At 40.5% G+C, this 144,179-nt stretch overlaps 3 protein-coding genes across 3 annotated transcripts; 1 reads left to right on the top strand and 2 right to left on the bottom strand.

Annotated features, from left to right (window-relative positions):
• Positions 1-12,597: 12,597 nt before the first annotated feature.
• On the top strand, positions 12,598-41,335 carry LOC142103640 (solute carrier family 22 member 20-like). The gene is made up of 8 exons (XM_075187747.1): positions 12,598-12,963; positions 36,085-36,188; positions 36,654-36,808; positions 38,069-38,237; positions 38,389-38,512; positions 39,240-39,355; positions 39,747-39,961; positions 41,223-41,335. Exons 1-8 carry the CDS (start codon positions 12,598-12,600, stop codon positions 41,333-41,335), a joined length of 1,362 nt encoding a protein of 453 aa, XP_075043848.1.
• An 11,261-nt stretch (positions 41,336-52,596) lies between these two features.
• LOC142103641 (solute carrier family 22 member 20-like) lies at positions 52,597-87,861 on the bottom strand. Its single transcript, XM_075187748.1, has 10 exons — positions 87,295-87,861; positions 84,074-84,177; positions 82,809-82,963; positions 82,246-82,414; positions 81,990-82,113; positions 81,559-81,674; positions 77,955-78,169; positions 75,595-75,703; positions 73,857-74,060; positions 52,597-53,284 (listed from the first exon to the last, which is right to left on the bottom strand). The coding sequence occupies exons 1-10, from the start codon at positions 87,661-87,663 to the stop codon at positions 53,200-53,202; spliced, it is 1,650 nt and encodes a 549-aa protein (XP_075043849.1). The 5' UTR covers positions 87,664-87,861; the 3' UTR covers positions 52,597-53,199.
• Positions 87,862-101,382: 13,521 nt separating this feature from the next.
• Positions 101,383-141,042, bottom strand: CAPN1 (calpain 1). Its single transcript, XM_075187749.1, has 22 exons — positions 140,912-141,042; positions 138,985-139,281; positions 129,086-129,155; positions 124,955-125,073; positions 119,840-119,973; positions 119,486-119,654; positions 118,230-118,313; positions 117,183-117,268; positions 117,006-117,077; positions 114,468-114,628; positions 113,295-113,467; positions 112,496-112,507; positions 111,016-111,227; positions 110,341-110,380; positions 108,036-108,101; positions 107,645-107,702; positions 104,828-104,892; positions 104,363-104,431; positions 104,113-104,191; positions 103,899-104,015; positions 103,196-103,254; positions 101,383-101,929 (listed from the first exon to the last, which is right to left on the bottom strand). Exons 2-22 carry the CDS (start codon positions 139,249-139,251, stop codon positions 101,903-101,905), a joined length of 2,139 nt encoding a protein of 712 aa, XP_075043850.1. The 5' UTR covers positions 139,252-139,281; positions 140,912-141,042; the 3' UTR covers positions 101,383-101,902.
• Positions 141,043-144,179: the final 3,137 nt, after the last annotated feature.

Consider the following 144,179-nt stretch of genomic DNA (forward strand, 5'->3'; position numbering starts at 1 on the left):
ATAGACTCCTGTATACTGAACAGTGGTGACACAAGTTAATTGTATATATCCCAAATGCAGCTCTTCTAAAACTTCACGTTTCTTAGGTTAATATTTGCAGCATAACAAGAATGTATGAATTTGATCATTATTAGCTCTGTAGAAACATCTTTTGTTTAGACAGTAACGGCAGGTTAGGAAGTTACAGAGCATTAAACACAATACATAATCTGTGCTGAATTAAAGGAGAACTTTGTTCCAGAACGCTTAAACCTAAAAAAAATAAAATAAACTACAATAAATACAGAATTTAACAGAAATAGAATGTAAATTAATTTTAAGATTCCATCCAAAGACCATCCAAGAAATTCTATATGTTGTCAGCCAGGCATTTCTTAATTAAATTATTGTACATTCTGCCACAAATGTTACAACCTTTTTTTATTGTACATGTTCATTAATTATACATATATCACGTGGAGTAAGAATATATATATATATATATATATATATATATATATATATATATAATAAGTTTACTTAAATTTCTAAACATGTATACAGGCATACTATGCTCCTGGTAACTGACAGGTTAAATATAACACAATGTTTAATGGTTGAAATATTAAAGATCGGGCTAGAAGGTACTGAGAAATACTGGAAAAGACAAGGCTCCTGTTAGGTGAATTCAAAAAAGGGGTAGAACTGCACTATCCATTCCACTAAAAAAATTAAAATGCCATATTAATTTTTCTTAGGTGTTGAAAACACATGAGAGAGTGGCCTGACACACCTCTCTCGCTCCAACACAAATCCTCCTCTGGCCACACTCTCGGTGAACAGCTGAGCAAAGCAGTTTATATGGGGAGGGGGGGGGGGGTGTAATGCTCCACTCGTTCCTTCATATTTGCCTTAGTTTATAGACCCCATAAGATTTTAACTATCCTTACACCATGTCTGTTCTGACCAGTACTCAAGCTCTCCAATACCTCCATCTCTTTTTCTATTCTCCAAGGATATTGTAAGAATTTTGTTCTTCAATGGTAAATCCATATTCTATTAGTATATATTTTTAGATCTAAAATAACCCTTATCTGTTGTTTTTTAGATAGCAAACAGTGCAGTATTGTTTATTGCAAATCAAAACATTTGCACTACATTTATTGTAGATCTTGCATGTGGACATGTGGATCCTGGACCTCACTGAGTCCTAAACAACAGCCTCATCTTCAGGCTGGTCTTAAGCTGGGTACACACCTATACAATCTTGCTAGAGATTTAATTTCTGTAACAATTTCACCAATGATTGAAAGTCTCAATGAGCATGCCCATTCATGCGTTCACACCTACACAATTTACCTTCATATCTGTGCTCTTCATCTCTCATAACCATCTGCTGAAAAGATTGTGACTCTGTACACACTCTACAGATATCTGCCTACACTGCTGGTCGTCAGTGCGTACACAGTTCCACATTTGCCTGGTCCATCACTTATCATGATTTTTAAGAGGTTTAGAAAACCAAATCAACAGATACGATGTGTTTAGTATGATAAAACATGATTATGGGAGTGTATACACTCTTGCAATATCTGAACAAACTGTTGTGAATCGTGTGTTCTGCACGATAATTGCGTAGATATGTACCCAGCTTTAGACAAGATTATACCCACTGAAGAGACCAATGTTGAATGCCCCTACTCTTAGAGCTGGGTCACAGTAAGAATAATAATACTACTATGAAATGTATGATAACTAATGCTAGGAATATTAACAACAAAATAGGTGAAATAAAATTATGTTGGCAGATAATTATGATATGGCTGGTACAACTGAGATTTGAGTCATGACTAGGCAATGAATTCAGAATCCTATGTGGGAATTACTATTAAAAATATAAAAACAAATTATTTAAATATGCGCAACAATAACTTTACATCTTCAAGATCTAGGGTATGTGAGCAAAGAAAACACAATTATATAGACAAATATATTATATTATGCAAATATTCAAACTGTTCAATCAACACATACCAATATATAGTAACATAGTTGATGAGGTTGAAAAAAGACACCAGTCCATCAAGTTCAACCTATTTTGGATCTCCTGCGATCCTGCACTTATATTTGAAATTAATCCAGAGTAGGCAACCGCCAATCTGTTTCAATTTTGAAAATCCCCCCAGACTCAATATTGCAATCCAATTTTTACCCTATATCCACTACTATCCTTTATTTTAAATTAACGGTCGTATCCCTGGATACACCTTTCCGCTAAAAATTTGTCTAACCCTTTCTTAAACATATCTATTGAATCTGCCATCACAACCTTCCCTGGCAATGAATTGCATATCTTGACTGCCCTTACTGTAAAGAACCCCTTCCTTTGCTGGTTGTGAAATTTCCTCTCCTCTAACCTTAGGGGATGACCACGTGTCCTGTGTATGGTCCTTGGGGTAAAAAGTTCCCATGAAAGCTCTCTGTATTGACCCCTAATGTATTTGTACATAGTAATCATATCTCCCCTTAGACGCCTCTTTTCTAAAGTAAACATGTCTAAACTGGCTAACCTTTCCTCATAACTTAATGACTCCATACCCTTTATCAGTTTTGTCGCCCTTCTCTGAACCCTTTCTAGTTCCAAATTATCTTTTTTATAGAGTGGTGCCCAGAACTGTACTGCATATTCAAGATGAGGTCTTACCAATGATTTATACAGTGGCAAAATTACACTGTCTTCCCTTGCATCTATGCCCCTTTTTATGCATGCCAATACTTTGTTTGCCCTTGCAGCTGCTGCTTGACATTGAGCACTATTGCTAAGTCTACTGTCTACGAGCACTCCCAAATCCTTTTCCATTAAAGATTCTCCCAAATTAATTCCATTTAATTTATAGATTGCGTTCTTGTTTTTGATCCCTGAATGCATAACCTTACATTTATCTGTGTTAAACCTCATATTCCATTTAGCCGCCCAATCCTCCAGTTTATTTAAGTCCCTCTGTAGAGAAGCTACATCTTGCTCTGATTTTATTACCTTACAGAGTTTAGTGTCATCTGCAAAAATAGAAACTTTACTCTCTAAACCATCACCAAGGTCATTAATAAATATATTAAAAAGGAGTGGTCCCAGCACGGAACCTTGAGGAACTCCACTTAAGACCTTTGACCAATTAGAAAATGTTCCATTTATCACAACTCTCTGTTCCCTATTCTCTAACCAGTTTTTGATCCAAGTACAAATTTTGATTTCTAGACCCAGTTCCCTTATTTTGTAAACCAACCTCTTGTGTGGCACTGTATCAAAGGCCTTTGCAAAATCTAAGTAGACCACATCTACTGTCCTGCCCTGGTCTATAGTAACATAAGAAGGCAATTACAACATTATCTACAAAGAAATTATGCATACATAGGAAATAACAGCAAAACAGAAAGACTTCCTATTATAATAATAGTTTTAAATGTAATATTAAAAAAACATAGACTTGCCACACAAGATCCATCAACCCTAACAACAATAATGTACAGAAATGCTACTAATAAAAAAAAGGTAAATAAAATACATGTTACAATATCTGATCTGATTTAAACAATACCATAGAATTATGAAATCAGTCAATAATAAGGAACCCCCAATATATTTTCCAACCCTTGGATAGAGTCTTGCAAAATCTGGTCTCCATCTGATTCTGGGAAGTAAGAGTCTCCCAGACTACCTTGCCAAATTTCATTTAGATTATTATAGTAATTTCCAGGAGTGATTCTCTTTCAGGATATCTGATATTTGCTGAGCCATTCCTTTGGAGTCCTTTCTTGCATTATGTAATATAATAATGATAACAGAGGAATATAACAAGGACAATGAGTAGAATCATATATAATTATAATAAATTAAGTTGGAAGCAAAATATATAAGTAGGGCCAATGAATAAATTAATAAGAGCTAATATACACCAATAACAAATACAACGCCACGTCTTTATGTATCCCGTTAGCTTTTGCTGTCTCTACCTTCCCTCACCCTCTAATCTGTAGGTTCTCACGAGCAGGGCCCTCTCTATCCTATGTCTCATATCTGCATCTCTGTTGTCTACCTCAAATATACTTTTTATGTTTAACTTGTTTTTGTGTGATTTTTATGTTTAATCTGCATTTATGAAATTTTTACAGGTATACTTGAAACTTATAAACTTACTTGTATGAGTTATACTTCAAATTTATATTTGTTTGATTAGTTATTATGTTTAATTTGTCTTTGTGTTATTCGTATGCGGACTGTCCAGCTCTGCAAAATTTGTGATGCCTTATAAATAAACGACAATGGTAGTGCTGTTCCCATGTACCTTAATCTTATCACCCCTCCCTACTGGTGTAGAAAGTCTATGCAAAGCAAACCCTCCAACTTTATCCAATAAAATTTGGATTACCATCTGCTGAAATCACAGGTGGATGGAACCACTTGGCTGTGGCTAGAGTGCCAGGAGCTGCCTGTTGGTCATTAATGACAGTTTCCTGCACCTTTTCATTTTCCTACTACCCCCAGCCCAAGATGAATGGGATTTGGTAGTAAAATAAAATGGCAAAAGGAGTTGTCATTAACTACTGACCTTGAAAAGAGCAATTAACCCAATGAGGAAAGGACATGAATTGGTAGATTCAGAATGGTCAGGGCTTTAGGCAATTACTCTGTTTGCCCTCCCCAAACTCACAATCATCTTTCTCTATTATTATTATCAGTTATTGTACATGTGACGAGACTGTGCACCACAGTGGGAATATCTAGCCAACCAATTCTATCAGTCAGTGGGCCAATTGGGCTACATCGTCCCACCCAGTTTATTAAATGCCGCCCTGTGACTAGATCCAGCATTGTTTTGTGACCAAAGAGAGAAGGGGAGGCTGCCCACAGAAAGTATGTAACAGCTGGCGACCCTGGCATGTCACAAAGTAGTGGAAGGGGTTAAGAACAGGAGGGTCTGGACTCTATCTAAGATCAGAAGGTGGGATTTGATTATTGACTTACCATTGTCCCAGTACGTTCCAAAACCACACTTGATAGCAGGGAAACAGCTACTGTTGAGGTCATATTCTACCTCAACCACTGTTACCACCACCAACAAAAAGATCATGGTTCGAGGAGTTGGAAAAAGGAGTGACAAAGACCAAGGGAATTAAAAGGGAAACCTGCAGGGACATTGTTGTTGTAGGATTTCCTTGAAGAAGTACTTGGACTGATGTTGAGTACTCATATTTTATTAATGCCACAGGAGATCGTTTGAACCAGGAACCTGCTCAGTAAGATCGGGTGCTATATTTTTGGGACTGATTTGTCATCACTCCATTGGGAGATTCATGTAGATTCTGGGGAATTGGTGAGCCTACATATGTAGGGAGACTGATACCCAGAGTCCCATCTCACTGGTGAAGTGATGGCCAAGCGGTCGAGATCAGCAAGTACACAGACCCACCGACCAGATCGGAACCCCTAACCCACCTTGGTTGTTCAACTGGGACTTTGTTGCCAGGCGTTTGTGACTGTTGGGACTCTGAGCTTTGAGGTAACCTGCTTGAGACTTTGTTAGGGTTTTTGCCGACACTGGTGAAGGTACTGAAACTTTGTTATATTTGGTGTGGGAATACTTTTCTTGTTGGGGAGCACTGTTCCATTCACTTTGTGTGTACACATTTGATAAATAAAAAGGTTATTACATCTTTCTTGCCTCCTTACCTGTGTGATCTGTGAGCCAGGTACCTAGAGAACTATGGCTAAAACCCTGGTGTCCTCACAATGCATAGCACAAGTCATAATCACTGAGTACATTTTTTTACACTTCTCTATACAATACCATCATATTCAGCATTGTCGTACAGCATAATGATAGGAACAATTATAACTATATAAAGGATATATGATAAATACAAACAAGGTGCAAGTTTATGTAATTGGTATTATCTGAATACTGCTAAGGAGGTACTTGGTGGTTTTTTTTGCCTGTAACTGTTAGCAGTCGCGGCGGCCGCGGGCACCGCCGCGACTCTCACTTCCTGTCTGCAGGCGTCCCGGCCGTTGCTATGACGACCGGGACGTCACTTCCGGGATTTACCCGACCGTTGCCTAGGCAATGGCCGGACGCTAACTACAGCAGCGCCGCGTCCCGGCGGCAGGGGACAGCCGGGCGCAGGCGCAGGAATAGGTAAGCCTGTGGGCTAATTAAGTAACTAATTTGTATCAGGACCTCTGTCCATGTGATCCCACTGCCAGGCTCTGATTGGCTGGTACTGATATTTAAGGCAATGAGGTCCACTACCTCATTGCCGGTTATAGCTTCTGCACTCCAGTCTGCTGACCTGCTTGTTCCCGTTCCTGTCTTCTGAACCTCTACTGATTTCCTGTGTATGACCCTTGGCTCTGAATTGGACTTCGCTTGTGTATCCTGTGACCCTGATCTCTGGCCTGTTTACCGTTTCTGCTATCAGCTTGTGACCCCTGACCTCGGCTTGTTTACTGGTACTGTTGTCTGCTGCCGGCCCTTGACCTCTGCGTGGACCTCACTCCGCTTGCCTGGGTTCAGCCCAACAGGTACACACTTCACGACCCTCTGTCAGTCTGCGGCCCAGTCTGTCCCCACCATCAGGGGCTCCAGTGAACACCTGATTGGCAGAGTAGATTCCGGGTTGTGTTGTGCCGGCTGGAGGGGTTCCTAACAGTAACAATCATCTTGTACTGTTCTTTAAGGATTCCAAGTACTCATTGGCCATGGTGAGATAGCTGCTAGGGGGTTATAAGGAAAGGGACTGGAACGGTCAATGGCAGCAAGCCATTATTCTGTGCAATGGTTAGGAAGGTCGGAAAGATTCAGTAGTCAGAACAAGCTGAGCCAGAATAATAAGTCACATTATTGATTCCTTTTTATGGCATACAAATAAACAAGTACAGAACATCACATTCAAGAACACTATGTTGTAGCGTAAATGAAATACAATACACAATGAAACATAAGTTAGTTGCACTTTATAGCAAATTGCAATGCATGTGGTATAAGAGTTGACATCTTACACTATATATAATTTAATGTAGTATTCATTCGTCACATAAACAAGACAACATTTACAAGAAAGGTTAAGCTGGGGGATGTTACACTCAGGATATACTCAGTCTAGATTTGGCAAACCTAGCAAGGCGTGGAGTCTAACAGCCCCCTGGTTTTCACCAAGAACCACCGCAAGATGGGATGGACTTAGCTGCGAGGGAACTGCAGGTCACGGCCCTTGGTTTGGCCCCTAGACATGAGTGCATAGGTGAATCTGACAATACAAAGGAGTGGAAGTAGATACATTGATGGTGCTGTGGTTTTCACTGGAGGATAGCTGAGAACAAGCTGGACTGAGTAGGAGGAGAGCTGGATGCGTCCCGATAAGGTGCACAGGATAGATGACAGCGGCTCTCTGGAGTGAACGGTGAGTAGTCTGGTATACAAGCTAGTTCGATACACAGGTCAGATGACAGCGGTACTCGGGAGTTGGAAGAAGCGTGGTCTGGTATCCAAGTCGAGTAGGTACACGGGATTAAGCAGAAGAGTGGCCTGGTATACAAGCTGGTTCGGTACACAGTTCAGATGGCCGTGGTCCACGGGATTTAGCAGGAGAGTGATCTAGTATACAAGCCGGATCGGTACACAGTTCTGGTGGCCGTGGTACACGGGATTTAGCAGGAAAGTGGTCTGGTATACAAGCCGGTTCGGTACACAGTTCAAATGGCCGTGGTACACGGAATTTAGCAGGAGAGTGGTCTGGTATACAAGCCGATTTGATACACAGTTCAGATAGCCGTGGTACTAGGGATTTAGCAGGAGCGTGGTCTGGAATACAAGCCAGTTCGGTACACAGGTCAGCTGGTGAAGATACTTCGGATAGACAGCAGACACCACACAGGTGTAGTAATTCAGGAAGCCTAAGCAGAGACGCCAGAACAGATTGTCACAGAGGACGCCAGGAACACAAGGACCTAGGAGGATTAACCTGTTGATCTGACAGAAATATGATGTCAGATCCTCCCTTTATTTTGGAATCCCTCCTACAAGATCACATGATGTTTTCCAACAGGGAGTCACATGAGCTCCTGTCCGCAAACCCGGAATAGCGGTTGACTGGCGCTGGAATGGAGACAGGTGAGTGCTCTTACAGTGGAGGGGGAATCACAGGCCTGAAGCTCTATTGAAATACAGAAACATACGTCGGGGAAGGAGATGTGGTTTAGTCCTCTTCTTCCTCTGGACTATCTATGATGGAATAGTCTCTAAGAAGGCTGAGGATCAGTCTGCAACAGTCTTGGACCAACATCTCCCATTTAATTAAGAGGTAATTACTGACAGGACACAAAATGGCCTCCTGGATGGCCCCATAGTTATGTGTGCCAGGAAATAGTCAAAAAAGTACAGAGTGGTAAGAAAGGCTGTTCCTGGGCAAATCTGAGAGTAAATGTATTAATGTGCGATTCTAGGGCATTGAAGGGGACTTTATATAGAAGATCCCTTTCTAATATCTATAACTTTGACTATGGAATGATGTTGGTGCCACACAGGGTTGTTTGAGTACCTCAGAAACTGCTTGTCCTCTGGCATTTTCACACACAAGAGTCTCTAGAGTTTACGGAGAAAGGTGCACAAAACCAAAAACATCCAGTTCTGTGGATGAAAATGCCTTGTTAGTGAGAGGCATGTGAGGTGAATGGCCAGACTGATTCAAGCTGACAGGAACGTGACAGGAACTCAAATAGCCATGCGTTACAACTATGGTATGCAGAAGAGCATGTCTATCCTTGAAGTGGTTGGGGTACAGCAGCTGAAGACCACACAGAGTTCCATGCCTGTCAGCTTAGTACAGGAAACTGAGGCTACAGTGCACACAGGCTCACCAAACCTGGACATTTGAAGCCTGGAAAACATTGGCTAATCTGACAAATGTTGATTTTTACTGCATCATGCAGATGGTAGGGTAAGAATTTGACGTAAAACAAGATCAATCCATGGATCCATTCTGTCAACGGTGCAGGCTGCTAATACCAATTGAGCATTGTTTAAATACCACAGCCTATTTGAGTTTTGTTCCTGACCATGTGCATCCCTTTATAGCCATCTTCTAATAGCTACTTTAAGCAACATAACGAACCATGTCACAAAGCACATATCATCTAAAACTGGTTCCATGAACATGACAATGAGTTTAGTGCACTCCAATAACCGTCACAATCACCAGATCAAATAGAGCACCTTTGGGATGTTGCGGAACGGGACATTCGCAGCATAAATGTGCAGCAGACAAATCTGCAGCAGCTGTGTGATGCTATCATGTCAACATGGACCAGAATCTCGTAAGTAACGTTTCCAGCACCTTGTTGAATCCATGCTGCAAATAATTCAGGCTGTTCTTGGGGCAAAGGGGGATCTTACTCAGAACGAGAAAGGTGTACCTAATAAAGTGGTCACTGAGGGCCTGATTCATTAAGGCATGCAAATTGAATGTATTGTGCTTTTTTTAAAAAAACAAAATACACGTAATTCGGGTACATGCACATCCGTAGTCAACTAGAAGCAGCTCTGAAGAAACGTCTCTATTTGAATACAAGTGTAGGTACGCACTGCATATACAGCATTTGCTGTATCAAGACAGACACAACACACTGCAGGATATATACCGGCGGTTCCCAAACTGTGTCAGAGGTGCCGCGGGCCAGCCATAAAAAAATCAAACAGAAACACCAATCAGCGCGGCGCCGGGACCCAGTATCCTCCTCTCTCACGCAGCTGTCATATCAGTGACAGCTGCTGCATGAGAGAGGAGGATGCTGGGTCCTGGCGCCGCGCAGATTGGTAAGTGTTTCTGTTTGATTTTTTTATGGCTGGCGCACGGCAGAGGGGGCATAGTGAGAGAGGGCAGAGGAGAGGGACAGAGGAGAGTGACAGCGTGACAGGAGAGGGACAGAGGAGAGTGACAGCTTGACAGGAGAGGGACAGAGGAGAGTGACAGCGTGACAGGAGGGGGGCAGAGGAGAGGGACAGCGTGACAGGAGAGGGACAGAGGAGAGTGATAGCGTGAAAGGAGGGGGACAGAGGAGAGGGACAGCGTGACAGGAGGGGGGCAGAGGAGAGTGACAGGAGAGGGACAGAGGAGAGGGACAGCGTGACAGGCGGGGGACAGAGGAGAGGGACAGCGTGACAGGAGGGGGGCAGAGGAGAGTGACAGGAGAGGGACAGAGTAGAGGGACAGCGTGACAGGAGGGGGACAGAGGAGAGGGACAGCGTGACAGGAGGGGGGCAGAGGAGAGTGACAGGGGGACAGAGGAGAGGGACAGCGTGAGAGGAGAGGGACAGCGTGACAGGAGGGGGCAGAGGAGAGGGACAGCGTGACAGGAGGGGGGCAGAGGAGCGTGACAGGAGAGTGACAGCATGACAGGATGGGGGCAGAGGAGAGGGACAGAGGATAGGGACAGCGTGACAGGAGAGGGACAGAGGAGAGGGACAGCGTGACAGGAGGGGGGCAGAGGAGAGGGACAGCGTGACAGGAGAGGGACAGAGGAGCGTGACAGGAGGGGGACAGAGGAGAGGGACAGCGTGACAGGAGGGGGGCAGAGGAGAGGGACAGCGTGACAGGCGGGGGACAGAGGAGAGGGACAGCGTGACAGGAGGGGGGCAGAGGAGAGTGACAGTAGAGGGACAGCGTGACAGGAGGGGGACAGATGAGAGGGACAGCGTGACAGGAGGGGGGCAGAGGAGAGGGACAGTGTGACAGGAGGGGGGCAGAGGAGAGTGACAGGGAGACAGAGGAGAGGGACAGCGTGACAGGAGGGGGGCAGAGGAGAGTGACAGCGTGACAGGAGAGGGACAGAGGAGAGTGACAGCATGACAGGATGGGGCAGAGGAGAGGGACAGAGGAGAGAGACAGCATGACAGGAGGGGGGCAGAGGAGAGGGACAGCGTGACAGGAGAGGGACAGAGGAGAGTGACAGGAGGGGGACAGAGGAGAGGAACAGTGTGACAGGAGGAGGGCAGAGGAGAGTGACAGGGGGACAGAGGAGAGGGACAGCGTGACAGGAGAGGGACAGTGTGACATGAGGGGGACAGAGGAGAGTGACAGGAGGGGGCAGAGGAGAGGGACAGCGTGACAGGAGGGGGACAGAGGAGAGTGACAGCGTGACAGAAGGGGGACAGAGGAGATGGACAGCGTGAAAGGAGGGGGACAGCGTGAGAGAGGGCAGAGGAGGGGGGCAGAGGAAACGGGACAGCGTGACAGAGGGCAGAGGAGGGGGACAGCGTGAGAGGGCAGAGGAAAGGGACAGAGGGCAGAAGAGCTGGGACAGCGTGACAGAAGGCAGAGGAGGGGGGACAACATGAGAGAGGGCAGAGGGGGCAGCGTGAGAGAGGGCTGAGTGTCTGGATGCAGTGGGGGCAGAGTGTCTGGATGCAGAGGGGGCATTTTTGCATACAACTAAATAAGCATTTCTGTCCTGACCTAAATACTTATTACAATTACATTGACCCAACTACTTCTAAAACAGGACTGCTCGGTAATTATTTTGGAGGGGTGCCTTAAAAAAATTATGGAGACTCTAAGGGTGCCGCGAACTGCAAAAGTTTGGGAACCACTGATATATACAATAGATATGTGCAATATAATTTTTGTTATGAAATACATTTATTAGGGTGTTATTAATGTCTGCTGTTCATAAACTGCATTTTTACAGTTGCTCTTGATTTCAAACACATGTTCTAGCATACATACACAACCGTCATCACAATCTCTCATCACTTACACACTTTGTAGCTAGTGCAAGTGATACGACTGAAAAACACATATCTTAGAGATGTCCAAAGCTAGAATCCGATGCTGCTGCGTGTGTTCATCCTTGGCACCCACTTACTGTACATTAACTACATGCATTTGCCCCCTCCCCCATTCCTTAATGAAATCGTAGGCTGTCAGAAGTGTCTTTTGCATTCGAAGATGAATGGATGTATATGTGTCACTGACGCTTAATCCTTGTCTAGGCATGCACAGTGCAATTTAACGAAAAAATACAGCACATATCGGCATATATATACACATACATATATAGTGATGCAGCTCATCAGAACACTCTGCAAATGCTCGACTGCCAGTGAAAGCCAAAATTAATACCACAAAAGCATGACAGGACATTTCTGTAGAAATCATTTGTCCTTTTCTCTATATTTGCAATGAACCTGCAAGGTGACAAACAGTGATGTATTAACCAACTTAAAATGTAAGTTTAGATACGGTGATGAAATAGACTCAATATGTGTGGGTGGGGTCTACTTGACTCTTATACACAGTAGCATCTATCCTCTCAGCTCACTTATTATCTGGTCCTTTAGACAAAGAGCAGCAATTATTCCATAGCTTTATCATACACTGTCAAAACAAACGAATACACAACAGTTACAGTGTAGACAGAGACCTGGATAACTAATATACATTTCCACTATTCATACAAATCAAAGTGGAGCTCAGGTAGAGCATAAAGGGATCATTCAGTCTCCAAATTCCCAACTTAATTTTTTCTTGACTGCTGTAAAGACATTATTCATTGGGTGACTAATAATGGGCTTTAATGATCTTCTACAAACTGTTGGGGGATTGGGATGCTTTCAGGTGCTGAACACTGCTATGCTCTTGATCCCTATGTTTTTCATGGCCAGCCATAACTTTCTTCAAAATTTTACTGCTGCAATACCAACCCACCGCTGTCGGCTGCCAGCATTGGACAACAGTACAAGTATTGATAACCAAAGTATCTTGGCCGCTTTCATACCATTTGATGGAAATCAGAACAGCAAAAGTTGCCTGCAGTACAAGAATTCTGAGCTTGCTATCTGGACTAATGGCACTTTCAAAAACAACACTGAACCTTGTAAAGATGGCTGGGTCTATGACAAGAGTGTCTTCTCTTCCACCATCGTCACTGAGGTAATGTGCAGAATACATACAGTAGTTTTAAGGTTTTGTTTTCTTCAATAGAATTCATTATCACAAATTAATAAGTAAAAAGTAACTATAAAATCTAACAAATTATTTATATGATGTGCTCCTCATACATAGAATTTGCATTCTCTTTTTGTGTAATGTATTCCTTTGTGGACCACTTTTAAAATGAGTTTGTATGTATGTATATATTGTAAAGAAACAAGCACAACAGAGTCTCAATATTACTTTATTAATAGATGATGGCAAGAAATAGATGTATATTTTCCAACACATGGGATAAGCCAAACAAAGCATAAAATAAAATTCTTGCCTATCCGGCAAGAAACCCTTCTGCAACTAACAGTGAATGGGCTTTGTACCAAGCTCACAAAATAAACGTCTTTGCAAACATATGTACTTTTTACTCAGGACTGTTTTGTGTGTGCCGAAGACTGTCTCGCCGAGTCACCAATCACCAACCCGCTAAGGCTATTTTTCTTAAGATATTACAAGTCTAATGTAACAGCCAGGGCCATCTAGAACATGTATTTCCATAAAAGTACCTAATCCCCCCAAAATACACCAAGGGACTGATTCATTAAGGAAAGTAAAGCAAAAAAAGGAGTAACGTTGCACCTTGGTAAAACCATGTTGCATTGGAGGGGGAGGTAAATTTAACATGTGGGGACAGATTTATAGTTGGATAGGGCATGTCCTAGATCAACTTTACATTTCAGTGTAAAAATAAAGCTATTAAGTATTTGTGTGCCACTTTTTAAGTTATGTGCAAAATAATAGACAAATTTGCACCCCTTACATTGAAACATGGTTTGACCAGGAGAAAATGTACTTCTTTTTTGCCTTACTTTACTTAATGAACCAAATGTTTTAGTATTTTAATTAAAATAAATACTCTCAAAATTCCTGCATTAACTTTTTTCTAAGTCTCATAAATCCATGGGGAACATTCTTTCTTCTTTACTGAAGTAGTCAAATTGGAATAAAAATAAAAAACTCCAAAAGAACAGCAAGGGCTTTAGTTACTTTTAGATTACTATGTGGATACCAGGGCACACTATCGCTTGTATCCCCCTAATGGGCAGGCTGGAGCTGGTTCTCACTATTATAAGGGGACCCCAATCTGAAGGTGTACCTGTTATAGCGGGACCAGCTCAGCTTAGCAAAATCTGGTGTTAGTTGCGTCTTTTGCTGGGGGACCTCACAATGTTTGACCTCCCTCATTAGCTGTAATGGTATAGTAGTGGCATATGGAGAGGTCTGATGGCATGTTGGGATATTTTTGAAGTACATGCGGGAACTGAGGGAATGTGGGGAGCATTTTATGGCACATGGTCTGAGTTCTTGTCAGGTATTTTGTATCAAGTAGGGGGTCTGAGTGGTGAGTGGTAGAATTTGGAGCAAGTGAGGGCGATTTGGGATTATAGTTTTTTGCATTTAGACTTAATGCCAATTCTTCTAACATTGTACAGGAGTCTATTGGACCTGGTTATCTCTATTTATGCTATGCTAAGTTATTTGTATGTCATTTGTGGTTCAGCATAAGGGTGTTTTTATAGCCAAATTCCTATGATTAATATGATTTTATATGTTTAGCTTTTTTTTAAATGTGCTCACCTACACTATAACAGCTTCCACTCTTCTTGGAAGGCTTTTTGTACTCATTCATTCTGTAGATCATTTATGAGGTCAGGCACTGATGTTGGACGAGAAAGCCTGGCTCGCAATCTCCATTCCAGTTCATCCCAAAGGTGTTTGATGTGGTTGAGGTCAGGGCTCTGTGCGGGCTAGTCAAGTTCTTCCACACCGAACTCCTCAAACCATGTCTTTGTAGTCCTTGGTTTGTGCACTGGGGCAGTCATGTTGGAATAGAAAAGGGACTACCCCAAACTGTTGCCACAAAGTTGGAAGCATAGCTTTGTCCAAAATGACTTGGATGCTGATGCATTAACATTGTCCTTCGCTGGAGATAAGGGATCTAGTCCAAACCCTGAAAAACAGCCCCATACCATTATCCCTCCTCCACTAAAATTCACAGTTGGCATTATGTAGTCAGGCAGGTAACGATCTCCCGGCATCCGCCAAACCCAGACTCGCCCATCTGACTGCCAAACAGAGAAGCGTGATTCGTCATTCCACAGAACACGTTTCCACTACTCCACAGTCCAGTGACGGTGTGATTTACACCACTCTATCTGATGCTTGGCATTGGTCATGGTGGTGTGAAGCTTGCATGCAACTGCTCGGCCATGGAAACCCATTCCATTAAGCTCCTACCGCACAATTTTTGTGCTTACATTAATGCCAGTAGAAGTTCGGAACTCTTCAGCTATGGAATCAGCAGAGCTTTGGAGACTTTTTACGCACCATGTGCCTTAACAGTTGTTAACCCCGCTCTGTAAATTTATGAGGTCTTCCACTTTGTGGCTGAGTTGCTGTTTGTCACGGGCACTAGGAGTTCTGCCCAGGATTCACCAGTTGACTATGCTTACCAGAGGGGCGGAGTTTGCATAGCGGTCCTCTGGCAGCTGGGTGAATAGTGGAACGTATAAAACAGCAGATGGAGAGAGGATGCCAATGGAATTGATGATAGTCAGTGACTTGCAGCTATACTGGTAGATGAGTCAGCGACTTGCAGCTATAGTGGAAGGCAGGTTTCAACCACAGAGAGCAGGGTGGACGTGAGCAGGTGAAGGAAGGTAATGGGAGAGTCAGTGGTCTGCGGATAGCAAGTTGTACCACTGCTGTGATGGGAAGACTTGTCCAAGTGCAGGTAGGTAGTGGGGAAGTCAGTGGTCTGCGTTCAGCAAGTTGTACCACCGCTGTGTAGGGAAGACTTGTCCAAGTGCAGGTAGGTAGCGGGAAGTCAGTGGTCTGCGTATAGCAAGTTGTACCACTGCTGTGATGAGAAGGCTTGTCCAGGTGCAGGTAGATAGAGGAGGCGTCAGTGGTCTGCGGATAGCAAGTTGTACCACTGCGAGTATGTGAGGACTTGTCCAGGTGCGGATAAGTGGAGGAATGAAAAGAGTCAATAACTGTATGAAGACAATGAAAGCACAGAGGAACTGTTCCAAACAGATTTGCAGCATTAGAGCTAATAGTCTATGGTGGTATGTATACCGCTGCTGAGTAGAGAGGCTTGTACAAAGCGGATATGCAGCGTATCAGCTAATAGTCTCTAGCGGGTATGGATACCGCTTCTGAGTAGAGAAGCTTGTCCTAAGCGGATATGCAAGGTAACAGTTGATAGTCAATAACAAGTAAGCATACCGCTGATAAGTAGAGAAGTTTGTCCACGAGGATATGCAGGCACAGCAGGAGCGCTGAACGGCTGAAGCGGGTATGGGAACCGTAGGTGAGCAGAGCAGGTAATCCAACAGACAACTGAGGACACGAGCAGGATACAAGAGTCAGTAGCGGGTATGAGAACCGCTGATGAGCGGAGCAGGTAATCCAGCAGACAGCTGAGGACAGGAGCAGGATACAGAAGTCAGTAGTGGGTATGGGATCCACCGATGAGTAGAGCAGATAATCAGCAGGAAGCTGAAGACACGAGCAGGACACAGGAGTCAGTAGCGGGTATGGGAACCACCGATGAGTAGAGCAGGTAATCAGCAGGAAACTGAAAACACGAGCAGGACACAGGAGACACCTTCAGAGACTCACAGGGAATGAGACTCAAGATCAGGCAATGATGTAATGAGCACAGGTGCCTTAAATAGGGAGAGGTGCCTGATCCACCAATTAGATTAAAAGCAAAAGTCATAAGAGTTCTTGGATGCTACGCATGCGCAGTCCATCAAGATGGCGGACGGCCGCGGCTCAGGACAGGAGCCAGCAGGAAGGCTAGAGAACCACGCACCAGCGCAGAGGCACTCACGGTCCGGTGAGTGACACTGTTGTTCCAACACACTTCCACTTTCTAATAATATCACTTGCAATTGACTGTGGAATATCCTGCAGGGATGAAAATTCATGAACCTTCTTATTGCAAAGGTGGCATCCTGTCACAGTACCACGTTCGAAGTCACTGAGCTCTTCAGAACGTCCCATTTTGTATCACAAATATTTGCAAAATGAGACTGTATGGCTAGGTGCTTGATTTTATACACCTCTGGCAACAGGTCTGATTAAAACACCTCAATTCAATAATTAACAGGTGTGGCCAAATACTTTTGTCCATATAGTGTTTACTCACCTTTCAGAACCACATTTTTTGTATTATTTCTATGTGTAAACATCATGATGGCAGTTTCAGATTGGGTGGTTTGAAATAATGCGGTTTGATGTGAGTTTTTGCCTTTAGTAAATCGCACAGTTTATAAACCACACATAAAACAAAAAAAAAATCAGGCTTGATAACTGCACTTTAGTACATTTCCCCCATGGACTAGACTAGGCTGCCTTGTGAGACCTTACTTTTATTAAATATGTTTTGAAATCAGTTCTATACATACATTTATTTGTTAAATAGGCAAAGGATTTCCTTAATAATTCCCCTGATAATGTACACAAAAGCAAACTAAAGAAGGAAGAAGTGTATATCTGAAGCCTTCAGTATCAGGGACAAAGTTTGAAGCATTCCCACTAATTGTGAAATGGGGAGCCATGCGCCAGGTTACACCACCAGCACAGATCCGAGAGGCCTGGATAAATCTTGGCTAATAGGCTGGGACACCGGTCCCACCTGAATAGGACTTTGAACTGTGTCAATAGTTAACACTGATAGAACTGACATATGTTGTTTGAACAATATTATGCCAGTTTGGCGCCAAAATAATATCTCCCAGATCCCTCTCCCAATCTCTGTGTGTTCTTTCAGTAGTGTGTATATGGATGAGAGAGAGTGCCTTCAGTATTGAGCGGCTATGCACAGGGTCTCGAACTAGGTGAACTCCTTTCTTGCCATTTTACACATCTCCACAGGAAATGTTTTAGCTGCAGGTATCTCCAAACCTCAGAGTTAGGAAAATCCCATTTAGCACTTGATATCTGCAAATGGTAGGATCCTTGAGACTCCCACCAGCTGGCCAACCCGTGGCCAATGGTGAAAAGCTCTTACCTAAAAGAGGTTGAAATCAACCTCTTTTAGGTAAGAGGAGATGCTATTAAGAGCAGAGTAGCGTGAGATCCTCAATTGCTAGAACCACTTTCCTGAAAAGACCAGGAAGCGAAAGGGCCCAACGGGTTTAGGAGAGGTCTCTTTAGGTACTCTTAGTCCCTCTCCAGCATCTTCTTCTAATGACATCTTTGCCTTCTCGGTTCTGCTCACTCATGGTTCCAAAGCTATCACTCTTTCAACATTCATGGACTCGGCAGCAGCAGGCAATTTCATGTCTGCTTGCACGGTTGCTCCTTTGGCTCTTCCCACTATACCTCTGGAACAGCCTCTTCATCTTACCGCCATTGATGGAAGTAGAATCTCAGGTGGTGTCATTCGGGTTCGTACAGTTCCCTTAACTATGCAATTTGGATCCCTTCATAGGGAGAACATCTCCTTTATTTTATCTCCAGGGCTATCAACCCAGTGGTATTAGGGCTTCCGTGGCTTCGCCTGCATTCTTTCGTATTAGATTGGCTCCATGCTCAGATTATTTCATGGGGTTCCTATTGCCTCTCTCATTGTATCCGGAAAGTGGTTTCACCACTTCGTCTGACTAAACCCGACCTTTGCCCAGAATTATATCTACCCCCCACCCCCCAGTATCAGACTTTTTCCAAAATATTCTGTGAACAAAGGGAAACTTCTCTCCCTCTACACAGAGTCTAGGATTGTAGAATTGAATTCTTGTCTGATAAATTCCCTCTTCGGGGTCGTGTGTATCTGCTTTCCAGTCCTGAGACCAATGCCATGGCTAAATATATTTGAGAAAATCTAGAACGTGGATACATCCTAAGATTTTTCTCACCGGCTGGTGCCAGTTTCTTATTTGTTAAAGAGAAAGACAGTGGTCTGTGTCCCTGCATTGACTTCCGGGGCTTAAACTTCATTACAATGAAGAACAGATATCCAATTCCTTTGATTACCAAACTGTTTGACTGGATCAAGGGCGGAACCATCTTTCCCAAAATTGACCTTCGGGGAGCGTACAACATCATCCTGATTAAGGAGGGGTGGTGAATGGAAAATGGTCTTTAACACCAGAGATGGTCACTTTGAGTACCTATTCATGCCGCTTGGCTAATGCAAGGTGCCTGCAGTAGTCCAGAGTTTCATGAACAACATTTTTCGAGATCTCCTTTTATCAATATGTAGTGGTGCATTTGAATGATATCCTCATCTTTTCCCCAGATCTTCAGTCTCATCTGAGAAATGTGGTTGAAGTTCTTACTCGATTCAGAGCTAACCACTTATTCTGCAATCTTCAGAAGTGTGTTGTTCGAAACAAACTCAATTACCTTTCTTGGGTTACATTATCTTTGGTACTGGGCTCCGTATGGACCCCACTAAGCTCAAACCCATTACTGACTGGCCCCAACCTTCAGGTCTGAAGGTGACTCAGTGCTTTTTAGGTTTTGCGAATTATTATCACCAGATTATTAGGGGTTACTCCGATTTGGTCACGCCCATCACCGCACTTACCCGGAAAACATCTGATGCCAAAGTGTGGCCTGTGGAAGCAGGGTTAGCCTTCTGTTCTCTGAAGAAGGCCTTTTTCTCTGCTCCTGTCCTGCTGCAACCTGGGGCTGTTCTCTCGCAGCGCAATCCCTGTGGGTTTTTCTCTCACAAGCTCCTACCGGCCGAGAGGAATTATGGCATAGGGTTTAAGGAACTCCTAGTGATCAAATTGGCTCTCTCTGAATGGAGATATCTGCTAGAAGGTGCTCTCTTTCCAGTAACAATTTATACGGATCACAAGAACCTCTTGTATTTACAGACCGCACAGTGTCTGAACCCCAGCCAAGCAAGATGGTCTCTGTTTTTATCCCAGTTCAATCTCATACTCACCTACCGTCCTGGTTCAAAAAACAAGAAAGCAGATGCTCTCTCTCATTTTTTTGATTCCTCTGACACTGAACCCCCCAAACAGAATAAATTTATCTTGGACCCTAAATGCATGGTGGCATTAACTACCATAAGATCTACCCTTCTTCCGGGTAAGATCTTCGTAACTCCTAATTTACGGGCTAAACTATTATGCTGGGCCCATACTTTTTGCTTCTTGGAACATGTTGGAGCTAAGAAATCCTGGGAGTTGCTCAATCAGAGTTATTGGTGGTCATCTCTTCGCATCGATGTCAAGCAATTTATTGCAGCATGTCCCATTTGTGACCAACACAAGGTACCCCAACAGAAACAGTTTGATCCTTTGATACCTTTGCCTATTCCTGATCGTCCATGGTCTCACCTGGCAATTGATTTCATCACAGACCTACCACCTTTCAAATCCTGCACTGTCATTTGGGTCATCGTAGATCGTTTTTCCAGAGTCACCCATTTTGTACCCCTAAAGGGTCTTCCCTCCGCCTCTTCTTTAGCTGACCTTTTTCTCAATGGAATCTTCCGTTTGCATGGATGTCCTCAGGAGATTGTATCCGAACGAGGTACTCAGCTCATATCTGGAGAGCCTTTTGGCATCAAACTCAATTTTTCTTCGGCCTATCACCAACAATCTAATGGGTTGACTTAGAGAACTAATCAGGATCTTGAGTAATTTCTACACATATTCGTTTCTGCCAATCAAAGCAACTGGGTGGATCTAATTCCATGGGCGGATTTCGCCCCCACAATAATCACTACCATGAGGCCATCTCCAACTCTCTGTTCTTTGTGCTGTACAGCTGCCATCCTAACTTACCTACCCTTCCCTAGATTCCATCCTCAGATGTACCAGTGGTGGACTCTCTTTTTTGGAATTTCTCAGACACTTGGACTTAAGTAAATGAAAGATTAAATTAGTCTTCAACATGGAACAAGACAGTCAGTGATAGAAGTAGGCATGCTGTTCCCAATTGGAGACCCGGAGACAAAGTCTGGTTGTCCTCCTGTAATCTTCGACTACAGGTCCCTAGTATGAAGCTAGCCCCTAGGTTCATTGGTCCTTTTAATATTTTGGAGGTCATTATTCCTGTAGCCTTTAGGTTGCAGTTGCATTCTTCCTTACAAGTTCCCAACGTGTTCCATGCTTCTCTCCTGAAACCTCCGATGGGTAGTCTACCACTAATAATCCTCCACCTTCTATTCTGGTCCAGAATCAACAAGAGTACGAGGTCAAGCTAATTTTGGATTCTTGCATTTCCAGAGGTACCTTGCAGCTTTTGATCGATTAGAAAGGCTATGGCCCAGAGGAGCACTCCTGGGTTAAAGCTACCGATGTACATTCTCCTCAGCTACTTAAGACTTTCCACTTTAACAGGGTCAGAGACACGGGTATCCATAGCCAGACTGACTCCCTGTTATGCTGTATTGCTGCTGACCTTGTTTTTCCTTGTGATTCCTTCTAAAAAAAAGTGCTTCTGCCTGTTAACCCCTCGTGTACCAGTACTTGCTTGGTTTGCCCACTCTCTCTCGGATCCTGATTTTGTACTGCACTATTGTGTGTATACCAGAGTCCGGCCTGTTTTTGGACTTCCCTTCGGCATACTGATTTTGTACCTCACTACTGCCAGTGTGCCAATCCTTGGCTAGCTTATCTGCCTTTGTATTTCCCTTTCTCTCCGCTGTGTTACGCCTAGTGGCTGATCAGAGGTCCGTGCCCTGCATGTTCCCGGCCGCTAAAGTCCATCCTGCCTTGCGGTGGTTTTTGGTGAAGACCGGGGAACCCGTTAGACTCCGTAACCTCTGTTTGCGTAGCACTAAACCAGCCTAACATGTGTATCCATCGCCCCAGGAATCTCTTCATTCACACGAGACATTCGTTACACAAACGATCTGGGTCAAACACTGATAGCAGAACAGGCCAGGATAGAAGGTACATTAGTTCAAGCAAAACGTATCACCAGTAGTGGTATGCTACTAGGAAGGCAGCAGCACCAATCAGAACTGCAGAATGATTAGCTGTATGTGTGTGGTAGGTGATGGCACACCTGAGGCTGCCAGACTGAGAGCTGAATTAAGTTTGTAACTATTTGCCTAGCAACCAGCTGAATCAGTGAACTGCAGGACGGATCCTGCACATATTAGTAGCAGTTTAGTCATGACCAAAAGTTTTGAGAATGACACAAATATTATTTTTCACAAAGTCTGCTGCCTCAGTTTTTATAATGGCAGTTTGCATATACTCCAGATTGTCACGAAGAGTGATCAGATGAATTGCAATTAATTTCAAAGTCCCTCTTTGCCATGAAAATGAACTTTATCCCAAAAACAAAATTTCCACTGCATTTCAGCCATGCCACAAAAGGACCAGATGACTTCAGGTCAGTGATTCTCTCGTTAACACAGGTGAGAGTATTGACGAGGACAAGGCTGGAGATCAATCTGTCATGCTGAGTTAGAATAACAGACTGCAAGCTTTAAAAGGAGGGTGGTGCTTGAAATCATTGTTCTTCCTCTGTTAACCATGGTTACCTACAATGAAACACATGCAGTCATCATTGCTTTGCTCAAAAAGGGCTTCACAGGCAAGGATGTTGCTGCTAATAAGATTACACCTAAATCAGCCATTTATCGGATAATCAAGAACTTCAAGGAGAGATGTTCAATAGTTGTGAAGAAGGCTTCTAGGCACTCAAGAACGTCCAGCAAGCGCCAGGACGCCTCCTAAAATTGATTCAGCTGCGGGATTGGGGCACCACCTGTGCAGAGCTTGCTCAGAAATGGTAGTAGGCAGTTATGAGTGCTTCTGCACACACAGTGAGGAGAAGACTTTTGGAGGATGGTCTGGTGTCAAGAAGGCCAGCAAAGAAGCCACTTCTCTCCAGGAAAACATCACAGACAGACTGATATTCTGCAAAAGGTACAGGGATTGGACTGCTGAGGACTGGGGTAAAGTCATTTTCTCTGATGTATTTCAGATTGTTTGGGGCATCTGGAAAAACAGTAGAAAAATACACCAATCAGTATGGTGCTCCACTCAATATGCAGCCGAATATGTATAAAAAGGTACCACTATACCTCTATATCATAACTGTAAAAAATTGTAGTAATACGTACATCAGGCACTCATGTATGAACACAGTGAGATGTTAATCCTTCTCTTATTGTAAGAAATGAATGTGAAATAAACACTCGTCTAGTCTGAGGAGCAATTCACACAACCTCTATCTTTTAGATCTTGTCATCTTTATTATTACAAAGGAATATATAAGGGTAAGCAGTCCTGTGTAAGGGAGGTAAAGGACCTTGTTTGAAATGTGTTTCTTGTAAGAAAGCAACAACTATCCTATCTGCTAAGAGATCTTACTATAACCGTGATCTTTTTTCCAGGATGTTCAGGGGCTTTACATTTAGAGTTACTATCTTAAGTGTGTCCTTCATGGTCAGGTTATCGGGGATGGCAGCATGTGCTCACCTTGGACCGTATTATGTGTAGAGCTAGCTTGATCCGTCTTGGGTGAGAAAGGGGCAGAAAAGACAAGGAATGAGGGGGAGGCAGAAAGTGTATGGGAGCAAATATATGCAAACAATGTCATGAATGAGTATATAAAATTAGAAAAAAACAAATAAAAAAAAAATGCTCCTAAAATTCAGGTAAGTTTTAACCTGACCATGATCCGGAATGAAACTATGCAGTTTGGGAGATACTGGGGGTCAGTGACAGAAACAATCACGAAACATGAACTTAAGTAAAAAACAGTATCTAAAATACTATAGAGATACAAGTGTGCTTAGCAAAAAACGAAATGAAGAACAAACATAAAAGTGAGCTTTACCTAAATCAGAAAATGCTGAGGAGGGGTCACGTTGGCAGTTGGGGGACTGGTCAAAATGTCGTAACACCAGACCACCATTGCCCTCTATTTGTACAGTAGGAATGAAAGAGTAAACATGCAAACCTATAAGGAAAGACAGGAGACCCATCTGGCAAGGCATATTGCCAATGCGTCAGGTATTTGCGTGGAGTTTGGCCTCCAATGTCGCAAAGTCCATTTTTGATGGCAATTCCTGTTTAGTCGGTAGGGACTTAAGCATGTGCAGAATTTGCGCCAGATCTGGTTGGCCTGCGGCCACCACATCACTTGGTGGTTACAGTTAGAGAGTCAGTCGTGTTCAGTTGAGAGGAGTGCCTCGACGAAATGGTATCACTCATGTTGAATGCCGGACGCTGCTCCGTCAGACCCGGAAGCCGCACTTCTGGGTTCGGCAGTCACATGACCGCTAACCCAGGGCAGGGAATTGGTGTCAGAGCAACTCACCTATTCCTGGCTCCTATTCTCCTGTTACCTCCTTGTGCCTGCTCCTTGTGAAATCACCTCCTGTGTACCAGTCCCTGTTTGCTGCCCTTTCTGGATCCTCAATCCTCAAGAGGCGGGTGGACAAACAAAAACCCACAAATTCTGACAAACTACAAGCATGGATTAGGCAAGAATGGGCGCCATCAGTCAGTATGTGGCCCAGAAGTTGATTGACAGCATGCCAGGGCGAATTGTAGAGTTATTCAAAAAGAAGGGTCAACACTGTAAATATTGACTCTTTGCATAAACTTAATGTAATTGTTAATAAAAATCTTTGACACTTATGAAATGTTTGTAATTTTACTTCAGTATACCATAGTAACATCTGACAAAAAGGTCTAAAAACACTGAAGCAGCAAACTTTGTGAAAACCAATACTTGTGTCATTCTCACAACTTTTGGCCATGACTGTACACTGTCATAGACATTTTGAGCTTGTGGATTAAAAAGCAAATATGTACCCAAGAGGCAGGCAGTCTTACTTGAAAGAGAGACCAGAGGCTACACTTTAAGCTGACCCCAGTTTTAGATGAAAAGAAACACTTCGGGGTATATTTACTAAACTGTGAGTTTGGAAAAGTGGAGATGTTGCCTATAGCAACCAATCAGATTCTAGCTATCATTTTGTAGAATTTACTAAATAAATGATAACTAGAATCTGATTGGTTGCTATAGGCAAAATCTCCACTTTTTCAAACCCGAAGTCTAGTAAATATACCCCTTGAACTCTGTTGATTGCATGTTTTTTTATGGTTCTGGGCTGTTCGTGAGGAAACTTATGGTCTGTATAATAATTTCTTGCTATTTCGGAATAGAGTGTGATTCAGATCCAGATGTGAAGTCTCCCTCTATTACCAAATACACGTCATTGTGAATGACTTCAGAGGAAGGGGGTAATCACTTAAAACCTCCATGAGGGTAAAGCATCTTTGTCATATTCCTGGAGGCCAACCGTGCTGGGGAATAGGTCCATGTTTCTGCATCCTCCCACAAAAGATAGGAAATTGTGTAAGTTGTTTTCTATTTGTGTATTTCTTTATTTATTTTTCAAGAAACTGCATATTATTACTCTGTCATTTTGTTGTTTTATTTTGTGTTTTTAAGCATTGTGGCTACTCTACCGTTTTAAATTCCACTTAATAGTATTACATCTCTTAACAAATTCTTGCGCTAAGGAGAACCTAAGAGCTCCTGCTAAGTGCTAGCTTTGAAAATAACTTTTGGTTGTGGCAGTTTTGTACAAAAATAGTGAGCATAGAAGGGGATTGTAATCATTGCTACACAGAACAGGTGGGTGTTCTGTTTGTCACACATATGTTAGTCTTAGGTGAGTTCTTTTTGTGACACATGCTAATTGTGAGGAGTCAGTCAAATGTTAGCCCTGTTTGCTCACAACCTGACTGGTCTGCCCATGGGATCAGCCTATGTACCAGTTGGCTAACCCGATGTCTCAGTGGATTTGCAAATAATTTAGACAGAGATCTGTTAGATAAAGCCAAATATACTCTTTATTGTGAAAATAACATGCTTAGTATAAACGATAAAAGAAACAATGGCCGGTGGTATCACCATCACTCAATATACTAACCAGGCCTTACCCTGCAGGAGTCACCAGTAATTCGGCAGTAGCTATCCCACTTTTTTTTTTCATCATTCCAGATACATTGTCACTCCCATGCCGCAAGGTACAGTTCCAACTTGCTATCCCTCTGCTTTTGGAAGGCGCATAGCATCGCCAATATCAAAGAGTCCTGCCCAAAAACAAGGAACCAGGATTCATTCCCCCGAATACCAGAGCATTAACTCTTAGCCGGTCCCAAATTCCAACACCCCACATCCCTGGATGGCACCTTTTCTAATGACCTCAAGATTCGCTCGAGTGTGTGGCTTAGGGAAGGCTGTCCATAGATATCGCCCTGGGGTGTGAATGGACTTGAGAACCTAAGGGGGCTGGTATGAGGTTCGCCCCTGATATTCAGATCCTCTGAAGCTCCCCTTCTGTGCTATCTCCGGGCAGTCTAGCTGAGAGGGGTGTTGAACAATAGATAATTGTGACAATACACAACAGTAGCTCCAGATGACAGCTGTCAGCAAACAATTACTATGAGGATTCACACACTAGCTTTACAATGACAGCTACAAGCACCTATTCTCAATAAAATACATACTGTCTGAACCTGAAACCAGGGCCAGGTATACATTACATTTTGAGCAAGGATTCTTTACAGAATCCAGATGCATAGCGAAAAAGGACAGTTCCCTAAGATGCTGCATTGATTATCCAAGGCTTAATGAAATAACAATAACAATTCTGTACCCCCCTCCCACTGATCTCAGACCTCTTCAAAGGGCTCTGTGAGGCAACGGTCTTAACCAAACTGGACCTGTGAAGAGCCTGATCCGTAAAACTGAACTGAGATGAATGTATGATGCCTTCCGACACTAAGGATGGGCACTACGGATACATGGTCATACCTTTCAGCTTGTGTAATGCTCCAGCTGTCATCCAAGCCAATGTGAATTCCCTCTTTAGGGACCTACTGGAGAAATAAGTACTCACCTATCTGGATTATATATTTATGTTCTCGAGCACACTCAAGGAACATCACAACCATGTGGAAGAGGTACTACAAAGGGTACTAGACAATTATTTGCCAAAATTGAGAAGTGTTCCTTAAACCAGTCGTTCATGAGCTTATTGGGACACATCAACTCAGCAAAAGGCATACGAATGGAACCGGAAAGCTCTCAGCTCTGCTCAATTGGCTGGTGCCCAGAGGGATCAAGGCCTTACAGAAGTCCAGGGGATTGAGCACCTATAGGCATTTTATTCAACTTTTTATCCAAAACTTTTCAAGAGTATTCAGCTCTATCACAGCTTTGACCAAACCAGGAACACTCAAGGACACATGTACTTCCTAGTCACATAAGGCACTTGACATGTTAAAAAAAAACTTGTTCACGTCAGCACCCATCCCTTGGCATCCCAACCCCAATCGGACTTATACCCTTGAAGTGGTTGCATCAGTGGAGCAGGAGCTGTGCTCTCACAAATTGACAACAAAGGCAACCTCTACCTCTGCTCTCTCTTTTCTAAAAGGTTCACCTCTGCCGAGGTCAACTAGGAAAACTGTGAGCTTCTTTCCATCATCCTGGCTATTACAGAGTGGAGGCAACTTCTAGAGAAGGCCACATTCTTTCTATTATCACTTACCACAAGTATCTGCAGTATATTCAGGGAACCAAGAGGTTGAACTCTCAACAGGCATGGTGGGCGTTAGTCTTAACCTGCTTCAACCTCATTATAACATACTGGCCCGGTCCTTCAGTTTGTGGCAAAGTTTTGAGGGGCCTTCTGCAAGGGGCAGGGAAGTTCACTCTGCTTTTTATCTGTGTTCCACCCCCAGTTGAATGAACAAATGTAGCGCCAACCAAACCCGTTGTCTCGAATGCCCAGGGCAACTGGTACCAACTGTTTGTGTTGGCTAACCAAACAACCTGATGCAGAATTTCACTGGGGCATCCTCCTTCTATATCAACCATGGCTTCAATCTCTCAGTACCAGCAGTCTTTGACATCACTGGCCTGCCTCCAACACTCAGCAGTACACTGATTGATGACTTTCCTAATTAGAATCCTTAACAGTATCAAGCTGTGTTCAGCTTCAGGCTAGAGATAACATAACATCTCTCTCAGGTGTTATCACTAATTTTCAGTACTGATGACACATGAAGGTAATCACCAATCAACCAAAAACTATAAGAACCTGCTCAGTTCACTCCGGAAGTGCCTGTGTATCAATAGTGTCCAACATCAATAATTCAACTCCAGGACTATACTAGGAATTATAGCAGCTATTCATATTTCTTTAACTCCTGTGTCCAGTCTTCCCTACAGCAGCACACCACAACATCTCCTGCATTTCCATTTGCTGAGTCCTTATACCAGCTAAGTACTCTGCTGTTTTCATGAAGGGAACCAACTACACTGGGCCGTGACCTGGTTCCTCACTGAATGAAGTCCACATCCTCTTTTCGGGGACCCTGGTGAAGTGAGGTGGTAGTCTTAGACTCTCCGTGTATTTGGTTGCGACAATCCTGCCTACTAGTTATTTTCATTGTGTGTACTCCACTGCAATTGCTGTTTATCTCTGTTCTACACTGCGCGCTGTTGAAACAGTGCCAACACATCCATGTACCTTATTGCACGCTACGCTCTTCAAACAGCGGCAACACATCCATGTACCTTATTAAATGCTACGTGGTCTGAAAACAATTACTGTGAGGATTCAAGATAACAGCTACAAACACCTCTTCTCAATTCCTGTAATAAACACTCTGCTTAGAACAGCAATCTAGCTAGTCATCTTACCTGGACTACTACACAGCTTTCCCTTCTCAGCAATCAGCCCTTCAGTGAAAAAGTCTAATCAGTCAGAACAATTAATCTCACCTGTTTGTAGCCTTTATAAAGTCTCTAAGTTATACAGCAGCAAAGGTTTGTTTTGGATCACTCTGCATGTGTTTTGCAATCTTTTGACTTCAGCTTGTACCTCACTACCACTCCTCTCAGGACTAAGCAGTTTGGCCGGATGTAGTGTGTCTCTAATAGCTCCCCGAGCCAGGTTGACCTTTTTTAAATTATTAGAAGATTGGCATCTCCCCCGATTCTTCCACACTAACCTCCTCCAATCAAGTCTCAGGTCACACCTTCTGACAGTATTTTGGTGATCAGCCTAAAACTATTGCCTTTTGCAATAATATTAAAGGGACTAAAAAAATTAAGTGTATAGGCAGGGGTGAAGTTAGGGGGTTTCCTGTTGCCCAGAACCCCTCAAATCCCATACACTCTGTTTCATTGTATACTTAAATCTAGATGCTGATTGATGCCCCAGAATGCCGTGCGCTTGGTCAATCAAATATGCACAGAGAGGCTGCCTTTCCTATGAGATAAGGTGTGCATGATATATTGCATAATCAACACAAAATATGTGGTTTGTTGGTTTTTTAATAGAACATTGAACATCAGGTAGCAAATAATTTTTGCCATATTAAGAGGGTGACATATCTGTGCTAATTTAAATTACTTTTTAAAGTAAATACATTTTTCACTGCGATAGGATTGGTCACCTGCTCATATGAATTTTGTGCACCTATTATATGTTACAGTCCTCAAACAAAAGACTAAGTACACCCTAGCTCCACGCTTGGTTAAGACCGCCCCTATGATTGTGTAGTTTTTAAAGGGGCTATCCGTTTGGTAAAACTTGAAATCCTTATACCCTCTTGCAGGGCCGATGCTAGCATGTCTGGCATCCCTTGCAAAAAATAAATTTGCACCCTCCTCTTTTATAAATTATTTGTTCAATAATGTTTTTCTTAAAAAGAGTAATACAAATACATTAAACAGCAAACATGTATTGATATATAAATTATATAAATGAAGAATATGTATTTTTTGTAATAAAATGTAAAATTTTTGGCAAATTAGTTTGGTGAGAAGTATAGAAGAGTAAAAAATATGAATAATACTAACATGCAACGAGCAAATAACTCTCTAAGGGGCATATTTAAGACGCATCGCAAAATATGAAAGTTAGTTTTCAATCCTTGAACTAACTTTCATATTTATTAAAAAACCTTCACACGAACAGCAGTTCCGAAAAAACTGCTGTATCTGTGAAGTGCAAAACTTCCCTTTCACTTGCGTCTTCTCTTCTCCTCCCATGCGATGCCGACTGTGGTGATGTTTCCTCCTTTCAATCCATGTGCTCATGCGCCAACCGAAAACTTTGGGCATGTGCACAGAGGTCCTGGACTGCAAGAAGGTGGGTCATGTGACAGGGAGGGATCACATGATCCCTCCACACATGCGCTGTGCAGCTCTGCTCTTTGGAGCAGAGCTGTCTTCAGTGAAAGTTTTCAATTATGATTGAAAACTTAATTTCGTTCATTGGTAAATAGCGCTACTGAGCACTTCCCATACACTGTTATGGGGAGTGCTCAGTAAAACAAAGAGAGATGCAAAGGAGCAGAGATCTACAAAATCTGCTGCAAAGCTGTGATAATAAATCTGAATTTTGCAGTTAATCCCCGAAAACAGAAGTTTTCAGGGATTTAAGTGGGAATTTAAGTTTGATAAATAAGCCCCTAAGTCTCTAAACAGCAGTTACTTAAATCTTCAACTCTAACACATCAGATATTGATCATTCTGATGAGGGAGATTTTCATCTTGCAGATCATACTGCTGAAATGGGTGACATTCAAAAAAATATGTATATTTTTATTTTTTTGGAAAAAAAAGTTGTCAGTTACAACCATTTAACCTTGCATGCCTTCATACTTGTAAATCTAGAAATCAAATCTTCAATCTTCAATCTTCAACTGGGCACATACATAGCTCTCAATAGCGACCATTGCTAGGTTTACAAGCCTCTCTTGGGAAATGCTGGATATTAAATAATTTTTTATCAATTTTAGCCTTGAAAAAGATCTTTCACCTCTTGCTACACTAACCAGAAGTGTCAGTAATATTCTTAAGGCAATGCTAAAATATGTGAATAACAAATCATTGGTTTGAATATATTTCAGCATTTCATAAGGATTACTTCATTTTGGTAATTCTGAATTAAATAGATCTTTGAAAGCACATAGTTCATCATATAATTCTGATCGTTTTATGTCTCTGTTATCACTGTTAGATAAATCGATTTGCAAATTATTGTATTGCTGTATCAATGTGTCCTGGTCTGGTTCATCAAATTTATTGATTTCATACAAAAATGCAAATTTATTGCCATGTTGTTGTAACTGCTCAAAACGTTCATCAAGAGATGACATCACAACATCCAAAATCGTATAGAAAATATTCATTCTAACTATATATTCAGGTGTTTTAGGGGATTCATCTTTGTGCTCATATTGGAACGGTGTAGACCTTTTTTCAAATTTTAGTTATTGTTTTGAATGCTCTCCATCAAGATCTTCACAAGATTTGAATTAAGGACTTGTAGCTATCATCAGTACGGTATTTTTAAGACAAATGTTCTTAAATTGTTGATGGTTGTCAAAGCAAGACAAATATTTTCTTTTGTATTCTGAAGCATCTTGCTAACAGAATTGATATGAGTCAGCAAATCATACCACAGTATGAGGGAGCACAAAAATCTGTACGTTTGGTGCAGAAAATCTGGGCCTTATATCTTGTTTCTTTATCAAAATTTTCATTGCTAAAAATATCATATAAGGGAAGTGTGACATTCAGACAGTAACGCAATTAAAATCACTAGGGTGAGGGATTGTAGTTATATCCAGTTAGATTCCTTCTGTAGTCTGTTAGCCAATAAGACATGGGAGGGGGTGTAGGCTTAGGTTCTCATATATAGGGCATTTGGTCACAGGAACTGTCTCTCTGCTCCCGGATTCCTCCCGCTCACCCTGCAGTTTAGGGGTAATTTTTGTTGGTGGATTTTGTGATGGGTAGGAGAGCAGTGCAGTCGGTAAGTTTGCATATGGTGCTCAGGTTATCTTGTCATAGGTTACTACTCCCCCTTTTGGTTTGTGGTGTCATCACATGTTTGGTCCGACTGTGGGGAGGACCTTTGGCCAGTATGTTAAAGGTTATAGTGGTGGTTATAAGGGGGGTGTAGTATTGCCGTTGGACAGATATTTAGCACCGGCCAATAGATAAGGTATGATCCTGGGTTGGTGGTACTATGGTCTGACCTTTCCACCATTATTAGTTTTGTTGTTGCGGACTGCCCTGCTCTCGTCCGCTTTCAGTCCTTTAGCTTCCTTTTATTAGGGTTTAATAAATAACATTTTATTCAAGAGTTAATAACCAATAAAGACACGGACACCAAATTATTATTATGTTAAGCTTTCACTGGTTTATACGAAAAGAGCTTCCCCTATGTGCATTTTAAGAAACATATATTTCCCCTGTTTGGTGCCTAAGAGTTTGCAGAGCATCAATGCGACTTTCCCACTGAGTTTCTGAGACTGGTTTTAATGCAAGGGAAAAAATATGTTTTTTAAAAGGCCCTATCTCTTCACTGATACTGAGAAAAACTTGAATATTTCTTGAACTGTTCCAAAAAAACTAATTGTCTTATGATTAACTTTGGCAGCATCATTAACTACCTAATTAAGGCTATGGGTAGAACATAGTACATTGAAAGCGCATGGGTTTTTGGCTAATATTAACTTCTGAAAGCCAATCTTTTTACCTTTAATGTTGGCACCATTATCAAAGCCTTGACTTCTTATATCCAGATTGTGCAATTTGTTGATAATGGTATCGCATTGCATTTGATGATAGTAACAATGATTTTTCTGCCTCATAAGTATTAATATTACTTTGTGTGTCCGTATGCTCTCATTTCTACTCCTGTTACCAAGTTATCTTTTGTGATATTCTGTAGAAGTACCTGGTTGGTTTTCTTCTTCTTGGGAGTACTCACTTGCAAGCTTTGATTTTTTAATATAATTATAAAGTGATCCAGCTTGGTTTTTGATGGCCTCTTCTTTTGCTGCTTTTCTTTTCTTGTTTTGCCAACCTGAGGTTTTTTTTGTTTCGATTATAAACAAGATAAATTGACTCTATTGATTTGCTTATTGGTGTAACTTAAAAAATAAAAGAAGTAAAATAATTATGGCTTGTGATGCTCCAGCACTGTTTCTTACAAAACGTATATTAGTAATATGAATAGATCTTATAATAACACTCTGGGCCTGATTCAGACTTGGGCGTACCTGAAGATCTTGCCAAACTTCTGTCCAGGAAGATATTGATTCCTTTCCAAAAAAAAGTCTCTCACCCAGTATACCATAGGAATGTCAGTATTAAGAAAATATATTATTCTGATAACGGAACCGTTAGTAGAAGTTGTAGCGCTTTTAGCCAGTATATCAATTTAATTTTTTAAATTAAAGCTACAAAAAAATATAATGGTTTCACAGCTCAGTTAGAGTGATGAAAATATGACCATTATATACAATACTATCAAGGACACTCGATCAGTGTCAATCTCAATGTCTCCATAAGCTCATAGGATTATAGAAATTGTAAGAGTGGGCAAGAAGATCTTGTCACTTAGGTTTTAGGAGTCCTGGATGCAACTGTCCACCCCTCTCCCTCCCCCAAGGTTCCAAAACTTTTTAGTTTGAGGCACCCTTAGTGTCTCAGTATTTTTTTTAAGGCACCCCTAGGCCAAAATAAATAAATAAAAGGTAAAATAGAGGGAAATGTCTTCTCCAACATCACAATCTTTTCATTCATCAAATTATGCCCACTCCATCACACTTTTCCCCCTTCATCTTCACACTGTGCCCCTTTATCACACTGTGCCCCTTTATCACACTGTGCCCCTTTATAACACTGTGCCCCCTTATCACACTGTGCCCCGTCAACATCACACTGTGCCCCTTTACCACACTGTGCCCCTTCATCATCACACTGTGCCCCTTTATCACTTTGCACCCTTATCACACATTGCCCCCATATCAAACTGTGCCCCTTCATCATCATACTGTGCACCGATTATCAGACTGTGCCCCTTCATTATTACACTGTGCCTCTTCAACATCACACTGTGCACCCTTATCACACTGTGCCCCTTCATTATCACACTGTGCACCCTTATCACACTGTGCCCCTTCATTATCACACTGTGCACCCTTATCACACTGTGCCCCTTCATTATCACACTGTGCACCCTTATCACACTGTGCCCCTTCATTATCACACTGTGCACCCTTATCACACTGTGCCCCTTCATCATCACACTGTGCACCCTTATCACACTGTGCCCCTTCATTATCACACTGTGCACCCTTATCACACTGTGCACCCTTATCACACTGTGCCCCTTCATTATCACACTGTGCACCCTTATCACACTGTGCCCCTTCATCATCACACTGTGCACCCTTATCACACTGTGCCTCTTCATCATCACACTGTGCACCCTTATCACACTGTGCCCCTTCATTATCACACTGTGCACCCTTATCACACTGTGCCCCTTCATTATCACACTGTGCACCCTTATCACACTGTGCCCCTTCATCATCACACTGTGCACCCTTATCACACTGTGCCCCTTCATCATCACACTGTGCACCCTTATCACACTGTGCCCCTTCATTATCACACTGTGCACCCTTATCACACTGTGCACCCTTATCACACTGTGCCCCTTCATCATCACACTGTGCACCCTTATCACACTGTGCCTCTTCATCATCACACTGTGCACCCTTATCACACTGTGCCCCTTCATCATCACACTGTGCACCCTTATCACACTGTGCCCCTTCATTATCACACTGTGCACCCTTATCACACTGTGCCCCTTCATTATCACACTGTGCACCCTTATCACACTGTGCCCCTTCATTATCACACTGTGCACCCTTATCACACTGTGCCCCTTCATTATCACACTGTGCACCCTTATCACACTGTGCACCCTTATCACACTGTGCCCCTTCATCATCACACTGTGCACCCTTATCACACTGTGCCTCTTCATCATCACACTGTGCACCCTTATCACACTGTGCCCCTTCATCATCACACTGTGCACCCTTATCACACTGTGCCCCTTCATTATCACACTGTGCACCCTTATCACACTGTGCCCCTTCATCATCACACTGTGCACCCTTATCACACTGTGCCCCTTCATTATCACACTGTGCACCCTTATCACACTGTGCCCCTTCATCATCACACTGTGCACCCTTATCACACTGTGCCCCTTCATCATCACACTGTGCACCCTTATCACACTGTGCCCCTTCATCATCACACTGTGCACCCTTATCACACTGTGCCCCTTCATTATCACACTGTGCACCCTTATCACACTGTGCCCCTTCATTATCACACTGTGCACCCTTATCACACTGTGCCCCTTCATTATCACACTGTGCACCCTTATCACACTGTGCCCCTTCATTATCACACTGTGCACCCTTATCACACTGTGCCCCTTCATCATCACACTGTGCACCCTTATCACACTGTGCCCCTTCATTATCACACTGTGCACCCTTATCACACTGTGCCCCTTCATCATCACACTGTGCACCCTTATCACACTGTGCCCCTTCATTATCATACTGTGCTTCTTCAACATCACACTGTGTCCTCCATTACGCTTTTGCTCTTCCATCACAGTTTCCCCTTCAACAGTTTCCCTGTTGTCACATGGTGTAGGTGACCTGTGACCCAGCCCAAGGTAGCCCACTATGGGACCGGTCCGGGGGGCAGATGCCCCCTTCCCCCCAGGTCAGCCTGCCCCTGATCACACTGCCTCTTCATCATCACACTGTGCCCCTCCGTTCCTTTACTTACCTTTCTATGAATTTTTCTTCTGCTTTCTTTGTTTAGACTTGTTTTCTGCTCTCTACACCTGCCCCTCCTCACTGAAAATGTCAGACGTGATAATGTCACGTCTAGTTCTGACAATTAAGCTGAAGTGAGTGTTAGATGATTTTTGTTAGTTCTGGGTACAGTTCTTCTATTCCCAGAACTTTTCATTTATGTTGGAATTACAATCACATTCTGAAAGAGTTTTTAAAAGGACTTTCAGGGTTGACAACTTGACAGCAATTTGCAAAAAAAACATTCATCTGCAAGTTTTATAACTCATTACTTAATAAATAACATACACTTTATATCAGAAATTAACCATGTTTAATTTATATTGTACTCTATTGGATTGAAAAACAGGGTGTAAGAATTTTTTTGTCTCTGTTGCAGTGGGATTTGGTCTGTAACCAGCGCACAATGAGACAGGTAGCTCAGTCAATCTACATGGCAGGGGTGTTGGTTGGAGCTGTCGTGCTTGGGAGTTTGTCTGACAGGTAATCCTCTAACAAAAATAGTCAATATTGCAAATATATTGTTCAGTCGTGTACTCTTGTGTAGAAATACTACTATTCAAATGTAAATGTTAGCTACTTTTAACAGTAAAAGTTGTTTTGGAGAAAATATACAGAAAAAATAGAAATATAGATGACAAAAGTATATCTGAAAAAAATCGCAAAACCTTATGTGAGACTTTGGAAGAGACAAGGGGGTATATTTACTAAACTGCAGGTTTGAAAAAGTGGAGATATTGTCTATAGCAACCAATCAGATTCTAGTTATTTATGTAGTACATTCTACAAAATGACAGCTAGAATCTGATTGGTTGCTATAGGCAACATCTCCACTTTTTCAAACCCGCAGTTTAGTAAATATACCCCAAAGAGATTGTTTTGAACTTTTGATCATATTGCTTTCTATACTATGTTGATTAAATAGATGCATGTCTTTGTTTTTATTAGGTTTGGTCGTAAAATTATCCTTATTGGCTCGTATCTCATGATGGCAGTCTCTGGAACATGTGTTGCTTTCCTGCCTAGCTTTGTGACTTACTGTACCTTCCGGTGTCTCTGCGGGATAGCCTTCTCTGGGATTACTCTGAACACCATCTCACTGAGTAACTATGCAGCTATTATTTCTGTCTGGAACTGCTGTCCCAGACCTTTCATATAGTTTTAGGAATCAAACTGGGCCCGATACATCAAGGCATGCATACTCAGTGTTTGCTTAAAAACACATGTAAATCAGCTCTGCATACTGCCGAATTCAACAAGGAACGGATCTGAAGATACTGCGCTGATGAGTTTGGGTGTAGGTGCGCTCTGCTCTACTAGATAACACACTGCAGGATACGTCCAATGCAGCTGCAGGCTGGGCTGGGGGGGCATCTGCCCCCTGGGCCGGTTCCATAATGAACTACCTTGGGCTGGGTCACAGGGCCACCTGCATTGTTTCCCTTCAAAATGTTCCTAATTGGCTGCTGAGTCTAGTTTTGCGCCCCAGGCTAAAATTTGCCAGCACTCCCCTGGTCCAATGCCTATGTGGAATATACATTGACAAGAGAACACAAAAAAAACCAAAAAAACTATTGAATTAATGTTACCTGTTAATAATATAAGCATTAATGACAAATCAGAACAAAAAAATATTTTTTTAATATATTTTTTTCCATGAAATACTTTAATTAGGATGATTTTAATATTTACTGTACATAAAATACATGTTTACAGTTGCTCCTCATTGCACATGTTATGATGTGGGTACTAGACTGTCATTACTAGTACTCAGGGCTTAGACTAGCCTGTAGCTTGAGCAAGAGATACGGCAGAAAAACAAGTGAAATTTGCAATGCCCAAAGCTTGATTTGGACATGGATGTCTGCGCTGAAGTTTGGCGCGCCCTTACTGTACATTGACTATGGGCGAACGCCCCTTTCCCTCCTCGTTCACTCCCAGAAATTGTAGGCTGTGGTAAGTGCCCTTTGCGCACGTAGACGCAGTGATAATTGCTGCATTTAGTTGCGTTTGGCACGGTTTGGGGCATGCACCGGGGGATTTTACGTAAAAAAAAATAAATGAATTATCACATCCTTCTGGCTCTCAAACCATCCTGATTCCAAATAACCTGTTTGTGTGCTTGTATGCCAGAATTACTATTATTATTATCCATTGCTTAGATATCACCAACATATTATGACGTGCTGTAAAATCATAATGGAAATATAAATAACTATTCTCCCATCTATCAACTGTTCTTAAACATAAAATGCCTACATTGCATAATTGTATTTGTGTGTAAATAAGCCAGGAACTTAATTCCTATTCAGAAATGTTCTCTTTTTTTATGCTGTATCAAAATACTTTTATTTTCCGTGTAGCGTTGGAATGGATGCCACCCAATGGACGCACCGTGGTTGGCACAATGTTTGCCTACAGTTTTACCTTAGGACAACTTCTACTAGCCGGGCTTGCATATGGGATTCGAGACTGGCGATGGCTGCAGTTTTCGGTGTCTGCACCATACTACTTCTTCTTTTTGACATCATGGTAAGATGCAGGATTCAATAAATGTGAGTCTGTTGACCAGACCAGCATTATCTGTGTCTCCAGCTGTTCTTACTCTATTCCTCCCTCAATAGTGGGAGAGCCACAGTTAGTCTGCCTCAGAAGAATAACTACGTGGTTTGTGTGCCTACAGGGGCGTGCCAGAATCTGCCCGTTGGCTTATAGTAAAAGGTCGGTCTCATCAGGCTCTGAAAGATCTGAAAAGAGTCGCTAGGATAAATGGAAAGAAAGAGGAAGGAGAAAAACTTTCTGAAAAGGTAAAATTTCACTACCAATATTTCTGCTTATGTCTGATTTTTTTTTTTGCTGTTTGTTTGTTTTTTGCTGTTTGTTTGGTTACATTATGCAAAAATATCTAAAGCAGCAGCGTCAGACTGTTTCTTAATGGTCACAGTTTTTGCGCTTACCTAGTGCGCAGTTGAATATATACAATGTAAGCGTTCAGAGACCAAAAGCGGATCTAGACTTTTCTTTTAGGGAAATGGGGGTGGGGGGTGGCAGTTTATCGATTACCGACTCTTCCCCCTCTCCATTCCTGACCCCACCCCCTCTCCAATCCCGACTCCTCCCCTCACCAGTCCTGAATCTTTAGGATACAAGTCGGACAGGTTTGTTCTTTGCCTTATTTTAAGCAAATCACTATATAGCTATAACATCACAACATTAAGAGCAACATACAATTACATAGACAGAATATTTAACAATAAAAAGAAAGAATTGTAATGTGATATGATAGTGGATGGTGTTGGTATTAAAATAACCATGTGTGGCCACATTTAAAATACCTATTGGGGACATTTTTTTCTCTACCCAATCCAACCAGTCCTTGAATAATTTGCCTAACCTTTTAATAGTAAGCTCTAGAAGAGTGCCCGCTATAGTTTGCTTGCAATTGCCTGCGTGGGACTATATGTAATCCTCCCAATTAAATGGTGCTGTGACTGTTTATAAATAAATGATTATGATAATAGTCTCACTTTATAGGTACTTATCTCTCACATGCAATCTGAGTTGAACAGTATACAGCATTCACATTCACCCCTGGACCTTTTCCGCACTCCACAAATGCGCAGGATTACAGTCTGTCTTATGTTGGTCTGGTAAGTAACCTTTTTTGTAGATATTCCTCTGCGGCCACAAAACTCTGTATTCCACAGTTCCTATCCACATTTGGTGGTCAGTATATGGAATAGCCATACCAGGAAATTTCCACTTTGTCCACTAATAATTATTTTAATTTGTAAGAAATTAGGATTCTCTTTTGTAGACATGGACAAGCTGTGATTCTTCAACAGTTGAACTGTAGGTCCTAGTATGCAGATTAGAAAAGGATGTCGGGGATTAAAGTTTAATAATCGTTGGAGAGAGAATATGTTGCCCAATAATATCTGCATGTATATTAGGCAGAATAGTAACTTTTGTGGACATGGCACATAGAAATAATTCCAGGGCTTGTAGAACATTAGTTTAATAGATCTGTGTCTGTTCTAGGTTCTCCACTAGTTTTGCATTTTATGGTCTTGGCATGGATCTGCAGAATTTTGGAATCAGTATTTTCCTGCTGCAATTTGTCTTTGGAGCCATCGATATACCTGCTAAGCTGGCAGGTGCTATTCTAATGAGCTATGTTGGGCGCCGAGTGACACAGTCTGCATCTCTGATCCTGGCTGGAGTAGCTTTGCTGTGTAATGCATTTATATCTCAAGGTGAGTTTATCAGAGCTCAGTGCTCAGGCAAAGTTATTGTTACACTTTACTTTGAAAAAACGAAGCTTATCTGTCATGCGGATGTGAAGGAACTACACGGCATAGGGCGAGGAGACTAATAAAGAAGTAAACAAGGGATTTTGAGGGGTATTTTTTATCATTAAATACTAAAAAATTCAGGGTCTGATGCCAAGTTGGACGTACGCCCGTTCACACACATATGCCCACATGCAGATTTGCATGCATCTAACACTTGAAACTGAAGAGGTGGAATGGGGAAGGGAAGGAGCGGTCTAACATAGGCCGAGTACAGTGATGGAGTGTTCATGCAAATGTGGTGGAGGCGGACCACCACAGAGACGTAAATATCCCTATCATGAGCTGTATATTTACACCTAGAGTGTTTGTGCAAATAGACGCTTATGATGATTGTGGTCGCCAGAACTAGCTAGCCGCTTATGATTGGCTGATTGTGAATTCAACTCTAGGGGGCAGATTCAATTCCCCACGTTGTCCCGAAAAGCAACGCGGCCGCGGGACTTTCCAGAAAATCTCTGTTAAGTTTATCTCGCTGCCCATAGAGCTGTGAGATAATATTCACAGACATTTTACTATAATAATGGTAATTATGCGCACCCGCGTTATTTCTTCGCAACAATGCGGGGAATTAAATCTGCCCCATAAGCGGAAATTACGCCCAACATACGTCCAGCTCAGCATCAGGCCCTCAGTGTTTGTATTCTTTTTTTTTTATTATTGGGTACTTTTGTGGAACGACATGTTCCAGTGGGACCTGCCTGCCAGGGTCGCGCTTGTAATTCCACAAGCACCAGCATGCTCTAGCAGTCATGGGTATGCAGGCACTTCTATTTCTGCAAGCACCAACATGCACAAGCACTTAATGACTGCTCAGGCTTCACAGGATTTTTCCATATTACCCTGGCACACAATGCCCAAGCGGCACCAGGAAGAGCCCCAGTGCTATTCATGGGGCTGGATTTGCAGGTGCCAAGCTATCTAAGCTTGTCACTATATATAAAACCATAGCAGCCAATCATCAATTAGCTCTCTCTATCTAGTGCAAGTGAAACAATAGAGGTATTTGTCTGATTGAAGGCATTTCAGCCATGTTATTTAACAACATTCGAATGTCTTCTATCATTAAGGCAATGGGATTTTACCGAAATTAAGATTCACTATGGTTGGGGTTATTATAGAAGTAGATTATTTTAAATCAACTGTCCCCATTGCTTTCTTTCAGAGCTGAAAATCGTGCGAATAGTGATGGCTGTGCTTGGCAAGGGCTGTCTGGCCTCATCATTTTGCTGTGTTTATCTGTTTTCTAGTGAGCTTTTTCCAACTGTGGTCAGGTAAGTTCAGAGTTTGGTAACCAACATATTGGAGGACTTTATATATGGCAAGTAACAGTCTTTGATAACGTAGGCTGTACAACTGTGACTAATAAAACGCCTCCCTTCTCTCATGCAGACAGAGTGGGATGGGAGTCGTTGCAATGAAAGCTCGAATGGGGTCCATGGTTGCTCCATTGATATTGATGCTGTCAGAAATATCCCCAATCTTTCCCCCTGCGATTTATGGAGTGGCAGCAATATTATCTGGGACTGCAGCAGTATTTCTAGATGAAACCTGCAACCAACAATTGCCAGATACTATAGAAGAAGTGGAAGCCAGGTAAAGTCTTTGTGGTTTAGTCTATAAAAATGATAAACAAAAATAGAGTAAAGGTGACTTTTTGTAAGTCACATTCTATAAAAATGTGCATCACTGTACATTCATTTTTAAATTAGGCAAGTTACAGTTGTTGGTAATGAAGCAAGTGGTAAGTGTTTTGTAGTAGTCCGTGCTTGAAGAGGAGCGGTATGTTCTACCCGCACTTCTTCTACCCACTGCCTTGGAAGTGACACACACGCTGTACAAGCAGGTGCTGTGCTTGTGGAGCATGTGAGAATAGGATTTCAGGCACTGCTACAACAATTGGATGAACAGGGAGCACAGTGCTGCAGTGCCATTCTAATCCCGATGTGGATTTCATGTCATAAAGTACAGTTCTGATACTTTGGAACTGGATGAGACATTACGGGCCATTGAGGTAGGCAAAGCAAAAAAAAGGAGTAAATTTGCTCCTGGACAAACCATGTTACAATGCAACTATGCAAGGTGTGCAAATTAGTTTTTTATTTTGTATATAAGGAAAATACTGTCTGCTTTTTCATGTAGCACACAAATACTTGATAGCTTTGTTTTTACACTGAAATGTAAAGTTGATCTAGGACATGCCCTACCCAAACTATAAATCTGTCCCCACATTTTAAATTTATCTCCCCCTCCAATGCTACATGGTTTTGCCAAGGTGCAAATTTACTCCTTTTTATTCTTTGCTCTCCGTAATGACTCAGGCCCTACAAGTGCAGTAGATTCCCAGTGTAGATAGATATCTTGCTGCAGCTTGTCTACTACTACACTGATTCTCCCTGTGCAACTGTGTACTACAGAGTAGTAGAGTGTTGGATTACAAATGGCCAGATCTGATGTTAACATCTATACAGGAACAACACAGAGGGCCTGATTATTGAGGAGTGAAAATTCTGATAAGTGCCATATTTTGCACAAGATCGCATGCTCAAAACTGGAGCATACACCAGATAAAGCAGCAACGTCCAATTCTTTTTCAAGCTCAATGGACCATTTAAACATCCTACAATATCAGGGCGGAACAGTGAGAGCACAGGGCATATGCACTTAGTCAATGTACAGTAAGGGCGTGCCAAACACGAGTGCACGCAGCAGCAGCGTTCGGCTGTGTAACTATGCATGCTAGAACATGTGTTTGCAATCAATAGCAACAACAAAAATAGTCCCCATAAGTGTCTATGGGTACTGCGAAAATACCCTCTTTATCAAGCTCTGAAAGCTCTACACGGACAGCAAATGCCATCTTAAGATGGCATTAGTTGTTCTATCCTATGCTGAGAGCATCACAGGAGAGAGATCTTCAGATCTTTCCCCGGCCTTCGTGTCCCTTCCCATTGAAAATTTGCAAAGCCCATTAGAACCTCTAAGTAAAGGGATTGCGATTGTTATCACATTACTATAAACTATTGTTGCCATATTTTTGTTGCTCTCCGGGAGATCCCATAGGGGATATGTGGTGGAAGGGAGCGGGGCAGGGTGTATAGTGTCATTTTGGCCCCGCCCTGCGACATTTTCTCACAGGACGGGATCAAAATGACGCGGTTGGCCGCAAATCACGTCCTATAGGCTCCTGATGGGCAGGTTGCCGGAGAATTGCCTGCTCTCCCAGGAGTCTGTGAGACCTACCCAGAATTCAGGAGTCTCCTGGACATTCCAAGAGAGTGGACAAGTTGCTATAGGCAACATCTCCATTTTTTTCAAACCTGCAGTTTAGTAAATATAGCCCCAAAAACTGAAATAATACTGCATCAGGCATTTATACGACTAATGATTTGTATGGATGCAGTCTGGAAGCGTCAGTATTAAATGCAAAAGTTTCTTAACCCAATTTGTGCAAAATATAGTGATAAACTGGATTGTCATATACGCAAGAGAAAATAGTGCCTTTACAGAGTTGTTAATAAATGCACAAGTCGCATATGCCATATAAAATAATATATGATATAAAATACCCTCACATCTGCTGTTTACCACTTCATAAATTAAATTTAATCTAAATCTTCTTTCCTGCAGTATTCTAAATGAAAATGACAGTTAAGTAATGTGAATAGATGGCCCTGATTTAATATATTATAGCCACAGTGCTAATGAATTCAGCACTAAAAGCTGGAGGGGCCACCTCTGTCTCTGTTGCTACCCTGAAATCAGTCTGTAGAGTAACTCTCTTCCTAATGCTAAATTTTCTTATTTTCAAGGTCCAAACGTAAAGATTTACAAAGGATTGTCCCAAAAGAGGAAGTTCCGCTTACACAGAGCCAGCCTCAAGCTCATTCACCAAAACGGCACTTGGTAGATACTGTGTAATAATCCTCAATCTGGGAAATGAACCAAGAGATTGAGATTAACCCATTTAGGACAACACAGACCTCCAATCAACATATATCTTTGGCTATCCACAGCAGTTATTACATTTAAGACACTCTATTAGCATGGAAAGGACTGAATTGCACAAAATGTCAGAATTGTTTGTGGTTCTCTAATGCAAAACATTCTTTTTATTTATTTGTTGCTGTAGTTAGCTCATAAAGCCTGCATAGAGATCTTCACCTCATGTTACAATGTTTGAATAGAATATGACGTACATCTAACTCGGCAGCAATAAAATACTGACTGTTACTGACTCATCTCAGAACATACTGTAAGTAGATAGACAACACAAGTCTATACAAACTTATTTACTCGCGTTACTCAAATGTACAAATCTGCACTAAAACATGGCAGCTAATCAGACATTTGCTTTCATTGTCTAGTTTGCACATGACAGTTGAAAACTAATTGCTGATTGGTTGCTAGCATTTTACAGGCAAATTAGTACCTTTGAACAATGTTAGTAAATAAGCCTTAATATGTTTAATAACTGCAAAGCTCACACGCGTTTATTTAATTTAAATATTTCTGATTAATTGGAAGACAATTGAAAAGATTTAAATTATGAGATGTATATTTAGTATTTCATTTTTCAGATGTTTTCCATCATAGTAATAAAACTTAATTTATTCTATCTATTTTGGTTCACATACATGCCTAGTTTTTTACTAAATAATTTTTATTTTAAAAAATAAATTTTAGAAGGGGTATTTAAGGTTTTAATGCAAAAAGGACAGCCTGCCCCTTATTTACCTTACCCAGCTCCTCTATTTTGTGCCACTCTGCTTTACCTGCCCAGAGAGCTTGGGAACATCGGAGTACCCTTCACATCTGAGCAGAATTTTATTTTGGAACCATAGAATGCTACATGGCATTCTGGAGATTCAAGTGCCCTGAGCTTTTGGCAGTATATTAATCTCCCTGCTGATGTGGACACCATGATGTTCTCCCATGAGTTCAGTGCTCAGAAGAGATGGCTGACGATAGCAGGGCCCAGACCAATAATGGGAGCAGCTACCTGGATCCCTTCAGCTTCCAGCACTGTAGCAGGAGCTACCGCTACTCGGCCCATGTCAATAGTTATGTGCCATCACCATGGTGAGCAATCTATATGGGGGCAGACTTTTAATTTAGTAGAATTTACAAATGTCCCAATATTTAATTATGGTTAACACCAGTCAAGGAATAACACTGAGATGCGTTTCTGTCCTTTCATTCAAACTTACAATAATCAGAGAAAGTAAGTGCACATCCTGAAAAGTTATAGTACATTGAGTGGAAGAAATTTTGGTCCACTTACCCACACAAAACTGCTTTAATTGTGTGACGTTTGATGGGTTTTTGCATACCTCCCCCACTAGAAAAATATTAGGGCTCCTGCTGGACTCTAGACAAATTTCTAGAACTAACAAAGTGCATAAGAGGTATTCACCTATAGCAAGCAACCTTTCCTGTAGATTGCAATATATTCAATATTCACCTATTCAGGTACTCAGATGCCCCAGAACTTGTGCTCAAAGTAGTAGGGAGTTTTCTTAAGTGCCAGTACAAAGTGTTATAGAGAAGAGAGCATACTGACAGACTGAGGAACAGGTCAACTGATGGTGCACAAGAGAATAACCAGAGATATGGCAAGAGTCAAATCAGGGAGTGAGCAAGTATATCCAAAGACAAGCCAAAGGTCAGGGTAGGTAGTGAGCAAAGATGTCCGCTAACGCACAGCAGACAGGTAATTCCAGAGACATGGTAATATGTCAGACAACAATAGATCAAAAATGGAACTGTATACAAGAAAAGCAGTCTTGTACACAGCAGATGCTATCACCAGCAGAGAGGCTAAACACTCCCTGACAGTTAAACTAATGGAAGTCAAACAGAGTACTCCATTAGGAGCGAGCTCCCCACAGCCTATTGCTCCAATTGCGGTCATGTGACCACCAATAACAGGAAGGAGTATTCCTGCTGCCTAGTAGCCAGCTGGAACGGAAGTATCAAGTATTAGCCATTGAGAGGAGTGCGGAAGCTAATAGCAATAGAGAGGTTTGCAGGACTTAAACCCTGCAAACAACATGAAAAAGAGTTTATCAGACAGAAGAAGGGACTGCTGGGTAATGCAATTTACATGGCGGCTCTGTGAGGCATACTTGCCTACATTTTGGAGCTCTCCCCCAAATTTTTACAAGACAAGTGCAGTGGTCATGACAACTCCATTTGCATCATGGCCTGCTCTCTAGGGAGCGGGGTAATGAAGACGTAATGTGCATCGAATTGTGTCACCAAGGCCCTATCCTGAACACTTTTGAAAGTGATGCGTGATCTACGAGGATGGCCTACTCTCCCAGGAGTCTGGAGGACTCATGGAAGTTTGGCGTCTCTCAAATATTCTGGGAGAGTAGGCAAGTATGCGGTGGCGCAATATTTGCATTTTGTTCCCATGGAATACAGCCTGAACATCTTCCGACCTCTTCTTACTGTTCTAGTGATGCTGCTTCTATAGTTCTTCACATGCGGACCAGAACCTACCCTAAACTAATGAGGCTAAACTAAACTAAAACTGATCTCTCTGCAAGTGGACAGTCTGTGTTGGCACAAGCAATGGTGGAAGTGGGCCGGTATAGGGTTGTATGCCACAGTGAAACTTCTCCTACTGCCTTCATTGTAAAACTATCATATTATTCACTTACATTTTCCATTCCACCACTTCTAAATTACCACTTTGACCACTGTGCACAAGCACAAGTTGTCATACTGTTGTCTGCTCTTGACAGATTGCTGGTGATATAATGAGCTGCTCTGTGGAATGATTAACTTGAAATCCTTTGAAATTGCTTTCAAATGAGCACTCTATTGATCTTTGTATTAAGTATTTCCGTGTATTGTGAAGACCAAACTAGACTAGGTTTCTCATACATATGTAAAGCTGAACCCTTCATGCTGATATTTGCTAATAATTTGCAATCATTTTGGTGTACCTGAAATTGAAATTATTTAGGGAAATATTTGGAAGGTAAAAGGCAGCATTTTCTCTGCTCAATGGATGTGTCAATCTTTTTTGTTTTAATCAGCAAAGTAAAATGTACTGATGGATTACGTTTAACTGACTGAATAAATGTTCAATATTTCATGTGTGGGGATGAATACTTGAGAGGTGCGCTTTAACTGAAGAGACAATGATTAGTATGGATAGTGTCTAGTGATGGAACTACCATTGGTGCAGCAGGTGGGGTACACCGGGGCCCATAGAGATAATGGGACCCGCTGCACAGAGAACTAGTGAGCTGTGGGCCCTGGTTCGTTCCTCCCTGCATCGGGGCCCACAGCTCGCTAGTTCCGCCTCTGATTGTGTCAATACATTCTGCTCTGTGACAGGGCCATCAAGGCTGTGGAGCATCAATGTGTGTGGGTTGTGGCTAAGGAGACCAAAGTTTTCACATTCCAGTGAAGTAAATCAGGCCCTGCATATGTCCAAATATGTTAGAACAGGCAAAGTTTTCATAGGGTGCTGTATGTAAGAGTTGGCGTAAATGTATCAAGCCGAGAGTTTTCCAACAGGTTTGAAAAGTGGAGATGTTGCCTATAGCAACCAATCAGATTCTAGCTTTCATTTTTTTAGAATGTAATAAATAAATGACAGCTAGATTAGATGATTGGTTTTTCAAACCCGCCGGAAAACTCTCAGCTAGATACATTTACCCCTAGGGCTATAATAGTGATTGGTGTCATGTGATTAGTGTCACATTCAAGAAATTACTACTGTAATTTGCAGCTGACTGTGAAAGCATACAATTTGCCTATTTTCATTATTTCTTTTTTCATTTTCAATTCATATCACATGCAAGCTTCTATAAACCTCCTGTTAAAAATACAGAGTTACCGATTTAAATACACCAGAGAAATTTTTATAGTTTTACAATCCTTTATTGAGAATTAGTCATATACAGCAGTAACAACAGTCACTCACCAAATCTGACTACTGGGTATACAGCTTGTCAATTGAATATTAGATATATAATATATCCCTAACAGACAGGTAGGAGAATCAATCCTCCTTGTCCCCGCAGTTCACTTTATCAGTTCTCCGATTCAATGTTCATACTGTTCCCAGTTGTTTGTTGTTAATCGAGTAGGCTTTAAGTATAACAATGACATAGTGAAGTGTTCAGTTAAAAGTTTTCTGCCACACTCCAATAACATAACCATAACAAGGTTTGAATACATGACACTGTTCAAGACAATCACAGACCACGCAACTCAAATGTACATAGTGATGTCTCCAGCACCAACTTTGCTCAACTGGATTTGCCAATACCAAATCTGCCTCCTCAGGGGCATCCTTGGGACCATCAGATGCATTGTTTATATATCATAAATGTATACCATGACTACAATGTATATATGCAAAATAAAGGGAACTGTACAGTGCAGTTAATATTGAAAAATGGTCACAATTCTGAGGAGACATAAAATTGAAAGAATAAAATTCAAAATACTGAGCCTTGTCTACAAGTCCCTCTATAACTTTTGTCACACCAATATTTCCAACACCGATAACTACTCTCTCAGATGCCATCTGCACTCCACCATTGATCTTCCAATGCCTTCCCCTCGCATAAAATCTGCCCATGCACAGCTGCAAGACTTTTCCTGTGAAGCTCACCATTTATGAATCTCTCTTTGTGCAGCTACAGCTATTTAGATTGCTAGAGAAGTACACCAGATTGAGAGTATTGTGGGAGAAAGTGATACAGATCAAGACGGAGAAGCTGAGGGACTTTACTGAATATAGACTGTGGGAGATGAGAATGACCACCCATCCCTTAGACAGAACTGCAAGTCTCAAAGAGCAAGCTGCACATTTAACAGAGAAAGCTGCCAGCCCTACAGAGAGGATTGCCAGTTTAGTACAAAAGTTGCCAATCTATCCAGAAGAGCTGCCAGATTGCTAACGCTAGCTTGCAGACTAATAGAGGAAACTGATAATCTCTAAGAGAAGTATGTCACTATTAGAAAGTAAGCTGCCAAGGGTCCTGTACAAGCTGCCAGAGCGATTAAGGGAGTTCATATCTAGTGAGAAGGAACAGAGGGAGTCCAGGTTCAGCCCAGAGTGCCAGGGAGAATCCATAGTTGTTCCCGATGTCTGTTGCTTATCCTGTTTCCTCATCATTGTTCTAGTTTCCAGCTGATACTGAGGGGAATCACTTTCAGGGCTTTTGATGCTTGTTTAAAGAACCCTCCAGGTTTCCAGAACTGGTCTGCTCATTGTCCGCTGCATGTGTGAGTAACCTACCAAATACTGCACTACACCACATATTGAGCATTTTGACAGTATTGCAACCAATTTGAGACAGAGGCATAGGTTAGTACTGTCCTACTCTGTGGGGACTAATCTTCCCTCATCCTTAAAATCTTAATAGTGCCTAGTGCCCAAGGGATTACTCCACCTCTTTTCCTTTTTTTGCTGCACTTATTTGCCTAACGGACAGTATTCCTTGATGTGTAAAAAAATCTCGTTACTAACTGCCTTATTACTTTTTTTCTCATTTAAAACAACTCCCACCATCATTGTTATCCTCTTCTACATTGATAATCTTCAGAGTTCTGATAGCCTTCAATATTAACATAAAGGTTGTAAAGGTCCATACTACATTTTGATACCTCATTTTTTCAAATTCAGGCCTATGAGTTTTTTTCATTATATCCATGTCTTCTGCATTCAATTTATTTTATCAATGTGTGTGCCTGTAGGTTAAACAAGCATAACCCCCTTTGCATAGCCACACTGTTACAAACTGCGTCACATGTAATTGCATCTGAGGCTCAGAAGCCCAGAGCTGTTTGTAGGATTTAGAAGGCATTGTATAAGAAGTTTACAAAGAGTAATTGTTTGTGAACATTTTCTAGATTGGTAGCTGGTCTAAGGCAAATGAAACTGAGGTGAGGCTGAATGTTATGTGTATCTTGATTAGCAGTGACATCATGCAGATACCAACTACCTGCGGTCACATACCTGTAGCAATAAGATCCAGGAGTTGGGAAGGATGTCGAATGTGTGAAGGACGGAGGTTGCTGATTTGTTAGTCAAGATCATGTCTATATATGAGTGGGTGTTGTGTGGGGCAGAGAAAAACGTATATGCTCATGTTGAGAGGCAGTCTCTGTGGGAAGCTTTTCCTTTCTCAAGAACATATCTTGCTGAACTGGTTTCTTTTGTCTGAGACATCTGGTGACTACGGTACTGGGGGGATATCATTAGAAGTGAATAGAAACTCTAGGGGGTCTATGCATCAAGCATTTTTGACACTTAAAAGATGCGGAAACTACTGTTTCTGCATCTTTTAAGTGAAGTTGCTATGTATTAACTGCCTGATGGAGATTTCTGTGAAATCTCCTCCGTTTAGGCAAATACTGTTCAGCATCGCAGTCCCCATAGATTAGTATGGGGTCTGCGATGTTCTGCAATGCATGAAGCTTTGATAAGCTTTGTATTGCACTGACAGATAACGCCATCTCATGATGGCATCCTCTGTCATTTCCTATGGGATTCTGCTGAAGCCTCTTCGACTTTGCAGAACTCGGTACTGTGGAAGCGCACAGCACTTCCTCCTGTCACTGGCAGCGCTAAGCTGTCGGTAAACAGGAAAATACTTTGCCAGGGCTCCCAGAGTAGCCCCGGCATGGTGTATCTCAACGGTGCATAAATATGCACCAATGCGATGTGCAGCGAAGCATATTTAGTTGTACCGCAGTCAATTGATGCATAGAGCCCTAGATCACTAGGTACTAGATGTTATGGAGTCTCTCTATTAGTCATCCTATAAGTTTAATGGCTACCAGGGTGAAAAACTGAGATGGAGAAGCCTGAGGGTGAGTGAAGGCTGTAGTGATGCTGTGCGTGGTGTTGGGAGCTGTGGGGTGAGGAGGTACACGCTAACAGGGTCCACTTCTGCTGTCACGTGGAGCAGAGGTAGGGCTGAGGGCAGCTGGTGTCTCTGTGTGAGAGGTAGCCCTGCAATGGTGTCGCTCGGGTGACACACTCACCTCCAATTAGTAAAGCAGCTGGCAGCTGGAGGGAGGGGTCCGGTGAACTGTGACGGCAGGTGTCCCAGATGAAGTCACTTCTGGCTGGAGGAGTAGGTGCCGGGTATCTGTAGTCGTGAGGAGACTCACCGGTGTAGAGGTAAGTTGTGTAAGGTCCAGTAAATGCGACCAGTGGGAGTGGCACAAAGTGATCTCAGGGAGCTGGGCTGAGGCGTGCCAGCAGCTCCGGTCTTTGAATAGTTGGTGCCATAAGCTGCCCAGGGGGTTCCAGGAGTGGACTGCTGCTGAGGAGGACAGAACTGGACCGAGGGTACCGTCTGTAGTAGGGTTTTTGGTATCCGCACAACAGAGCTCTGCATGCATGCAGCTAACTGCAATAGCTGCCAGGCCACGCCTTACAGAACAGTTTTAACCTGATATTCTACCTCTACTATGTTGAAAAGTATTACCTTCCAACGCCATTACAGACAACAGAAGTTCATCCCACATATTTAGGTCAGTGTCCTGATCTGCAACAGGTCAATAAGCTGAGAATACAGTAATTGCAGTGAGATCACTGGCCCTGGCCCTGTGCATGAATCCCCCAATACCACATAGTACATTTCTGCAAACTGTCTCTCAATGTGTGTCTGATGTATTAGGGAAGTACCTTGATACTAAAATGGCAACCTGCTGCATAGAAATTAAAGAGTATGGTGGGCATATTTGGTAAATAAACATTCCAGTTGTATGTATATTATGCAGCTCAGTAATACACGTTTGTCATATATCCACGTAAAGTAGTGGTTTTATGCACTCTTTGATACTACTTAAGAAGTGTGAAACGATAACAACAGATCCCACTCATGTATATAAATGTAAATATGTAGGTCATACTTGCCGACTTTTCAAATAAGCTATCTGGGAGGGGGTCTGTCGAGGGGGTGTGGTCACCCTGAAAGCATTGTTAGGCCCCACCCCTGTCAATCTTTGCCATTTTCGACCAATTGCAAGCAGGGGCGGGGCCACAATGACACATTTAGCCCCGCCCCATCCACCAATGGAGCTAGCTGGATCTGGGAGGTTTGCCTGGTTTCTCGGGAGTCCAGGAGAACTCCCAAAAATTCGGGAGTCTCCCAGACATTCAGGGAGAGTAGGCAACTATGATGTAGGTACATAAGCTTGTGTGTGCTAGATAAGCTTTGCCCACCTGTTTACTTAATATTTATAGTAAAAAAAAATTAAAATAAACTGTCCTCACCTTCAAGTTCAAGTGCAAAGAAAAACAGCAACAACTACCCAAGCAACCCAAACATGCCCCATTATGCCAATCCAGATTCCAATCCCTATATTACACTACTACCATTTGTGGTCCAATGTCAGGATTTGCCTGGCTATTGGGAGGTATGATGTTTATTTGACCAAGTTTACTCATTTGAAACCATTTAATACATTCAGTGCCTCCATTGACGAGTTTGACACATTTTGTGCCCATAATGTATGCATGTAAAACTTGTTAGAAAAAATGCAGACTTATGTAAGGAGTCGCACATATTTCAAAATATGTCCAACTCAAAACATAGAAGTATTTCCACATCAGGTGAATGTCAGACGTACCAATGTAATGAAGTGCCATATATACAATATAATAAAGTGCCTTGCCACTGTTATAATAAATGAGAAAGTCACATTTTATATATAAAATGTAATTAAATGCAAACAGACCCACATCTATCATTTACCTTTTAGTAAATCCAATACGACTCTTCTTTTTTGCAGTAGTCCAACTGGCCAATCAGAAATGCAAATAGACCACTGCAACTTAACAAAATATAGCCCTAAAGCTAATGAATGAAGTATTATTAAAATGATTGTAACATTTAACCACCAAATTGCTAATTATTCACTTTTATAAAATCCACACCTCATTCAATGAATATATTGTAGTTCCAACTAAGTAGAAGCACCCATAATAATAAACAGTCATATCATAATACTTTTTCCAACACCGACATGTTTTGCACTGTACATAAGTGCGTTCTTTTGGCCACGTAACTTTCCCTGGAAGAGTTACTGTGAAGTTTACAAAATCTTGGACGAGGTTCCCCTCTGGATACCTTGTTTCCTGTACTGCCCTTTGTTTAGGGGATGTATTTTGAATGATCCATATGAGTCTGCTCTTCATTCTTTGATTCTTCAGACTCCGACGAGTAACTATCTTTAAACCTGTGGATAGAAAAACTCCTGTTAGGGAATAGCTGCACTTTTTTTTGGTTTTGGACTTGCATAAAGCAAAGGCGCATGTATGATTATCCTCCATCTAGTCTACAGCTCTAAAAAGTACCTGTCACATATGCACATCTGCAACTTAAACAGGTATGTGACCAAACTAAACAGGTAAGTGACCAGACTAAACAGGTATGTGACCAGACTAAACAGATATGTGACCTAACTAAACAGGTATGTGACCTAACTAAACAGGTATGTGATCAGACTAAACATTCCAGAGACTTGTAGAAAAAGATCTAGAAAATCTTCCAGAAAAATTGAAGATAAAACAAAATCTATCTATGAAAGAACGTTTAGCTTTAAAAGAACTAAAAGATCAAGATATAATTATCAAACCCGTCGATAAAGGCGGTGGCATTGTCATTTTGGACAAAATAAAATACATAGAAGAATTGGAAAGAATACTGGCAGATCAAGACACTTATCAGGAATTAACACGAGATCCCACGGAACAGTATCAAAAAGAATTAGTAGATCTGTTGGAAGAAGGTTTAAGTATTGGAATTCTATCCAAAAAAGAATTTGAGTATTTATATAACCAAAATCCCAATATTCCGTTTTTTTATCATCTACCAAAGGTACATAAGAGCATTACAAATCCTCCGGGTCTCCCTATTGTGTCAGGGATCAATTCAATCATAGCAAACCTCTCAGGGTATGTAGATGTGTTCTTGCAAAAATTAGTGACAAAACAAAGGAGTCACTTAAAAGATACTACGTCGATTCTTCAGATTTTGAATAAAATAGAATGGAAAGATACATATATTCTAGGTACCTGCGATGTCAAGTCTCTATACACATGCTTCAAACATGCAGATGGATGTCCACATTCTTACCATTTTTTGTGTAATGAGACTGACCTAGAAAATGAGCAGATTAACTTCATTATGAGCAGTATGGAATTAATTTTACAGCACAACTATTTTTGGTATAATGGTAAATTTTATAAACAAATATCAGGAACTGCGATGGGGACGCGTTTCGCACCGAGTTATGCCAACTTATTTGTGGCAAAATGGGAAAATGACTGCATATGGACTAATAATCCCTTTAAGCACAATGTCATCCATTGGTATCGTTATATAGATGACGTAATCTTTGTTTGGGAAGGAACGAATGATTGCCTTTTGGAATTTATTTCATATATCAATAAGAATACTGTCAATATGGAATTTACAGTCGAAACTAGCTCCCTTTCAGTAAATTTTCTAGACCTTACCATTTATATAGAAAATAATGAAGTCAAATCTAAAAATTATATTAAAGAAGTCAGCACGAATAATCTCCTTTTAGCTACAAGCAACCATCATCGACACTGGGTTCAAAATATACCGTCAGGTCAGTTTAGATGATTAAAAAGAAATTGCACTGACCATAAAATATTCGAGAAACAAAGTGAAGATTTAAGAAAAACATTTTTGGAAAGAAGATATGACGCCCAATCAGTGAATTTAGCATTGGATAATGTGGAAAAAAATGGAGAGAAATGGACAGATATGTTATCATATCAATATGAGAAGGTGAAAAAAGCTCCAGAGATCCCATTTATTACCCAATATAATAGCAATTCTGGAGATATTGAGAAGATCATCCGGAAACATTGGCCGGTTTTAAAACTGGATCAAGAAGTAAAAGATCTAATACCTAGTAAACCAAACATCGTTTACAGGAAGGCTGAAAATTTGAAAAAGATACTTACCAATAGCTATATTCCACTACAAAAGGCCAGATTATCAACTCTTGGCTCCAATGGTTTTTATCATTGTTTAAACTGCAAGGCGTGTAGAGATTTGAATATTTCTCAGACCAAAGCCATTACTACATTTAAATCAAATTCAAATGGGAAATCATTTAATATAAAACAGCATATTAGTTGCAATATGGAAGGGGTTGTTTACATGTTGGAATGTCAGTGAGGTGTTCAGTATATAGGAAGGACTCAGCGTACTTTAAAAGTAAGGATTGCAGAACATCTATACAATATTAAAAGAAGACTGAATACCCATAGCGTTCCCAACCACTTTTCCAATAATTCCACATGCAACCCTAATAAATTAAAATTCTTAGGAATACAGAAAGTTAACCATTTTTGGAGAAGTGGAGTTTACATATCCAACATATCACGCCAAGAAACAAAGTGGATATATATGGTAAAAACCCTAATACCATATGGTTTAAACAGTGACTTTAACTTGGGATCATTTTTAAAGATCTAATTTTTTAAAGTTCCAATTTTATTATTATATTATTTTAGCCTTTTAATTCATTATAAACATTAATAAACATATTGAAAAACATTATATCGTTTTTATTAGTGCTCAACCAATAGGGACTGAGCAAGCTCTATATAAGACTCCTCTATTCATCACATAACATCCTTGAAAAAGTCCAAAATATCAGATGAAACGCGTTGGGTAAATTTTGATTCCCCACAGCCACCGTAGTTCACATCACTTCATTCTATTTGTTGATGAGCGGCGGGACGGACGGTGAAATAGGATTCTTTCAGAAAACCTGTCCGGATTATTTTATCAACTTCTAACAGGTTCAGCCACCGCTGACTGCCAGAACTACAGAAGAGCAGACTAAACAGGTATGTGACCAGACTAAACAGGTATGTGACCAAACTAAACAGGTATGTGACCAGACTAAACAGGTATGTGACCAGACTAAACAGATATGTGACCAGACTAAACAGGTATGTGACCTGACTAAACAGATATGTGACCAGACTAAACAGATATGTGACCAGACTAAACAGGTATGTGACCAGACTAAACAGGTATGTGATCAGACTAAACAGATATGTGACCAGACTAAACAGATATGTGACCAGACTAAACAGGTATGTGACCAAACTAAACAGGTATGTGATCAGACTAAACAGGTATGTGACCAAACTAAACAGGTATGTGACCAGACTAAACAGGTATGTGATCAGACTAAACAGATATGTGACCAGACTAAACAGATATGTGACCAGACTAAACAGATATGTGACCAGACTAAACAGGTATGTGACCAGACTAAACAGATATGTGATCAGACTAAACAGATATGTGATCAGACTAAACAGATATGTGACCAGACTAAACAGATATGTGACCAGACTAAACAGATATGTGATCAGACTAAACAGATATGTGACCAGACTAAACAGATATGTGACCAGACTAAACAGATATGTGACCAAACTAAACAGGTATGTGACCAGACTAAACAGGTATGTGATCAGACTAAACAGATATGTGACCAAACTAAACAGGTATGTGATCAGACTAAACAGATATGTGACCAGACTAAACAGGTATGTGACCAGACTAAACAGATATGTGACCAAACTAAACAGGTATGTGATCAGACTAAACAGATATGTGACCAAACTAAACAGATATGTGATCAGACTAAACAGATATGTGACCAAACTAAACAGGTATGTGACCAGACTAAACAGATATGTGATCAGACTAAACAGTTATGTGATCAGACTAAACAGATATGTGACCAAACTAAACAGTTATGTGATCAGACTAAACAGATATGTGACCAGACTAAACAGTTATGTGATCAGACTAAACAGATATGTGACCAAACTAAACAGATATGTGATCAGACTAAACAGATATGTGACCAAACTAAACAGGTATGTGACCAAACTAAACAGATATGTGACCAGACTAAACAGGTATGTGACCAAACTAAACAGGTATGTGACCAGACTAAACAGATATGTGACCAAACTAAACAGGTATGTGATCAGACTAAACAGATATGTGATCAGACTAAACAGGTATGTGACCAAACTAAACAGATATGTGAGCAGACTAAACAGGTATGTGACCAGACTAAACAGATATGTGACCAGACTAAACAGATATGTGATCAGACTAAACAGATATGTGACCAGACTAAACAGATATGTGACCAGACTAAACAGATATGTGACCAAACTAAACAGGTATGTGATCAGACTAAACAGATATGTGACCAAACTAAACAGGTATGTGATCAGACTAAACAGATATGTGACCAAACTAAACAGATATGTGATCAGACTAAACAGATATGTGACCAAACTAAACAGGTATGTGACCAGACTAAACAGATATGTGACCAGACTAAACAGGTATGTGACCAAACTAAACAGATATGTGACCAGACTAAACAGTTATGTGATCAGACTAAACAGATATGTGACCAAACTAAACAGGTATGTGACCAGACTAAACAGATATGTGACCAGACTAAACAGGTATGTGACCAAACTAAACAGGTATGTGACCAGACTAAACAGATATGTGACCAAACTAAACAGGTATGTGATCAGACTAAACAGATATGTGATCAGACTAAACAGGTATGTGACCTGACTAAACAGATATGTGATCAGACTAAACAGGTATGTGACCAAACTAAACAGGTATGTGACCAGACTAAACAGGTATGTGACCAGACTAAACAGGTATGTGATCAGACTAAACAGATATGTGACCAAACTAAACAGGTATGTGATCAGACTAAACAGGTATGTGATCAGACTAAACAGATATGTGACCAAACTAAACAGGTATGTGACCAAACTAAACAGATATGTGACCAGACTAAACAGATATGTGATCAGACTAAACAGGTATGTGACCAGACTAAACAGATATGTGATCAGACTAAACAGATATGTGACCAAACTAAACAGATATGTGACCAGACTAAACAGATATGTGATCAGACTAAACAGGTATGTGACCAGACTAAACAGATATGTGACCAAACTAAACAGGTATGTGATCAGACTAAACAGGTATGTGATCAGACTAAACAGATATGTGACCAAACTAAACAGGTATGTGACCAGACTAAACAGGTATGTGACCAGACTAAACAGGTAAGTGACCAGACTAAACAGATATGTGACCAGACTAAACAGATATGTGACCAGACTAAACAGATATGTGATCAGACTAAACAGGTATGTGATCAGACTAAACAGATATGTGACCAAACTAAACAGGTATGTGATCAGACTAAACAGGTATGTGATCAGACTAAACAGATATGTGACCAAACTAAACAGGTATGTGAGCAGACTAAACAGGTATGTGACCAGACTAAACAGGTAAGTGACCAGACTAAACAGATATGTGACCAGACTAAACAGATATGTGACCAGACTAAACAGGTATGTGAGCAGACTAAACAAATATGTGACCAAACTAAACAGATATGTGATCAGACTAAACAGATATGTGACCAGACTAAACAGGTATGTGACCAGACTAAACAAATATGTGACCAAACTAAACAGATATGTGACCAGACTAAACAGGTATGTGACCAGACTAAACAAATATGTGACCAAACTAAACAGATATGTGACCAGACTAAACAGGTATGTGACCAGACTAAACAGGTAAGTGACCAGACTAAACAGATATGTGACCAGACTAAACAGATATGTGACCAGACTAAACAGGTATGTGACCAAACTAAACAGATATGTGACCAGACTAAACAGGTATGTGACCAAACTAAACAGATATGTGACCAGACTAAACAGGTATGTGACCAAACTAAACAGATATGTGACCAGACTAAACAGGTATGTGACCAAACTAAACAGATATGTGATCAGACTAAACAGGTATGTGACCAAACTAAACAGATATGTGACCAGACTAAACAGGTATGTGACCAGACTAAACAGGTAAGTGACCAGACTAAACAGATATGTGACCAGACTAAACAGGTATGTGACCAAACTAAACAGATATGTGACCAGACTAAACAGGTATGTGACCAGACTAAACAGGTATGTGACCTGACTAAACAGATATGTGACCAAACTAAACAGATATGTGACCAGACTAAACAGGTATGTGACCAGACTAAACAGGTATGTGACCTGACTAAACAGATATGTGACCAAACTAAACAGATATGTGATCAGACTAAACAGGTATGTGACCAAACTAAACAGATATGTGACCAGACTAAACAGATATGTGACCAAACTAAACAGGTATGTGACCTGACTAAACAGATATGTGACCAAACTAAACAGATATGTGACCAGACTAAACAGGTATGTGACCAGACTAAACAAATATGTGACCAAACTAAACAGATATGTGACCAGACTAAACAGATACGTGACCAGACTAAACAGATATGTGACCAGACTAAACAGATATGTGACCAGACTAAACAGATATGTGACCAGACTAAACAGATATGTGACCAGACTAAACAGATATGTGACCAGACTAAACAGATATGTGACCAGACTAAACAGATATGTGATCAGACTAAACAGGTATGTGACCAGACTAAACAGATATGTGACCAGACTAAACAGGTATGTGACCAGACTAAACAGATATGTGATCAGACTAAACAGGTATGTGATCAGACTAAACAGGTATGTGACCAAACTAAACAGATATGTGACCAGACTAAACAGGTATGTGACCAAACTAAACAGATATGTGACCAGACTAAACAAATATGTGACCAAACTAAACAGATATGTGACCAGACTAAACAGGTATGTGACCAGACTAAACAGATATGTGACCAGACTAAACAGATATGTGACCAGACTAAACAGATATGTGACCAAACTAAACAGATATGTGACCAGACTAAACAGATATGTGATCAGACTAAACAGGTATGTGACCAGACTAAACAGATATGTGACCAGACTAAACAGGTATGTGACCAGACTAAACAGATATGTGATCAGACTAAACAGGTATGTGATCAGACTAAACAGGTATGTGACCAAACTAAACAGATATGTGACCAGACTAAACAAATATGTGACCAAACTAAACAGATATGTGACCAGACTAAACAGATATGTGACCAGACTAAACAAATATGTGACCAGACTAAACAAATATGTGACCAGACTAAACAGATATGTGACCAGACTAAACAGGTATGTGATCAGACTAAACAGATATGTGACCAGACTAAACAGATATGTGACCAGACTAAACAGATATGTGACCAGACTAAACAGATATGTGACCAGACTAAACAGATATGTGACCAGACTAAACAGGTATGTGACCAGACTAAACAGGTATGTGACCAGACTAAACAGATATGTGACCAGACTAAACAAATATGTGACCAAACTAAACAGATATGTGACCAGACTAAACAGGTATGTGACCAGACTAAACAGATATGTGATCAGACTAAACAGGTATGTGCCCAGACTAAACAAATATGTGACCAAACTAAACAGATATGTGACCAGACTAAACAGGTATGTGACCAGACTAAACAGATATGTGACCAGACTAAACAGGTATGTGACCAGACTAAACAGGTATGTGACCTGACTAAACAGGTATGTGACCAAACTAAACAGATATGTGACCAGACTAAACAGGTATGTGACCAGACTAAACAGATATGTGATCAGACTAAACAGGTATGTGATCAGACTAAACAGGTATGTGACCAAACTAAACAGGTATGTGACCAAACTAAACAGATATGTGACCAGACTAAACAGGTATGTGACCAGACTAAACAGATATGTGATCAGACTAAACAGGTATGTGACCAGACTAAACAGGTATGTGACCAAACTAAACAGATATGTGACCAGACTAAACAGGTATGTGACCAGACTAAACAGATACGTGATCAGACTAAACAGGTATGTGACCAGACTAAACAGGTATGTGACCAAACTAAACAGATATGTGACCAGACTAAACAGGTATGTGACCAGACTAAACAGGTATGTGACCAGACTAAACAGATATGTGATCAGACTAAACAGATATGTGACCAGACTAAACAGGTATGTGATCAGACTAAACAGATATGTGATCAGACTAAACAGATATGTGATCAGACTAAACAGGTATGTGACCAGACTAAACAGGTATGTGACCAAACTAAACAGATATGTGACCAGACTAAACAGGTATGTGACCAGACTAAACAGATATGTGATCAGACTAAACAGGTATGTGATCAGACTAAACAGGTATGTGACCAGACTAAACAGGTATGTGACCTGACTAAACAGGTATGTGACCAGACTAAACAGATATGTGACCAGACTAAACAGGTATGTGACCTGACTAAACAGGTATGTGACCAGACTAAACAGGTATGTGACCTGACTAAACAGATATGTGACCAGACTAAACAGGTATGTGACCTGACTAAACAGGTATGTGACCAGACTAAACAGGTATGTGACCTGACTAAACAGGTATGTGACCAGACTAAACAGGTATGTGACCTGACTAAACAGATATGTGACCAAACTAAACAGGTATGTGACCAGACTAAACAGGTATGTGACCTGACTAAACAGGTATGTGACCAGACTAAACAGGTATGTGACCTGACTAAACAGGTATGTGACCAGACTAAACAGATATGTGACCAGACTAAACAGGTATGTGACCTGACTAAACAGATATGTGACCAGACTAAACAGGTATGTGACCTGACTAAACAGGTATGTGACCAGACTAAACAGGTATGTGACCTGACTAAACAGATATGTGACCAAACTAAACAGATATGTGACCAGACTAAACAGGTATGTGACCAGACTAAACAGATATGTGATCAGACTAAACAGGTATGTGATCAGACTAAACAGATATGTGATCAGACTAAACAGGTATGTGATCAGACTAAACAGGTATGTGACCAGACTAAACAGGTATGTGACCAAACTAAACAGATATGTGATCAGACTAAACAGGTATGTGACCTGACTAAACAGATATGTGACCAGACTAAACAGATATGTGACCAGACTAAACAGGTATGTGAGCAGACTAAACAGGTATGTGACCAGACTAAACAGATATGTGATCAGACTAAACAGGTATGTGATCAGACTAAACAGGTATGTGATCAGACTAAACAGATATGTGATCAGACTAAACAGGTATGTGATCAGACTAAACAGATATGTGATCAGACTAAACAGATATGTGACCAGACTAAACAGATATGTGATCAGACTAAACAGATATGTGATCAGACTAAACAGGTATGTGACCAAACTAAACAGATATGTGACCAGACTAAACAGGTATGTGACCTGACTAAACAGATATGTGATCAGACTAAACAGGTATGTGATCAGACTAAACAGGTATGTGACCTGACTAAACAGATATGTGACCAGACTAAACAGATATGTGACCAGACTAAACAGATATGTGATCAGACTAAACAGGTATGTGATCAGACTAAACAGATATGTGACCAGACTAAACAGATATGTGATCAGACTAAACAGGTATGTGATCAGACTAAACAGGTATGTGATCAGACTAAACAGGTATATGATCAGACTAAACAGGTATGTGACCAGACTAAACAGGTATGTGACCAGACTAAACAAATATGTGACCAAACTAAACAGATATGTGACCAGACTAAACAGGTATGTGATCAGACTAAACAGGTATGTGACCAAACTAAACAGATATGTGACCAGACTAAACAGGTATGTGACCAAACTAAACAGATATGTGATCAGACTAAACAGATATGTGATCAGACTAAACAGGTATGTGACCTGACTAAACAGATATGTGATCAGACTAAACAGGTATGTGACCAAACTAAACAGATATGTGATCAGACTAAACAGATATGTGATCAGACTAAACAGGTATGTGACCTGACTAAACAGATATGTGACCAAACTAAACAGATATGTGATCAGACTAAACAGATATGTGATCAGACTAAACAGGTATGTGACCTGACTAAACAGATATGTGACCAAACTAAACAGATATGTGACCAGACTAAACAGGTATGTGACCAGACTAAACAGATATGTGATCAGACTAAACAGGTATGTGATCAGACTAAACAGATATGTGATCAGACTAAACAGGTATGTGATCAGACTAAACAGATATGTGATCAGACTAAACAGATATGTGACCAAACTAAACAGATATGTGATCAGACTAAACAGGTATGTGACCTGACTAAACAGATATGTGACCAGACTAAACAGATATGTGACCAGACTAAACAGGTATGTGAGCAGACTAAACAGGTATGTGACCAAACTAAACAGATATGTGACCAGACTAAACAGGTATGTGACCAGACTAAACAGATATGTGATCAGACTAAACAGATATGTGATCAGACTAAACAGATATGTGATCAGACTAAACAGATATGTGATCAGACTAAACAGATATGTGACCAAACTAAACAGATATGTGATCAGACTAAACAGGTATGTGACCTGACTAAACAGATATGTGACCAGACTAAACAGATATGTGACCAGACTAAACAGGTATGTGAGCAGACTAAACAGGTATGTGACCAAACTAAACAGATATGTGACCAGACTAAACAGGTATGTGACCAGACTAAACAGATATGTGATCAGACTAAACAGATATGTGATCAGACTAAACAGGTATGTGATCAGACTAAACAGATATGTGATCAGACTAAACAGGTATGTGACCAGACTAAACAGGTATGTGACCAAACTAAACAGATATGTGATCAGACTAAACAGGTATGTGACCTGACTAAACAGATATGTGACCAGACTAAACAGATATGTGACCAGACTAAACAGATATGTGACCTGACTAAACAGATATGTGACCAAACTAAACAGATATGTGACCAGACTAAACAGGTATGTGACCAGACTAAACAGATATGTGATCAGACTAAACAGGTATGTGATCAGACTAAACAGATATGTGATCAGACTAAACAGGTATGTGACCAGACTAAACAGGTATGTGACCAAACTAAACAGATATGTGATCAGACTAAACAGGTATGTGACCAGACTAAACAGATATGTGACCTGACTAAACAGATATGTGACCAGACTAAACAGATATGTGACCAGACTAAACAGGTATGTGAGCAGACTAAACAGATATGTGACCAGACTAAACAGGTATGTGAGCAGACTAAACAGGTATGTGACCAGACTAAACAGATATGTGATCAGACTAAACAGGTATGTGATCAGACTAAACAGATATGTGATCAGACTAAACAGGTATGTGATCAGACTAAACAGATATGTGATCAGACTAAACAGATATGTGACCAGACTAAACAGATATGTGATCAGACTAAACAGATATGTGATCAGACTAAACAGATATGTGATCAGACTAAACAGGTATGTGATCAGACTAAACAGATATGTGAGCAGACTGAACAGGTATCATTTCAGCGACAGGGCCTACAAAACTGTGGCTGAAATGAAATGATTGGTTTGTTTGGGCCCCCACACAAAAAAAGCTATTCATCTCTCCCTGTACAAATTAAACTGGCTCTACTGAGGCAAGATGTCGTTCAGAGGACAATCTCATGACCGGCAGGTCTTTGCACCGCTGTAGACTTGTGTCCGCCGGAAACAGAGACACAACATACGCTTTAAACCGAGGATCGAGCACGGTGGCCAGAATGTATTCCTCTGACTTTAAAAGAGTGACCACCCTCGGATCCTGGCAAAGCGTACGAAGGGCTTCATCCACAAGAGCTACATGCTTGGTTGAATTGCAATGCTTTAATAGCTCCTCCCTCACTTTCTCCAGCTGCTTCTGCAACAGCCTGATCAGGGGAATCACCTGACTCAAGCTGGCAGTGTCGGAACTGACTTCTCGTGTGGCAAGTTCAAACGGCTGGAGAACCTTGCACAACACGGAAATCATTCTCCACTGCGCTTGACTCAGGCGCATCCCCACTCCTTTGCCTATGTCGTAGGTGGCGGTGTAGGCCTGAATGGCCTTTTGCTGCTCCTCCATCCTCTGCAGCATATAGAGGGTGGAGTTCCAGCGCGTCACAACCTCTTGTTTGAGGTGATGGCAGGGCAGGTTCAGCCTTTTTTGATGTTGCTCGAGTCTGCGGTAGGCACTGGCAGAATGCCGAAAGTGTCCAGCAATTTTGTGGGCCACCGCAAGCATCTCCTGCACACCCCTGTCACTCTTCAGGTAATGCTGCACCACCAAATTAACGGTGTGGGCAAAACATGGGACGTGCTGGAAATTGCCCATATGTAATGCCCGCTCAATGTTACTGGCGTTGTCTGACACCACAAATCCCCAGGAGAGTCTAAGTGGGGTAAGCCACTGCGAGATTATTTCCCTCAGTTTCTCTAAGAAGTTGTCAGCGTTGTGCCTCTTATTAAAACCTGTGATACACAACGTTGCCTGCCTGGAACGAGCAGCCATTGTGAAGATGCTGCTACTGATGCAGCTGCTGCTGTTGCTGCGGAAGGTGATGCATCTACCCAGTGGGCTGTCACAGTCATATAGTCCTTCGTTTGCCCTGAACCACTTGTCCACATGTCCGTGGTTAAGTGGACAGTGGGTACAACTGCATTTTTCAGAGCACTGAGGACACTTGTTCGTACTTCTCTGTACATCCCGGGTATCGCCTGCCTAGTAAAGTGGAATCTAGACGGGATTTGGTACCGGGGACACAATACCTCCATCAACCGTCTAAATCCCACTCCACTGATGGCGGACACCGGACACACGTCTAACACCAACATAGCTGTTACAGCCGCAGTTATCCGCTTTGCAATAGGGTGACTACTGTCGTACTTTGTGCTCATGGCAAACGACTGTTGGACGGTCAACTGTTTGGCGAAAGACGTAGCGTTCTTACGACTTCCCCTCTAATATAGATTGCAGTACCTATTTTTTGGGACTACAGAAACGGTGAACGTAGTAAGATAGATTGCAGTACCTATCTTTTTGGGACTGCAGAAACAGTGAACGTAGTAATATAGATTGCAGTACCTATTTTATGGGACTGCAGAAACAGTGAACGTAGGTAAATTTAGCAGTACTAATATTTCTGGACTGCAAGAACAGTGAACGTATTTTAATTTAGCAGTGCTAATATTTCTAGACTGCAAGAACAGTGAACGTAGGTAAATATATCAGTAATAATATTTCTGGACTGCAAGAACAGTGAAAGTAGGTAAATATAGCAGTACTAATATTTCTGGACTGCAAGAACAGTTAACGTAGGTAAATATAGCAGTACTAATATTTCTGGACTGCAAGAACAGTGAACGTAGGTAAATATAGCAGTACTAATTTCTGGACTGCAAGAACAGTGAACGTAGGTAAATACAGCAGTACTAATATTTCTGGACTGCAAGAACAGTGAACGTATTTTAATTTAGCAGTGCTAATATTTCTAGACTGCAAGAACAGTGAACGTAGGTAAATATAGCAGTACTAATATTTCTGGACTGCAACAACAGTGAACATATTTTAACTTAGCAGTACTAATATTTCTGGACTGCATGAACAGTTAACGTAGGTAAATATAGCAGTACTAATATTTCTGGACTGCAAGAACAGTTAACGTAGGTAAATATAGCAGTACTAATATTTCTGGACTGCAAGAACAGTGAACGTAGGTAAATATAGCAGTACTAATATTTCTGGACTGCAAGAACAGTGAACGTAGGTAAATATTGCAGTACTAATATTTCTGGACTGCAAGAACAGTGAACGTAGGTATTGCAGTACTAATATTTCTGGACTGCAAGAATATATTGCTCTAGAATTTTTTTTATACTTTTTAAATTATTTTTTTATATTTTTTTGTAATTATTTTTGTATCATTTTTTTTTATTTTTTTTTTACATTTTTTTATGATTTGTTAATAATTATAAAATTACTATGGACTTATCAGAACAAAGCACAGGACAAAAGCACCACTGGACTCAGCAGGACAGGCATTGGCCAAAGCACCACTGGACTCAGCAGGACAGAGCACAGGACAAAAGCACCACTGGACTCAGCAGGACAGAGCACTGGCCAAAGCACCACTGGACTCAGCAGGACAGAGCACAGGACAAAAGAATAAAGCACCACTGGACTGATCACACAGGAGCAGGAGCACCACTACCCTACAACCTCCCTCTTCCCTGATCTCAGCCCAAATGAAGATGGCGGCCGCAAGTGCCGAATATATGACATCCGAGTCTCGCGAGATCCGACGCGAGACTTGGATGTCATAGCCTCGTTTCGGATTTTTTTCCCGGGCGGAAGTACCCGAACAGTGCTCGGATCCCGTCGGATCCGCACTGTTCGGGTGGGCTCGGATTAGCGGAATCCGAGCCCGCTCATCCTTACTTATGAGCAGGCTGTGTCTAAACACTTGTGTTTCTACACCTGTATTTTGAGGTGCTCACAATTTAAGAAACTGTTTCATTAAGGAACATGATACGTGCTGTATTTTGCATAATATCACTCTGCGCATGCCCAGGACCAGACAATACGCCAGGGCACGCAGCAACATCCAATTCATATTCGAGTGCAAAGGACCCTTATGACAGCGGCGGAACAGGAGGGGAAACGGGAGGGGAATGGGCACATGCACTTAGTCAATGTACAATAAGGGAGTGCCAAGCTCCAGTGCACACAGTAAAGTCCAGTTAAAGCTTTGAGCATCTCAAAGGTACGTGTTTTCCTGTCGTATCACTTGCACCAGCTACAGGACAGGTATAAGTGCCGATTGAAGATGGTTGTGTATGCATGCATGCATGTGCTTGCAATCAGGAGCAAGTGTAAAAAATTAATTTATGTACAACAGACATTAAGATCATCATGATAGATGTACTGCATGGGAAATTTTATTTTTATTTTTAAAAAATTTTTTAAATGTTTTTCATTAATGACCATATTATTAACAGGTGACAATCACTGAAACTTTTTTTTTCTCTGTGCCTTCTACTGGGAGTTTATATTCCACTTATGTAGTGGACGTATCCTGCAGTGTATTGTGTCAAAGCAGAGTGTACCTAGACCCATGTTCAACAAGAAACATTTCTTCAGATCCGCTAGTATTTGTATACAGATGTGCATATGCCTGAATTAACGGTCATATTGTGTGCTTAATGAATCAGTCCCTATGTGTGTAAATTTAAACCTAGCGTGTAGATGCTTCTGAATCAAAGATGTGTCAATCATCAACTTCAACATGCACCCGGTTTTTTAAGGTGCAACATTTACGTCTCATAGCGAACGTATTTAAGACTTGTGTAAACCCTTTCTCACCCTGTATGCAGTTAAAACGGTCATCCATTTGCTATCTCTCACTTTGATTACTATAACCGTCTCCTCTCTGGCCTTTCTTTTCCCCATTTCTCCCTATCAATCTACCCTTAACACTACTGCCCAACCCATTTTCTCAATGGTAGACCAGAAAACTGGAGGAAAAAAACTGTTAATGGAAACACTGCTTGAGCTCTTCAGCTCCCTGACAGTGCTCTCATCACACAACTCTGCTTCTTTGCATGAGTCAGGGTACATACTCGCTGATGCTTTAACACAGTGATGGGCAAACTACGGCCCGCGGGCCAGATCTGGCCCACTTAGAGGTTCTATCCGGGCCATCAATATTTTAAAAAATTTCATTAAAATATGCATAAAATTATTAGGGCCGACCCTGTGTGTCAGAATCTTCATTTTTATGCCTTCCCAGCTATTTCCTTTATTACACTTCATCCTCCTTCCTAAAAGGACACTTCGTATGTCATCATCATCATCATCATCATCACCATTTATTTATATAGCGCCACTAATTCCGCAGCGCTGTACAGAGAACTCATTCACATCAGTCCCTGCCCCATTGGAGCTTACAGTTTAAATTCCCTAATGTAGACACACACTCACAAACAGACAGAGAGGGAGACAGACAGACAGACAGGGAGAGACTAGGGTTAATTTTGATAGTAGCCAATTAACCTACCAGTATGTTTTTGGAGTGTGGGAGGAAAGCGGAGCACCCGGTGGAAACCCACGCAAACACAGTGAGAACATACAAACTCCACACAGATAAGGCCATGGTCGGGAATCGAACTCATTACCCCAGTGCTGTGAGGCAGAAGTGCTAACCACTAGGCCACCGTGCTGCCCGTGTCAATCACTCAAACACATGCCCGCCCCCTAATGGCTGAAAGTCATATGAGAAGATATGGGCTGGGCCATATACTAAGGCAGATTTCTATTGGCTGCTGTGTTGTCAGTTAGTGGCTCACCAGAAAGACGGATCTGCAACAACCTGCTGAAATAAGTGCTGTGTCTGTACGATCGCTGCACTTATAGAGGTAACACTGCTATATAACACCCTCCCGTCCCATTCAAAAAATTTGTATTATATATTTCGATATTTGAGTTTTTTTATTTTTTTGCCCATCACTGGTTTAACAATTGCCCATGATCTACTGCTCTGAGCTGTGTTTGAAGGTGAATGTGAGGATATGTAGGAATAGGGCATATTTCAATCACTGAGCCGATCTCAGAGACAGACACAACTTGATTTTATTGAGAAATGGTTTCTACTACTCTTAACTGCCCATTAGAACCCTGGACCAGATAAAACCCTTGACCTGCTAACTGCCCACCTGGGCATGTCCACGTGGCTCTCACGACATTTCTCTAACTTCCCAATAATACCCACTTAACTAAATACATTAAAACACACCTGGCGCAATTTAAACACTTTGCCAACTAGGCACAAAAGTAGCAATGAAACACTTACTTCTAACCTATGATGAACATAATTCTAACCTTACCTTTAACTTAATATGGTGAGCACTGCTTTGTTATAGCACCCTAATTATATACAGTACACTATGTAGCAATTACCCAGCAAAGTAGTCTATTATGCGTGCTAGGCATCTTGCTTTCCCCGCAGTGAATAACTATCAAATAATCATGTACCAATATGCAATACTTCAACCTTGAGTACATCTACCTTGAACATTGTTGCTGTGGTTGTCATAGTGATTAACTGATTGTTATTTTGACAAGTGTTTAGGGCAATTTAGGGCAGTGCCCATGGGCAGAAGTTTTGCCACCTGCAAGTAAATAACGTTACACAGCTGACAGTAGACTATCCCTAGTTCTCTCCAGCTGAATCTTCATGTTTATATTTATAGAACATGCATCACTGGGAAAAAGGAGGAAAGGAGAAGCAATACAGTCAGTCAAGGTCATATCCGCTCCCAACCACACCTGAGACACTCCATGGCCACTGCACTTGAGAGAGATTTCAAAATGCAAAAAGCCTGTTTGCTTTAAAAACATGATGTTTTTGCCAGCAAAAGGGCTTGTTTTTGCTTCGCCCTATATACTAAGAGGGTTTAGGGTTAACCTAAAACAAATAATATGAGCGGTGTCACAGAGAGGAGAAGCAGAACACTAGGTGTCAATCTGACACCCTGGCCCAGAGTCGGATTAAGGTTCTGGGCGGCCTAGGGCACTTAAGATTAAGACAGGGGGCCACTATGATGTAACATGGTTATCATTTTAGACAAATATGCAGGCAAGATTGTGAGCACTACTTTGAGGTGCACGCAGTTCTGCCTTTATGAGCAGTACAGTGTGAATCAGGACATACCTCCCAACTGTCCTTGTAGTCAGACCAAATCCTGACTAAGGGATACAGACACCCAAATTGGGGACTGTCCCACCAGATTCAGGACAGTTGGCAGAGTGTCCTGCTCTCTCTTACCTGTTCTTTTCACTATCGCCACTTGTGGCTGCTGGTGGCTTTAGCTCAGTTCCTGCTTGTGTTGATCCTGGAATGTTGGATGCCCTATTTGGAAAAAAACATGGGTACATGAAATTTAGAAAACTCCAACCAGCCCCGGCGTTAAGTCATTAGCACCCATGTTTTATAATTAGGTCTCCCTTCTTCCCCTACATTAAATTAATAATATTCACATTTTCTAAATAGATATATTTCCCTCTAACAAGCCCAGACATTTAAATTATAATATTTCCATTTAATATATGAACCTATTTCCCTCACTCCAAACAGCCCAGGCAGTGAATTAATAGTATTTACGTTTAATATAACCATTTCCCACAACCATCCCCAGCATTAAATAATTCATATTCATTCACATTTAATAAATAGCCCTCCTCCCAAAACTCAGCCCCACATTCAATTATTAGTCCCAAACCACCCCAGCATTAAATTAAAGGTCCTGTCATCTCATCTTAAATTAATAGGCCCCACTATTAAATTAAATAGCCCCACCATCACCCCACAAATAAAATGGCACCCATTAATTAATTAGCCTCCACCTGCACTCCACCATTAAATGTCTGCCCTCACATTGTATTAAGACCCCCCTTCCCTCACATATTATATTAACATTCTGTCCCCCCTCTCACACACTGTAATAACATACTGCGCCCATACACACACACATAAAAATATACTGCGCCCACACACACATGTATTAACACACATGATATCCACACACACTATACCGACATGAGGCCCACACACACACACACACACACACTATATTGCCATGATGCCTACAGACACACACTATATTGACATGATGCCAGTACACACACACACTATATTGACATGATGCCAGTACACACACACACACACACACACTATATTGACATAACACACACACTATATTGCCATGATGCCCACACACACACTATATTGACATGAGGCTAATACACCCACACACTATATTGCCATGATGCCCACAGATACACACACACTATATTGACATAACACACACAATATATTGCCATGATGCCCACAAACACACACACTATATTTCCATGATGCCCCCCTCCACACACACACTATATTGACATGATGCCCACACACACTATAATGACATGATGCCCACACACACACACACACACACACTATATTGACATAACACACACACTATTTTGCCATGATGCCCACAGACACACACTATATTGCCATGATGCCTACAGACACACACTATATTGACATGATGCCCAAACACACACTATATTGACATGAAGCTAATACACCCACACACTATATTGCCATGATACCCACAGACACACACTATATTGACATGATGCCAGTACACACACACACACACACACTATATTGCCATGATGCCCACACACACACTATATTGACATGAAGCCAATACACCCACACACTATATTGCCATGATGCCCACAGATACACACTATATTGACTTGATGCAAGTACACACACACACACACTATATTGCCATGATGCCCACAAACACACACACACACTATATTTCCATGATGCCCACCTCCCCACACACACACTATATTGACATGATGCCCACACACGCACACTATATTGCCATGATGCCCACACACACACACACACTATTTTGCCATGATGCCTACAGACACACACTATATTGACATGATGCCCACACACACACACAATATTGACATGAAGCTAATAAACCGACACACCCACTATATTGCCATGATGCCCACAGACACACACTATATTGCCATGATGCACTATATTTACATAACACACACTATATTGCCATGATGCCCACAGACACATACTATATTGATATAACACACACACACACACACACACACACTATATTAACATGATGCCCACAGACACACACACACTATATTGCCAAGATGCCCACACACACACTCTATATTGCCATGATGCCCACAGACACACACACACTATATTGCCATGATGCCCACACACACACACTATATTGACATAAAGCCCCCACACACACACACACTATATTGCCATGATGCCCACAGACACACACACACTATATTGCCATGATGCCCACACCCACACACTATATTTCCATGATGCCCACACACACACAATATTGCGATGATGCCCACACACACACACACACTATATTAACATGATGCCCCCACACACACACTATATTAACATGATGCCCACACACACACTATATTAACATGATGCCCACACACACACTATATTGACATGATGCCCACACACACACACTATATTGATATCCGGCCCCCGCACTTACCTTATTAGGTCCATGCGCTGTCTGCTTGTTTTCACACATGGGAAGGCATCTGTCACGTGGTGCGCGTCCCATGTGACACCGGGTCTCTGATAGGCCACACATATAGGGGAGGGAGGATCCGCCACCAATGATAGAAGGTGGCTGGTCCCGGAGGAGGGGCCAGCCACCAAGCAATAGAGACGACCGTCCCAAAATAGACTTCTTTCTTTCCCGCCCTGCCCGCCCCTGTATGGAAGTTTCATGTGGTGACCTGCAGACTGCCCCTTAGGCATATGCCTACTGTGTCTGGGCCTAAATCTGGGACTCATACTGTTGTAAGTATTAACTTTGTTATTATCTTTTATTTGTGAGCACCCACATATTTTGCAGCTCAGCGCAATACCAACATAAAACATAATTTAAAACTTACATTTTCTGAAAAATAAGAACATACCTGAAACAAATAGTATAAAGATCCATCTTGCTAGAACTTTAAGCCTAACAAGAGACAATGGAGCAATAGAAAAGGCCAAAATGCTATCCATGTATGAACATATAAGACTGCAAAACTATCAAGTGTTGGGGCATACTGACTGGACCAGCCACACTGCTGTTTTTCGGGACTGGACTTGAAAGTTTACAATATTATGGAATTAGTTAATTACTCACCTGCCTTCAACTTCATTGATGGTATCCGGTAATGAGGAGTCCTTTGTCTCCAGCAGTAGGCAGGAGAAAAAACCTGCTATAATTGGAGTGATTCCAAAAATCATAGGAAGTATTGTAGATGAGAAATCACCCGTTAAATGCAGAACAGAGGCTAGAGCGGATCCCAGTCGAGCATTCATAGCACTAAAGCCAATTCCAGTTTGTCTGTGAGTGACAAGGGGAGATAATACTAAGTTTGGGTATTATACTGTACAACATAGTTATGCAACACTAAATCATTACAACACTAAATCATTTCTGCTATAACAATTCTTTAACTGATTTCCAAGCATGTGCATTAAGGTCTTGGTAGTAAAGTGTTTTGGACCCGTATTTCACAACTTGCAGAAAAACAGTAAAAAAGTTAAATGTTACTACTTAGTAATTAACTAATATAACATAAATATACCACAGTATTGAGATGCTAAGGGGTATATTTACTAAACCGAGGTTAAGCATGAAAGATTCAGGCAGGAGACAGGTACTGCTCGTTTCTGGAAATATAGGGCCTGATTCATTAAGGAAAGTTAAGCAAAAAGTAAGTAAGTAAGGCAAAAGGTGGAGGTAAATTTAAAATGTGATGGCAGATTTATATTTGGGGTAGGGCATGTCCTAGATCAATTTTAAATTTCAGTGTACAAATAAGCCATCAAGGATTTGTGTGCTACATGAAAAAACAGACAGTATTTTCCTTATGTGCAAAATAATAAACTCATTTGCACCCCTTGCATTGCAACATGGTTTTGTCCAGAAAACTTGAGTAAGAAAACTTACTCAATTTTTTACTTAACTATCCTTAATGAATCAGGCCCATAGACACTTAGGCAAATGGGTCCAGACACGACCTCTGGTAAGTGGGTAGTGCAGTTGCCTTGGGGGACTCCAACAATGTCTGATATTAGTGAGTTAGAGCCAATGCTGGGTACTCTAGAGAGTTAGGGTCCAGGGCTGGACACTGGAGAGTTGGGAGCCAGTGTTGGAAACTCCGGAGAGTCGGAAGCCAGGTCTGAACACTTTCGGGAATCATGAGCCAGGGCTGGACACTCTGAGGAGAGTCAGGAGTCAGGCCTTAACATTTTGGAGAGTTAGGAGCCAGGTGAACACTATGGGGTATATGACCCAGGGCTGAACTCTCTGGTGAGTCAGGAGCTATCCCTAATGAGAGTTGGGAACCTAGGCTGGGCACTAAAGCAAGTCAGGAGAAAGGCTGGGCACTCTAGTTAGTTAGCTGAGAATAGACTATATGACTGCCCTAAGACTGCCTCAAGACCAAGTCAGGACCTCCTTAATTGGGACAAGTGTACTCTCCTCAAAAACGAGAGGAAGAACCTTAGGCATGGTGAGCAGAGTGCTCTCCAGAACAGGTGAGGAAGATGGATCCTCCTCCAATAGGATAGGTGGGACCCCTTCAAGAACAGAAACAGAAGGTGGTATGTCCTTCAGGATGTGAGTGGAGGTCAGATTACTTGTTGGGCTAGGATGCTTCAACAATATTACCTGTACTGAAGTGCATGGGTCATGCGTGGCATAAATCAGGTAGTCACCATGATATATCATTATAATGTTCTTTGCCTGCACACATTGTTCATGTCCTGCACCTATCTCGCTATGATGACTCTGAGTTCATATGTACTATGAACATTGTCATTTATTTACAGTTACTCACAAAACTCACTGTACATCTGAGAGAAAAGCTCACCTTATTTCTGTGGGGTACAGTTCCCCAGTGTAGAGATACATGCATGTAATAGAACATGCAAGAAAAGCCTTCCCAGTCACTGCTAAGACTGTGCATAACATCTGCATAGCTGCAAGAAAAAACGTGTATACCCTATATTATCATGACGCTCTAAGGGCAAAGCATAATCGGTAAACAACATCAGATTAGAGTCTATTGAACTGCAATAAAACTCCAGTGCAGAGTTGGGCAACTTGTGGATTTTTTTTTTAGAAAGTTTTATTTTTGCATGGTAAACTCAACAATGCAATACAACTGACAATCAGGATACATCTGAACAGATTAAATAAATAATCACATGGTAGCTATGACCAGTTTAGCTTTAGTAGACTACTGATGACAGCATAGAAATAAAACTGAATAGAATGAGAGACTAAGACATTATATTGTGGAGAAAAGATGGGAGAGAGAAGAAGGGGGGGATGAAGAGGAGAAAGAGAAGAAGGAAGAGTGGCTATTTCCATATAAAAGGAACAGAAAGTGAGGGGAACAAACAAACAAATGAAGCTAGAAGGGACAGGAGGCAGTGAGAAATTATATGAATGGCGAGCAAGCCTGAAAGAAAAAGATCCATGGATCCCAGACCATGGCGAAAGCCCTTGAGGAATTGCGAATGATGCTGGTCATATGTTCCAAGCGTTGCGTCTGCCAGATCTACTAATTATGGTCTGGAGAGAAGGGGGAGCCAGCCACCGCCAGTTAGCTGCAATTTGGCAAGTGGCTGCCTAGAGAATGTGTCTAACCAACTTATTCTGATGCCGTGTTGCCGAGGGGACCGCAAGAAGAAGAAGAAAAACTTTAGGCTTATGGGGTACATCCACCTGAAGAATTGCTTGAATCAAGAGTTTAATCTCAGACCAAAATGTGTCAACTTTGGACAAGTCCACCAGAAATGAAGAAAAGAGCCCTCCTGGGAGCACCCCTGCCAGCAGCGATCAGAAGATGATTTTGTGCAATCATGTAGGCACATAGTACCAGTGAAACAGAATCTTGTAAACATTCTCTTTTATTCTGACACAAATCGAACTGGAGGCAGCGTTCTCGTGAATCCTTGACCATTCTTCATCTAGCATTGTTTCGCCAAGTTCACGTTCCCAAGCTAATTAATGGAGGTCTCGGAGGCCTGAAGTAGAGTAAGTTTGTAGTTTAAAGTAGAGATAAGACCCTTCGTAGAGGATTGGCGTAAGCAGAGAGATTCAAATGTAGCAGGAGGACGGGAGGAGAGACGATCTTTGACAGTAGCATGAAAGTGTTGTAGCTGGAGATATTGATAGAAATGTTTTGAGGGGATCTGGAAGCAAGATTGAATGTCAGAGAATTGAGGGAAAGTCAAAGAAGAAGATAGGTGAATTAGGTATCTAGTTCCCCGCGAGTACCATGACAAAAATGCATCATGGTTAATTCCAGGGGAGAAATCTGGGGATTTAAATAACAGAATCACAGGAGATGGGTGAGTCGACAGGCCATACTTTGGAGAAGAGGAATCCTATATGGATAGGGAGTTCAAAATGACAGGGTGGAATAGGGAGCGTTTAGGGCGACGAGCCCTGAGGAGCCATAGGAGGGTGGATGCCGACAACAATCCCAGTCCTTCAGCCTCAATTTTAGAGCAGACTCTAGAATTTGGTGAACCGTACCACAGGAGACATTGAGCAAGTTGGTCGGAGAGGTAGTATCGTTGGAAATCCCCAGTCCCCCACCCTGGGAGAACTTTAAGCCTAACTCAAGGGCCCTTACCAACCCAAATGAATTTAGAGACATGAAATTGGAGAAAGTTAAAAACATAGGGGGGAACACGGATGGGCAGGGTTTGGAATAAGTAAAGCAACCTAGGAAGAATATTCATCTTAACAGAATTTATACGGCCGATCCAAGAAATATAAAGATGCGGCCAGGTGGAAAGGTCTGACTTTATTTGGGCAATGAGACAAAGGTAATTTGCTTGAACAAGGTGACAACTTATGGATTTCTAATCATTGAGTAACTACAAGTCACAGCATTTACAGCTGTCATGGTTGGCAAATCCTTTTCTGAATCTTGTACTGTCTTGTAGTTCATGATAGAGTATCAAAAGTGGGCAGATGGCTGTGCTCAATGATAATAGTCTGTATGAGCCACATTTGTGGTATTATTTGCATTAAACCTTCATGCACCCAACATTTGCTCAGGAGTTTCACCAGTTTGCATGTTTGTGTGTATCATATTATGCAAGGTAATGCAGTACACCAGTAAAAGGGGAAAGAGGGACCTTGTTAACATCCATAGTTAGTCACTTTGTGAAAACAAAACCACTTTGAAAACAGAACTTTTAGGTGGCTCACCTTGAGGTGTAAAGCCATAAGATATGACCATTACTCCAGCCATTACCAAAGATGCAAACTGAATGACTCGCCTTCCCACAAAGGTCATCATCAACATCACTAGCAGTTTAGCTGTCATTTCTACCCCTCCAAACAGCGCCTGAGCCAGGAAAATGCTGACTCCGAAATTCTGCAGATCCATGCTCAGCCCATAGTAGGCAAAGTTACTTGAAAACCTAAAGGTCATAAACAGTTTTAAATCAACACCAAAAGGTATGCAATCTCTTTTTATAAATAACAATTTATTTTCTCACAACACATTTAATTTGCTGTCTTATCTCTATAGTAGAAACAGCGTGTAGATGAGGTGTAATTATTCTTTATTAAAATATCTTAAAAACATATATCACAATGCCAAAGTTGAAATTCAAATCCCCGGATCTGTCTAGTTAAGCATTACTCAGCCAAAGGAGTTTAACGAAGAAGGTTATTCTCGCCAGGGACCCTTGCAAGGAGGTATGGACTTTGTGGCAGCTCTCGGCTCTCTGAGTGGAGTACTAGATGAGACCAGTTAGGAGAATAAAGGATTAGGTGACAAGCTGTTGAAGGGTACCACTGAACAGCACATCTGTGCAGGAGGTGATAATCGGCAGAGAGATTCCCAGTAGAAAACAGGCAGAACACGAAGAGGTGGTAATTTGTGGAGGAGTTACATTGAACAGTAAATCGAAGAGTCACTGAAACAGTGAGCTGCACACAGGAGGTGATATTCCGCGGAGTGGTGTCACTAGACAACAAGCTGAACAGGAGGAGGTAACAATCTGTGAAGGGGTTCCACTGAACAGCAAACTGAAGAGTCACTGGAATAGCAAGCTGCACACAGGAGGTGATGGTACTCTGCGGACAGCTAACTGTACAGGTATATTCTGAGGAGCTCTAGGAGCAATGTCTTATACTTCCAAGCAAATGGACTCACAGAACAGGCACCTGGCTGCAGAGTCAGGTGCCTTAAATGTCCTGTGGAGGAGGAGGAACCATTAATGGAAGAGGAGAGAGGTTATAAAGGAGATTGGGTCTGTGCAATCCAAGATGGTGGGTGCCAACCGAGGATTGCAGCGCTCAGCGACAGAGAAGAGACCTGCGTAGAGCAGGTATGTATGCCGGGACCCGATTGCGGGCCCAGTGTGTGAAAATATCATAGTTGCCTACCCTCCTGGAATGTCCGGAAGACTCCTGAGTTTCTGGGGGTCCTTCCAGACTCCTGGGAGGACAGAGCAACCTCCCGATTCCTGGTCACTTCATTAGTTAAGTGGGGGGGTTTAGGACGCGATTCACGTGTCATCCTGGCCCCGCATCTTGCTGTAATAGGCTTGAAATTGTAATGTCATTAGGGAGCAGGGCCAAATTATGTGATTCACCTCCCCTTGTCCCCAGATGCCCACCTCCCCCTGAATCTCCTGGAGACCAACTTGCCAAAGTTGTCAAGTATGACATACACTATATAGACAAAAGTATTCAGATGCTTGACCATTACACCAACATGGACTGTAATGGCATTGTATTCAAATACATATACTTTAATATGGAGTTGGTCTCCCTTTTGCAGCAATAACAGCTTCCACTCTTCTTGGAAGACTTTCCACAAGATGTTGGAGTGTTTCTGTGGGAATTTGTGCCCATTCATTCTGTAGAGCATTTATGAGGTCAGGCACTGATGTTGGACAAGAAGGCCTGCAACGCAATCTCAGTTCCAGTTCATCTCAAAAAGGTATTAGATGGGGTTGAGGTCAGGGCTCTGTACGAGCCAGTCAAGTTGTTTCACACTGAACTCCTCAAACCATATCTTGTAGTCGTTTGTTTGTTCATTGAGGCACAGTCATGTTGGAATAGAAAAGGGCTTTCCCCAAACTGTTGCCACAAAATTGAATGCATAGCATTGTCCAAAATGACTTGGTATGCTGAAACATTAAGATTGCCCTTCGCTGGAGATAAGGGGCCTAGCCCAAACCCTGAAAAACAGCCCCATACCATTATCCCTCCTCAACTAAACTTCACAGTTGGCATAATGCAGTCAGGCAGGTAACGTTCTCCCAGTATCCGCCAAACCCAGTCTTGCCCATCTGACTGCCAAACAGAAAAGCGTGATTTGTCACTCCACAGAATATGTTTCCACTGCTCCACAGTCCAGTGTCAGTGTGTCTTACACCACGCCATCCGACGCTTGGCATTGGTCTTGGTGATGTGAGAATTGCATACTGCTGCTCGGCCATGGAAACCCATTCCATTAAGCCCCCGACGCACAGTTTTTGTGCTTACATTAATGCCAGTGGAAGTTTGGAACTCTTCAGCTATGGAATCAGCAGAGCCTTGGCGACTTTTATGCACCGTGCACCTTGGCAGTTGTTAACTTTGCTCTGTGATTTTACGTGGTCTTCCCCTTTGTGGCTGAGTTGCTGTTGTTCCTAAATGCTTCTACTTTCTAATAATATCACTTACAATTGACCCTGGAATATCCAACAGGGATGAAATTTCACAACCCGTCTTATTGCAAAGGTGGCATCTATCACAGTACCACGCTGGAAGTCACTGAGCTCCTCTTAACGACCCATTTTGGATCACAAATGTTTGCAAATGGAGACTGCATGGCTAGGTGCTTGATTTTATACACCTCTGGTAATGGGTCTGATTGAAACAATTCAATTCAATAATTGACAGGTATGGCCAAATACTTTTGTCCATATAGTGTATATAAAGATATGTAATAATGTATAAGAACTGAAAACAGATATATTTGTGATTGCTGGAGAAGAGCATGGTTAAAGATGTTTTAATTTGATGATATATGATCCTTTCTTTGATTTTTGAGAGATTTAATGCGTAAATAAATGTATATACAGTTTTAGTCTATTCTCTATATAGATTTGATCCTGTAATTTTGTGGAATTTATACAGACCTGACACTATTTAAGAATCAGAGTAACATCTGAACACCTTATCAAGTGCTGTTTCTGCTATACAGATAGGTGTATATTTAGGAGGTTTTCCATTACTTTAATTAAAAGCTGCTGGGGATTTTGTTATTTTATATATTGTATATTATAATCTATTCAATTTATATATAAGTTTTGACCAGTGCGGAGAATTTATAAAAATATTTGTACATTTTTAGAAATTTTTGGTTTGAATTTGCTGGTGACAGGATGCCCTTGAAGCAATGCATGATATCTTAACATGTGAAAAGAAAAAGAAAAGTATGTAATCATGTCTAATAAATAAAATAAACCACATCAAACTGTGACTACTGCTCCCTTAGAGATGGGAATCACAAGGCCTGTATTTATTGCATAGTTAACTATGCACATGACAAGGGTAGTACTTTTCTGGTGGCAGCATTGCAATGGGTCTTATGTTAATTTTATGCATTTGTTTTCCTTTTAATTTTCTTTTTGTGGTTTTTTTTGTTGCTTCTTGGTCTTTACCAACCATCCCATTTCCCATTTAAATTAATGGATAAGTGGGTATTGGAAATAGGAAATGACCCTGTGCAGTACACAATTACTAACTTAGAGTGTTTTCTTTCACTCACAATACTCAGAGCAGCATCAGCTATGGATTAAGGACTTACCAAACCAAAACGAGACATAGGGACATTCGCCTCATTGCAGGGGTGCGGACAAGGTCAAAGAGTGAGTGTGTGGATTTTATTAGAAGAATATCTCTCTGCATCTCAAAGCACAGTATCTGCGGGTAGAGCATGTTGGGTGGTAATAAAAGGTGAAGGAATAAGCAAAGAAAGGCATGAACAAATGCGTGAGTTAATAATTTAATGGATTTTACACAAATCTGTTCTCCTCATCTGGAGACAATGATTGTGGGGGTTATAAAATACAAAAACAGTCCACTCGCCACATGAACCATTACAGTGGCTTTTAAATTATATGACTCTTGGTAGAAAAATGAGAAGTATTAGAAATTTAATTAATTTTCTTGCTCAGGATACAGATTTTGGTATTTGTATCCTGCTTTACCTAATTAATGAAATATCCATTGTTCTACCTCTGCAGTCAACTTGTCTCCTTCCTTGCACTTCCCATTGACACAGGCAGCTTTCCGTAGGTTTTTAAGAGCCTTATGTGGTTCACCCCGAAGAATAAGCCAACGAGCAGATTCTGGTAGCCACCTTTATCAAAAATGGAAATAATATGAAAAATATACAAACTATGAATATTTGCCGCATCATTTCTGTTTGCCCTGCACCTCGTAATGATATTATTACATCCTGATACATACTATTGAAGAAAGTAGATCTTACCAAGAGTAGATGAAGAAGATACAGAATGGAGCCGAGACAGCAAACTGAAGCCATCTCCAGTCTCGGATCTTGTATGCTATTGCAGCGAGAGCTATCTGTCCCAAAGAGTAAGAAAAACCGAAAAAATTCCCAGCCAGTGTCCGGCCACGGTTGGGCATCCATTCTAAGACTAGGGAACACAGGAAATTAGTAGAGCTCCACACAACACAACCAATCTACAAGATATTGTATAAGATGTAACAAGACTATATTTCACCATAATTGCATTTCCAAGTAATATATTTGACTAGAAGCAGAGGCTGGCTTGAAAATTTTAGCCTGGGGTGAGAATCTGCTCAGCAGCCTATTAAGAACATTTTAAAGGGAAAAAAATGTAGGCAGCCCATTGACCTAGCCCAAAGCATCCCACAATGGAACCAGCCCTGGGGGCAGATTTCCCACTGCCCCCCAGCCCAGCTGGCCCCTGACTGGAAGTTTTTGACCACTTCCTATTCATCTCCAACTCAACAACATTAGATTTGACTCCTGCATAGGTCCTGAATCTAACATCTGAATTTACTCACTTAGGGAGATGGTGTTGACAGAAATAGCAGAGGATGCCACACCACAGAGGAAGCGGAAAGCACAATAGGCATCAAAGGTGGGCAGAAATGCAGCACAGCTGCCAGCTACTCCCATCTGAAGGTAAGACCAGGTGAGGATCTCCATTCTACCTAATCTAGAAACAGAGAAATGGTTCATCGAAGAGGAGATGTGAAATGTGAGCCAAGGCTGTAATTGCATGTTACATTCTCCTAGACATTCAGTACCACCATGTTTAAAAAACAAGCTGAAGTAAGATTTCAAATGGCTACTCATTTCAAAATGGTTGAAGTTAAGTCAGACATAATACCCATAGGTGGGGCTTGCAGCAGGCAGAATTATTTGGGTCATGGTACTGAAGCTCCGCCTTCATGCTTACAGTAATAGGCTATAATTTGGAGCAATGCTGAGGTAGATAGCCATGATGGCTTTAAAGACCTTCTGTAGGATAGTCAGAATTCTGACTATTTATCAAATGCAAACCAAAGTGCATTAGCAGACATTAAAAACATTACAAAATAAATAAACACTGCAATATTGCTATATTATCTGTAATAGAGATGATAAAGGTTCTTTTTTCATGAGGTTTATTTTGTTGTGAATGCTCATCTGCCACAACAAGGTGACTTTATTATAATGAGTACCCACACTAAGGGGGGGAATTCAATTCCCCCCAAATTTCTGTGGCGTTAAAACTATTACCTTTATTACGATAGTTTTAACCCAGCTTTCTGCTCGCAGCTCAGGGAGCCGACTACCGTAATAACCGCAATAAAGCGCATTATTACCGTAACAAAGGTAATAATGCGCAGGACGCGTTACTTTTACTAGTAACACGGCCAACTGAATTCCACCCTAAGGGAAGAATTCCATTGTCTGCGTTGTTTGTGAGAATAACGCGGCCTGGGCAATATTACCGTTAGTACAGTAATTTTAACGCAGATTTTTGAAATTACTGTATTAAAGGTAATAATGCGCACTATTATCGTAGTTTACTAGTACCGTAGTAAACTGAATTCTCCCCTAACAACCTAATTAACATCCTGCCCCCTGACCATAGTAGTTACTGGTATTTATCAATGTAACTGAACTACAGTGTTTACTTGTTCTTTAAGACAGACTTGTATTATATTCAGATGGTTATAGGACCTGGCAAAGCTAAGGATGCTCTAGTGAAATAAATAGAAACAAACTAACAATACAACATCTATATATACATTTAGTATTACAGTCTGAAAGTACTCACCTGTCAGCAAGGCTGCCAAAGACGAGAGCTCCCAGAAGTACACCAGTCATATAAATGGAATGTGCTACCTGCTTCCAAGAGCTTTGGTTGCAAACCAGATTCCACTGCAAGAAAAAGGGGCATATTCTGCTGAAGCGCCTCTTGGCAGGCTCTGGTTTTTAGTTTACATATAGAAAGAACAGATAAGCACAATGTATTAAACTTACAAGTAATCTATCCAACAAGGGTTTGTGCAGTTAGAAGTCATATGGTAATTATTGGTATAAATTTATTTGTATGGAGATTCTAAGTGATTATTGAGAAATTCATTTTTACGCTGCTGTATGATAACTAAATTCAAAATTCTAAAATGTCGGTAAAACACTTGTAAGAGAAAAATGCATTTATGTGCTTTAATTATAATTATCAAGGGAAAAATTCTAGATATGGTTTATTCATATACAGAGTGATATACCAATATTGTTATTGATAACCTTGTGCAGTATGCGGTAGCTAACAAAATGTATCACTGTTTACATTTTACTTTACAGCCGAATGTTCTGTAACTTTGGCATGATCTTTAGTTTTTGGATAACTAATTTATGGGTAGACTATACTTACTTGCATACACATCTGTATCGCTGTTGTATGACCATTACAGCTTACATATAGAATACTTTCTGATCCCCATTTGTATTCTGAATTTATTATACATTGTAGCTTGGGTTCATGGACATGATTTATATATATATATATATATATATATATATATATATATATATATATATATATATATATATATTATATATATATATATATATTTATTATATATATATATATATATATATATATATATATATATATATATACATACATGCACACACCGATCGGCCACAACATTAAAACCACTGACAAGTGAAGTTAATAATATTGATTATCTTATTACAATGACATCTGTCAAGGGGTGTAGTGGTTCGTACCTACCAAAACTGGTCCAAGGAAGGACGACTGGTGAACTGGCAACAGGGTCATGGGAGTCCAAGGCTTATTTATGCACGTGGGGAGCAAAGCCTAGCCTCTCTGGTCCAATCCCACATTAGAGCCACTGTAGCACAAATTGCTGAAAAAGTTAATGCTAGCTATGATAGAAAGGTGTCAGAACACACAGTGCCTCGCAGTTTGCTGCGTGCGGAGCTGCATAGCCGGAGACCGGTCAGAGTGTCCATGGTGACCCCTGTCCACCTCTGAAAGCGCCTACAATGGGCAGATGAGTGCCATAACTGGACTATGGAGCAATGGAAGAAGGTGGTCTGGTCTGATGAATCACACTTTCTTTGATATCATGTGGATGGTCGGGTTCATGTGTGCTTTTTAAATGGGGACGAGATGGCATCAGGGTGCACTATGGGAAGAAGGCAAGCCGGCAGAGACAGTGTGATGTTCTGGGCAATGTTCTACTAGGAAGCCTAGGATCCTAGGATTGAGCATCTGTGGGATGTGCTGGAAACATGAAGTCCTAGCCATGGTGGCCCCACCTCGCAACTTACAGAACTTAAAGGTTCTGCTGCTAACATCTTGGTGCCTAACACTAGGCACAAAATAAACTCCATCAGGCAATAGCTGTAGCAGGAATTACAGCACAATTAATACACATTCCCTGATATTTTTGCCTTTAATTAGAGATAAATATTCACTGCATATGTTGCACTGAAGATTTGTGTAATAAAAAATAAATGTTCGTTGACAGGCAAAATAAGCAATGGGTAGTCAAGATAACAGAGAATAGATTGTTGAATTCATGGACTCATTCAAGGAAACAGTGGTTCCATGTCCTCGGGGGGGAGTGTATATTTAAGCAACAATCTAAGACTAGTAATTTGTTATCAGTGGACCTGCCATCAAAACAACAACAGAAATCTGTACTTTACAATCTGGATAACAGACTTCTAGATACTGTACATCAGAGAGGCCACTGCTTCTTAGCCAGGGCTGGGCTGGTGGACAGGGGGGCATCTGCCCCCTGAGCCAATCCAATAGTGGGATACTTGGACTGGGTCACCTGCATTTTTTTTCTTTAAAGTGTTCCTAATAGACTGCAGAGTCGAGTCTTGCCCCTGGGCTAAAATTTGCCAGCCCTCCCCTGTCCAGGAGATTCTCAGATATAGGGACACCTATGTGTCATGATTCATATTCCAAGCCATATTGGATGGTTTACCACGTGGATTAGATTCACATTTTTTGCCCCCTCTAGGCCACCCCTGTGATTTGCACCCAAAACACCAAGTATCGAAATGGCCCATACATTTGAATCGTTTGAAATAAAGTTGATCTTTTTTTCAGTGGGCAGGTATAAGTGCCCCAGCACACCCAATCTCCCATTCTTAGATGAAATACAGATAAATATGAAAGAAGGTTTAATTGCAAACCACTAAACAGACCTGGAGTAGCCTGTTGCTCTTGCAGTTTTGTGCTGTATGCCTGGGCTTATGTGGCTTTATCACAAATCTGTACGATTTGGGCAGCACGGTGGCATAGTGGTTAGCACCTCTGCCTCACAGCACTGGGGTCATGAGTTCAATTCCCGACCATGCCACGGCCTTATTTGTGAGGAGTTTGAATGTTCTTCCCGTGTTTGCGTGGGTTTCCTCCGGGTGCTCCGGTTTCCTCCCACACTCCAAAAACATACTGGTAGGTTAATTGGCTGCTAACAAATTGACCTTAGTCTGTCTGTCTGTGTATGTGTGGGCGTGTGTGTCTGTGTGTGTGTGTTAGGGAATTTAGACTGTAAGCCCCAATGGGGCAGGGACTGATGTGAGTTCTTTGTACAGCGCTACGGAATTAGTGGCACTATATAAATAAATGCTAATGATGATGACTACCAACTAAGAAGCAAAATCATGCTAATGTGATTTTGTAAATATTCCTAGCTCCTATTCATTTTATTTATTAACAATAATACATTTGCATTGAGTGTGACAATTTAATTAAAACTTAAAATATGGGTCACAAAATTGAATCACATTCAAAGACTGGGTACCATTTAAAAACAAAGTTAAGACACCCTACACTAGAGGATGAACAGACAGACTATTGTCCCATGGATAGGTCAAATCTATCTACCTACATAAAAATAAATTTTGTTTGGAACCCTATAACAAGCAGTTTAAGAAAAATCACTAAGTTAGCTAGAAATATAGATATTTTTTATGATTGATACCTTAACTAGTATTGAAGACTCCTACCTCAGTAACAATGGTTGAGGTGAAGACTCTTCGATCATAGGTCCACCCTTCTTTGCAATATTCAGTATTCCTTCCTTCCTGTGGTTTCTTTGTAGGCTTAAAAACTGTAACCTTTTGGTACTGGACACAGCTGTGAGGTTTTTTATCCTGGTCCAGTGGAATGAAGAACTTCCTGAGTTGTGTTTGATCTGGATTATTTATGACACCGGTGGATGGAAGCTTGCAGTGATGTTCAGGCACTGCTCCTGTAAAGTTCTGTAGAAGATTGTGGCAGGACAACAAAGTCACAGGTATTAAGAGAAGGATGGTATGTAGTATCTGAAAACAGCCAACTCCACCTAGAGACTCGAGAACATCATTGAACGCCATGTTTTTCTCATAAAGGTCCTTTCACAGTTATATAATAAGTGACTATTCCTTTAGTCAAAAGTTTACCAGCTGGAGAGAAAATTCTCACAAAAAGAAAATATCTAAATTGTCTTGTAGCCACGGTGAAGTACAAACCTTCCCAGTGTTTCAACTGCCCCTGACACAGTTTTACAATGTTATATTTATCGGATGCTTCTTCCTATATATATATATAACCCCCCCCCCCTTTCTACCTCTACATGAAATATCTTCACACAGCTTTAGCGAAAGCTCACACTTGTTCAAATCACACCCTTTGTTCCTCTCATGAATATGACTCTCTCACTTTAATTATAACACAGTGTCCTAGAGCATTATGAAATGGCAAATTTTGGACCCAATGAACAAGGAGTTAAGTCAGAGGTTCATTGGCTCATGTACAAAAGGAAGCAAGCACATGACGCTATTATAAAACTGTCCATGCCAAACTTCTGAGTCTGGTGGATCCATAATTTTTTGCATAAGTCTATTAACTCTGCATTATGTGCAGGAAGTACCAAACCTAGCTTGAAAATAAATTAAGACTGAACCAACAGACCACAGTGTATTGAATAAACAGCGTTCATTTCAACTTATATTTATTAAGATGACTGACAAGTAATTATATATAATGATATCTATATATATATATATATATATATGTATATATATATATATATATATATATATATATATATATATATATAGATATATATAGCTATATCTATATCTATACACACGTATATATATATAAATATATATATATATATATATATATATATATATATATATATATATATATATATATATATATATTGCAACAGAAAAAACAAGTAGGGCGCCCCAATGTGTATGAACAGAAAGGGTGGGTTGCGCTACCTCTAAATATGTGGAGCAGCCAAAAAAACGAACCTGAGGTGTATAGGAGGGAATCCCTACCCTCCCAGAAGGAAACTGAGTTTAAATAAATGTATATCAGGTTCTGGGCGCTATTAGTTATAATGAATGAATGAGTGAGGTGGGATAAAAGATCATGGATATTTATTGGTAACATGATATACATGATGTACATAAAACACATTCCGGCCGGAAAATGCACCGAACAATTGTTATGCAAATAGCACATGCATAGTGCAAAAGACAAAACAAATGAATAAATGAGTAAATAATGGATTGCTTCTGGAGGACAAAAACAAAAAGCAAAATGCAAAATACAAAATAAAAATAAAAATACAAGAATCAAAACAAAAACCACAGAACTAAATATGTCTCAGTCCTGGCTTCAGCATGAGCCCACTGGGTATGTGGTGAGCCCGTATAGATGTAACGTGGATAAATCAAAAATATTGTCCAATGGACCAGTGTGTTAATGTCCAGAACTGTCCGAGAAATATATGAAAAATATATGAAAAAATGCTCACCTACTCTGCTTTCTCACCCGCCGGAAATACGTCACGTGCGCCCAGCTTTCGCGCATGCGCACTGCATTCAAGCTGAGCCTCCGGTGATCAGGCACAACTCAGTGCAATCACTGATACTAAATTATCCATACTACATATATGCTGGGAAGAAGACCAGCTCTACCATACCAATCCCTGAGGAAGCTCATCGGCGTTCTAGCCACGAGCGAAACGCGTTGGATATACATCTTCATTCAAACCTAAAGATTTCTTTCCCTAGCATGCTAGATTTTTGTCTTTATCTTTATTTTCCACAATACAATTGACCAGGCATTGTTTGAGCGCGAAGTTAGCCAAAGTGCGTGCATACACCACCTCCGCTGTAAACACAGGCTGCGTGCTGCGATCCTCACAAATCTGCAACCGAGAGAGAAGAGAAGCTGCCGCATCCCAGGAGGAATTCCCGCTCCACGAATAAACCTCTATTGCCGAACGTCAACATGTAAGTCATCCCGCGCCCCAATGTGTATTATCACAAATATGGTGTTGGGAAAATGTAATAACTGCGTACCGAAAGGATGTATTCAAGAAGTATAGATCATATGGAGGTTTCCTCTCAATCTCCATCAGACATAACGACAATGTAGAAAAACAGAACAAAAAATAACATAGTGCAGTATTGTAATGTATAAAAACTGCACCAGAACCCAGAGATAGTCCTCCACCAGGAGACAAAGTGTTAAAATAGGTAGCAAACCCAAAGGTGAAAAATGTAGCACACATGTGCAACATGCACATGCACAAATGTAGCACACATGTGCAACAACACACATATGCAACCCTAGGTTGCATACCAATTAATTGGTATCCTATGGGTGACGTTTACTACCGTAAATTTGATCTATACCAAACGGAATGGAACATCAAAGAAGAATTTAAAGATTGTCTTGTAGCAGTTGGTCCATATGGAGGAGCAATAGGTTGTGACAGAGGAATGGCTTGATCTTTTACATGGTCCAAGAAAATTCATGGTCTTTTGACTATCTGGTACGCAGTTTTTATTTACCTAGGGTTGCATGTTGCACATTTGTGCTACATTTTTCACCTTTGGGTTTGCTACCTATTTTAACACTTTGTCTCCTGGTGGAGGACTATCTCTGGGTTCTGGTGCAGTTTTTATACATTACAATACTGCACTATGTTATTTTTTGTTCTGTTTTTCTACATTGTCGTTATGTCTGATGGAGATTGAGAGGGACTACCTCTGAAGAGGAAACCTCCATATGATCTATACTTCTTGAATACATCCTTACGGTACGCAGTTATTACATTTTCCCAACACCATATTTGTGATAATACACATTGGGGCGCCCTACTTGTTTTTTCTGTTGCAGCATTTTCGTAATCCGGATTAACTATCTGGCCACAAGTATCCTGAGGCTGCCGCTCTTAACTGAGCTAAGTGTTGTTGTTTGGGACTGATCCTCTAATACTGGACTTTATATACTATCTATACCAGTTGTTTATCCAAAATTGTATTTACGCTGTGGTAATTAGCGCCATCATATATATCTCTGTTTGCGTGTTATTTATATATATATATATATATATATATATATATATATATATATACACACACACACCATAATTATATATATAGATGATGAAATAGATAATATATATATATATATATATATATATATATATATATATATATATACACATACACATACTGTGTCTATCACAGTAGGTGGGAGATAAAGTGCACAGTGCACTGTGAGGAAATAAATGAGAGATGCTTTGTGGCAGTAGAGACAATGAGGTTGTCAATGGGAATGTTGAAAACAACTAGTATGAAAGTAGGTAGGACAAGGGATAGGACATAAGTGAGCAATGCAGCGAAGTTGTCAAGGAATTAGGAAACTGGACCTGAGGGACAATAAATTAAACACAATGATGGAATAGATGGATAACGCAAACTTGAATGAAGGAGAGGGAGTGATCTATGGGTATGACTTGGAAGGTGCAGCATGGAGAAAATAGGATATCTACTCCGTCTGAGGTATAGCTGTTGGTCAAATTCCTTATTGTTGCATAAATTTAACCCAGCATTTCAAACAAAGAGGTTATAATCATAATGATATCTGGTTTAAATAGGGCATAGCATCAACATGAGTCTATGAGAATTTGTAATAGGTGTTAATTGGAAGTAGATTTAAACTTGGCCAACTGTCCTTACAATGCTCGTTCACCAAGTGAAACATGCAGGCTGTGATGTCATAGCTAGGACAGTGTCTCCCATACAGGGATACTCACATGGAGCCATTAAAAAACAATTAGCTGCCATGCCTGGAGTCTTGACCTGACAATAATTTCCATTCCTTGCTACTGTTTGGAATTGGTCTTAACAAATGGATTACATGTAAATCTCCTCTCATGGGGGGGTCCAGTGTGACTTTACACACGTTCACCTAGACCTTACTTGATTACCGGTAATCTATTCTAGGTTGTGTACATATGCCCTTTAGTGGGTGTTATACCAGTATTGTACTGTAATTTTTCATTCCACAAGCTTTCCCTGTGGCTGATTTTGATCTGTATATGATTTTATATGCAATTTACTGGAGAATTTGTTCATTCTGATTATGAAGGCTTCATTAATGATATATTATTGTTGTGATTTTGTGTGATAAGTTGATTCAGCTACAATCATATTAATATTTCTTTAATAGTTTGCTACCAAATGTTTAACTCCTCATATTGATTTTTACCTGGAATCTACGATGATATTGTTACCAGTATTTAGATATATTGGCCCATCCTATTTGTATGACAACATTATCGTTTTTTTATAACATGCTGATATCAGTGTGTGTGTATATATGTGTATGTGTGTGTGTATGTATATGTGTGTATATATATATATATATATATATATATATATATATATATATATATATATACATACATACATATGTGTGTGTGTGTGTATATATAAATTAAGGGGAGTTTTGAAACACTAACTATGAATCTTGATATGTCATTTCTATTATGATAATTCTGTGTGTTATATATAAGTATTGTTGCTTTATGAGGTCTTATATTAGAATGAGATTATTTTTATTGCAATTAAAATTTTCATAGAAATTGGAATATTTATGATTAGTGAATAGGAGTTTTTTGGCAAGCCGACAGGTGCTGAGAGACCGGCTTCAGATATTAGACCAGACGAATGGATTAATTATAATCCTGTGCGCTAGAAACATTAAGGGGTGTTTTATGGAATTAGAGCATGGAGTAAAACTATAATTCCTTTATCTGTTTTCTATGCTGATCAGAGACAGCGATTAGAAGTAGATGAAATTTTATTATAGAGAAAGTTATATCGATCCGTTTAGGTCCAGGTGATTTGTGAACACCTGAGTGATGATTAGCACAGGCAATGTATAAGAAGGAGGTAATTAGGACGACCCCGTAAGCCTTGACAATGATTGGTAGAATCGAAACGCGTTGGTGGGGGTGGATGTCTTTGTAGGATAACTCTCCTCCGAATATATGTGTCTTGTAATGCTGGCGATTCAAGCACATTTTTATGTGAATGTCAAACACCAGCTTGGGGTAAGAGTCCACCTGTAATAAGACACCATGAGGAATATTTTGTTTTTATGTTATGTGATGAAGTGTTGAAATAAAAATCCTTTTTTAATCTAACAGGTAATGCACTATCAGAACTTTATTTCTTTTTTTTCCCCTTTTTGGGTATATTTTGGAGTCTGTCTGTTTGGAGTCACGTTTCAAAGAAAAGGGAAGAATATATATTAGAGGAGACATGTCTGTTAACAATAAAAGTCCTGTCAGTGCATCTCTTTAGGGGCTGATCACGGAGAGATCGTTTTGCCTTTTTTGAAAAGTGCTTATTTCTCTCACTCTTGATACACACGTGGGCTTGGTAGATTTACAAGTCTGCACTATGATCAGTTTCTGATTTCCTTCTATGTTACATCGTGAAACAACGAAAGAAAAGATCCTCCCATCTTAAATAAGAGGACTACCATAAAGACTTTGAATAATCATTGTAGGAACGGAGGAACACCGAATGTGGGAGTCCCCCACTAAAGAGGTTTTCTTCTTCTCGTTTGTGATCATCTTTTTGTATGGATGATTAATGAAAAAACTTTATGAATGAAAAACTTGTATTGATTTGAGATTGCATTATATAAGTCACTAAAGACACAAGACACTTGTTTGGCGTATTAAAGGTCACAACATTTTATTGAAAAATACATTTTAATCAGAAAAATGGTGGCCAATAAATAGGAAGACCAATAAGCTATCAGCCATATCCATAAACCATAAACTTCTTGAAATAAAAATTGGGACACTACCCCGTTTGGCTCATTAGCTTAGGCCCGCCCGACCAAGCGGTGACCCCAACTACCTCATGTGTAGTAAACAAGTTGAACATCCCTGTTAAGGAAGAGTGCCTAAAACGCCACCAAAATGTGTCATTATGACCGCTGATTAGACCGCTTTCCACCACAGCAAGGTTCCACCACCCCAGGAACACTGACATCAGTCAAACATACCCTATCTGCCCTGAAAAATTGAGTGAATTTGGCCTTAATTTCCAGGTAATTAATCACTGCAACCCCTAGATCATCAAACAACTTCCTAACTGCTCTATTCACTTTAGAACGGGCCCTGTCCATGCGGGTCGGATTACCAACCCCTCTCCATTTTATCCTGGGAATAATATCTAACCAAATTAACAAAACTGATGGCCATCGGGATTTAATGGTCTCAATGTCTGATTTAATGTGGGCAATGAGATCCAGGCAGGTCAACTTACCCAAATTAATAAAATTCTCTGGGTCCCCAAACATATACTCACTGTTAAAAAGGATATCTAACAATGAAAACCATGGATGCCCCCTAAAACCCAGCCAGCAAACAGATCTAGCTTGTGGGAAAAATGCTTGAATCACGAGCTGAACCACTTTTACTGGCCCAAAAATAAATGAAAAGCCCACTACCCAAACGGACTTGACATCCCGCCATGTACCTAAAAACACAGGTGAAAAAGACATGAAATACACATGAAAGCATACATTTAACATTAACAAATAAGTAGAACACGGCAAAAACCCATGTCGGCATGCATTGGTTGACCCATATGGAGGTAAACCCGAAAACCTCAGGAGGCCACCAGCCAATCAGGCCCCCTTTTAGAGGAGAAATAATGGAAAATCCCTTCATGTCTCCTTTTAACAAGACAAGCGACGCATGTCATGGGTCAACCTTGCTAGGAACATGCTAACCAACTATGGCGCTTCTACTGGCCTGGTATGTTTTTTAAAACAGCCTGACCTTCACCTACCTAATGCCATAAAACTTTGCGCCAAACTACCTGCAGAAGCCGCCACAGTCGCCACGTCAATTCTAAATGAATTAGACCCGTAATCCACAACACTCAAACCAAGGCTAACTATACACTTTTTACACACCACATTAAACTGAAACTTTGCTAATGGCGAGCCATGCGATATCTAAGTCAATGATTATCACATGCTGGCTCCATATTCCGATACAATGAAGCCAACCTCACCGGGCATAAAGTGGACTTCTTAGCAAAGTAATCGAACGCCCTTTACCGAGCAAAAACAAAATTCCAACAAAAACCCTACCCATTGAAATCACCCGGGATGCATAATTAAGCAGACCAAGAAGGGACTGAACCTGTTTCAACCTAGCTTTGTGGAGCCATAAAAATAACTCTAACATAGCCCTCAACTTCACTACTTCATCCACGGATAACCTACAGCAACCTGCCTGGGTATCAATTTCAATACTCAAGTAGGACAGACGCATTGTCGGTTTCTCCGTCTTTTTTGACGCAACAGGAACACCCATAATCTGGAATAGTGATCGAGTGGAAAACAATAGCTCCTTACATACTTCAGAACCCTGCAGACCAATAAACAAAAAATCGTCCAAATAATGGGCAACCCCTTGATGCCCCAAGCCACCAACAATACACCAATGAAGAAAAGAAGTAAAACATTCAAAAAAATCACACAACACAGCATAACCCCTAGGTAAACATTTGTAAACAAAATACCCACTTGGCAAACGCAAACCCATATATTTGAATGAAGAAGGATGAAAAGGCAGAAGTCTAAATGCAGACTCTATATCAAGGTTCGCTAGCAACGCGCCAGACCCACACTGCTGCACAAGGATCCAAGCATCCTCAAACGATTGATAAACCACTCTGCATACATCATCTGCAATTGCATCATTCACAGACATCCTAAGAGGCTGTGACAAAGTGCTGTATTAGTCTGAACATTCCTTGTTTCTTTTTGGGAACTACCCCCACAAGTGAAACAACCAAACCCTGCAAAGTGAGGGAAGAAAAAGGGCCACACATTCTGCCTAAGCTGACTTCTTTATCTTCGTTTTCCTGAGCCACTAGCAGCATTTCTCTGGCAGACTTCAGATTTCTATGTGCCCCGACTTGAATCTAACACACTAACTGGCAGCTCAACCCGTTAACAAAACCTTCCCAGAAAAAAATGGCTGCTCGTCTATTGGGATATGAAACCAACCACTTCAGGCAAAACAACTGGGGAAAAGGCTCTAACGAGCAGGTGCCTCTGCACTGGGTCAGTCGGTGGCACTAGCTCCTGACTCCTTAGTGCACTGTCTCCTGGGATGTCCTCCATCACATTACAAACAGACAGGACTGTCCCCCGTCACAATGACCTCTGTTGTAAGCAAAACATCTGCCACAGCCTTGAAAGGACGAACCATGTCTCACCAGGGGTTGCCGCTGCCTCATCACAGGTGTATCAGACATCCCCGCTCTAGGCTATGTCATCTGCAGCCAGACTTCCACATTCTTACATCCCAAATCCAGTACCTGTATCCCATTTTGCTTTTTGAAAAAAGCCTTGTAATACCTCCTCCACATGCTGGAGCGCATAACACTAACCCATGTAGGACTTTCATTTAAAGGGATCTATCATCTACATTTAAATATTAGTAGGGGTGATATATTTCTTAAATACTCCAAAAAATGTGTTGAAATTGTATTTTTATGATGATTATGCTCTTTAGGCTTCTCGATATTTGTTATATGTCTATACACATAAAACTTGATTAAGCAATCTCTAGTATTTGTAATGTAAAGTGTACTTTAATTATATAATTAATACTCCCTTTGGTCCAGACATAATTATCACTATTTAAATGAATTGTTTGCTTTGAGATCACAGATGAAACATGTCGGCAGTGATATGGAAAAAGTGATAGCTTATGTGGTTGAAATTGGCATCATTCTTTTTGGGAAACCACAGGATTCATATATGAAAGTATCTACCCATCACAGCAAGTATACACCCCTAATATTTGTGCTGTCACTATCCATGTTTATGGATGGCATTTTTCATTCATATTGGTGGGTGGGGGAGGGGTATTTGACCATGGGTATCGCCATTCTAAAGAGTTGGCTCCTATGTACATTTGCTATTGGATGTATCTGGCTCATGTAAGCCTAAAATTTAATATTTTTAATGTTTATATATTTTTGTGGCACATTCCCTGAATCATGTCTATGAACTTCAACCATCATTATTATCTTTTCAGACTGTGTTTTTCAGACGTTTATTAAATCATCAATTTAGGGGAAATATTTTCTCCTTTTAGTAGGAATTTCACAATTGGATGAGCAATTTTCTTGTCATAAATCCTCCATATTTACAAGCGACAGTACTGTTAGTTATGTTTTGACCCATATGACCACTTACTTGTTTATACTGCATATAAACTTGACTTTCTACCATTGATCCATTATCTTTTATTTTAAAACATTACACAGCACTGTACATTGAAGGGATTATAATCTAAACAAATGACATACAATGACATGAAAGAGAAAGTAAAGATGTCCCTGCTCAAAAGAGCTTACAGTCTAAGAGCTAGATTTACTAAACTGCGGGTTTGAAAAATTGGAGATGTTGCCTATATCAACCAATCAAATTCTAGCGGGCATTTATGTAGTATATTCTACAAAAGAACAGTTAGAATCTGATTAGTTGCTATAGACAACATCTCCACTTTTTTAAACCCAGTTTATTAAATATACCCCTAAAAGGTGTGGAGCACACTTGCTATAATTTGTTTTTTGCTAACTTATGTATCATTTGGTGGGGATATATGTAATGGATGTAGGCCAGTTTCTGGCCCCAGGCAATTGGTGATTAGTGGCACTGATCTGGGTAATTATGTATACAGGCAATATGCTAGTTTTTGGTTCTGGTCAGTTGGTGATTACAGGCATAGTGCTATTTCCTGGTTCTGGTCAGTTGGTGATTACAGGCATAGTGCTATTTCCTGGTTCTGGTCAGTTGGTGATTACAGGCACAGTGCTAGTTTTTGGCCCCAGGCCATTGGAACAATGATACTTCTAATGTTGGTCAATATTGGTCATGATAGCTTTATGGGAGTAATTTATATGTATATTTACCAATAAATTCTACTATTTATTTCTTGGATTTTTTTTATGTTATGCATTTAGTTTGCTTTTGATCCACCCACTCTACTCACCTACACTCCCCAATCTTCCCTTAATTGATTCTCTCCAGTAATTGAAGACGAAGTGATATTGATTTACTTACAATTTGATTTATATTAAATCTCTAACTTAATTACGCAGAGTGATTTTATCCTGGCGTCAACAATCATACATTATATATTTTCACATTAAATAGAACTCTTAAGTTTTGAATGTGACTCAAACAGCTAATATTAAGACTGAGAATACATCTGGTACAGGCGACGTCCACCCATATATGTTAACGAAGTTGCTCCACAACAGATAAACCAATAGAAGTATATTTAATAGTGCCTAGTACTACTCTAGTGCAGGTATATTAGGAGCTATAGCAGGCCTGTCCAACCTGCGGCCCTCCAGATGTTGTGAAACTACAAGTCCTAGCATGCCCTTCCAGCTATCAACAGGTTGTCTACTGGCAAAGAATGCTGGGACTTGTAGTTTCACAACACCTGGAGGGCCGCAGGTTGGACAGGCCTGAGCTATAGTCTTTTTACACACCCGCACTGCAAATGGCCATTTGTGGGCTGATCCAATATTCAGCTTGCACTAAGAACCACCAACCTCACTGAGGCGGTGCCTCATGCCTCAGTAATGTCACTAGTACTAGTAAAACTCAAGTGCAGGGTATGTTGGAAGCTGTAGATAAAGTAGACCCATGACATACATATAGTACAGACACCTTTTATATAGGCTGATCCAAATATCCACTTGACATCACAGTAATGTCACTACTTTCTAGTAAAATGACAGTACAGACTGTCTCCCTTGGTGTATAGAACAGGTCTAATTTAAATATAAGACTATTTTAAGAAACCTGCCCAAAACATTATACATTCCTTAGAATACATTTCTCTTATCCTAAAAAACGTTTCCGTCATTTAGCAAAAGATGTTCTGCAAACCTACAACTTTATACAGAATCCTCACATCCTCTTCCTAACATTTACTTGCACTTGTCCAAATGTAGCATGATCATGATGTGTGCAGGACCTGTCTGGCTAAAGCTGGTTTTGATAATTGTGAATCCAAACAATGTGGTCTCCTATAATATAATACCCACACAATAAAATCTGGAACAGATTGTACTCTTACACATCATTGAATTCATAGACTGATAAAATCAATTGTGCCTATTCCACTAAATGGTATTCTGGCACACAATGAAGAAAGCCATTCATGAACTTAAGGGAAGAGAATTTTGTTAGCACAAAGATGATTGTGGCTCTGTTGTCTGTATAGTTGTAACATATTCATTCAGCCAAAAGACGGGAAGCTGGCTCTTGTTGTAGATTCCTTTAATCAAGTGGGAACTGGATATGTAACAGAATAAATGATAAACAGCATGACATTGGTAGTGTGTATGTAGGGTGTGGTTGGCAGCACAGGGATGTATAACTCTAGTCTGTCACTACTACAGTCAAAGATTAGAATAGGACTATGTAAATGTAAAGTGAATATGCTGCAGTCATGACCTCGTCTGAGGCACAGCCCAGCCAGGACGGCATGAACTGTTTAAAGGCGTATGCAAATAGAAAAAGAAGTTACGATTAAGGCAATATAGTGCCCAGTGGCACATGGCAAATAGAGAGATTAACCAAACTGGAAATAAATGTAACATTCTGCAAAGAAAGACATAATAAACCAGCATCACTCCAATATCTGTTTCAAATGGACATTTATCAAATAATAGTGAAATTGCTAAATATTCTTTTACAAAAATATCAGGACAAGTGGGGTGGAATAACATTTTACAGCAGTACGTCTTGACTTTCCGAATCTCAGGTGGCCGGGACAAGTTTCACTTTTTATTTCCTTTTAAACTTTTATTTCGCTTTTAAATCTAAAAATAACCTGTTGGGAGACTCAAAGTCTACACTCCACTAAAAGCGTGTTTTCTGAATGTAGACAACCCGTACAAATAAAAGGACAAGTGCAAAAATATTAATATTTTTATTAAAATCCCACTTCCTTCCAATATTCCTCTGTACTTGGATGCCTTGGGCTGCAGCCAGAAGCTCTGCAGGAAAAAAAACAGTCTCTCCACTAAGAGCCTGTCCCATCTGTGGCTCATCAGCCAAGCAAAGCGGTGGGACAAGAATGCAAGAGCTGCCAGGACGTCAGAAAACAGTTACAGACTAACTTCATCATTTTACAAATTAACAAGATATTGGTTGTTATGGGAAACCAAACCCTCTTGCATGCAGCTGGTAAATATGGGTCCATGCCAAGCTGCTTGTGCCAAAATGTTACATATTTAGCATCCTGTTCCAGGAGCAAAGTTCACTAACTTTGACATATTTGTCTGAATGTCCTTATTAGTTCTTTTATAGTTCATGTGTAAAAAATTAAACAAACATTTAAACGTATATATTTTATACATTTACATCTGCGTTGGTGATGTTATTGTAATTAGGACTTAAACTGCTTTATAGAAACACATGAAAACAACAATCATTGCTGTGCTGCATAACACAAAAACACTGCCATCCATAGGAGAACTAAAGCTGGCATGACTCTGATACGACCTAAATAGAACTAAAAGCAGCCTAACCAGTCTCGTGAATCAGAACAGTAAACTGCTACTTCCAAGAAAGCAGCCAGCATAACTGTCCCTTACAAAGATTTCGTGTATATTCTAATAAATAAAATGAAGATGATATATTTTATACATTTACATCTGCATTGGTGATTTGATTGTAATTAGGACTTTGACTGTTCGACGCTGTACTATTTTTTTTTTCTAGTTTGTTATGAATATTGTGTAGAGAGGTCACTCTCCCTTCTATAGCAGCGAGAATGAGTTTACTAGTTTTGATTTGTTTGTTTATCCAACACTATTTTTTCTTTATATTTCTTTTTATTGTTTATCAATTATCTATCCAGGTTTACTTGGAGCAATTACACATTGGCTGTACAGTGTGCCATTAGGTCAGGTTTGTTCATTTTGAGCAGTATTTTAGTAGAAAAACAGAAAAATGTAACAGAGGGTTGTCCTAAAGTATTAGTACAGACTTGGCCACCTGCAGCTCTCAGGGTGTTGTGGCACTGCAAGCCCCAGCATGCTTTGCCACTAGATTGCCAACCAATTGGCCAGGCAATTGAACATACCTGGCAACTGTTAAAACCTGTCCTATTGGCGATCCCGGAGGACAGGTCATAGGATATGTGACAAGTGTAAGGGGGTGTGGTGATGCAGTTGCATCACCATTGCCCCGCCCCCTACTATTTAAAAAAAAAAAAAAAAAAAAAAAACATTCACAGAATTTAATGGCTTGGGCAGGGCTTAATGATGTGGTCAAGTGTTTAGGCCCCGCCTCCAAAAGTGTCCAGGAGGATGCCTAGTCTTCTGAGAGGACTCCCTCTTGGACACTCTGGGAGAGTAGGCAAGTATGCAATAAAAGGCAGGGCATGTTGGGTCTTGTAGTTTCACAACAGCTGGAAAGCCACAGGCCTGTGTTAGGACTTGGAGACATTCCACTCTTTCCCCTGTGCGCATTTTCAGGTACAACCGTGAACCCACAAAATTAGACACAGATCGATTTTGGTTCCAAAGACTAACATGCCGTACATCTTGAAACGCGCTAGTCGGACAAGAGGTGCACCAACCCGTATAGACACATTGCTTCTCTGTGTGCATTTTCCAGTCAGTGATGTCATCGCTTTGTAATAAAAACAAAAGGCTTGATCAGGTATATAAAAATCTGTGTTGTTATAAGAAATGCAATACAAAGTAAGATTCTATATACAGTTCATGAGCACTGCTCGTTTCTGGATCTATCTTGTTACAGCATGATAATCTTTATTTTGGCTTTTAAAAACCAGTACAAAATTAAGAGAGAGCAACTTGTGTCACATAAGACATCTGCCCGCAGGCATGCCCCCAGGGGGCACATTTCTACTCCCAGAGTACCTGAGCGTCAGCAAAATTTTGGCAGATTTCTCTCTGATCAGTGAATGATTGTTTTACTACTGATGTTGAGGGATTTGAAGGAAAAAAAAAAAATGACCCATCAGTTACCAGGATAATGAAGATTAACATAGAATGCATCCAAGAGAGACGGGGGAGGCTACGGAACAGCAGGCGCAGGAAAGACCCCACCAAGAGACATGCCGCATTGCTTTAGCAAAGGGGCAGAAAGTGAAAGGCACTTGCAGTTGATTACAGGAGCGTTGACCTATCCAGCCCATGCAGGACAGGGATTTCACTATGCAAACATAGTCATCTGAAGCCACTGAAAGTAAAAAGTAAATTACAGTCATTAAGAGTCACATATAGATGGAGCTTCCCACATAGGACGATATGAAGTTGATTATATTTGTAACATTTCTAAAGCAAACGTCATTCATTTTAGAATAACACTACTGAATTTAGTACTTTGCTTATACTTCCGACCTATAAAACGGTTCCTTTAGGTGTCTCTACCTGTGGCACATCCTCCCCTCCACTCCCATCAGCTCGGTTCTTGGCCCTTTACTAATATCACTGTACTTCTCTTGGATAACTAATTTGCTCATTTCAGCCTCTAATACCACCTCTTTGTTGACGACACCCAAATATATATCTCTTCTCCTGACTTCTCTCCTTCTTTACTATCTTGTAATGCTAACTAAAGGTTAACATTTCTAAAATAGAGCTTATCTACTCTCCATCCAAAGACACCACCCTCAATCATCTATCTCCACTTCAATCCATTCTAAATTCCACTACAAGACTGATCTTCCTCTCTCACCACTTCACATCTGCTGCACCACTTTGTAAATCCTTACACTGGCTAAATGTGTCCTCCAGAATCTAATTCAAATTACTCACCCTCACCTACAAAGCCCTCAACAATACTACCCCTGCATATCTCTCGAATCTCATATCAAAATACTCTCCCACCCGTCCTCTTAGACCTACCTCTGACCTGTGCCTCACCTCTGGTAACTCACTCACGCCAACAAGACTTGACTCCTGTGAATTCCCTACCAAGCCCAATCAGCTTTTCCCAAAGCCTTCAAATCTTTAGCGACTTTCTGAAAACCCATGTCTTTATTAGGGCTTACCCTACTCCCTCCGATACTACTCACACTAACGCACCCCTGCAACTGCTCTGATCTCCACTCTGAGCCCCATTCGCTCCTCTTGTTTCAGCTGTGCCCTCTACCACTTAGAAAACAAGCTTTCATGAGCTACCCTTTGTTTTCATGTCTGCATTAATTTTGTCAAACTTGCATGTCCCTGTTTTATGTATGTCCTGTGTGCCCTACTGTCTACGATGATGATAATAATAATAAAAATGTAATATATAGTAGAAAATAGCACATGTGTAGACTGACAGCCTAGAACAACCACTATAATCAAGAGGATGGGTGAGGGGCAGAGAAAATATATCAAATGAAGTGGGAAAATGAAACACAAGGTTGAGAAATGTAGCGTATAAGAAGAGAACAGGGAATACACACACAAAAGTAGTAATATAGTAAAGCTATATAAAATGACGACTTCATAGACTTACTGTAAACAGAGTGAAGTTGATGACACCATCTTTATCTGTATCCAGACCCTGGAAGAATCCTAGAAGGAGAGACAACATTATAACATATTCTCCTAAAAATCTTGGCCATGATTTTTCAGAAATCTAGATAGAAGAGTCAGGATCTGGTTCATTTATAGGCAGATTGCAGGGTCAAATTATGCAAATCTGTCTCATTTTGTTTTTTGGCCAAAGTTGTAAGGGAAGGAGAAAAAGTAAAGCGACAATATAGAACTAGTATATTTACTAAACTGCGGGTTTGAAATAGTGGAGATGTTGCCTATAGCAACCAATCAGATTCTAGCTGTCATTTGTTTAGTATATTCTACAAAATGACAGCTAGAATCTGATTGGTTGCTATAGGCAACTTCTCCACTTTTTCAAAACCGCAGTTTAGTAAATATACCCCTTAGACCAGATTTAGCCAACTAGATCAATGTCTGTGAGTTTATGGATGACCTCAACATTTTTATAGATGGACTATAATAATGGTGAGTACATCCATAAACTCATAGACATTGATCTTGTTCGCTAAATCTGGCTGTGGCAATCCTTAATACATAAATAAATGGCCATTACAGAAAGACAAAACAAAGCCTGCAGGAACAAATTTATGACTCTCCGGACAGATGACAAGATACATGATCTACTGAAGCTGCCGCCTTGGGACAGAACGTTTACTCACTGAACATGGTCTCCAGTCTGATCAGACAACACACAAAACTATCAAAATCCACGGCTAGATCGGCCTCTGCGTATCTGGTAATAATAAGCTGATGTAGGGAATTACTCAGTTTGAAACCTAGAGGAAACAACAACAAATGAATAATAAGTCAGAAAACAAATTTTATTTGATCTTCTGAACTAGAAATTTGAAATATTATAACCAGGACACCAACCTGCTGACTCCACGGCAAGACGCATCTCATACGCATTCATGCTGCCAGATTTATCCACGTCAAATTTTCTGTAAACAGTCTATTAAGAAGAAAACAAAAAAAATAATACTTATGTCAGATCAACCTCTCTTTTCTTTTTATGTTCACTTGACTGGAAGAAAATCCATATAGTCCAAGACAACCTATTTGTGTACGTCTATTTATCCTTCTTGATGTGGAGGAGAAATAGGTTTGGTCTCTTAAATCTTACCAGGTAATGCTTAATTTTATTCCACAGGATATTGAACTCCACCATTCCTAATTGTCCATTCCCATCTTTCTGTGGCACTAGAGTTAAGGAGACCAACACCCACAATTCTTCAAATGTATATGCATATTAGTTTGACCTTCTATTGATCAACTACTCATAGCGAGACATTTCTAAGCCAAAAAATCTCAGTGTCTCATTTTCAAAGGTCAACAATTATCAGAAGGAAATCACTATAGTACCCTGTTTATGAACTTGCAAGTTCAAAGCAAGACAGAAAGACAAATATTTACCATAAAAACTCATAAGACATGTAAATAGGCCTAACATGTGCCAAACACATATTATAATAGAAAATATTTGATCAAAAAGAAGGACAGAGGGATTGGATCCAATAGAAGGTCAAACAACAAACGTTAAGGTAATAGCAAGCAGTGGACATTTTATGCAGTATAACAAAAAGGATACGTCCATGAGGTTCACCATGCTGCGACATGACTCCAAACTAAACCCTTTTGTACGAAGGTCTTTATCTGCATTGAAACAAGTACTCTATTACAAGCATGAAGAACCTGATAGGAATCACCAGAACTAAGACCATAGATGATATCATTCTGTAATGTCCATAACAGACTATATATAAAAGTGTCCACATTATGATAGGACTTTGCCTAGCCTCATGTTCGCCAAGTGAGTGGTATGATCGCATAATATGCTATGTCTATCTCAAGTCTTTATTTTACAGGAAGAAAACCAGTTCTGTTTTTCCACAAATAAGTTATTGTTAAGGAAACATTGTGTAAGAGGATTGTTCCTCTCCCCAATTATAATACCAGTTAAATACGGACAATATCTTCTGTACAGTTCTGGCAACTAGATGTAGAAAAGCACTTTGGCATCAATGAAAGAAGGAATTTTCAGGGCTACCAATTATCTAGTGGCAGCATTTTGTGATGCACAAAAGTGTTGTGTCTTGGAGAGGGTTTCAAGTTCATAGAATAACCCTAACCTAAGAAGTATTGTCCAAAAATGTTACACGGAAAAAAAAGAAAAAAATGTTATACCATACATGACCACAAGGTGACAATACAGAGCCCTTCAAATCACTGCATTTAGTGGATGGTTTTAATTTGGCGGCAAGTGCAATTGCACAGCATAACTTTGCAATTTACAAAACATTTGCCACACTACGCACACTCATAACTTGGTATTTTTAACTGCACGTTTCTGACACTTGCACAACACTGCATTTAGAAAGGTGGATCATGACGTAAGTGGAGTATAGTCTCGACATGCAGACGCAAGATAGGAAGGCCCCTTTGAGATGCATCTGAATTTAGGCTACATGTATATTTGAAATACTTGAAAACTGTACCAATCTTATATAGGCGCAGAAATAGCAATTTGTAAGGAATGTAAGTACAAATTGTCATATTTGCACCAAACATATTTTTATGCTAGATTTAAGGTTGCACATATCATAAGATGCATGCAACTCAAAATAGAGATGTGGGAATGCAAGTGTGTGCAGACATATTATTTGCACATACACAAACGGGCATCTTTTACATTCAATTCTAAATCACCCCCTTCAATGTACAATGTAGTTAGTTAACAGACAATATTAGGGCACTATTTATAAATCACATGTTTGCATGTTATGCATTTGACAAAAACATGAGAGGAAAGGTGTTCACGATGAAAATTATGCTTACCCTGTGATATTGCCTTTACAACTATATATTTTATATTTTGAATCTCACCCTCCACAATCCTGTGCATATAAAACTGATGCACTGGTACAATTGCACTAATAATATTTCAATGCCAGCTAATCAGTTGTCATTTGGCTTTATCTCCATTAAAATACCGGGCCTGAATCATTAAGGAGAGTAAGGCATAAAAGACAAAAAAAAAACAAAAAACAGTAAATGTTCTCTGAGACAAACCATGTTACAATGCAAGGGGTTTGTAGAGCCACCGGTTGGCCTGGCCTGATATAAGGGGTGCAAATTAGTTTATTATTTTGCACATAATTTAAATAGTGGCTGTTTTTCCATCTAGAACACAAAATTCTTGATAGCTTTATTGTTACACTGAAATTTAAAGTTAATCTAGGACATGCCCTAACCCAGTGTTGGCTAACCTGTGACACTCCAGGTGTTGTTAAACTACAAGTCCCAGCATACCCTTCTAGCAATAAACTGCTATATATTGGCAAAGCATGCTGGGACTTGTAGTTTCACAACACCTGGAGTTTCACAGGTTAGCCAACACTGTCCTAACCAAACTATAAATCTGTCCTCACATTTTAAATTTACCTCCCCCCTCCAATGAAACATGGTTTTGCCCAGGTGTAAATTTACTCATTTTTTTATGCTTTGCTCTCCTTAATGCCTCAGGCCCACTTGTGGTAAAAAAACACATATTGAAAACCATGCACGATACCACAACATGATTTGTTTCTCACCATTTCCTAGGTTTGCTCTGTGCAGATGGGGTGCTGACCCCAGGATCCACACATAGTGCCCTATAAAATAATTGGCCACGCCGCCACCATTCTCATAGCGAATCAGTGCCCCATTTACAGAGAGTGGTGCTTGCTTGCTGCCCAACACTATGGTAGGGCTGTTAAGCATTAACTGTGGGCAGTCAGTGAAGTGTTGAACGACCTGCGCATGCACTGACTGGTCGGGAGCACAGATGTGGGGACATGGGCAGCAATAGATTTGTCCTGCATATGGAGCAAACACTGGAGTATGTTTAATAACATTTTTGGAGAGTGTGTGGTTTATAATGATAGGAAGTCTACATATCACCGGTGTAAAGGTACACAGAAGAATTAATAGAAGTATTTCAAGGCAGCTACCTGGTGACACTATTAGTGTTGTGATAAAGAAAAAAAAAGCATTATTGCTCCATTGTTCTTTTTTCTTGATATAGGTCATCATCTTTGGTTATGCAGCGTTGAATAATAAAGGAGGAAAGCGGATCACCAGACTATATAGAAGAGCAAAATTCCACTAGTCTTTATGGTACGTGATTCTCGTGAAGGATGAAGTTACTAGAAATGGCAATATTACACTAGAAGGTGCTTTCTTTTAATTCTGCTTTAGATTTTGTATTTCTGGTGGAACAGACAGGGAATTCTGAAAAAGAGCTGTCACCTTAAGAGAGAGTGCCTTTTAAAGAACTGTATTTATGAACTTTATGTGTATATATGGTACATACAAGTTGAATTTTGAGAGCCATTGACTCGTGAGCTGTTTATACATAAATACTTACGTTTGGATATGATTTTGTTTAATATGGTCTGTAGTTCCTGCACACTAACTTCCATATCCTGTATAAGGAGAAGTGATACATCAATAAAAATAATCACCTTCTTACATTAGATACTTATTCAGACATGTACAGTTAAATAAAGGCACAGAAAAGACAATGGGCTAGATTTATCAAACCTTCCAAAAAGAAAAAGTGGAGATATTCCCCATAGCAACCAGATTCTTGCGATCATTTTAGAATGTTCTAGATAAATGATAGCTACAGTCTGATTGGTTGCTGTGAGCAACACCTCCACTTTTCCTTTTTGGAACGTTTGATAAATCTAGTCCAATGTCTTTCAACGACATATAAACGTCATACAATAAATGCTAGATAATAATGTTGATCATACCGCTCCAGCAAGCTGTCTGAAGAGAGTCTTAAATCCTTCATCAATCTGGGATTCAGATAAAACTTCCTGGAAACACAGAAAACACAAGATAAGTATAAAAAGTGCAAACTCCTATAAACGTATACAGTAACATATTAAATTATTTTTATGCATGGACACACACATTTTATGGCACCACAGTCATATGTGAACATAATATTGTTTCCACTGGAAGTAAGTCCACCTTTAACAGAAGCCTATAATGCAGTGTTTCCCCAAATCCAGTCCTCAGCAGCGCCCCCTCATGGAGAGTCGGCCACCGACATGAACGAGAAGCACCCAGCAGTTTACATGTGAAGCTGGCAGCTGCTGTTCTTCTACGCCACTGTTATGCGGGGAGCATGGTGCCTGGCTATGATGTCCAAGTCAAGTGCCACTCTGCAAGTCTGAGGAGCAGAGTATGCCTGCCTGCTGAGGTAAGAAGCTGCAGGGGGGGAGGTCGGGGATAAGGCATGCGTTACCCATGAGTATAGTGTCATCTGTACTGTATTGCATTTACTCTGATGTCCAAGCAGTAGTTACTCACTGAATCCTTCCATATTTTTGCAAACATCCATCTCTGACATAGACAAGACAAATTATTGGTTCATTCCAGTCTGTCTTACATGTAGGGGAGAGTCTCAGTATGTGCTGCAACTGCAATCTCTACTTATGGTGCCACAAGAATTGACAAGGATTATAAGGCTTATGTTTAACCACTTTTATTCACTTTCTAAGACATACACAGGTACGTCTGTTAAGGAGCTTTAACATTGCAATTTCATTTTTGTGCATCTGATCCAAATTAAAAAGCAGATTAATGTATCCACTGAGAAGAAAAGTTTGCCCCCTGCTGTTAATGTGTTGAAATATAATTTCTCGGAAGAACTGCCAGCTTGTAGAACACTATTATGGGTGATCGTGGAGAGTTGGACACAAGTCCTTTTTACGTGCCCCACAAATGCATTAGAGTAAGTCCCTATGTAGACTATCTTTCTACTCTCTATACTTAGAGGTGAGGAACAGGGGAAGGAAGGTTGTAAATAAAGTAAGTGCATTTCAAGTAATTAGTGTAACATGCAGAGGTGAAAGCAGCGGAATAGATTCCTGTTAGGAGGCGTATCTATTTCGGGTGTTTGATGCCCGGTGCAAGGTATGTGCTGCTGCTGATCATCACCATGGACCTGAGATTGTGTTATTATTTTTATTATTAATTTAAAATGATGCCACCCCCACCCTATCCCCAGACAGAGCAGGTAAATCAACCAACCATAACACTCAGTCTAAGCTGGTAGCTGCAAAATCGGGTGGACAAATAGCAGCTTTTTGGGGTGGGGGGCCCAACACTACCAGCAATAGGCTATGACAGGCTAGGATGCAGACACAATAGCAAGGAAACCTGCAGTGTACCACAATGTCAACCAATCCTAGCTCATTCAGCACAGGGCTGAATTCACTAGGGGAATGAGGCCCACAAAAAAAAAATTACTGCCTGTAAGTCTGTTGTTTGCGGCTTCTGTAAAGAGAAACATTTTTTAATCACTTGTGGTATTTGTTTTTAATTTTAAATTGTTGGATTGCAAGCCTTGAAGATTGAAGAGGACCTCCCTGGATCTAGGGGAGCAATAAAGGGGTTAATGAGGGTATGTCTCAGGGAGCCTTTATTTAAATAAATACGTTTCTTCAAAACTAAATAACAGGGACTTTTTTTGGACAAGTCTATTTTTGTGCTGTTGAAAACCTCTTTGCCTAATATGGCAGCATGCACTGCAGCCTGAATGTCAATTTTTTATTTTTTTTTATCTTTTGGTCTTTATTAGGCATATAATCCATCCCAGCAATATTTTTATGGTCTCATAAATAATATTATTAATACTCAATTATACATAATACATGGGTAAAACAAAGAACCATACCTCCCAATAGTCCTGTTTTCTGTGAGCCATCGTCCATTTTACCATAGCTTTGCTCAGAAGGGGCAAAGCTATGGTAAAATAGGAATTTAGTTGGCAGATTGGGCACGAGGCTATGATTAGGAAGATCAGGGGGTAGAATTGCTCAACTGCAGGTTTGAAAAAGGAGAGATGTTGCCTATAGCAACCAATCAGATTCCAGCTTTTTTTTGTAGAATGCACTAAATAACTAGAATCTGATTGGTTGCTATAGGCAACATCTCTCCTTTTTCAAACCTGCAGTGTAGTAAATATAACCCCAAGGGTTGTTTCTTATTTTACATTTTGGTTTTCAAATATTGGGAGATATGATGATTTGGTGTTTGGACTCCTACCTCAGTGGGTAAGTTAGCAGATATTGGATCATCCATTTCTCTAAAGGGAAGAGACATAAAATAAATGTGAATGTGATGCAATGTACGGTTGCATTGGTTATTAGTAAAAGATAAACATTGGTATATAATTTTTCCTGCTATAAGGAGATAAACCCTGCCATACTGTATGACATTCAATAATAATGCAATATGAAAGATAAGCTTCAATCTTCATGAAATAATAATTTCATTAAAATACATACTAGACCATGACATAACTTGTACTTTTCTGAGCAAAATATTAAAATCAGTGCAAAGAGTTATTTTAGCCACTAAACCCCACATCTCCTAAGTGCGTTTCTGCCAATCACACGTGTGTGTCTGCAATAGTGTGGGTTTGTGGATGACAGGGTGTAATATAACAATATAAACATTATAAGGCATATATACCCTGTATGTCAGGCTGTTAAGAATATATCGAGTATATTTCTGCAGTCATGGAACTCCTCATGGGCATACTTCCACAACAGTCAATAAATTAGTCCCATATATAAAATGCATTTAAACATATGTAATTACATAAAATGATCTGATAATAAACTCTACCTATTCATCTATGCTTTTCTTTATACACCTGTATTTTGTATTCTTTCCCTTCTAATCCATGAAATTGCCCCTTTTCTCTCGGACACTTACACAGCCCCGTGTCGATTTTCTGAGAAGACTCTAAGGACAAAATCTCCCTCAACATTGGCTTCAAAGGTGGAAGGTACCACTATGTATTCCCCAGGGGGAAGCTTGTTTCGGGTGCTGACTTCTCGCAGGTTAATGAACTGCTCAGAACGTGCACGGGATTGGTTTGAAAGGAAAAAGTCACGCTTAAGGTGCACAGCTGACTGTCCCAGGAACTAGTGAGACAGGGAAATATCACATGTTACTATAAAGGACACTAAAAAAGGACACTTATAAAAGAACATAAAAAGTGGCATTAAAACGGGATGAAAACCCCTTTCAGAAGGGTAATAAAATATAAATAGGAAAAAGAAAAAGTGTTAAAAAAATATAATAGGTATAAGTATGCTTAACAACAAATAAGAGTGGATAATTTTAAAACATTTAAAGTGAACCTGTCAAAGCCATGTAAAAATACTTTGGAACACAACTGTGTAATCAAGGGGATGTCCACTATTATGCCGTTTTACCTTCTATCCACCAACTTTTGACTCTGCTGGTTGGGCAAGTTATAATAACTCATCATCCCAATACACTGGATAGAGATCTAATCAACTATTGGTATTGCTGTCTGGTGAGTGTGTTGAATGCTATTTATCCTTATTAATTACTGTTATATTCCTGCTCTTGATGGACAACAGGGGGCCCTCCAAGCCTTCACCTGCAGCCCCCGAGCTCCTTCCTGCTGTATTGTCAGATTTGTTTGTTATAGCTTGTCACACTTGTTTAAATTGCCCGCTGATATTACAGATGTGTTTCTTTATTTGATAAAATGTATTGTTTTAACCTATTAAATGAGATTAAGGGTAATGTGTGGCCCTTCTGAAGGTTATAAGGCAGCACGATGTTGCCCCCAAATTGTATCATGTTGCCCATCACTGTATTACAGGTTTTCCTCGCTCAACACTCTCCACACCATTGCAAATAGAATCTACTACACCAGAGTGAGTGTGATACGGATTCTACACAATCCCAGAAATCCTCAGAATACAGTCTAGGGCAGTGGTTCCCAAACTGTGTGCTGCGGCAATCTGATGGGGGTACCATGACCAGGGCCAATGACAAGCAAGGTGGGGGATTACTTGGTATTTACTTTGGATTAGGGGTGCCTTGAAAAATTTATGGAGACCCTAAGGGTGCTCGAGCTAAGGAAGCTTGGGAGCCACTGGTCTAGGGGAAGGGGCATAGAAAATAAAATGGAAAGGGACATCCCAATGAATAAGGATTTCTTTGTTTGAAAAAGCAGAAATGATGTTATGAATTCAGGAGACAGGTGCACTTTCATATAAACATAAAAAGGAGAAGTGTGGGCAGCTCTACCCAGGCATAGGATAGGTTTATCAGAAGAATACAGAATACTTATTATGTGGAATATTGGCATCTGATTTCTGAGATAACAAACAAATGGTCTTCAGTCTGAGAGATAGAAACACAGACTACATACCTCCCTGGGGACCTGCAGAAAACAAAACACAGATATACAAATCACTAACAGACACCAGACTGTGAACCTATTGTCCCAACTGTAGAATAGTAATAGAGGAGCTAGACAGTGTATTCATTAGTTGTACTCATTCTGCAAGAGCCTATTATAGTATCTATCATACTGTATCAGCCTTAATAGTACAGACTAGAACCGTCCAAATTAAGTGTTATTTCCCACGCTAATTCATATAGGACGTTTTCTGCTTTGTACCTTAATTTGTCCTGAAACTGTCAATAAATCATGTTTAAGAATTTACTAGGCTTTTAGATATGCACCTATGTACATTAAACGGAGGAGCCTCATTTCTCATATTTTGCTTAAAGCAGCACTCCCAGGTAGGATGATAAACCACCTTACCCAGGGAGCAATAGTCACCGTATAAGAGTGGGCAGCACTGTGCGGTTGTTCTGTGGTTTGTCTCACAGCCCCAGCCAGAATCCGGGCTATGACAATACAGAAGGCGGTGTAAGTGGGAGGTTCAACAACAAGCTGCAATCTCAGTGATATCACGGAGGCCTACGATTGGTCCTCCTGCTCACACCCCCATCCGGAGCCATTTAAAACCGGAGCGGAGAAAGAATGCCCACGACTATCTGAGAATGCATTAATAAAGTGGGATGATCTTTCTTATACTAGATGAATGGTGATTCTCCTAACATATTACTCTACAGATGTCAGATTATTTAGAAATAATGAGTAGCTAAACCTGCCAATCGCTACATCCAACATACTGCCCTGCTAAACCTATAGCGTGTACCTCATAAACAGCAAAGCCAATGGTCTCCATGTCCTTCCCAAATCGCTTCTCTTTTCGCCGGTTTTTCTGCATTAGGGCGAGGAGAAAGGTGCAGCCCTTTTCGGAGCCATAGTCATCATCGTCATCTTCATCTTGCAGCTTAAGTTTGAACTGTGGGTTGATCCAGAATGTGGCTGTGCATAGCAAACGGTGTTATTGACGGTATCTGTATATGTTACGCATGTCTTTCCACAAAATTATGTTCTTGCATATTATATGCATGTTGTACAGTTTAGAGAGATGTAAAATAAATATGCACGCTAAAACCACAAATATAGCAATTCTTATTACGTGTAAATGTCAGGCTTGTCTACACAGACATACATACATAATTCTTATACCTTTTATGGTCATCTAGCGGTTTTGTGTAGAACACAAGTTTCCCTTTTTAAAAAAAATTATTATGGCCATTTTATACATCCACTCGAGATAAGTGCAGTGGGACAGAACATTAATCTAAAAAAACAAAGCCTTCCCTGTCTTAAGTACCGTACATATAGGTTTGCCTTTTCCATTCATAGAAAACAAAATCTTGCCATACCTGTTTGGTGAAAATACTAACACACTCCTGCTAAAAAAAATTGTAATTTCTCCCTATGCAAATCAACTTAAATATTTAATGTTAATATTATGTTTTCAGCACCAACAGCCATGGAGGGAAACTTGGAAGGGAAGGAGTAGTCTCTTGGCAAACTGATCTTACAGTAACTGTAAAGGACAAGTTGTATAGGACACGCCCATTTAAATGCTCAATCCACAATAAGAAAAGTATTCAACACTTACTGGGACTGTACAATAGCACACACACAAAGTACAAACACCCACATTAAGTGCCTATTTTTAGTAAATTTATTTGCCAGCGGACACATGCAAGTGGCACGTGTTGTGCCAAATGGATGTAGCATAAGGCAGTTTTCAGTTCTACCTGAGGATCACTACTCTTGTGTTGCAGCTTATAGAAAAGCAAAAGGGATTTTTCGGATAACTACAGGTGAATGCTCCTAGCATTAAGGGCTTTAGATATATGTTTGTGTATCTCCTATCAGTTCTATATCCATTGTGTAAACATAGTATTATAACTACATCCAGCCCAGTATTGGCAAATTGCTTTTCATTGTAGACCAGACTAGTTACCAGGAAAATTTCTGCAACCACCGGCTGTGCTCCCCTTCCTCCAAGACCCATTGTAAAGCGTTGTGTTCCACTTGCGGTATCTGCGGGCGGTCAAGGCATCAGGGGTGAGATTACAAATTTCAAGGCGGGAGTATTCACGAAGAAAATCTTGGAAAGACATCCTGAGCGAAAGGAATCCAAAAATAGAAATGAAAATTAGCAGAACATAAAAGTTGGTTCACATGAAATAAATCCCATTAGGGCAGAAATTACAACCAAGTCAGGTGTAAATCATTCATGTCAGCCTTTAGGTCTATCTACAAACAGACAATTCTGTAAATTTTGCCTAGCTGTAGTCAGGAATCCCTCATAAAAACAGCAATAATTTCCAAAGTCTGGGTAATGTGAAGTAAGATACAGCATAAGGTACAGATTAATACAACCCAGAGACCTTTGCAATAAAGAAAGGTTAACACATGAAAGGTTAGAAAAATGATTTATACCAATATGTCAAGTTGTAGATTAAGTTATAGTAGATGGTCTGGCAAGATTGTAAATTCAATGTAATAGGGAAGCATTTGTTCGGTGGTAGAGAACATTTAATTAACATGAACCACCTCTAAAGCCCAAACTATGAACACATTGTCAAATATTGAAATATATGAAAATATTCCAGTACATTGACAAAATGTAAAGAAAAGAATATAGCTTAAGCAAAAGCTTCTCAGTTTAGTTTTGCAACTTAAAAAAAAATGAAAAAATTAGATTTTTTTGTGGTCTACGTAGAATCATGCCTATCACCTCTTACGACCAGACAGAAGAGCGAATCAAGTTTTATTTTCTGCAACGTCTCAGAGTGAGGTATCATTGGAAATGGGGCCATCATTCAGGGGCTCTCATCTGCACATTCTCCCTCTCCCCAGAAAGTGACATCTTTCCAAAGCCACTATTCCCACTATAGTGACTCCCATAATACAAGCATACATTCCTACTATCACAAAAAGTGTAGAATTTAGGACACCCATGTACTTATAATACAAGTATGTTTTATGAACTTTTGACATCATGAGCCACTAATGTTGAATTCTTGCTGGTGCTAAGGTTACTCTTTGTAAATTTATTACAGTGTGTTCTATAGCCTTTGTTTACCTGAAGGGTAAACTAATTTGTTTATAAGTTTATCACAGTGGGTTATTTCATGTTTTACGCGTGCACCATAATGGTTAATGATGTTTTTGTGCCAGGTAAAATACACAAAGCAGCTAAGTGTGCAGACCTTCCCAGGAGAATACGCTCATAGCTCCCCTTTGCCTTCCACGTCATGCTTATATGCGCTAGATAACAACGAACTTGTGACTGTTGTGTACAAACGAACAAATGTTTGTACCCTTACGTTTCTACAGCTATATTATTGGTATCTTAAAATAGTTGAACTTAAAGTGTAGCGTATAGATACATCCAATGCAAACATGCAGAAAATTACCACAGGGTGTGAAAAGATACGCATCCTACAAAATATATCTTAGATACATGAAAGTCAAAATCAGATCAGGTGCGTAGTTGACAACACAACTAAACATGTTACGTATACTCCAGCATGCAGTCAGCCATCTTCTCACCAGCGAAGAATATTCACAAGTATTAATAAGAGTGTGATCATCACATTTACTGACAGAAGCATTCTCAGGGTGTGTGTGTGTGTGTGTGTGTGTGTGTGTGTGTGTGTGTGTGTGTGTGTGTGTGTGTGTGTGTGTGTGTGTGTGTGCGCGCGCGCGCGCACGCGTAGGGAATATCCTAACATACTGTTGGCTAACCTATGACACTCTAGGTGTTCTGAAACTACAAGTCCCAGAATGCTGCCAATATACAGCAGCTTATTGCTGGAGGGGTATGCTGGGACTTGTAGTTTCACAACACCTGGAGTGTCACAGGTTAGCCAACAATGTCCTAACACATCATAAACTTGCCAGGCTCCAGTACATTGGATCAGAATGATCAAATGAGATTAGCGTCACAAAAATACTGCACATGCCAAATGCCAATTTATATAGTGCTTAATGTACTTATGGCACAAAGAAGAAGGGGCACTAATTTACAGTTGAATTTCTCAACAATGGTGCGTGTAGCACTAACCGTACATTGCAATTACTGATGCTGTACTGTACTATTAAGGTTACATTTGCCAAAGCTCTATGACAGGTACACTAAGTGTACGGTACAATAAATATATATGTAGTGAAGAGTCAGAGCGCCACCTAGTGAACCTGGGAGAGCCGGCATGTATCCTTATTCTGTGCTGTTAGTCTATAAATTCTAATTTACTGCCTCCTCTATAAGTGGTTTTCTACTTCATTAAAAACCAATAGAGTGAATTTGCCCAAAATGCTTTCTGCAGTATGAACTAAGAGATAGCCCTGGTTCTGGGGTAAATTATATTAATCTACGCAAAATCCTGGAAGAAGGGTTTTGAATTATTTAGGTGTTCGAATTATTGAGGTGGCCCAATAGAAAGCATTTAGAACCCATATTATATTATTTTTTTTCCTGTTTTTGACTCACCAAAATTCACCATCTTCCATTTGATTTCTCAGTTCTCTCTCTGATGGATCCACAGAATTCCACTCATTTGCACTAGAAAGAGATGTTACTGCATTTAGATGAGGTCATTTGGTTACATTCTGTGAAAAAGTAACTATTTATGCATCAAATGCATGAAATATATTTTATATATCTTACTTATCACTCCAGGCACCAGTCCATTCTACCTCCCCCCAAGGGTTCCTCATCCGAATCAATTTTGTTCTCTGACCTCTATAGTTGACCTATAACATAGAAACTTGAATATATTAGAACATAACTAGCGGTCTCTCTTATCAGCATTATAGTTTGAGTAAGGGAGTCCGTAAAAATAATAAAATTCTGGGAAATAATTTAATTGATTATTTGGCCCAGAAGATATGCAGTGACCATTTATTATTATTTTTGTATTCATAAGGGCATATTTAGTGCAAGTGCAAAACATAAGCTTAAATGCTCTTTTGGGTTCACAAGTCTGCTTTTGTGCAAATGCACTTTTTTTTTGTTTTGCTTTTTTGCGGAAGCAAAACAAGATGATGTTATCAGCGCAGCGGGAGGGCATAACATCGCACCATCTGATGGGGCTAATTAAGGGTGGCCCTTCTGGAGTATGGATTAGACAAAAATAGGTAATTTGACATTTTACACCTTACAGTTGCAATTATGCTGGGGGAAAAAAACATCTGTGTGTGCACTTTGATCAATGTAATGAAAAGAAAAACTTATTATAAATAAAAGCAACACATGTAATTAAGACAGTCCCTATATTCCCACACGATTCATTTAAGATATAAATAAGACTAAACTGTTTTTTATTGAAGAATTAATGAAACATTTGCACTAATAACGGAAGTGGTCCTACAATGTTAGTAAGTAGGACTTTGCAGAGATGCTTCACTTTTTGTACCACATTTATTTCCAGGTGTATCTGCAAAACTAGAGACACTGATATTCAGGGATAGTTAAAAGGACTATGAAATGCACGTGCACATTAAAATGTACTAGATGGACATTTAGCATAACTATACACATGAGGAGGCGGTGCGAGTCGGCATTTTATGCTCTCTGCTGAAAAAAAAAAATGGTCACAAAGCCATCCTCCCTAGAGCGATAGTCAATGGAGAAAATCTCAAATTACCCCATACCGGTAACAACTGGCGCTCACAAAAAATATAAAATTCTTCTCTCCATTACTTCCATGTTTACCTCTTTGGCTCCAGTTACAGAATATGCGTGGCCTTTGACCAGTTTCTTGAAGGTCACGGCTTCCATGTCATTTGCACTAGTGATCTAACACCAAGAAGAAATAAGAGATAAGATAAGGAAATAACCATAAAATGAACAGAGACAGTAGAGAAAGTGACATAATATTAAAAAAATTCAGAAATAAAAATAAGCAGCAAGGTGATGAAGGAACATGATGGTGGAGATTAGTATGGGATAATGGGTTACAGCTAGACTTGCCATCGGTTTGGCTTTCACCCAGCCAATCATCATCATCATCATCATCATCATTTATTTATATAGCGCCACTAATTCCGCAGCGCTGTACAGAGAACTCATTCACATCAGTTCCTGCCCCATTGGAGCTTACAGTCTAAATTCCCTACTATAGACACGCACTCACACACAGACAGACAGACAGAGAGAGAGACTAGGGTCAATTTTTTTTTTTTTTTTATTGCAGCCAATTAACCTACCAGTATGTTTTTTTTTGGAGTGTGGGAGGAAACCGGAGCACCCGGAGGAAACCCACGCAAACACAGGGAGAACATACAAACTCCACACAGATAGGGCCATGGTCGGGAATTGAACTCATGACCCCAGTGCTGTGAGGCAGAAGTACTAACCACTACGCCACTGTGCTGCCAATCAGGTGGAACATTCAGTGTGAGTTGCAGACTAAGGGCTAGATTTACTAAGCTGCGGGTTTGAAAAAGTGGGGATGTTGCCTATAGCAACCAATCAGATTCTAGCTTTCATTTATTTAGTACCTTCTACAAAATGACAGCTAGAATCTGATTGGTTGCCATAGGCAACATCCCCACTTTTTCAAACCCGCAGCTTAGTAAATCTAACCCTAAGTGTTTTGATATCGCTGATATTTAAATCTAGACACTTTAGTGATGCAATTATGACTTAAAGTGAAAGTGAAATAATTTGCCAAACTATCTAAGATAGCTTAAGTAAATCGTTTTTGGATAACCGGTGATCCATAAGTAAGTGACTAGAGGTATAGCAGGACTCAGACATACAATCATATCAGGTTCTGGATTCTGTGCTTGGTATCCACTAACACAATAGGCAACATCCCTTATTTACAGCTCAGATGCTATGGAAAAAGAAACAGCTGGCAGAAAGAGAGCAGAGGAAAATGGTCACAGAAAATGTAAAGAAAAGAGGACGTGGAGATAGTACTTGCTGGGTAGAGAAAACAGATGAGATCCCAATGGGTCACTCACGTCAATAGAGCAACCCATAAGGGAGCCCCTCTCCAAAGCCTTTAAGATGATGCCAAACAGGTCTGCGGGAGGTTTCTTCATCTCATACCACTCAGTAACTCCACCTGTAAAGTCTTCAAAACCTTCGGAGGTGCTCCCTCCAGACAGAGCCTCGTAACTCCCATTAGCTCTGCGGGGTTCAGACATGGATAAGAAAACTCAGTAGTAAAGGCCGTTGTGACAGCATATAAAGTTTTATTATTATTATGTTAGTAGAGAAGTTTCACAGTGGATGGGCTATCTCGATGGGTGTTTGTACAGAGAGGAACATGGAATTACTAGGAGCTTATATATTAGATAAGTAAGTGCTCATACTTAGCGTAGGCCTTTTCCAGCAGCGCACTCCAGAATTCGTTCCCCGCAGCCGAGTGCACGAAAACAAGTTTCCCATCTTTAACCGGGAGCAAGTCATCGATAACGACATCCACCCAGTCACCAAATTGCCAAAGCTGTAAACACAGAGATTCCCGCAGGGGAAGATTGTCACTGTATGTTATACATAAGATGTGTCAAGTGTTATACACAACATTGTCCATGGGTGTCCCGATTGCTTATAATGTTACATAGATAGCATAAAGATGATAACCGTACAGGGTCGCTGATAAACTATACAAGCAGGAATGAAATGATTCGGGTTATATTTAATGGTCCTATGTGTCCCGGTTTTCCTAGGATAGTTGTGGTTTCTTGTTGGAAATATGTAACAAATATCGAACATTTTCCTACAATGCAAAATCTTGGTATACTCATCATCATCATCACCATTTATTTATATAGCACCACTATACTCAGATTATAACAATAAATATATAATATACATAACTAAAATGAATATGTGATTATTTTTAATCTTTTTATGTTGCAGTTGCTCTTCATTAGAATGTACTTTTCATTGGGCAAAGGGTCACCAACAGTTATTTATAGATCCACTATTTCAGTTAGTTGGTGAAGCTTCAAATCACCAAGATGAATGTAGGAAGATAAACCTTAAGGTGGCTCTGCAGTTATATCACGTGAGGTTCTTCTACACAAGTCAATTTAGAAATTTTCACCCCACACCATCAGACCCATTTTTCAGGGTAGAACCCAAAGAATGAAGCATGTATCAGCGCTATCTTACTTAAAAAAAAAAACATTCTGCAAATTTATATATAATCTAAATCCTTGAAGACACACATACTTTCTGTTGCTTTGTTTGTGAAAGACCATAGAACCAAGGGTGATGATGCAAGGTTGAATATCTGTCAGTTTACAAAAATACCCCCACCCCCCCCCCCCCCCCCCCAAAAAAAATACAACATATCTTGTCAAAGTCTGGTTTTATAGGTAATGTACACTTAAAACATTCTTCCCCACATCACTTCTAACCTGTTCCTAAAAGTTTTTCATAATATTACTTTTGCAGAAGAGGCACATGTCCTAGTTTTATTATAGTAAAATAATCTTACTGTGATAATTTATTTTGAGAGAGAGAGAGAGAGAGAGAGAGAGAGAGAAAATCAAAGCTGTTTCTAACCTATCAACTTGTTTGCTAGAGATTTAAAAGGACATATACAAAGTGAATTTTAAAAATAGTAGTCTGAGCTCTCAAACCCCTGCCTTCCAAAAGATAACAGTTCAGGCAGCTACGATTACTGCTATTGCTTTTTTGAAACAATAGTGCTGCACTCTGACTGTACGCTAAAAATCTCATTATTTTCATACAGGCATTTATGTATGCGGTGTTCAAGTTAACGGAAAATGCTATATTCGCTTGAGAGGCACTTATGCTGTAAAAGTTGTTCATGCACTGTCAGTACAGTTAAACAAAGAAAAAATAAATATATATATATATATATATATATATATATATATATATATATATATATATTTATATTTATTTAAATTCCCACCCCCATGAAATACATTATTAGGATGATCTTAATTTCTACTGACCATATAATACATGTTTACAGTCGCTACTGATTGCAAAAACACGTTATAGCATGCATAAGACACTTTCATCACTAGTACTTAGGACTAGCCCTGTAGCTGGATCAAGAGATAGAGCAGACAAACGAGTAACTGAGATGCCCAAAGCTTGATTCAGACTTGGCCGAGTTTGGCACAACCTTACTGTACAATGATTACGGGCGAACGCCCCCTTCGCCGGCCAGTTCCCTCCCTGAAACCATAGGCTGTAGTAAGTGTCCTTTGCATAAGTAGATGCAGCGAACATTTCTGCATATAGTTGTGCAAGGTCCGATTCCGGCATGTGCAGTGATTGTGTGTGCGATACACACAAAATTGACAGATTCATGCCTTGATGAATCAGCCCCTTGGAGTTTTCATGAAAATTTGTGTAGAATGACAATTGCTATGCCAAAATAAAGTGTATAATGCTGACAATAAGCACATGTAATAAAATCAATAGTTAATTAGTTAATAAAATGAGTGAATTCATTTTATGACAAAAGCTGCATTTGGGCTCCCAGGGCTTGCTCTAAAAGAGGTTAGATTAGGACATATGCAAAATGCTCATCAGTCCGTGTTCTTCGCTTAGCTCACAGACTAGTTGACACAACTCAGCAGCAGCATCTCTGAATATCCCCCTCCCTGCTCCCACAGTCATTCCAAGCGGCTGTCCATGCAGGTATAACCTAAGAACTGATATTATACAACACCAATCATTCTGTTAAGTTTCAAAAATACATAACTGGGGCAACTTCTTGGATATCATTTGAGAAAAGCATCAGACAGCCAACTCTCAATGTGTACGAGACATTGCTTTCCATTTGCTACATAGCTCTTTAAACAGCACTGCAGCATTGCATGACCGATTTATTTATTTTTACATCCGAATATCACTGGCTGTACAAAAACAATCGTTTTCTGTATTTAGCTCTATTAGGTTACAAGGTGTAGAAATGCTCAGGCGATACATTGTGATATCCATCAGTGTGTTCGTTACCACTTAACGAGCAGAAAAGGTGGACATTTTGCCATATCTGAAAGGGAGTCAATGCTTGAGCATTCTCCAGGGAAGCTTACACAAACTAATACAGCAAGGAAACGTAAGATCTAAAATGCATCTGTGTGTTCACAGCAACCAGCAACATTTTATTTAATGGAACCCATTTCGTGTTTCCTTGTTGCACTTCAGCAGTGAAACCTATTTCTGGGAGCGCACTCCCAGTCATAATAAGCTTCACACACACACACACACACACACACGCGTGTGTGGTATGTGCAATACAAACAGTTCTAATACCCTTTCAAATAATATAATATAAAGCTAAAATAAACAGTATTTTAAGATGGAAATGTAAAAGTGATTTTAATGAAATGTGGGTCTAAATTGTCAGGAGATTGGGATTTACATTTTTACACAGTGCATCTCTTCATATCTGTATGTCTGCCCACACACCTAGTTTGAAGTGGCATCTTTTATAAACTGGAAAGTATGCGCTTTGAAGTGTGCTGGGTGGTCTACACGGGTGTACTCATGAAAATCCAAAGGGATTTGCTCTGTGGAGCGCTACACTCCATCTCCCATCATGGTAGTGGTGTCCCCTGTGATCTAGTGAAGACAGGAAGTGGGGGCAGCCTCCAACCATCTATATCGCTCTACGGAGCATGCAGACAGGAAGTTCAGCTCTCAGCAGGTTCTTCCAGTGACGGTTGAACCGTAAAGTCGTGATAACTAGAGCTGCATCCTTTTTGTGTAAAACGTACTTATATATACATATATAAAGTCTCAGACAATGCCCACAATATAGCTTATTACCATCGACATACAATAATATAATAGAATAATGTTAAAGTACATGAACTGCATACGCTTGTCATACTGCCTGTCTGTTGAAGTCAGTATCAACTATGAGCACTGTATATGTTGCCTGTTACAACTAGTTCTGAAATAAAACCAACAAATTGGTTAAGTCTAAAAACTTACTATGGTTTAACATCTAACACCAACATCCCAGACACCGATTTCATATAACAGTACAAGTGCCCTAATAATAGGTTCCTGCCAATATACACAACACAAATTCCCACATTTTTTTTTAAAGATTAACCTAGGGAGCTGAGAACACAAACCAAGTAAGATGAATTGCAATTCACTGGCATCAAATGTGATTTGCGAATTAGTGCAAACAGAAATTGTGGGGCTTCATACATCTCTAACAAAACCAAGATGCCTATTTATACTATACTGAGCTTTTATACAACTGATAAACACCTAAGCTGGTCACCGGATGGGATATTAAAACCATGTTTTACCCACATCCCCCTCCTACCATAAGAATACAATAACATTTTGAACTTCTCTTACTAGCTTAACTCCATCCAATTTCTCTATTGTTGCTAACAATCCCTTTATTGTCCTTCACAAAACAAGCTTATAAATACTAGGCAGATAGATTATTTGTTCTCTGAGTAATAAGATAAACAGATACACTTTTAATATTGATTTAAATTATTCTTTATTTGACCAAAAAGATCTCAAACATTAAAAAGTACAAAAGCAAATAAAAATAAAAATAAAAATAACTCACTATATATACACTGAGAGCCAGTGTATGAGCTGCTCTATGTTTAGAGGCAGAGAAGATCCTGCCCGCTGTCAGAAAACATTCATCCATGCAGTCATTCAGCCATGTGACCTCATGAGGGGAAGAGAGAGCTGTAGGCATATTTACTGTACTGGCAATATCTTGCCTATCTCCTTAAATTCAGGCTTATCAACAGGATGGCTTTTTATTGTGCATTAATCTTGTTTACCCACTTACTCTCCAAATCCAATAACCTAGTTTGAATGAGGTAACTGATGTTCAAAAAATTAATTTCCCACCAATTTGTCCAACCCAGTTAACTATAATAGGAGAGTAGGTGGGAAAATCAGAAATGGATGGATATTGATGACTAGTTTGTAGTGTCTCCATCCAGCCCATGATGTCGGGCACGCATAACCCTGATCAAGACAGAAACACACAGGATCACATGATGACAAGATTGCTAGGGAGCATGAAAGTCCTTTAAGATACTTGTAATGTGAATGTGCTCATGGGAGAAGCATTTTTTCTGTGCACCGCAGCCTCCCTGCCTGTAAGCGTACCCAGAGCCCAACATGGCTGCAGACAATTGTTCTTTGTTAGCAATACTAAATATCTCAAGTTCTGTCAGGGCATAGGGAATTGTTATGTAGTCAGGTGATTTCTATATTGTGTCCATTGGTACATTAGCAATAGCACCACTCACTGAAGAAAAAGATGCAGAGATAAAAGGGAAGAATTCTAAAAAAACCTTGGACCATATTTCTGGAGATCTGAAGTTTTCCCATTACTGAGGCTATGGAAAGACTTTTTCAGTGAAAGGATGAGTCAGAACAACTGCTTGAGGAAGTGCTCCCAATTATTACTACTAATTAGTGAGAATACTACACATTACCTGGAAATGGAAGACTCCGGCATAATCCTGCTGAAAGCTCTGACCGTGGGGAACCACGCGATGGAGAATTGTGTCATTTAACGTGAGAGAGGCAATAGCAGCGAGGAGCCAACAGTCACCTGACCAGAGGGAGAAAATGGAGACAATTAGGCTTTCAAGTAACAAGGAAAAAAAAAGAGACACTGTGTGTGGTGGATGGAATTAACTAAGAAAGAAGAAGACGACGACAGGGCAAGTAGTTACAGAAACAGAAAAGGTGTGGGAAAATATGGATGACAGCACACAGGTATACAACAGAACTGCACATGGTGGTAAGTCTGCAACATTGGAATAGCAATAATAGAAATTACCGAGCAGTACGGGCATGATAATGTGGAGAAAGGAATAGAAGAAAAGAGAAGAATGAGTTGGAGAAGACACTCCGCGAAGATGAAGAGTGTGTAGTCATCGAAGCAGAGCCATAACTAGAATTTTTTTCCTTCTTGCCGCCTGGGGCAACAAGGAAAATGGACGCCCTGTAGCCCTTAACTGTAACTCAGTTAAACTAAAATATTCACGTCCCATAAGAGACACCCTACGTTTTTGAATATTCTAGTAAACTTTAAAAAAAGCCAATGTGTGCTTGGAAATATCATTAGAAAGACATTGAAGACAGATTGTAGAAATGTTTATATGTATTTATTTAATAATGAACAATAAACTTTGTGGTTTTCACTATAATACACACCCCTGCCCCCTAGGCGCTTTAGGATTGGTTGGGGCTTGTTTTTTAGTTAGCGGTTGCTTGTTTTTTATTTCAGAGTTGACAACCCTGACACTGATGGCAGAAGAATGGGAGAGCAGGCCTGTGGTGTTCCAAGCTCTCTGGTGAGCAAACGGTTAATCGATAATAGTAGTTTCAATCACAACTCAGAAAGAAAAATGGAACACCACACATACTTGCCTACTCTCCAGGAATTTCCAGGAGGCTCCCGAATTTCGGGGAGTCCGGAAGAGTAGGCAAACCTCCCAGATTTGCCAAAATTCACAGCATTGAATAGCGGGGCTTAATCGCCTCATTAAACCCCACCCCCGCTATTCAATGCCGTAAATTTCTGCATTTTATATGGGGGGCGGGGTGACGTCCCACACCCCCCTCCTACCCCCTGTCACACGACTTCTCCTCCGGGTTTTAAAAGTTGTCATGTATGACAAAATAATAGGTTTTCTTACAGGTAACCAGGATCATTTATGCTAAAGAAACACACCTCAATTTTACATTGGATCGCTCCTTTGATATAAGGTTATAGTTTCTCAGTAAACCAAGCTGTTGGGTCATATCAGGCCTGATAATGCAATCAGTACTTGACCATCTATCTGCATGTTGGTCATCTGCCAATCAGATTTACCAACATGCCTGAAGATTTTTGTTTGATTTTGATCACAAATTTGCAGACGTTACTGCACATATGACTGACAAACTACAAGGTGCTGGACACCGTGCTCTTACTAATTAAAGTGCATTCATTCATAATAATCTAGGGAAGGACAAACACAAAAAACACTTCTGTAAGGGGAAAAGGTGAAATTGGAGGACTATAAGGGGTTAATCCAAGGGTAGGAACAAATAGTGTGTTTCAAACTACATACACATTCCTTATAAAACCGAGCTATATACATACAGGAAAACATAAATATACAAGATGTGAGTACAAAGTGCAGCAAACAGGCAAAGTGAGTGGAATATTGTATAGCATTATCAATGTTTCTGTACAACTTATTAATGAGGGCTAATGCAACATTCTGCATAATGCTTACACTACTCTGAATGCACAATCACACATACAGGAAAACTGACACGCCCAAGCTAAAGAGCAATGACTCAGAGAAGAGAAATGCGAGGCAGGAGGAGGGAGTGGAGCCTGAGGGAATCCCTGTGTCACACGCCCAAAATAAAACTGAACACGATATGGCCTATAACACCCACACACATCACGCCCTGGGACGCCCCCTTTCATGCACAATTGTCTAAACAATAGATATAAGTGTAACACCCAACTTGTGTTTTAACACTAGCAACAGTGACATATCCAGAAATACTAGAATTTTTTGTAGTACACCAACAGAATTAGTAGTACACCTCATGTTTCCTCAATATTAGGTACCAAGCTAGATAAATATTTTACTTACATAAAATACATAGCATAATACGGTTATAAAAAAGGAACATAATATGCATAACATGACAGAATGTCATTCAAAATAGCATAAGGATCAACAGGAATCCGTTAATATGGAGACACTGGAAAATGAAGCCTTGTCATTCCTTCCTCAGTCTCTGCAAGTACTGAGAAACTAAAACAGTCTCTTTTCTTTCCATTCACTGTGCAACCGAGCCCTGTTTGTATGGGTGTATTATTGTAGGGTGTATTATTGTAGGGTGTCCTCATCTCCTCTCTGGTATATCCAACCCTTCATCAGACATATGGCTTAATTGGTGATAACAAGTTCACTAATATTCACTCATTGTGCGATGGTCACTCTCTAATTAGCTTTATCCTCCTGTACAGCATATTTGCGCAACTTAAGTTACTTATTTATTTCCACGTAAGAACTCATGTAACATCTACGGACTAAACCCCATTCTGTTGACTAAAGCAACCTGGTTTTCCTTCCTGGCTAACACAATCTTCACTTTAGCATAAACCAATGCTCAATCCTTCTGTCTCATGATCAAATTCAAATGCAGATAACTACAGACAGATACCTACAGTCCCTAGAACACAGAGTAACATCTCCAAGTGTGCACCCACCTCACAGGATCTGTCTCACACTCAGATTAGTTTAGCGGTACACTGCACTATCCTTATCTTGTAGTCGATATACTCCATTCGACTGGTCTCTTTGTATCTTTACTTGGACTCGGGAACCTCACGTTCTTCTCTCTCTGCACCTAGCTGTGAAATTATAGACTGAATCTGGAGCAAAACTAAACGCTTAACTTGACCTATTCGGCTGCGTAACGCATATCCTCTCCCAAATCAAGCATCATGAACACTTACACCACCCGGCTACATGACTGCTCCCCAAGACAAAAAAGTTACAGCCCCAGCTCTTCTCTGCTGTAGTCTCTCACTAACCTCAGACAATGTAGTGCAGACCATGCCATGACCACATACACAGTGAAATTCTTAGCAACCAATCAGATATTGGCTTTCATTGTCTACCTTGCATCAGATATTGCAAACTAGTTTCCATGGGCAGTACCAGGTTTTACAAACTTCTATATATCCGTGGAAACGTCCCTTTTTCAATACTGATCAACTGCACTGTTGATTATTTTTCTCTTTTTCGTTTGTTAGAAGAAAATCTATATTTATTTTGCAGGAATTAGGAGTTAATACTTTTTGCAGAGGAGTATTTAAAATGCAAAAATACATTAGAATCATATTCAGTAAACATGAAGGGGATTGTAGTGCTGAAAGGTCCATCTAGGTAGACACTAATTTTTAGTAACCTCTGACATTACTAATCAAAGATAATATTGTCTTTTACTACAGTGACCATGTTAGGACATTCTTTAACCATGCCAGTTAGTGACACAGATAATATACATTGCATATACGATCGTTGAACAATACTTTTATTCTGCCATTAAACAATATCTTCTCTTCTTCCTTCCTGTGTCTCTCTGTTCAGCTACCTCATTTAGAAATGACAGGTCACAAATGCACAGAGCACACCCCTGGCAAACCTTGCCCTTGCAGCAAAACTCACAAATGGTGTCTCCTAGGAGACACTGTCAGCCTATAGTTCTCTCAATAACAATAAAAAAAAAAATACATAATTAAACAATAGACTAAGTAAACCGAAACATGATTTAACAGAGTGGCAATTAAAGTGCCAAAATGTTTTACTTTGTCGAAAAACTACTAATGTATTATAAGTAATAAATACACTCTCTGTTGTGAAGCATGTCATGTCATCTCAGAGATCCATGACCTGTGTGGTGGTCACGGAACTCATATGCCATTTATAATAATTTTACATTACATAGTAGAGGGTATATAATATCATATATATTATATTCAAACACCTGAGTGATTTTCCACATGCACAAAAAGTTTGATTTTTTTTTTTTTGTCGCCTTACCAAGAGCTCCTTGGCAGATGTCTGTCCTTGTGGCACCATCTACAATAAATTGTGGATTTGAGACAACTTGCTGTAAAAAAACAAAAAAACAAAGAAAATTAATGGGGAGAGAAAGTTAGAAATAGGTCAATGCTTAGAATGTGAAATATGTGGATTTCATATAGGTCTACAGTAGAGTATACTCAATATCACTCTTATTAGACTAAAAACGATTTGTGACTATACATGACAGTATATTAAAACATTTTATAGGTTTATTACATTTGGCAAGATATTCCTCACCATTATTGAGTGCAACATATTTGTGAACGGTGAATAAATCATAAGTATGGTTACAAAACTAAATCTAGTACAGATATGCTGATAACCAATTTTTATGGTACTACATAATACTCCCTATAGATTCAACTGTAAACCAAACCAAAATATTACACCAACAGGGACTGTAATCATATTGAATTCAAATACATATACTTTAATAAAGAGTTGGTCCCCTTTTGCAGCGATAACAGCTTCCAATCTTCTTGGAAGACTTTCCACAAGATGTTGGACTGTTTCTGTGTGAATTTGTGCCCATTCATATTTTAGAGCATTTAAGAGGTCAGACACTGATGTTGGACGAGAAGGCCTGCAACGCAATCTCCATTTCAATATATCCCAAAGGTGTTCAATGGGCTTGAGGTCAGGGCTCTGTGTGGGCCAATCTAGTTCTTTCACACTGAACTCAAACCATGTCTTTGTAGTCCTTGCTTTGTGCACTGGGGTACAGTCATGTTGGAATAGAAAAGGGTCTTCCTCAAACTGTTGCCACAAAGCACAGCATTGTCCAAAATGACTTGGTTTGCTGAAGCATTAAGATTACCCTTCACTGGAGATAAGGGCCCTAGCCCAAACCATGATAAACAGCCCCTTATCCTTATACCTCCTCCAAACTTCACAGGTGGCATAATGCAGTCAAGCAGGTAACGTTTTCCCGGCACCCGCCAAACCCAGCCTCTCGCCAAACAGAGAAGTGTGATTCATCACTCCACAAAAAACGTTTCCACTGCTCAACAGTTCAGTGTCAGTGTGCCTTACACCACTCCATTGGACGCTTGGCATTGGTCTTGGTGATATGGGGCTTGCATGCAGCTGATCGACCATGGGAACCCAATCTATTAAGCTCCTCCTGCACAGTTTTTATACTTACATTAATGCCAGTGGAAGTTCGGAACTGTTCAGCTATGGAATCAGCAAAGCGTTGGCGACTTTTACGCACCATGCGCCTTAGCAGTCATTGACCCCGCTCTGTGATTTTATGTTGTCTTCCACTTCGTGGCTTTTGTTTCTAAAAGCTTCCACTTTCTAATAATATCACTTACAGTTGACCGTAGAATATGCAGCAGGGATGAAATTTCACGAACCGTCTTATTGCAAAGGTGGCATCCTATCACAGTACTACGCTTGAAGTCACTGAGCTCTTCAGAATGACCCATTTTGTATCACAAATGTTTGCAAATGGAGATTGCATGGCTAGGTGTTTGATTTTCTACACCTCTGGCAACAGGTCTGATTGAAACACCTCAATTCAATAATTAACAGGTGTGGCCAAATATTTTTGTCCTATATATCTCCAAGAGCAAAAGTGATCTGGTTATTCACCCACAAAGTGCCCACAGATCTGGGTGCATGGGGCACAAGCTGAATGATTGGACAGGACAGTTTGGGGCTTTCCTACACAGGTTTTGTTTGTACTAAACAAAGTGAATAATTCACCCAGTTTTTGCATAATTAATACCGACTTCGAAAGAATAAAAAATAACCCAGCATGCTACATGGTGTTTTAGGGGAAAAACACTATCCATTACTGCATTCCTGCAGGCAATAAAACGTTTAACTATTCACAATATAGAAACATTACTTGCAACGGAAAAATGTGTTCTCACAGGGTTGTTCTGATGCTACTTATCACTTAGGAGTACAGATGCAGCATGATAAGCAACTGCATTTCATTCCCCATAGTCATAATGCCTTCATATCTCTTGTATTTTATATTCCCTGCTGCTGTAAAAAAATAAAAGCACATACCAAACGTGAACCTTTCACCACTAAATACAGGGTATTCAATCGCCATTACAGTGGATTGATATTTACAATCCAACCTAGAAATCATGATACAACCTTCACTTTGTTGCTTATTTCAGTATGTTTATATTGGTTACGTCCAAATACATTTTGTTTGGCTCATAGTTGAAACACTATACATCATATACATTCAATAGGCTCCTATATAGTCCTTCTACTTATTTGAATAGGATTCTTGAAACATATATATTATTTTTATTTAAGTCTTATTCAAAGTCTCATGAGCATTATTTTGGAGTAAACACTTGGTACATGTGTGGACAATGAGTCGGAAGTGTGTCTTCAGAATAAGTTGCCTGCATTAAACGTAGCTTCATAGTTTATATTTATGACATTGTTATTTTGTTATGAATAGGTTTGGAGAACCCACACATAACATCATTCCTCTACCTTTGTGTTCATCGGTCATATAGGGTCATTTGATCCAATTTGTTTTAGACCAAGAGGAACAGCAGCCGCAGGTGCTGAGACTTTGGGACACACCGGTTACTTCCACCTCACGTCATCCTGGATACAGGGCCGGATAAAGGGAATGGAGGCCCCTGGGCTAAGGGGGCCTCCATTCCCCCGTGAGGGCCCCCCCGTGAGCCGAGCTGCCCGCCCCCCCCCGGCACTTACCTCCTTCTCCGGCGTGCTGTACGCTCTTTATTAAGGAGATCTCATGAGAGTGAGACTCACGAGATCTCCTCAGTAAGGAGACTACAGCGCGCCGGAGAAGGACCGCAGTGAAAGTGCTCAGTAGCACTGATCGCGCCGGGGGCGCCCCCGCCCCCGACCGATCAATACTGCTGCTGAGCACTTTCAAGGGCCCCCTGGATACCATAGGCCCCTGGGCTGCAGCCCAGTTAGCCCTGCCTGGATACGCCACATTTTTTGAGAAATGAATTACCATATTCATGCACAAAATGAATAAGATGAATTGTCAGATATACAAGAGCGAATAGTAATTTTGCAGTGAGAGGTTAGACACATCTGGCCTTAGGACGCAACTGCATATCTACTCTATATTTTGAGTCGGTGTAAATATTCGACAACATAGAAGTAATGCTGTATTTTTTACGTTAGATGTATATTGCAATATATGCCTCTCAATATATACATTAAACTGCAATTTTTCTGCCATAGGCTTGTATCTACGGTCAGGCCGCAAAGCAGCATTCAACTCTAAATGAGGCCTTTCATTTTTATATTTCTTCTATTTTCTTTTTATATTGTCAACTGTTGTAGATTACTACTTTATATATTTTTTATTTTCTAGAATAGTCATTTCGTACATTAGAATATGCAACGCAAGCTATGTACTTGCAGAACATCAACACGACGGCACAGCACATGCCTTGATTTATTTCTAGCAATTAACTATGCTCATGTGCAAACAATTATGTAATAGTGGGTGTGAGAAATACTTCAAAGTCAGAGGCAAGTAGTTTCTATGTTAACTATCTTATTGAGGAAAAAGATGTTGGTAATGTATAATTACTAGATGTCCTCATTGTTGAACTTCGAAATCTCTGCTCCAATCGAAGGAGCCGAGTAGCGTGTAATTTGCATATGTAGCCCATCCACAGCGGGCAAGTTATATTTGTCTGTCATAGAGTTCTCATAATTAACTTGTGCAGAGTAAGTCGCAGAGGATTACACATTTTGTCATAGATTAGGCCAGTGGATTGCAAACTTTTTCAGTTCAAGGCACTTTTAAGGTCTTCAAAATTTTTTCAAGGCACCCCTAAGCCAAAATAATTACCAAGTAATCCCCCGCATTGCTTACCACTGGCCCTGGCCGAGGCACCCCTGTGAGATCTCCAACTCACCCCAGGGAGCCTAGGTGCACAGTTTGGGAACCACTGGCTTAGGCGCTGCATCCAGAGCTTGATAGAAGTTAATGGGTATGCTAGTCCCAGTTATACTGTGTAAGGGATATGTATAAAACCTGGAGAAGTTTCCCTGTATCCTCACCTTTAAAATTTTATTAAAAAGCATTTAACTTCATCACGAGTGACTGGCATTGTCTTCATGTATGAGTCACACTTTCATATCTGCTGGGAAAATACTTTCTGTATCACATGTGATCTATACTGTTACAGATCAGCCTGAGGAAGTCTTCATGTACTGCTTTCACAAATTTCCTCTATTATGGCCTCATTCAAACCGAATTGTGCCAAGACATGTTTATGATTTGTTACTATTTTATCACATACATGATGCAAATATTCTATGACCCAGCCCCTGATATGGTAACATGCACATGTATAAAGCAATGGTTGGCAGATATCCCCGAAGACATTTACATGCAGAAGAGCAGAATTTTTATCCGTAGCACTTGCAGTACTGTAACATCATGTTCACACAGGCCAAAAGCGTGTTAAAATATGATTTGATTGTCATGTCTATTTGTGACTGGATCACTTATAAGTAACTTATGGTATAAATTTATTTAAAGGAAATAGCGCAGGGCGCTTATTTATTTAATTGCAAGTGTACTTATTTTTGATATTGTGTGTATTTTGGGAAAGGAAATATCTTTATTTCTGAGACCAGGGGAAAAAAATAATTTTTTTGCTTTAAGGTTGCTAGAGGTAATCTCCAATTAAGCATATATGGGGAGGGAGTCTAATAGCCCCAAATGCTAACTAAGTCTTTTGAGATGAAGGGCTAGATTTACTAAGCTGCGGGTTTGAAAAAGTGGGGATGTTGCCTATAGCAACCAATCAGACTCTAGCTTTCATTTATTTAGTGCTTCTACAAAATGACAGCTAGAATCTGATTGGTTGCTATAGGCAACATCCCCACTTTTTCAAACCCGCAGCTTAGTAAATCTAGCCCGAAGTGTCAAATGCCTGCTCTGGCAGAAGGCCCGGCAGGGGGTCGTTACTGTGTGGACTTTTGTCCAGTATTAGAACCTGTCTGAACATTGTACACAGCACAAGATGCAGGAAATCACAGCAAGTTGTAGGATATCACAGATAAGTGTAAATATTGTTAGCTTTGCATGTAAATCCATGTTTGGGTAAACAGATTGCATCCAGATTCTAAAAATAGCTCAGACCTCAGGGGGCTGGCTTACCCTTTGAGGCTGTGTCCAGATCTGTATGAAAAGCACTGACTTCTATTGAAAATTGTTCCTTTCGTTCCATCCGACCTGCTCCCTGATACTTTCAACCAGGGTGAGCAAATAAACATCACTTGCTTAAAAGACCTGCTTGAAAACGTCTCTATTCCTTTGACTACAGATTAGAGCCAAAATCTAATCCGCTCCCATCTGTTTCTGAGGTTTGGACCCAGCATCCAGTACCACCGCTCTGCCCGCTACACAGCAGCTCTGGCCAGGGTGATAGGCCAGGGGGATCCATCCACAGCAACCCTGATCCATAGGAAGAGGTCAGGACTACCGGCCCAGGTACACCAGTAACAAGGTACACTCGCAGCGTCAGTTATCCAGAAGAAACCCGGTTCTGGATGCCGGTAAAGGAGTCCAGTGGTGGCGGGCATTTGTAAGCACCTCCTACTGCGGTGAGAGGACGCATTTGGGATAAGGAGAGTGAACGGTAGCAAAGAAAGCCCAGCCGGTGCACAGCAGCAATAGACAGGGTGGAATAGGTGGTCCATCCTGTCACACTATTTAACTCCAACTTGTCCATCCAATCATGGATTACCATCAGGCAGAGACTATGGCGGATGTCATAATGTGAGTGGCTGCACATATGTTCCAGTACAATCTCTCATCTGGTAGTCTAAGACCTGGATACATGGCAAGCACGCCCATATTTCTGAAGCTGAAAACCAGACACACACATGACACTATTCTCTTACTATATAAATTCTACAGTATGGACAATTTTGGGTGGCGATGCCTTGCTCCCGCTGACCCCCTCTGATCTGCATACCATATGAGCGGTGGTCAATGCCTACTGTCAGCTTTGCAAGCTTGAGATTGTATGGCTTATCAGCTGAACACAGGCAACCAGTAAGTGTAGAAATTATGTTTCTCTGGCAGTACTGGAGCTCTCAACCTGCGAACAGCCAGGTAAGTAGGGGGTATATTATGAGGGGCACATATTAAGAAAAAAAAATGTAATTTAGGATTCCTGGCCCTTTATAATTGCGGGTAAAGTAATAGCTTTTTAATTGCCATAGATGGAAAGTAAGAATTAATCTAATATTAACAGCATGGGAAAGTAGGACAAGTTGGTCAACAGTCATACAGATCCTGGAAGGATGTATTCTCTAGCACTTTCATTAACACAAACCGGTCCAGCAACCATCATATGTTTATCATCATTAGCAGCTTTGAGTCCTAGAGGAGCAAAGATTTATAAATAGGTTCATGATTTTACTACTGTAAATGTAATACATTTTACAAGTACTGTAGCAGCAAATGTATCTTATTTTTCAAGTTTTAGCTTAAGTGATGCCTCTATATATTTCAAACCTATATGGTGATTCTGCCAGATATGTATGTGTGTGTATAGAATGTCAGATGTCTATTACCCTAAGGGACATGCAACAAAGGATTCTACAGGATTGAGAGCAGAATCTCTGTTCAAACAGCTTCTCATCCTCATCACCATTTATTTATATAGCGCCACTAATTCCGCAGCGCTGTACAGAGAACTCACCCACATCAGTCCCCGCCCCAGACAGACATAGACAGACAGGGAGATACTAGGGTCCATTTTGATAGCAGCCAATTAACCTACCAGTATGTTTTGGAGCGTGGGAGGAAACCAGAGCACCCGGAGGAAACACACGCAAACACAGGGAGAACATACAAACTCCACACAGATAAGGCCATGGTTAGGAATCGAACTCATGACCCCAGTGCTGTGAGGCACAAGTGCTAACCACTAGGCCACTGAGCTTCTCTCTGGCAAAATCACAGAGAGTAGTTTATACCCAAAATTATCCAGGCTGTCGTGCCTGAAGAATCTTCTGTTACAAGAGTCCATAAAGAGAACGTTACTATTAAAAAGTATTCACTTCCTGCTCCTCTTAATTACATCAATTCAGTTGTTAAAATACCAACTAATTATGATAAATAATACATTTAAGTATAATAAAAAAAATAAATCATTGTAATTGCATCGATATTATGCATCACTAATCATATGGTAGACATATACACATCATTCTACAGTAAAACAGCACAACTATATTAGTATATACTGATATCATGTTATAAAACGTTTAACAGGTTTGCACAGATCCAGGTGCTCAGGGCCAGTAGCAACCATTTCTGTCCTGCCTGATCTGTGAATAATTTTACATTTATACAAATAAATGTGATCTGTCACAAGAGGTGCAGTACGGTTACTGCCTGATCATAGAATTTGTATAACCATTATACGAGGTAACAACCAATACTGCTTAATAAATGTAAAGACATGGGCGAGGAGGTTCACTGTTAAAGTGGTAGAATGTCACCAATCTTGTTTTTCCTCCGTCTACCTGCCTAGTCTTGCCTGGAAAAAACCACCCCAGCTCATTGTATTATTCTCATTTAGTGGTACGTACTGCAGATGTTACAGTTACTTAGGTAGCCTCAGGGTAAACCCTGGTGGTAATTTATTTTTCAATACTGTGTCATGACTCAGTAGAAAAATATTAGTTCACAGCTACAGTCAGTCAGACTGCACTAGGAATCATCATCATTTATTTATATAGCACCAACAAATTCCGTAGCGCTTTACAATTGGGAACAAACATTAATAAGACAATACTGGGTAATACATACAGACAGAGAGGTAAGAGAATCCTGCTCGCAAGCTTACAATCTATAGAAGGACAAGAGACTGAAAAAAATAGGGATTTAATGGGCGTATAACGTCCTATCCAACCCCACTTGCTAATGATAGTGAATTTTGCATGGAGAGGTTGTTATGGGGGCTATGTATTTAATGAATTTGTGGTAAGTTCATTCATGATGTAAATGGGCTTGCTGTGAAAACATTGGGTAAGGGGCTTCTATTATTATAAAATAAGTCAACTAAAAATTGGGCTGCAGCAGACATTTTTTAGGAAATGGAGATTGACAGGATTTGATCAGATGCAAACAAATTGCACAGATCCAACTGATCAAAATCTAAGCTATGTCAATGCTCTCCTACACTCCAACATGGAGATGGTACTCATCATTCAACCTGCGTTTCTACCATACCCAATCAAAAGTGAATGAGCTGGATTTGGTTCTGGTTTGACAAGACCACTTGTAGTCTTAGGGGGGGTATTCAACTGACCGCAATAATTTCTTTTTGACCTCGATAAGTAATTTTAACGCTGTTTTTTTAAATAATTTTCGAGCGGTTTAACTTTACCCGCGATTCAATTCCGTTTTTAACGCTCCGTTTTTTTCATCAAATGGTCCTCTTGCGCTCTAGTAGAAGACAGTATAGGGTGTGCGAGAGGCAGCCGCATTAAAAGCAATTTAATTGTTTTTAACATGGCACGTTAAACAGGCCAATATGCTGTTCTATCTCGCACCTCTTTGGGGTGTGATAAAAATAAAAAACCTCTGAAAACTATTTGAAATCTTGTAATAATGAGAAAAAAAAAAAAAAACAAAGATTAAACTATATTGTTTATCATTAATGCCTAACATGTAAAAATTGATTTTCTGGTGAAAAAAATAATGAAATAAAAAAAAAACAAAACCAATAATTAAATTTATGTATGTTTTTGGTACAAATAGGTTTGTACTAATGTGTTTTGACATGATATAGATGATTCTATAGTAAAAAATAGTTAAATAAAAAAATATGGTAAAGAAAGTACTTTAATGTAGATATTATCAAATAGAATGGTTCTGTAATGCAATAAAATGTATGAAAATGTAGCCAATCCTTTTTTTTTGTGTTATAAATCACCACGTTAAAACTTACCTAAAAGCTCGCAGACAATGATTAACGCGTGGGGTCAGCGTTCCCTCTTTTTCAATTGAATTGCACGAGTTTTCACGCTGCATTAACTAAAAACGGTCGGTATACCAGTTAAAAACCCGAAGGCGATTTTTTTTTTTTTTTTAACGTGGCGCGAAAAAAATAAAAAAATCTTGCGGTCAATTGAATACCCCTCAATGTGTGGCTAACATTAGTCCTAATATTCTTCCTGTTGGAACAACAGGGCCATAGAAATATTATATTTAAATTTCTGCACAGATAGCTGCAATAATTGATATGTAACAATGACAAAACTGATTGATAACAGAACTGACAGATGAGATTGATCACTTCTATCAAGATCATTATGAATTGTTCTTGATATATATATAGAAACTCTCAAGGCTCCACAAGCACCTCTTCAAATGCCACTACATCTCTTTGCAGTGGGAGCCATTTCTGCACAGTGGGTGTGGCTCACTGGAACTCTTCACAATTCGAGTCAAACCTACCAGAAATAACTGACAGGGTTTGTTTCTTTGTAGTCAGTAAATAAAAAACTCAAGCTCATCTTTACGGTATTCATTGGTAATGGTTACAGGCTTAGGCAACCTGTGGATTTCCAGCTTGTTTGCTGTAAGAGGTAAAGGTTTCTTATATATTTATCATATTAATATGTAGCATGGTTTCCTTCTATCCGTAATACTATAAAGAAATGGACAAATAATAAATTCTATATCTATCATCACTGGACAAGTCACCAGTTCTCATATTTATATCAATCAAACTCTACTCTCACTTAATTTCTATTTCAATCAAAGTCTCAGTGAGCAGAATAGTCAGATAATTACAGGTGTGATCATGGCAGTTGAGTGACATTAAAAGGACACTACAGTTTCTTACCGAAGGTCGAACCCATTTGACTCCGTGGGTCTTAGATGAATTTGGACCAAGCTCTTTAAAGCCCAGTGAGTAAGCAGTGGGTGGAAAAGTGTCATCCTTAAAGAGAGTTCCATTCTGCAAACACTCCTGCCGTATACGATCAAAATCCTGCCCCAAGAACTTCACAGCATTTTCGTGTTTCCCTATACCCAGCTCTTGGTCCCGTTGCTTCTGCAGCTGAGCAGAGATCCCTGTAGCGTACACCGGAACAATCACTTCCTCAGTCATCTTGGCTCTCCAACAGATCTGAGCTGATTTCTGGAAAACATTTGTCACTGAATTTGAAATACAAATTTCATAGACCTTATATAAGAAACAAAAGAGTCCCTTTGATAATATTATTTTATTTTCTATTCTTTATTGTCTATTTTATGTCTCAAATATTTGCATTGTGTATATGCAAATTGCTGTACTTTCTACATTAGTGTTTATGACATTACGTATGCAGCACCTTGAAAGCACTGACATGAAAGGGTATACAAAATGATTTAAATAAAATGGATCAAAAACACATGTGGAAATAGGGATGTAATCGGCAGAGTCCATAAACACAAGTAGTTGACAGTGAACCTCCCGTGAGCTGATCATGAAAAAAATAAATAAAAATATAAAAAATATTTTTATATATATATCTGTATGTATGTTGGGGAATTTAGACTGTAAGCTCCAATGGGGCAGGAACTGATGTGACTGAGTTCTCTGTACAGCGTTGCAGAATCAGTGGCGCTATATAAATAAATGGTGATGATATATATATATAATCTACATACATAACTTGGATAATTACACCTCAAGATGGACATATTAGGGTTCCTACAGAAGTGATACTACAGGATCATTAATGAATGGGGAAAAAGAGCGAATGAACATTATTTATTTTGACTCAAAAACTGCTCATTCTAAGGGAGTAGCTATCTACACATTTTGGGCGTCATTTCAAGTTAGGACCAAAGAAAACAAAGGAGCAAATTTGCACCTTGGCAAATCCATGTTACACTGCAGAGGGGGGGGGGGGCACAAATTTAACTGTGCAGACAGATTTAGAGTTGGGAGTGGGCGTGTCCTAGCTCAACCCTACATTGCAGTGTAAAAATAAAGTTGCCCAGTATTTGTGCACTGCATGTAAAATAAATGCATTTGCACCCTTGTATTGAAACATGCACCAAGCTGCAATATGTAGAGAATAACTTTATTCTGGTGCAGCCTATGGGTTTTAACTGTTTTACTCATGTACTTTGGTAGTCTGTAGGATGCCATATTTTTTTAACTTCTCTCGGTGACTAATAGAAATGTTGTGTCCAATAAATATTAAGGGTTGTCAGCCTTATTCTCAGACAGGAGTCAGTTTTACTTCTGGTTGGAAGTATCAAATATGCATCAAGTAAAACAAAAAAAGATAGATGTTGGATTGATACAAACTTCACTGCAATCGCTGCACTGTTTGTCTTTGTCAAGTACAGAGTATAATTTAAAGCACTTTACAACTAAGAACAAACACAGTAATAGCACATTATTGAGTATTATTATCATTAATAAACAGACAGAAAGGTAAGAGGCCCCTGCTCACAAAGCTCAACATTTCTAGTCATTAATATGTTTATAGTAACAGAAATGTCTTTAACAGGATATGTTGGAGGTAAGCCAACACTGACAGGCGTACATTGGCAGCCCAATACGGTGCTCTGGACATGAGAGACACAAGCCAGATTTAAACCAACAACTGGTAGTAGACAATAAAGGTCGTCTTGATACATCAATGTGTGACCGTCCCCTATACACGATCCCCATCCCATCCATAAGCCCCGAACTCCAAATGTTTGACAATAGAGGGCGGGACCGCACTGAGCAGCTGGGTCTATTTACACAGAGGTTGCATTGTGTGACCTACCTGTCGGTGCTAGTGAGGGTCTCGGTTTGCAGTCTCACCCTTCCTGGCAATAATTTTGGGTCTGTTGCTTTCACTGCAGTTTCCTCCCTGCCAGCCTCGCAGACACTCCCTGGGGTTGTCTCTCTAGCGGACACTCCCTAATTCCGCAGCCACTGGCTCTCTCTTCAGACACCCCCTGGCTGTCAGCCGGGTTTTACTCGTTGACGTCTCTATCTCTTGTATATTTGTTTAATCTGATTCATCGTCCCCCTTTCTTCTCTTCCTCCACTACTCCCATCTGTTTGTGTACTGCAGATGCCGTCTGCTTGTATCCATTATTATATAACTTCTGAGTGTTTGCCCCATTTCTATCAGCAGTTTATTCAGCTCATTTCCATTATTTAATTGCTCTATGTACCTTGTATTCTTCAGTCTCTTTTAGCTTTGATTCCTAACTTTATCTGCTCACGGTGTGCGGTTTTCTTTCTGCAGTGTGACGCCTAGTCCTGCAGAGGCTCAGCCCAAATAATCTGGGCCTGAGGAAATATTTCCATCTGCAAGTGGCAGAGTAATATGAGGACAGTCCCCACCCCCGATAACATATAGAGAACAGCCAAGGAGATCACAGCACAAACATGTACTGAATCAACTCAACACAAAAGTATCTGTAGTGCTAATTTCACACTTACACTCTATCTGGGGCCTACTGAGCCTCTGCAAATACATATGTCCCAAACTAGTCATTTCGGTTTCCAACACCCTCTATTACAGATTTTTGTTTAATGCAATTATTATCATCATTTTAAAGCAATTGCTCTACTGCCCTTTAAATAGTTCTGTCATATATAAGTGCCTTATGAGCATACTTGCCAACTCTCCCTGAATGTCAGAGAGACTCCCTGAAGAGTCTTCTCCCTGATACTGAGCCAGTACAAGACGTGGTTGGCTTCGCCATCTGTGGTATGATGACACATTTCAGAAATTGTTTTCCTATGTCCATGTGTTGATGCCTATGGAAGTGGCCATTTTCATGGACCAATATTTAATCAAAGACTGACAGGCAAGACAACATGACTTCAGTCATGTAGACAGAAATGTAAAACACACTTCAGTCTCTAGAGTTTCATTAGCTGCTTTTCTTACCGCATAGTTAACTACTCTCCTGGAACGTCCAGGAGACTCCCGTATTTCTGGGAGACCTCCTGGACTCCCCAGAGAGCAGGGCAACCTCCCTGTTCTCGCCCCCGCAATAGATAAGTGAAGTGGGGGGGGCTTAATGACACAAATATTCCATCATCTTAGCCCCGCTTGCTGCTGTAATTGGCCAAAATTGTGACAATCATTTAGGGGCAGGGCCAACATGATGTGATTCATCAAGCTCTGCCCCCACACGCCCACATCCTCCAGGACCTCCCTGAAGCCGACGAGGAAAAGTTGGCAAGTTTGCTTATGAGTCTATGGTGGATGCAGCTTATTGGAGCAACGGGAGGTACTGTATGTATGTGCAGATATGGAAACTGCAGACCTAAAGTAATTAAATGATGGGGTGAGGGATCTGGAAAGAACAAGGGGGAGGAGGGGGCAGGAGAGAAAAGAGGAATATTCAGGGGCTGGGGGTTGGAGAGAAGGGGTTTATTTGAAGTGTGCTACATTAATACAATATAAAAACTATTTTATTACTTATTACTGAGTCAATAATTATAAAAAAATAAGTACTATATTAAAATAGGCGGTAATGTGTTTATTAGTAATAATAATCTGTGGGCAGCACGGTGGCTCAATGGTTAGCACTTCTGCCTCACAGCACTGGGGTCATGAGTTCAATTCCTGACCATGGCCTTATCTGTGAGGAGTTTGTATGTTCTCCCCATGTTTGTGTGGGTTTCCTCCGGGTGCTCCGGTTTTTAATTTCAGGGTTGGTGGGGGGTGATATGTCTGTATATTACTTGGGAATGCTATTAATTTAATCTTGGGAGTGGTTGGGGAAGGAGGCTTATTAATTAAGTCTAATGCTATTTAATGTCAGGCTGGTTATGGGGAAGGGGACCTGTTACTGATACTTGCCGACTTCTTGAAGTCGACATTTGGCAGCTGGAGACGGTGGGGTGGGGGGGGGGGGGGGGGGGCGGTGCTCATTAAATGTGTCATTTTGGACCGCCCCATAATGTCATTTTACAGCGAGGGGCCGGGTCAAATGCCGAGATTCCCTGAATCGCGGAATTATAACTATCTCCTTTTCCAGTCAGTGCCCCAACATTCAGGATCTGGCCCAGAAGCAACTGAGCTTAAGACACCAGCAGCAGTACAAGGTAGGTGTGTCCCCTCTGGTGGTGCATTCTTCCAGGTGTGAGAGCCAGGACCATCGTTGCTGGGCTACATACCCGGCTGGTGGGCGGTGCAGGTGCCGCCCAGCCAGAGCTCTCCCCCCTTTGTCCGGGTGGTCTTTTCAAATGAGAAGGAGTGAGAACAAAGCAACAGTTTGTTGTGGGACACAGTCAGACACAGAGACGCAGCAGCAGCTGCAGCACACGGGAGGCTCGAGAGCTGAAGTGTTTTCCTGCAGAGAAAAGGAAAAACAGCATCGAAGGAGTGCCCCAATACCAGCAGTCACAAGGGGTAGAAGGAGCCTGTACAGCCAGTCCACGGGGGAGAGCAGCAGTAGCAGAGCTACCAGGAAGGAACAGGTAAATGCTCTTTGTGTGTGTGTGTGCCCCAGCATAGTTCCAGGCCTCCTCCCCTAGCTCCCATCCCTAGTCTCCTCTCCCTTAAGCTTAGCCCCAGGCCAGATCCACAGCCACTGCCCTTTGGCCGGATCAACAGCCACTGCCCCTAGGCCGGATCCACAGGCACAGCCCCTAGGCCTGGCTAGGTTCCCCTTCCTGTACCACATACCCCAGAAACACCTTGGTAGACCACCCTTAGTCTAAAGCCCGTAGTGAGTGTATCTTTTCATATCGCTAGTGTTTATACGCTGTATTGCAATTGTATACCATACCCCCTCCCTCTATTCTTGATTTTCCTCTTTGTTGAATCATTGCTGTGTTGCGTATCTCTTATTGCGGATTGTGCGCGCAGGATAGTTTACAGGGTTGGTGCAGGAGCGAGTTTAGAAGCGTAACAACAGTTAGGAGAGAGACAGCCTAGGTAGGGAGACTGTGCTCTGTTTACAGGCATTGGTAGACCCCGGCGAGTGAGAACCCCCTGGAGCAGCAGGGACCAAGGGAGTTGCCGTAGTGGGCCAGCTTCTGTGAGTATAGTTCCCCGTGGTGCACTGACCCTGCGGAACTGT

This window comes from Mixophyes fleayi, chromosome 10, assembly GCF_038048845.1.
Source record: "Mixophyes fleayi isolate aMixFle1 chromosome 10, aMixFle1.hap1, whole genome shotgun sequence".
Taxonomy (NCBI): domain Eukaryota; kingdom Metazoa; phylum Chordata; class Amphibia; order Anura; family Limnodynastidae; genus Mixophyes; species Mixophyes fleayi.

Coding starts and splice junctions, on each gene's coding strand:
- LOC142103640 (XM_075187747.1), top strand. CDS start 12,598: ATGGGCTTTAATGATCTTCTACAAACTGTTGGGGGATTGGGATGCTTT. Junction 38,238..38,388: donor TTCTTCTTTTTGACATCATG/GTAAGATGCAGG, acceptor GTGTGCCTACAG/GGGCGTGCCAGAATCTGCCC. Junction 39,962..41,222: donor TAATGCATTTATATCTCAAG/GTGAGTTTATCA, acceptor GCTTTCTTTCAG/AGCTGAAAATCGTGCGAATA.
- CAPN1 (XM_075187749.1), bottom strand. CDS start 139,251: ATGACTGAGGAAGTGATTGTTCCGGTGTACGCTACAGGGATCTCTGCT. Junction 119,974..124,954: donor CCGGAGTCTTCCATTTCCAG/GTAATGTGTAGT, acceptor CTGTGTTTACAG/CTTTGGCAATTTGGTGACTG. Junction 104,893..107,644: donor AAACAAAATCATATCCAAAC/GTAAGTATTTAT, acceptor GTTTCAATGCAG/ATAAAGACCTTCGTACAAAA.
- LOC142103641 (XM_075187748.1), bottom strand. CDS start 87,663: ATGGCGTTCAATGATGTTCTCGAGTCTCTAGGTGGAGTTGGCTGTTTT. Junction 82,964..84,073: donor TTTGGCAGCCTTGCTGACAG/GTGAGTACTTTC, acceptor CTCTGTTTCTAG/ATTAGGTAGAATGGAGATCC. Junction 74,061..75,594: donor CTGTACCCCACAGAAATAAG/GTGAGCTTTTCT, acceptor TGTCACTCACAG/ACAAACTGGAATTGGCTTTA.